Source organism: Citrus sinensis, chromosome 3 (assembly GCF_022201045.2).
Source record: "Citrus sinensis cultivar Valencia sweet orange chromosome 3, DVS_A1.0, whole genome shotgun sequence".
Taxonomy (NCBI): Eukaryota; Viridiplantae; Streptophyta; class Magnoliopsida; order Sapindales; family Rutaceae; genus Citrus; species Citrus sinensis.
The window spans coordinates 200885-339433 of record NC_068558.1 but is presented as its reverse complement, the minus strand read 5'-3'; the positions used below and the strand labels follow the sequence as shown (position 1 = coordinate 339433).

Sequence of the window (138549 nt, the reverse complement as noted above, 5' to 3'; positions counted from 1 at the left end):
TCATCATATCTGCAGGAGTGTTTGGACATATTTTAAAATATAAGGGTGGTTCATTTAGTTTCTTTAAATAACTGGGAGGTCATCCTCATTTTTCCTTAATTAATTCCATTGTTAAATGTATATAAGTCATTTTCTTTTATTCATACTCCCAAAATATGTAAACTTTACGGCTAGTAAGACCAAAATAGTAAAATGACAAATAAAGTAGACGGAGACTTGGACGAGTTCCAAAACACGAGCATAGCCGTGATTAATTACTTTCTCCAAATAACACGGTTTGGCGGTTCGGCTCGTCCAGTTATTGATTCGAGAAAGTGTAAAATGGCTTTATTTTGCTAATGATAAGAATTTGATTGGTTATAAACATGTTTGGGTGCTAGGTGATGGGCTTCAACTAGAATATTTCAAAATTCAACGACAAAATTTAAGAAATTTGAATAAAATACTTTCGCATGAATAAGTTATAAGACATGGGGCATAATTCTAATAATTCCCTGTGATGACCGAATCTTGCCACCATATATTGCATTGGGACATATACTTAATTTCATAATGTGTTCATTGACGACAGTGATGCTTCAACGACCGTCCACTATATTGCTCTCGCAAATACGAAATTCTTCTGAAATATAATTAATTGCAACAAAATGCTGTACAGTGTTTTGCTTGATTTTGGCTGTACACATTCCAGTAAATTAAAAATGGGTCTTTTAGTCCAAGTTCTATGGTGATGTGTTTATTGCTGAGGCAGAAGCAATCCAATGGGGGCTTCAACTTGCAGGGAATGCTTGTATAGAGTCCTTGATTATGGAATCAGATGCGCAAGAGGTTGTTAAGTTAGTTAACAAAAGTCGGGGCTGCAGATCCGAAATTTTTTGGACCATTTCAGAGGTGCAGAGAGTTTTGAAGAGCTTTAGCTCAGTTTGTGTCCAATATACTCATATATCTTGTAATGCACTAGCCCACTCTTTAGCTAAATTAACTCTAGAGAAGCTCGAAACTATTGTTTGGATGGGTTCATACCCTCCCCACTTGTTGTTCTTGTTTTCTTCTTTAAGTTGAAATGAAGATACTTTCCATTCAAAAAAAAAAAAAAAGTCTTTTAGCAAATATGGTGGAGCCTTAGAAACGTGATTACTTTTTAATGCACCCACTGTATGGACAAATATTTATACATCTTTTCGAAGACATCCCAATTTCCATTAGTTATCTCCTTTATTTGATAATGAAAGAACATTAATCTTATCTTATAATAATTTGAATTTCAACTTGTGGGTACTCCGGATTTATATAGGTAGATAGGCCATTTGGTGACATTCCTTTTTCAATGAACGAAATATTAATCACTTCTTCCACTAGAGCAATCATTAGCACACGAAACTTTTATAATTTTTCTCATATGTGGTCCTCCTAATCATTCATAACTTCCTTAGGTATTAGTTTTTGCTCCTTATAAACTCTAAAAATGACAATAAACCACAAACAAAATTGTACACTTTATTAACCTATTAGAATTTAGTTGGTTAGTTAATTTTTTATATGAGTTGTAACTCTTGACCTCTTAATTTCATTGCAAGAAATGGTTAGGTATCAGTTGATATAGCAAAAAAAATGACTAAAGAGTTGGACTATTGCACCTCTCTAATTCCACATGAAATCCCTATTTCAGTTATATTTATTTTATGTTCGAAATATTATTTTTTATTTTAAATCTACTTCTAATTTATTATTTAATTTTTCTGTTGTTAAAACTCAAAGTAGTATTGTGATATTTTTCATTTCTTTTGTAACCTTATTATTACTCTACACATAAATTAAAAAGTTTTTTTGATGATGAATTTTTTTATTTTAATCATTGGCTTAACTTATAGATATTTTAAATTATAATTTAAACAATCTTAAGTGTGTGTGTGTGTATATATATATATATATATATATATATATATATTTTCAAACCTTTTCAGGTTTCGAAGACTAGTCAAAAGCTTGTTCAGGAGTCAAAATCAGATTTTGCTAAAGCCATTAGAGAACAATTAAATAGGATAGAAGCTGCTTCTTCCTCATCTAGCAAAATTCAAATAGCCCCTGATACTCCTCAATCTAGTAAGATTGGAGTATTAGAACAAGACCAAATGTCTACAACCTCTTCTGATCTAGAAGCCTTTAAAGAAGAACATACCCCAAAAGCCAATAAAATCCATTGGGAACTAGCCCTTCCCACTGTCAAGTCTCCACCTGATTTGACCATAGACAACAGGCCTAGTGCATTAAATCAGTCTCGATATAATGCATCCTCTGTCTATGAGTGGAATATAGATGGAATGTCCGAGTATAACATCCTAGGATTGTTGCAACAGATGACCATGGCAGTCAATGCCTCTAAAACCCAATCAGGAACTTCTGACAAAGCCATTGCAGAGATTCTTATTGCAGGTTTTACAGGTCAACTTAAAGGTTGGTGGGATCACCTTCTCACCAAGCAGCAACAATTAGAAATCCTAAATGATATCCAAATAGATGAGAATGAAGCCCCTATTCTTGACGAGTTTAATAACCCTATTCAGGATGCCGTAACCACCCTGATCCTAACCGTATCCCTCCATTTCATAGGTGACCCTTCTCACTTTAGAGATAAAAATGTTGAGTTACTACATAATTTGAGATGTAGGAAACTTAGTGAATTCCAAGATTACAAAACCACCTTCTTCACCAGACTCTTTCTAAGAGATGATGCAAATCATATAACCTGAAAAGAGAAGTTCTTAGCAGGTTTACCTACTCTTCTTGGCGAAAATGTTAAATCTTCTTGTCCTCAAAAGATTTCATGAGAAAACAAAAGAAAGACTTTCTGCCGCCAACAATTGCTTATCAAGATATTCTTTTTGAAGATTTGGATCAGAAATATGTTTTACGAGCGCAAGAAAAGTTTCTTGGTCTTTAGTCAAAACATTGATTTTCTTTAAATAAAAATCTGTTTCAGAATCACTACTGCTGGATGCAGAGGTATCTGAGTCAATAAGCTCATCGACCTGAAGGGGATCACTATCTCCTGACATGGAAGACTCAGAGTCAGAAGACTCTAAAAGAAGAGGGGCAATTTTGGAGAGGATTTCTTCATCAAGGCCAAGTTCAAAAAGCTTTCGATTCATTCTGCAATACTTTGCAGTATGGCCTTTTATACCACACTTGTGGCATATGGCTTCTTTGTAGTTGAAAGGGGCTTTGTGTTTAGGTTTAAATTTCTTTTTCTTAGAGAAGTTGGTCTTCTTGTAAGGCCTCTGAGGTTTCTTATAAGAAGATTCTCTAAGTTTCTGGAATGGCTTCCTATAGCTTTTGGATTTGTAATGTCTCTTGTGAGGTCTGGAAGAACACTTACCATTACAATTTTTGGAAGTGGAAGTTTTAAAGGGGTCATAATTGAATTGTTTACAGAAACTGCCTAATTCTTGCTTAGATTTCCTAAGCTCCCATTTAAGTCGTTTCTATAATTTCAAATCTTGACAGATCTTTAAACCTTATTTATTGACAAAACTAACTAGTTCACCATAAGTGAGGCTCATCATAAGGAATACGATTGTCATGAAGGGCTTTAATGGAATTTCTAACCTTTTCGCCAAGTAGAGTAGGTAAACCTGCTAAGAACTTCTCTTTCCAGGTTATATGATTTGTATCATCTCTGAGAAAGAGTCTGGCGAAGAAGGTGGTTTTGTAAAAAGATATATATATATAATCAATAAGAAATATGAAAGGAATAAGAGATTATTCTAAATTTCTACAATTTATTTTAGTTAAATAGAAAGTAACAGGTAGAAAATTAAAAATAAAAAGGGCAAAAGCCCATTTAGTCCCTGTATTTTAAGATTAGTGTCCATTTAGTCCCTATATTTTTAAAAATGCCTCGAAACATCTATGTCATTAAAGTATTGATACCCCTACCGTTACTTTTTATTTCTTTTGGTTTACTTTTACAAAATTACCCTTTTATAATAATTTTTTTGTTTGGATATTAATAAAAAATAATAATTAAATTACCAATTTAACCCTAAAAAATTATATTAATTTTTTTGCAAGCACCATTTGCGCACTTGGTAGTTTGCATACAATTTTTGACAATTAAATTTTTGACAATTAAAAATTAATAGAATTTTTTAGCATTAAATTAGTAATTTAATTTTTTTATTAATGTCCAAACAAAAAAATTATTATAAAAGGGTAATATTATAAAAGTAAGCCAAAAGAAATAAAAAATAACGGTATGGGTATCAATACTTTAACGACATGGATGTTTCGAGACATTTTTAAAAAAATAAGGACTAAATGGATACTAATCTTAAAATACAGGGCTTAAATGGGTTTTTACCCTAAAAAAAAGGATTGGTTGCGAATGTAAGTAATTTGTTGGAAAATGAAATCTATGTGTATTTAATTCTTATTTGTCTCTAACTGTAATATTATTTGAAATAGAGTTTCGTAAGGATATGAAAGGATGCCAATAGCTTCACTCTTGACTGAAACTCCTGTTTTATTTGATGACATTAATCAAAATCATTTTTATGTTAATAATAATTCTATTAATTGTTACATTTGTCTCTCTAAATTTATGTCAACATCCATTCATCTTTTACCTATCAAATTTTTTCTATTACAAATAGATTGAATAAGAATTGTTTAACACTGATGTGAAGAGCTTAATTTACAATATTTAAGACATGAAGAAGAAATGGTTAATTTCACAAAGCAAATGGCATTTTGGTTAATTTCCTTAAGAATTATGATTGTTTCGGTGAGCATATAAGCAATCGGTAATGTTACAAACTTAAGATACATACATATATTGAGATACATAGTTGTATCTTAAATGATGTGTGACATTTGACATATCATGCAGTGTTAGATATTTTATCATATTAATAATTGATAATAAAATCAGTTAACATTTAAGACCCGTTTGGGGCAGTTGCTCCCCAGGCCAATTCTAGGGGAATTAAAAACAGTAACTAAGTTACAATATATATAACTCACATCAAACCATAAGTAGTTTTTTATGACCATTTAATTGTTTGATTAACAGCAATTGAGTCATACAAAAGAAATAATTATAAGTAAATGTAAGTTAGATATGTTGTAACTTCATAAGACCCAACATTATATATAACAAATGATAATCGGTGACCCTTACCGGATAAGTATGTAGCATTACTTTTACCGTTGAGTTGGTGTGTTAAAAGAGCATTGAATTGTGAACGAATGCAATAAGTATTCCGACGAAAATCAGATTTAAATAATGGATTAATTTGACCTAATCGTCAATCAATTATTTAGGTTTATAAATACTTTGTATTAGATGCACTTGACTGTGGGGAATATCCTGAACAGTGAATATCTTCTTCTGCTAAATTATTAGATAATTAACTGTTAATATCTTCACAACATATTAACTTAGATGTTGATAGTACTTATTAAAATGCGATTTGTAAGCCGCCGATAAATATTGTCTTAGGCATAAGGAATCCACAACACTTCCAACCGGCCGTCACATGGAAAATTAATAAGTTGTCCGAATGATACATATCTGTTTGTGAGTTGTTTTTCAATTTTTTTTTTAAAAAAATTGGGTATATTGTCCTTTATCCAAATATAGTGAGCTTATTGAGGTAAGCATCCTTTATCATTGAGTCCAATTTTACAAAACACATAATTCAAGTCTCTTTTCAAAATGAAATGATGTAAATTATGGAATCAAAATTTTTTTGGGCAGTATTCATACTCCACAATTTGAACACTGTTAAATAATTAGATATAAATAAAATTTAATAAAAGATAATTATCTGACAGTACTATTCAGATTATGGGACATACTTACAAGTTAATTAAAACACTAAATTAAAGTGATATCTTTATTTGGTTTAAATAGAATTTAAATTCATTCTCGTTTAGGGATGTCAACATTAATTAATCCTAATACTAATTTTACTTCTGTTCTATGACTCTTGATTTAATAATCCTAATATAGGGTGTTGCATCAATTAGCAAGCGTATTTTTTGAGAAAAGTAATATAATGATGAGTAGAGTTGAAAACTAAAATAAAATAAAGCAATTAAAATTAAAATAAAGATGGAAGTAGTAACAAAAATCATCAAGAGATTAAGACAATAGAACATATGAATTTACCATAATCAATCCAATTTAATCTCTACATCTATATTATTAAAAATTATTACCCATGTTGACTGAGAATTTCCCTAATCTATTTAATACCCTCTCTCAATTAATATCAAGAATATCCTAAAAACTATTAAGCCACTACATCTTTATGTGAATTTATATATGTAAAGATTTGATAAGTTCTATGGAAACTCTTAAATAAATTTGCATGAATGAGGTTAGCACATCACTATCTTCTATGTAATTCATGGTATCCATTACGCAGACCAAAATCATATAAATATTCTCTCGATCTTATTATGTATCCTAAAATTATTTAAATATTGGTAAGATATTTAAAAACTTTGAGCACAATAATAAACTCTTAATTATAGAATAATAAACTAACAAAAACACAAATTTATGGAAATAAATCTTCATAGTAAGACTATATCCTTACTCTAATAAAATAAATTATTTCATCACAAAATTAAGAAAATCTATAAATTTAATGGCGAACATTCAAACAAAGGAGTTGAAAAAGAAATGAAACTCAATTATGTCTTCGATCGGCTTTTCTTGCTATCGGATTCTCCTCATGCAATTGCTCCTTCTCCGCTTTCTCCCGGCTTTTGCTTCTTAACTAAAAATGTTGAAGCCGCCTTGCTCAAATCCTTAGGTTAGAAATGATTTAAATTAGATGCACCAAATTTTCAATTTCCTCTTAATTCACGTGCACATCATTTACTTTTAATTTTTAAGCCCAATATTTTAATTACATTATAGCCATTTGCTTCTTCTGGGCTTCACGTGAATACTTAAATTGTAACGCACAATTTGTTTCCTTAAATCATTAATCTTGCGCCGATTTATTCGCGAAATTCAAATTGATTTCCTCTATATTCTCAAAATACACTTCCAATGATAAAATATGAAAATCAAAATATAATTATTATAATAAAAAATTCATGAATCTTATTTAGAGAAACATTAAAATATTATATATAATACATAGAAGCACATCACACGGTAGTTAACTACTTAGGTAACATATCTTAAGCCACCAATATTGAAGGAACCCATTATTATAATTGCTGATATTAAACCCCATTATTAATTTCAATAGTTATGATTATAAGTTAATTAAAAAAAATTTCAAAATGTTTAGGTATCTTTGCTATAAATTGGGTTAATACATAAAATGAGACCATTGAAGTTGGCAACTTTCCAGTATGTTTTCTGGCAGTTCAGCAATCTGGCTTTTTGTAAATATAATTTTTTTTTCTATAAGTATGTTATTGACTTATTTTGTTGAGATTCTATGATCGGATGCAGTTTCCATGTAGAAGAAACCACCACCATTGGACATTGATATGATATCTCTTTGGTTTTACTGTAAAAGCGGGGATCAGTATTAATTAATTAACGTTGTTGAATGATTTTAAATGTTTGACGAATTTATGTGAACATGCAAGAAGGTCAGCAAGTAACGTAAAGCTATATTATTCATAAATCGACAACACGATAGATCAATAGCGCTAATGAATGCTTTAAATTTATAACTGATAATAAATTTCCAAAAAATGCTTCTTAATTACACTAAAGAAATAAGCTAGGCATTCTAATTTTAAGTCGGTGAAATAATGTAATTCATTCGCTTAAAATTTATAAAAAAAATCATCAGCTATTTAGTGAATAATACATTACATGTTACATCATTTAAGATTAAATATTATAATGTGTATCATAATTCAAGGAATAATCCTATGATGTGAATTAAGCTATAGTTTTTTTGTTTTTGAGTCTTAAACAAGCAACATTTGTGTAGGAAAAAATGGAACCAAACGCTTTCTCTGTATGCTAGCATGGCAACATGTTTTGTTGAGAAATGTTAGCTTTCAACATCTCTCGAGTTTCGTCTCAAATTAACCCAAATTCAAATGTTGATTGTGAAGAATGATCACTTTTGAGTCTCTACTCAGCGTTTTGCCATCTTAGATGAAACTCTACGGAATTAGTCAAATTACAATAATTTTTACGCAAAAATTTCTTTTACAAATTTGGGAACTTCGTGTAGTTTTCAAGTTCTGCAACATTAATTGTCTTGATCACGTGCCCTCAATATTCCTTAAACAATAACATTTATTTTTTGTAGCTTTAAAAAAATTAAAAAATCAAAGGTATAAACCGAGAAGGCTAGATATCCTATTATTTTATTCAGTTGATTCTATACATCTATAATTTTATCGCAACACGTGAGTGCATACTCATCCAGAGAGTTGCTTCGTAAAATATAATGCGATATGCTTAAACGTACTATTGTAACCTCTATAACCAATAAATTTTCATGTTATATCATGCTTTTTTTGTTTTCTGTCATTCGATCAACTTTCACTGTAATGAACATTTTGTCCCTTTGAAAGAAAAAAAAATTCATTTTCTTATTAAATAATACTTATAAGTCCAATTTCAACCAAGGATAAGAAAAGCACATATGGTATGTCTATTAAATTCATATGAACTATATATATTACAAAGCTAGTCAACTTTTTCATGAGTGTATTTATTTGTTAAATTATATATTAGTAAAATCTCAAATTTCTTGGATGAAAACGAGAAGTCTGAAATTTGGATCTTGCTCACTTGAGTGGGGAGAAAATTGAGAATGGGTTGCATTAGGCAACAACTATATAAAAATATCTGTGTGTGTTGATCTTCACAAGATACTTACGGTAACGTTAGGTGAGACCCCATGATCTCACTCATCTTCGACAGCACAATAACGAATTGATTAAATGGGAATGACCTTTTACCAATGCGACCCAGCCAAGTGGAAGTGGGTATCGTTATTCATGTGAGTGAGACCCAAATCCTAGCTGCTTTAAAAAGTCAACAATGTGATATAATTAACTTGTCGAGCTTTTCAATATTGTTAACGAAATCGGGAAAGACCTTAAGCCATTTTGATATGATTACATAGGTAGAAAGAGTTTGTCTCAGCACCCATAACAACGGTGAATATATATTAGACAAAATGGTCTATGATTTATTTATTTGTGCGATACACGTATTATCTAATGACATATATACCTAGACTTCATTCAGGAGGCTTCATTCTAAAATATATATATATATATGTAAACTGGTAGGAACGTATCTTCTTGGTCAGTAATGCTGCTGTTATACCGACAAGTGGCATAATGGGTCTGATGATGACGGTGATGATGATGATTTGGTGAAGCTGCTCCACAGATCATTGTCGTTGTTATAGACTTGATTTGATCTCTGTGAATTATGTAAATGATCATGATCGCCAGGACAAAAATTGAAAACCGCATTAGAGTCACTAAAACAAGATAGCTGCTGCTTTGATGAGTCAATAACCTGACCATTAAGCTGAGATGCCACAAGCCTATCAAGAGCAACCCAGTCATTGAGGCCGGTACTTTTGGTTGTATCAGAGGCGCCACAGCCAATGCCTGCAGCCTCAGCAGTTCCAGTGAGAGCTAAATCATCAACTGTTTGATAGCAAGATTTCAACATACGGTCTTGGTCAAAGGGAGAAGTACTGTTGATGGGGATTGATGGGCCGTCCAGCTCAAGCCTAGGAAGATGCATGAATCGTTCTTGAAGTAACTCGGTGATGCTTGAGTTATTATTATTGATATTTGCAGTAAGCGTTATTCTCATGTCGTCATCATCGTCATCGTTGCTGTTCATGATCGTGGTGTTTGATGATGAGCCGCCGTTAACTTTCTCCATCTTGCAAGAGCCTGATCCCATGTATAAAAGTAATTGATTGAGGACAGCATCGTTGCTGGAACCAATCAGCATGTGCGACTTATTATTTGAATCCATTACTGAAGTGGAGGTTATTGTCCTAGGGCTCTCTAGGGTTTTCTGATAATTCTTCTTTCTAAATACTCGGCAAACCACCCATCCATCTTCAGGAATGGACTCCGACGACTCTCCCATTATTGATGAATTCGATGGCTGGATCTGTTCACATATGCATAAATACATGCTTATAATTAATCTATTGTGTTATTAAGATATAAGAAACTTAATTACCTTTAAGTAATTAAATTAAATAGCTAGATTAAAGAAATTAATTAATTAACGAAGAGAAATAGGAGGTCCTTTTAATTTAATTTGAATTATGTTGGGAGTATTCATTCTTACATTAATGATTATATCTTGCTGCTGGTTATTGCTTTCTTCGAGTCTGTACTCGTGCATGATCCAGTCAGACTTTTGTCCGTGGGGAGCTCGTCCCTTGTAAAATACAAGGGTCTTTCTTAATCCGATTCTTCTAAATCCACTGTAAATGATCTTGTCTCGGCCGGTCGCCTTCCAGAATCCAGCCGCCGTTGCTCGGTTTGTTCTTGTCCCTGTCGGATATTTCTTGTCCTTGTGACTGAAAAAGTACCAATCGTTCTGTGGCGTTGATCCTATTTTGCACTTTTCTACAAAAACCAAATTAAAAAATCCCATGAATATCATTTATATAAAGACCAAGAAACATATATATCAAGTAATCAATTAATTATAGAGATGAGATGCGATGCGATGAAGATAATGATGTTACGTACGGTACCTTGTATGTCCCAAGGCTCAAGTTTGTTAAGATCAACTTCGCGAATGACATCGAGGTCAATCTTTTCATAGGCCACTTTCTTCCTCAGATAGTAATGGAGAAGTTCCTCTTCCGTTGGATGAAACCGAAACCCCGGAGGAACTTGAGACTGGCCATTAATGGATAGATTCATATCTTCTAGCATTATCTAGCTAACTTATTTCAAATAATCAATTAAAGTGAAAGATATATGCATATATATCTTTTCTTTAGATCATACTGGCTAGTGGGCTCAAAGAGAAACTAGAGAAGCTGCTGCTAGGTAGCTGGAAAGAGAAATGAATTAAGGACAACAAACAAAGTGTAGGGCTGGTGATGTTGTGCGTAAAATGAAATTGCAAATGAATGATAATTTATAATAGAGGTAGGGCATGAGAATGGTCCAAAACATGCATGAAAAAGTTTAGGTATCATGGCCATTTGTGTACTTGGTCTTCCAGAAGAGCACCAACCACCTAAAAAATTTAACTACTGAAGACTAAAGAGAGAGAAATTTAAAGAGGGCCCACAATTAATATAGGTACTAACTGTGGGGACACCCGTTGGAGGGCAACAATTTAACTTTTATTTTTTAAAATAAAAATAACAATAATAATCAAGTAAAATATATTTACATGTGGAAGCGGGGGGCACGCCTCCATCTAAACTGTGACCTTCGACCTTAATATCTATTTGAAAACCACCTGAAACCACCACTTATATTTATCTTGAAAGTTGAAAGAATCTCTCGTGCTCTATTTTTCCTTTTTCCTTTTTCTTCTTATATATATATATATATATATATATAAAACATGACTTGTTTTACTTGTGCAACCACCTCATCAAACGACAAGAGCTATCCCTCAGGATAGAGATTGGAGATAAATATATGATGGGTTCGGAGCCACTGAGCTTTCAATATGGCCCCCGCCCCCTCTTTCGGAAACCACGCATCATGGCTTTTCTCTGTATATAACTTCAAGTTAATTTTCTTCTCTTTTTTTTTTATCCGTCCTCTACTTTGAACTTAATTTCTTACACTTTCATTGCAATGACCAACCACCGGACAACAGATATCATGAACAATATATAGTTTGAAAGGAGCACGTGTCATTTTATTACTTACTGCTTTTGGCATAGCTATGTTTCTCAATAGCGCAAGAAAAAGAACAGTAAAGAGCTTCGCGTGATCTTTTTCTCTAATTTTTGTTCACTGCCGGTGCCGGAAACACAACATTAATTTCGTTCTCAGATCAGATAAAGCTTCCAAGCTTCGCACTTCATTATTTAATCATTACATTTCATAAATGTTAAAGTGATAACTACACAAAATTAAAGGGAAAAAAAGCTCATTATTTAAAAAGGTAAAAGTGGTAGCAGCAGCTTTTTTCCGCGACAAATAACATTGTATTGCTAAAAGTGCCAGGTTTTGCGCTCTATGAATGAAGATTTGTATTATAGATACACACGTACATACATACACATACGCACATATAAATGTTCCAATACAGCATCATGAATTTGTTAAAATTCGAGAAAGTTATTAAACTATAATAGTGTAATGTTCGTGAAATCTAATAATTATACAGTTTAATAGCTTTATTGAAGTTTAATAAAATCCTAAATCCTAAACCAGATCAACACTGTATATATCATCCCGGCGGAAATAAATTATGATAAGCTTTCTCAATACAATTTGACAACCGACTCAAATAAAAGTCTTACTACATTTCTTTTTTTATCAGGATTCCCTACTAATACGGTATGTGCATTATGTCGCTTACACTGCCACTTCAAAAGATTAAAACTCAAATAAGTTCATATCATGGGACGTTCCAATTCCTCTTTCCAATACCGTGCATGCATTGTATTGCTTACGCCACTGTCTTTCCAAATAGCAGCCAATTAATAAAATAATTTAAGCTCATGAAAGTCGATAAAAGCAAAATTTTCATTTCTTAAGGTATTTTCTTATGAAAATATATCGTTAAAGACAAGATAACAACCTAGTTATACTTTTTTTTGTGGCTACAGAAAATTAAATGGATGTTGACTATATATAAAGTCAATTCATGTAAGATCAGAATATTTTTGGCTTTACAGGCGGCAATTGATTGAATATTAGATGCAAGAACGGTGACTCGGAACCAAATCTTGCGGTGCTATCAGCATCTCAATATTTACTATTTTTTAATTAAACTTAGCCGGGTAAAATTCTGTCTGTCTTTATACTTCGTTATTAGTGGGTGGGACTATTTAAACTTACCAAATTTTTCTCAACAATTATTTTAAAATTATTTTTTATTAAAACTTAAAAGTTTAAAAATCTCAAAAGTACTCTTTACTAATTTCTTTTTTTCTCTACATTACAATTGTATGTTATCTCTCTCTATTCTGATATTCTGTAAACTAAACAGTCAATTTCACTCTTTTTTTAATCCATTTTTTTTAATCCTTCTTAGTATATCATGATCTCTATTTCATACTGTCTATATATAAGAATTTTTTTCTTGATTTTTATTAGTTTTTGTGTTTGGTAAAAAATAATTTCTATGCTCTTGAACTTTCATGGCTGATGAAAATTTGTTAATGTTTATTTTTGAATGGTAGATTTTGTTCTTTTTAGTTAGTGACACGGTAGAACCTCCAAATAAGAATACTCTATATAGGAATAATTTCTTCATAGTAATAAAAAATGGTGGTCCCAACTTGGGACTAGTTATAATTAGGAATAAACTCTACATTATAATAAGTTATATTTTTGCAGTTCACGCTTTAAATAAACTTACCTCCACATAGTAATAATATTCCAAAAATATATGACATGTTACATTAAATAATTAAGATGGAACAAAATATCTTTCTAAAGTTGCTGACAATGATTTGTTCTTTAAAGTTGCAACCATATCTTTCAACTTATGGGTATGTATTAATTGGTCAGCATAGACATCTTCTTCTTGAAGTCAAAATATTTCTAACTTCTCAAGTATGTTTATAGCTTCCTGGCATACAACTTTTTGTATTTTTGTACTGTCATCCTCAGGATTATCCCCTTGCTCTTCTTGTCTAATTGCATCGATAATTTCTTCTTCAGTTAAAGCATACCCAACTTGTCGTTCACTTGGATGTTTGATGAAGACATTAACATCCATTTCATTATTAATACATGACATAATTTACCTCTATGTCACTTGCATTAGGGATAATTAAGTAAAGATAATAATTTTTGTACTATACCTCTATTGAGTTATAACCTCTTTATAAGAATAAATTTCTCCAGTTCCAACAATATGACTATATAGAAGTTTTATTGCATCAATTATTTGTAACTAAAAGAATATATCTAAATAAACTTATTAGAATTTATAAAATTGAGAAGAGAAAGAGAAGAAAACATTGATTAAGTAATTTTTCAAAAATTATTTATATAATAAATTTTTTAACTAAAAAGAAAATGGAGAGAGTAAATTGGAAGGCTCAAATAGCCCACCCGTAATTAGTGCTCATTTAGTTCTCATATTTTAGTGTTGAGGGTAAAATTATACTTTTCATTGATAAAATTTAAAATAAAAAATTATATTACAATAACCTAGATTTCTAAGGCTAAAAACATGTTTTAACCATCTATATAATTTTGAAATGAAAAAATCTCTAATAATAAATTCCATAAGATGCTATTCTATTGGAAAATCATTGTCCTTGTAAGATAGGTTAGAAGCAATAATGAAGAAATTTGGCTCATTCTATTGGTATGCCTCGTGTTGGGTCTTTTTTATTTATTATTTTTATCTTGCATGTGTATTGCGATGAAAAAAAATCTTTTTCTTTTTTTTTTCTCTGTCATTGAATCATATTTCTTAACAAAACTAAAAACTCATTTATTTTTGGCATGTTAAAGTTGAACGGTTTCTGTATTTTCATGGTTGTTTTCATAGCTTAATATTAGTATTGGAATGAGCTTGTAATTGAGAAGAAATTATTTTCATTAAACTTGATTGGTTATTTAATAAAAAAATATCATTTTTATGATATAGAATCTGATGGAGATATTGCTAAGTCGGATAGCCAACGTGAAGTTAATTTCAGGTTTGATAGATGACTGCATGTCAAATTGTGAGAGTGATAATGAAGATGTTCATATTCCAAGTGATGACTGAAGATGAAGACGATAGTATAATCTGACTAGGGATAGACAGTGCCAACAGCCAAGTGTCCAAATGGTACATGGAGAAGCTTCCATAAAAATTAATTTAAATAAATGTTTTTATTTTACTTGTTAGGGTTAATTTAGTAATTTAATTTTTTTTATTAATGTCTCAAAAAGAGAAATATTATTATAAAAGCAAACAAAAAGTAATTGCAGGAATTCTTTAATTTAATTATAGAATTATTTTGAGATATATTTTAAAATATAAGAATTAAATAAATATTAATACTAAATGAATCTTTACCAGTATTACAAAACTATTTTATTAGGTAAATAAACGAACCAACATTAATCATCTAAATTTTCCAACAATATTATTGGACAACCTAGGCACTAGAAAACAAATTTCTACGATGTAATTAAAACTTTTAACTTAAAACTCTCTAATGAATTTTTTTTTAAAAAAAAATAATAATAAGAAGGATGCATGCTAGCCTATCATATCAAATTGATGGACAAAGCACTTTGCTCTAACCCCGACTAAAGTCATGGCTTCATGTGTAGTGGTATAATTAGTTCCTCGGTAATTTTCTTCTAATTTCAAGGCCAATCTATGAAAAGCACTACATGGGATTTTGGGAATCATGAAAGGAGTCAAGGCGACACTCCATTTTATCAGCAAACATAGAAAATTAATAAAAGGAGACAAAAGAACGTAATTACATCAATCCACATTTAACAACCTAAGTCACTAACCTAACGTTCTTGAAGTCCATGTGGCCTAGACCAACACTTACCATATTTCCATTGATGATGATTAATTTGAGAATATTGCTAAGAGACTATATCCTAATGTAATTATTTTTACCGACATACACTTTTGACACTGGTTGCTTATCGATAATTGCAAGATAAATATAAATATAAAATATATATATTTTTCCCTTTCTTTCTATAACGGTAGCACTAACATAGCATTACATGTGTGTTCTGTTATGGGGTGTCTTTGTGTCTTAGCCCTAATCATGATCGTTATTCATCTAAATTCTATTCATAATCATGATTTTGGACTGCAATTGACGAAGCAACCACTTCTTACTAACCTGCACTAGACATCTCATCTCCTTATCACCTTCAGTGTTGTTGTTGTTAGTTGTAATTGCAATTCCAATTTTTTTTTATTATTATTATTAAAAAAATTAACCCCCCCAGTTGACAAATTTCCCCAAATGCTTTATAGTTGTAAATGACGTGTATTGTGACGGCACACACTTGTAGTAATTATATACCGCAGAGATTAGATATCCACGAGACTGGCTAATTAATTAAGTATTTTAATAATGAGATTATGTTAGGTGATATTGCTGAAGTTTCCATGCGAAGCAATTCTTTTTGTATTGTATCTAATCATGTTTATAAGAGAAATTGAATTAAACTTTTAATTACCTTGATGAATTCAAGCATGTTTATCAAATATAGTGATTAATAAATGTTTTGACCGCTATATATATATATATATATATTGCTTCAACAATAAACCAGAGCAATTCGTGGTGTTTATTTTATTAATTTAAATGCATGACTCCTTTATGAACTTGTGCTTTGTTGAATATAGTTACGGTGACGGCATGTGATGCGGTGCCTTCAAATTTTGTTACATCATAGTGTAGTATATGATGAAAACAAAAGGGATCGAGATTGAGAATTTAACAGCCATGCATCGGTAAAAAAAAAGGAAAAGAAGACGGAACAACTTAAATAACGTAAATTTTAGTTACGTGATTAGAAATTAAACCTCCAGAATATTAAATTACAGTCAGAGTTACACTTACATTAATTAATTAATTAATAAAGTATGAGTGAGACTTGGGTACTCTAGTGGTATTGTTTTCTTTTCATTCAAATTTTGAGATGCATGAATAAACATTTCATGATTAACTAGTATACCTATATATCAAAAGATGCATGACAAACGAGTAATGCTTTAAGAGCGTCTAAAATTTTTCCTTAAATTACTTTTTTTTTTTTTTTTTTAATGTTGTATTGATTCACCTAAATGGAGTATGAGAGATCCATTATATAATACAAAGGAGGCCTCTTATTCGGGGGCCCAATAGAAATTTATAATAGGCTCTAAAGTGTCTACTTTATTTGAAAAAACTTGGGCGAAATAGTCGTATTATGTGATTGACTAATTTTAAAAGATAATAGCAGAAATTTTATTCGAACAATCAACAACTCAAGGGAGTGCATGGGAGCTACATGAAGGCTAGTAGTACCAAAATAAAATATGACGGAAAATGAAGAATTGGGAGCACCCCGGAGTTAAGAAGACGATCTTTTTAGATCGCTTGAGGTGGAGAATCCAAAGATTGTCTAGCCAACAAGTCAGCTACTTTATAAATCTCGCAAAAAATATAAAAGACGCAATATTCATTTGAACCGTTAAACAAGTGAGTGTAAAGGTGTAGAGGATGAGAGTAGCCAGAAGTTATGACAAAGAATCAGTGGCAAGAAAGTCATACTCAATTCAAGGCTTGTGCCAGCCATGGGACCGAAAATGCTCTAAAGCAAGGATAACTGCAGAAACCTCAACTGAAAAGATGAGTGATAGCCTGAGAACTAATCAGAAGCACCTAAGGAATAACCACAATGGTCCTAAAAACCCCTCCTCATAACGCAAGCATAATCCCAGATTACTCTTTGACCAAACATCAGTGTTTTACTACATCTAAAAAATATGCGTATTTATATTAAAATTTGAGAGGATTGACACATTGATGATCTGGTATGCCCATTCCACATTCATTTTTCTACTATTTCATTTTCGAAAGGTGTTATTTTGTGGTTATTACTTCAGGATATCGTTTTAAGATTACCAGATTTTAAAGCTTTTCAAATAAGTAGATAATTTTCATAGTTTGATCTTTCAATAATCTTACGTCGTGATGGTAAAGAATTCAAGATGGGTCACGTCAATACAACATCAGGAAAATATTTGACGCAAATAGACAAATTATGGGTAAAAACTCGTTTAATCCTTATATTTTTAGACTAGTGCCTCTTTAGTCCTTTTATTTTTAAAGGTATCTCAAAACATCCATACCATTAAAATTATTGACACTTTTTCCGTTATTTTTTATTTTTTTACTTTCTTTTACAATATTATCTTCTTATAATAATGTTTATTTTTTATACGGTAACAAAAAAAATTAAATTACCAATTTAACCCCAAAAAATAAAACAGAACTAAAAGAATATATATTTATTTTTTTGGAAGCTCACATAAGTCCAAAAAAATTAGTATTGTAAAAAAATAAAATACCAATTCTTTGGAAATTAATTAAAAAATTAATATATAACTCCTCAACAAAGTGTTCCTTAAAAATTAATATATATTCTTTTTGTTTCTATTTTATCTTTTTAGGGTAATTTAATTTTTTATTAATTTCTAAAAAACAAAAAGAAAAAAAGAAAAATTATTGTAAGAGGGTAATATTATAAAAGTAAGTCAAGAGGAACAAAGAACAACGACAAGAGTGTTAATAGTTCAACGGCACAGATGTTTTAAGGTACTTAAAAAAATACATGGACAAAAAGGACACTTATCTCAAAATAGGGATGGCAGAATAACTCGGACCCGGACGAACCCAGATAATCCGGACTGGGTTGAACCCGTACTGGAGTGTAAAAAAATCCGGATTCGAAATAAATTTTAGTGACCCAGATGTATTCGGGTCCGGTTTCGGGTTTGGGTAAATCCGGAACCCGGACCCGGATATCTTAATTTTAATATTATTTTTTTCATATAAATAGAAAAGAACAAGGATGCCCTAATTTCATAACCTAGCCGCCTCAACTCCTCCTCTTCTCATTCTTTTCCTCTCTCTTCTCTTCTCTTCATCAAATCATCATTTTCCTCTCTCTTCAACTCTTCTCTTTATCAAATCATCACCATCACTCATCATACCTTCGTTGTGTTCATGTTCATCAGCACCATCAGCCTCCATTTGGCTACCGTTTTGCAGCTGTGACGTTCATCGACACCTTTGCCAATCGTAAATTCGCGGCTGTGATGTTGTGGTCGTCATCGTCGTCATCATCATCATCATCAATAGCTGACATTCGGTGCTTCGCCGGACGCCGATCCTTGAAGTTCGTGAACTGAAGCCGTGAATCACGAAGTTGAATGTAGTCTGTAGACATGAATGTTGTATTTTGTGAATGTTGTATTATAGATTTGTATTTGTGAATGGTTTATTGCTTTGAAACATTGAAAATTTAAGAATTTGTATTTGATTTTTAAGAATTTGGGTTGTATTTGATTTTTGTAGAACTAGGTTTGTATTTTTTTTAAAGTTTTTTTTTATTTGTATGTGATCCGGGTTTAAAACCCGCAATCCGGAAACCCAAATTTTTCCGGGTTTAACCCGGACCGGACTTGTACTCATAAAAAACGGGTTTAAATCCGGGTCCGGTATGAACATTTTGGTGTCCGGGTCCGAAACCGGGAAGGCCAAACCCGGACCTGGACCCGGAAATTACCATCCCTATCTCAAAATATAAGGGCTAAATGAGTTTTTACTCAACAAACTATGTATGTTCTTACCAACTGATTGGCTTCTCCCTGGAGTCTTGGGGATTGGGTTTGGTTTTGTTTGGTTACAACTTGACCCTATATATCAATCAAGATTAATACCTTTTATTAGTGCTTGAAAGAAACACTAAAAACAACATGAATATAAATTAATTAAAATGTAACCTGTAAGTTCCCATTTTATACCAGCAAAAGATTTTTTTTTAAATTTATGTTTGGGAGATTGTTTATTTCTTCCTACTAAAATTAATATATATCATTTACTCCCCTAATACTTTCATAACATTTTAAAAAAAAATCTCTTGACACAAAAAATTTAAGAGAAAAGAGGTTTAAATAGATTGTTTGCTTGATACTTTTTCTTAGGAATATAAGATAATATTATTATAAGAAAAATATTTAAAAAATAAACAAAAAGTGCAAGAAAATATCTTATTATTATTATTATTATTTTATTTACATCAAAACCTATATTTCTTATTTTAAGTAAATAAATTCAATTTATATGATTCATTTAATTTACAATCAATGTTAATAATAGTTTGTTTGAAAATAAGGGTAATACTATAAAATCATAGTGTCATAGAGGTCATTAGATATTATATAAGTAATAGGGGAATCAATTGTATAAATTGATTTTAGTATGAAAAACTGACTATCTCCCTTCAGTTTCTAGTACCATCCAAATAAAGTTATTTAAAAATCATTCACCCACGCCCTTAGAGGCTACCAACAAAAAGATACAATTAAATATATTGTACTAAATAATAACACAATAGATTTTTCTGAAGCTTTTTCTATTCCTCTAATTAAGCATATATATATATAATTGAATGAGTTATTTTTATGTCAATATTGTATACATCTAGGGACTCTTGAAAAACATATATGGAATATTATTATTTTATCACCTAATTTTTTCTAACATAAATACTTTATCATGAAAGTGTTTTGAAAATTATTTTTTCAATATAATCTTTCAATTTTTACCATTGTACCACCAAACTGTTAAAAATAACAAAAATTTTAGAAGAAATTATAGTAAAAGTCTATTTTACCCAAATTATGTGAGTGCAATTTAATCCTGTAAATTAAAAAAAATATAACCTTAATTATACATAAAGCGATAATTCTTTTATCAATTGATTATTTTCTAACAGAAAAAAATTATATAGGAAAAATGATAATATCCCAAGATAGATTAACAAACATGGCCGTGCATGGAATTGGGAAAGGCTTACTGTGAACTGTTCATTGACTAGCAAATAGTTTTCACAGTTTGTATGTACAAGTTTACGCGGCCATAGTTGTTTCCATAGGTTGCTTCTTCTTCTTCTTCCTCTCTTCTTCATGATATTATTGACTATTGAGTATCCGATTAAAAAGAAGAAGATAAAGCAGTATCACTTCAATCAAGATCAATGACGTCCAAAGAAATTGATTTAACTTAAGAGCTGGGACGGTTCTTTCTTTGCAAGTTCAAGAAAAAGTACCTTTTGACATGCATGATTATGAATGACATAAAGTTTGGTTGCTACTTGATAGATTAGTACACATAAACGAAATTAAATTTAATTTGCATTTACTACATAACCAAACCACATCTAGCAATTAACATTATACAAAGGGTGAATGAAATTAAAGTCTGAGGTTAATTCAAGTCTAAGAAAAGAATAAAAGGAAATGTTATTATTAAATGAATTACGATTCCATATTAAAATGTGTCGCCTATGGCTTTAAAGCTGCAAAAATTGTTTGATAAGAGAAGTTATATTAATTATCTTTAATTTTTTTTTGTCTAAATTATTATTTAAAGTTATATTTACCAAAATATTATCAATAACCTTTATTTCATACTTAAAATTTTCAGTAGTGTATAAATGACATTTCACAACTTCGCTCACAAGTAACCTATATAAGAAATTCGTGAAAAACATCTAGAGAAATTGGGTTTTTACATGCTGGCGGATTCTAATACAGGACCAAAACTTTAGCACCTCCAACCTACCGCTTTAATTACACATGCTTATACTAATTAGATTCATTAAAAGCGGTGGTTATGGCTGGAACCATCGCGAGGCCTAAGTGGTCAGTCTCCTACCAAAAAAAGTCAAGAAAATTAAATTTAGTCTATTGTCGGTAATTTTTTGTATCAACCCCCTTAATTTCACAGTTTCTCTGTCATTGCCTCTTTCAATTTGTTGTTTCTCGATTAGGTATGCCAACTACCAAATCAAAGTTTTGGTTCCGCCACTAATCACAGTGCTTGCTTTTGCTACAGAATGTATAAATTCACATTTTTTTTAAAATCACGATTTGCAAATCAGAGAAATTTATGGATTAATTCATTAATAAGAAGTAAATTATTCTTGCATCTTTAGCCAGCTAGCAGCTTTCAATGACGAATCTCTAGTTTTAATAAAATTAGAGCTTCACTAAAAAACAAAAAAATATACATACTCTAATATAATATATTTTGTCTTTTAAGTATAGAAAAATTAGACTTAGTATTTTTCTGTTTTGTAAGTTCTCTTTTCTCTTAATTTTTCTCAGAAATTTGTACCAAATATAGCTTGCTATGTTAGAACAAGAAATTCTTTTGATAAAAACAATCACCTATAAAATAGTAATATTGATGTTGCATCATCAAGAATCAATAACAAATTATGCGGAAATGTATCTGAATTCATAATGTTGAATTACTTTCCAGAGTTGTGTGGCTGATCTTCTAGATCTACACGTTCTCTTATAAATAATCCTTTAATTTTCTATGTGCTCTCTCTGATAATGGGATGTCAAAATGTATAGAAAGATAAGTGTGACCTGAGGATCATAATTACTTATATAAATAACTTTTCTGTTGTTATTAAGTATTTCTAATTATGCCCATCATAGAATTAGAATATCATTAGGTCTCTAAGCATTAAAGGTCAATACCCTATTACATACATTAAAGTCCAAATTAAAACCTTAATGGATAGCTTTTAATTGGGTTTAACAATATGCAACACATAATTACTCACTTTTAATTGAATTAAGGATCCAAAATGGTAGATTAAAAATCTAACATGCTAGCCAAATACTAACCAAAGCTTTTTCGAACAGAAATGTGAGAACAAACAACCGGTGGTTACACAATAATTGAGACAGCAAATGGACTTTTCGAAACGTGATTAAAAAATTTCTTTTCAACAGGGAAAATTTGCAATGCAGGCACTCGATGCCATTAATTTTGTTTTTGACTTAATTGCATGGGAATGAATTCACACGCCGAGCGTGTGAGTCAGATACCTTCTAGATATTTTGTTCACATACAAGCTATGTATTCTTGGGCTTTTAAAGGTCAATATTTGAGGCATCGACAGTTAACTATATTCGCCTTTAATTAGTTGATTCCAAGTTATAATTTGTCGATATGTTTCAAATCAACGGAGCAACTAAACTGATATGCATGCATACGAATAAAGGTAAAGCACGAAATGGTCCCATTTAGATGGAATATATGTATCTACATTAATAATTAACAATTTTGAAAAGAAATAAAAGAGAAAAAAGACTAGCAGAAGTTGGAGGATTTGACGGCCAAGCTTTAGCTAATAAATTTGCATGTGTTGATGACTATAAATATGCTTCATTTCGTGGTTTTAATTTGGTTGGTAAGCCCCATGATATTTGACAAATTATTGTGGAGGCTCCAATTGTTGATATATATATATAGATTGTTTGTTGAAGCCAGGTTACTTTTACTCCAATAATTTTTTGCAATAAACTAAAAAAACGATCTGTCTATCGATCATATTGATGAAACTCGTGAAAATACTATTTTTAAGTCACCACCATTCAAATTAAGCTTACAATGGACAGGAGAATGCAATCTGAATGCAAGCTTGAGATATACAAATTAAAACATGCAATGTCTTCTTTAGCTGAAATGCCATTTCACCCACGAATAAGGAAGTTAAAAAGCATTAATTGTTTCCACTTGTAAATGAACTTAATTTCCCCAAATTTGTAAATGAACTTAATTTCTCCAAATTATGTCACTATAAATAATTCGGAAACGAAAATATTCAATCAATTTAAAAGAATTTTAAAAAAATAGTGTTACTCTTTATGCTATATGTTACTTGCAATACTCATAAATTGTCCGTTACTACGAGTGATAAAAATTTCATTATTGCATAATTCTCTAGAGGAAGGAGAGATGAAATGAAGTGAATTTTTATAAAAATATTGGGTCAGTTGACCGGTCAGCTCATTTGGTTCATAAACAATAAACATAAACCAGCCAGCCCAAATTGTTTGTTGACTTAATTTTGCATTCTCATATTTGTTCGTTTGATCGCTGTGGCCCAAACAGATCTTCTTTACATTACATGGCTGCGCATCTTCTTTCTTTGTTTCCTTGGGTAAATCCACGCTGCGACGATGTTTAGTTCAACGCTTTTCACTCTGTTTGAAAATTAACTTTTCCAAAATTTTTGATACTAAGAGTATCTCTAAAAAACTCTTCAAATTTTACTTTTTAAATATTAATTTGCTTCACGTCAAATAAGAGGATGTAAAAATATAATCATCTCCAAAAGACTCATCAAGTAAGAACAAGTTAACATTATTTTAATCAAATCTTTCTCACTATCAAATTTAATTACCCTCCATTTTTTTCCCCTCCAACAAATTTAATTAACCTCCAATTTTTTACTATAATTATTCTTATTACCCTCCATTTTTTTTTTTTTGCACTCCAACAAATTTAATTACCCTCTATTTTTTTCCACTAAAAAATTTAACCAACCTCTAATTTTTTAAAAGTACCTTTAACTCTTTATAAATTAGATTTTTGTGAATGGACTTGCTTAGCCTTTTGCCCGTTAACTATTTTTTTTCCTATTGTTTTCCTTCATGGCTAGCAACTTTAAGATAGAGATGCTACCAGATTCATATCTGATGATGATGAAGTTGAGATGATTGTAGCGGTAGCCATTGCAAAGAGAAGAAGTAAAAAATCTAGGCGTCGTGGCTCCATCAAAGGTCACACAACAATTTGGCGTGATTGATTATCCGATCATGATAGGCTTTTTCATGATTATTTTTCAGAGACTTCTACATATCCTCTAGATAAATTTCAAATGAATAGCCCTCTATTTCTGCGTATTAAAAATTATGTGAAACAACATGATTCATATTTTGTCCAGAAAAAAATTGTGCTGGAGTCCTCAATTTGTCATCACTACAAAAGATCAGTGATGCAATGCAAATGATAGCTTATGGAGTATCTGTTGATTTTATTGATGAGTATGTGAGAATCGGCAAAAGCACTGCAATCGAAAGTTTGAAAAAGTTAGTTCGTCCAGTGTTTGAAATTTTTAGTAATGAATATTTGCGATCACCTAACACAAATGACATTGCTAGACTTTTAGCAGAAGGTGAACAACGTGGGTTTCCAGGAATGTTGGAAAGTCTTGCTTGTATGCACTGGAAGTGGAAAAATTATCCAATGGCATGGAAAGGGATGTATGTTGGTCATGCCCAAGAACCAATAATAATCTTAGAAGCAAACTTTAGAAAGAAATGTTCTAATTCCAAGTAATGCAACTATAATAATTGGATAAAAGAATCTTTAAATTCTTTAAGGGATGTCCATAAGAATTTTGAACAATTCTACATATCATAGTTGATTGAGAGTGACCATGACGGTGACGTCGAAGCGTAAAAGCTTTTAGATCATAAAGTTTCTGATTTATGACTGTGTAGCTCTTAATTGCTTTTATCATTGTAACCAGACAAGAAAGCTGGAAGTTTCTCCAATATATGTTCTAGCCTGAGACTTTAGAAGTAATATAGAGATATCATGTTACTCTCATTTACAGTTTTTATATGAAACTCATTATGAAAAATATCAATATTTGAAGTTCAAAAAATTCCTTCTAGACTTAGGTGAATATAAAGTGTCATGTATACAAAATTTTATTCCACTCCCTAATTTAAACATGACTCTTCCAGAGCCCTCAATCAAGTTTAGAGGACCTAAGAAGATATTCATCTTAGCTTTAATTAATGATAAATTAATGAAATATTCCTTATTATGAATGATAGTATGTGTAGTTGCACTATCAGCTAAACATATCTTTCGATCATGCAGTCTTTTTTACAAATCCATATCCTTTCATAAAAAGAAAAATATTTATTAGACTCATTATATTACAGTAAAAAACCAAACAAATATGAACATATATACAACAATTCATAAAAGATAGTAGTTGGTCTTAATCGGTGTGGGCATCTTAATTTATAACCAATTAGTCACTTGTCTTCTTATTATGGTCTTTAAAGAAATCCTAGACATCTAGATGTGTGTTATCATCAACTAAAATAGCATAATCTGGTTGATGTTCTTTCTTTTCTTCAAAGATGCTTGATATAGATCAACAAGATGTTTGAATGAGCGATAAAATCACCAGAAATGGCATGTGGCATCACACTTATTGCAGGTGTTTTCTTGACTTTTGTCTTAGATAGATTTTCCTTTATCATTCTTCTAATTTTGATGATTTTTTGTTATAAGCATCACGAGACTGATAATAATTAGAACATTACCATGGCTACAACTGCATCTACGGACATGACCGCGACCACATCCACATCCTTGATTATAATTACGACTACAGGAAATAGCATTCGCTTCAGTGATAGCATTCATTTCAGGAAATGGTTTTACATCAGTTGGATAAGCTTGATGCTTTTTCATTAGTAGCTCATTATTCTTTTCAACGATAAGATATTATGAAATCAAGTCATAATATTTCTCACACTCATGAGCTCTATATTGTTGTTGCAAAACCATATTTGAAGCATGAAACGTTGGAAATGCCCTCTTTAACATATCTTCGTTAATGATTTTCTCTCCACATATCCTTAATTGTAAACTGATTCTGTAGAGCCTAGAATTATAATCATGCATTGACTTGAAGTCTTGTAGTTGAAGTTAATTCTACTCGTTGTAGGCATTTGGAAGAATTACTGAATTCAAGGGGCCATATCTCTCACACAAGTTGCTCCAGAGGGCATGTGGTCCTGTATAGTGAGATATTCTGTCTTTAGTGATTGACGGAGATGATGACAAAGGGATATAATTGCCTTGGCATGTTCTTGCGCAGATACATTGTTGCCAGGCTTGATTGCATTGCCGAGACCCATGGCATCAGAGTGAATCTCTGCATGAAGGAGTCATGACGAGTAGCTTTGGTGAGAAATATCGAGGGCTTCAAATTCCAGCTTTGTTAAATTAGCCATCTTCAAGTTCTTGGATGAATCTTAAAATCTTCAGATGTCTTAAAATTCTCTAAGATTTTTAAATTTTCAGGTTAAAATCTTCAATCTTCTATTTTTGTTGTCTTCTGTCTTGATAGTTGAAATCTTCACTCTTGATTTATATTCTCTGAGCTGATCTTTTTCTTGAGGCTTTGCTTGTGATGTTAGTGACTGATACCGGACACAATAGATGAGAAAGCACAACGTCACACACTCAAGAAATCACAAGCTCACCACCACAGCAAACAACAAAAGTATACAGAAAATTTTCACCACCTAAAGTTGTTAAGCTAAGGATACAGAGCTTAAAACACTCACCACTCAATGGAATCCACCAAAGAGATACATAGTTTGATAATAGGTCAAAGTTCATTCAATTTCCAAAATTAATCTTTGTCCTTTGGTTACAACTACATAAGCTTAAATAGCTTTCTTGGAACAATCCTCCAAGCATAGATTTACTACAAAGAAACCCTTCAAATAACTTGACTTTAAAGACCAACATTAAAGCTAGACATTAATAAAACATTGGTATGCTTAAAACACAACAAAGAACATTAAAAAAAATCCAAGTTCCGAAATATTCTTGACTCAAAACTGAACAGTCTGCACTTAACTGATCATAACTTATTGTAGAAAACTCCAAATTTAGATTAGTAAAATTCATTGGAAAGCTAACAGAAATATCTTTCCAATGATGTATGGCTCGAAAATTAATTCGATCTCATGCAGTACAGTTTAATTCCCAAAAATGCCCCTTCTGCACAGACATTCTGCTAACTTGATTAATGTAAGAACTTGAGCTGCACTTGGTATAATTTGATTACCAAATTTTTCAAACACTCCTGTGTTAGTGACAAAATATATTAGAAAAACACAATAATTAGCTTTATTTTCTGATGTGGGAGATCTAAATTAATGCCAGCAACAGGGCATACTTTTAAAGATAATTATATATGTTAAACAGATAAAATAAAGGAGTAGAGGATGAGACACTTCCTATTTCAGAGCCATCTTTCGCGCTGATATGCTTTTCTTATTTTATAGTCTCATACAAGTATGTTTGCTTAAAAAGAATTGTGGCCTAGTTAAATAATCACCCGCCATTTGAGTTGCAAAATCAAGCGGTGGAAGATCAGAATTTGCGCTCTGTATGTTGTGCGCTTTGGATATCAGACTTACAGAATCGATCCACCAATGAAGTTGAAGTGCGGAAAGCCAAATTTCATAACAGCTATAAACAAGATAATTATGGAGCCCTCCGACTACTGGGCCGGGTCCGAGAATATTGACATCAGCCATCCTTGTAGTATTATTAGACAACACTGTATTGTAATCATTTTTTTTTTTTTTGAGGTGGTATTGTACAGCATTGTTTTGTAATCATTCCCTCCTTCTTTTTGTCCTTTTCTTTTCCCTTTTCTTTTTGACTCAATAAAGATTTCAATCAATTCTTTAGCAACTCCCAAGTTCTTTTCTTGGTTTTTCCCTCTTTGAGATAACAAATACTGATTTTGCTTCTCTAAAATTTTTGCCTTGTTTTGGATCCAAATATCTCAGTTCTTGGAGCATTAATATTTACTCCTTAAGCTGTCAAGCAAACCATGTATATATATATATATATATATATATATATATATATATATCTCAACGAGAAAATATATTCACATTCAACAAATTTAACTGGTCAAAGGATGAGAACTAAGCGCATCCATTAACAAGTATCCAGTCTATCATATATAGCTAGCACAAAGAGCATATATAAAATTTTATGAAAAAAGCAAAAGAAAGAAAGAGAGCTAGTGGTTAGGGATGGCAAAAATCCCCACGGGGATGGGTACCCTCGGGGATTTTCCCCATTCGGGGAGGGTACGGGGATAATTTTATACCCAATTTTTTTTTCGGGGAGGGGACGGGGAAAATTTTTTACCCAACTTTTTATTCGGGGAGGGGACGGGGATGAGGTGGAATCCCCATCCCCTACCCATTTCCCCATTTTAATTTTTAATTTTATTTTTATTTTTAAAATTACTAATAAATAAATAACAAAATTATAAATATTGTTAAAAATAATAAATATCAAAATAGTTGTATGTTGGGAAAGTGGTCACCCTTTGCCGGGAATTAGTTGAAGAGTATTAATTGAAGTTTTCACCAACTGTTTATTGCTTTGATTATACTGGTAGTAGTTCTTCTACTAGATCTACAGGGGATTCTTATAAGAAAGCAACCAAATGGATGACAGGTTTTAATGATTATGTAAACAATGGAGATTGTGCAGTTGTTGCAGATGAATTAGATTCATATTTGGATGAGAAAGTTATATCTCGGATGGAAGATTTTAATATTTTGAGTTGGTGGAAGACAAATGCTAATAGGTATCCTACATTAGCTCGAATTGCTAGAGATATTTTGGCAATTCCAATTACAACAGTTGCTTCTGAATCAGCTTTTAACACTAGTGGTAGAGTTGTGAGCTCATACCATAACAAACTTCATCCAAGCACATTGGAGGCCTTAATGTGCTGTCAAAGTTGGTTACGAGCTTACAATAGCGGTATGAGTTTATTTTAATATGATTAATTTAAAATCGAAAATAAAAAATGTATTAGACTATTAATTATTCGGGGACCGGGGACCCTCGGGGATCCCCTGTTATTATTCGGGGAGGGGATGGGGATTCTCTCAAGCAATTTTGACGGGGACGGGGAGGGGACGGAGACATATGCAAAACATCGGGGATGGGTATGGGGAGATTGGTCCCCTCCCCTCCCCTCCCCATTGCCATCCCTACTAGTGGTGAAGTGTAATTCCACTAAATGTCTAACAAGTAGTCTTTCTTGTTCGAAGAAGCATTTCTGCTGCCACTTGAAAGACTCCATTGATCCGAAAAAGCAACAGATGTTGAAGCTGATGAGACCGCCACCCCATTTCCACATTTAGCCACCGTCCTCACACTCTCAATCAACTCTTGCGTGCGGGCTTCTTGAGATAATATCTCCAGCAACTGCTCTGGACTAATCACCAGCTTCACTTTCCAAAACCCATTAGAATTATAACTGTTAGTGTTGCAATGGGAGTTATGCCTGCTGCTGCTTGAAAAAGCTTCAGTGTATGACCTTTTTAACATCCCTTGATAGTCAAACGACATCCTGTAAGATGTTACAAGTGAAGTAGCTGGTATGCTGCTGTTTGATCTTACATGCCCTTCTCTGACAATTTGGCTTTGGCTGCTGCTATTGAGTGGAAGCAAGTAGTATGATTTGCCTGCAACAAGTTCTTCATGATTTGACAGTGGCTTCCAGAAGAGATCATGGCTCGGAAATATTGCGTGACCTGGAAACTCATTTGTGATGCATGATGCAGTTATTGGCGGGTAAAATTCCATGATGCCACCGTTTGATGTGATTACTTTGATAGCTGCTGCGATATCAACTTCTCCCATGCCTCCAAATAAACAATTTCCCATCTTTAATTAATTGATTAATTTGCTGGCCTTGGAACGATCTTCTGTATCTCTTCTCTGCTTTGTAAAATATATTGTAATCGTTTTCGGAGAGTATTAAAAGGGAGGGAACTAAAGTTGTGGGGAATGATAAAGAGAAAGATAACATGTAATCGTCGGTGGGATTGGGATACTTCTTTAGGCGCTTCCAGCACCAACAGAACATTAAAGAATATAAAAGCGTTACTATTTCTACATGTATATAATGTGAAAGTGAAGTGGTCGACTATTTTATTTTATGCATGAAAATACCTTTTATCTTTTTACCCCTGTTTTAAAGGTTACAATCTACCGTATATTACAATTATATTAAAATGGCATGTTGAAAATTTAGATACATATACTCCGAGTCGAATTTTACTTGCAATAATAATATTAGTGATTACACTTTTTCTTTAATTAACCAATTAATATTAGTGATTACAATAATAATAATAATAATAAGAGTGGAGCTATATGAATCTACCATAATATTTAATAAAGGAATATACTTAATTAATCCATTATCATAATTTGAAATTAGGAAAAAAGCCCTATTTATCTTAGGAGTTTGATGCAATAGGTCATTTCATTCTTACTTTTTAAACAATAGTATATTTCATCCATATTTTTCAAACAATAACTCAAGATACCCTTCCGTGAATTTACGTTTAGTTTGCTATATAATTCATTGAGGGCAAAATAGGATTTTCAATTAAATAGATACAAATTGTTTAAAAATAAAAATCTCGAGCACAATTTAAATAACATTTGACGTTCTACATCAATTTAAATTTAAAGATAACTTAATGAACAAAAATAACACCAAAGAATATGCAATATATGTATGTGTGTTCATTAATTTTCTTCTTTTAATAAAGTCAACTAATTTTTTAATATATATATATATATTATTTATAATAATTATTATTATTATTATTTGTGGGGGGGGGGGGGGGATCAGATGTTGACACAGACTAATAGCTTAATGATATGTGGTAAAAAAAGTCAACCAAAATGAAGTCTGCTTATTTGACGTAATGTCAGGATAGCTCACAAAGGTTAGAAGATAAGCTCTTTGAGAAAAATGATAATTTTAGTTAGTATGTCCAACATATAGGGGTATTATTAAAATCCAAATTTGGTGGTTAAAGACAACAGGTGAACAATGCATGTCATCATGAAAAAGAATAAGATATTTCGGGATAAAAAAAAAGGAGCCAATAGGAGTAAATATTCTTTTAGCAAAGCAATAACGGGGGTCACGTCAACTATCCTTTGTTGCCTCCTAAAAAGCAATAGGATCACGATCCGTGGCTAGCTATGGAGGCAAAAAAGAGGCTAAATGTTTTCATGTCTTTTAAGCTTATGGATGTCACCATAAAAAAAAAAAATAAAATAATGAAATAACATCACCTAAGGGAGGTCAGCCAACAAATATACACCATGTGTCCAAATGGACCAAAATGACCATCTGGCGCACTCCAATATAAAGATCAAGGTTTCTTCAAAATGGTAACTTCTTTATTATTTAAAGGTAAATTTATCTTCTTCAACCTTAAAACAAAAATGCCATTGTTAAAGCTTCAAGGTTCCTTGGAACTTGAGGTTGCCAATTTATTGTCCAAAATCTTACTTAAGCATCAGAGTATGATTGTGGCCACCATCGGCTTCACCTCTAATCTCAATTTGCTTAATTTTGAACTTTAACAAAGCTCCAAAGCTAGTGGTCTCATCTTCATTTTTTTTCTTATTTTCATCCCTTTTCAAACACCCCTAACTAGTCCAATTTTCCTCCATCATTTTGCGAGAGCACACCTCAAGCTCAGCAAGGCAGCCACACCCTTTTAAACAAATTTATTCATTTTAATCGGATCCACCAAATTCAATCAAAACAACAACAACAACAACTTTTCAATTGGGGATCACTTATCATAATAAAGTCAGCGATAAGTTAAAATATAAAAAAATTCACAATCTAATGTTATGCATTTTATCCTCTAATATATTAATTTTTTGGTTTTATGTCTTTGGAGTGCCTTTTTTTAAGCAAATGAAGGAGTCTAAGTATACTTTTGGTAAAATAACAGTACTAATTAAACTCTAATGTCTATGAAGTCTATAGATTTTTTTAATTTTATCCTAAATATATATTGTACATATTATTTAGTGTTATTATTGTTTATTCATTAAGCTATTTTAAAATTTTAAATTTATTGAGAAAGTCAAATGTTATTTAATTATGTTTAAGAGTTTTATTTTAAAATAATTTATATTTACTTAATTGAAATTTCTATTTCACCCTCGATGAATTATTCAATAAACTAACAATAAATTGACAGAGAGGTATTTCGGGATATTGTCTAAAAAATAGGAATGAAATGAACTATTATTTAAATAGTAAAGATGAAATGAGCTATTGCATTAAACCTTATAAGTGAAAAAAGACCTTTTTCCTTTGAAATTTTATCTTTTACTCTATAAAGCCACTAATATACTCTAATTTCTATTTTGTTTTCGGTCATGGTTTACAGCTAAATCCTCTAATTTATTGACTTGTTACAATGGATTTTTTTTTCTTCCTTTAACTAAAACTCTATACTCCTTTTTTTTTTCTTTTTTCTTTTTTCTTTTTTCACGATGGATGCATTGTTGTTTAGTTTATGTCAATAGTCTTATAGATCTTATTACTAATAAAACTCAAAATAAATTTGTAATTTTCGGATCTTTCTGAAGAGACCTTCTTTAAATTAACTTCTTTTTTAATGAAAACATAATTGTTAAAGTTTCATAGAGTGCATTTCATTATACATATTATATACAATAGAAACAAAGCTCATTAATTGAGAGGAAGCTTGAATTAAGAGAAGTATTACAAAATATAAGAATGAATATCAAAGATTAAAAACTCAACATCAGGTTGAAAAATGATTGTGGAAGGAAAAAAAAAAAGAGACAAAAGAGCAAAAAAAACACTAAAGTTTATAATGTTGGGTTATAATAATAATTTAACTTAAGGATATTTATGAAATAAAAATATTTATTAAAAATTAGATGGGGAAAGTATTTAAGTAGGTTCAAATAATCTAATCTTAAGTTGAATTTAATGAATGAGACATTATTTAGAATAAAATTTAATATTAAAAATTTAGAACCACCTTTTTTTTTTTGGAAAAAAAAAATTTACCAAGTTTTTAAAATACAACAGATTTAGTTGTTAACATTGATCTCTTGCGGCCGATACAACCGGAGGGAAATATTGCTTTGAATAAAAGTTACAAAGATGCGGGGTCCAGTCAATTATCGGAGGCAAATATGGTCAATGATATGGAAAGACAGCAGGGCCATGGCCTGGTCTGGTGGCTCAGTTTGAGAGCATCTTAATTTATTAATACTTTCGCTTTTTTCACACTTTATTTTAATTGATTTCTGGTTACGCCTTACGACTCTTTCTAAAAGACTGAAACTTGGTCCTACGTTTTTGACAGTTCTCGAGCTAATCTATCAGAACCACAGTGATACCATCCGCTTCTTTTGTCTTTTGTAATAAAACTACTATAAATTTTCATATAACTCCTTCTATTTATGTTTATTTAAATTTGTATAAGTATTAAGTTAATTTCTACTTGCATCTGTAAGCACAATTCAGCTAACTCTTTACACTATTTCATATCTATAACTTTTTTATTCTATATTGCACTTGTATCACAATACCTCCTCTTTACTATTTTGAGACCAAATCATTAACATGTTTAATTTACAACCTCACACTCCTTTTCAATCACAATTTATTTTTAAATATAAGGATATTTATGTACATCCACTATCAAAATTCATTTATCCCCTTATTTTATTAGTATTTATTAGGAGTGGACATCAGTCCAGTCTGGTTTGGTTTCAAGATAAACTAAAATTTTAATTCGGTTAAAATCAAAAATTAAAAAAACCGATCGGTCTTTAAGGAAAATAAAAATTGAATTGGAACTGAGAGTTTGGCTTAGTTCAACTTCAGTTTAGTTTCGATTTTTGAGTTCGATTTTGGTTATTCAGTATTGATTCGCTTAACAGATTAACAAATCGGTTGTTCGGTTCAACTTAACAATTCGGATTACTAAACAAATTATTTAAATAGTCAGAGAAACAAAAAAAAAAATCGGAGGGAACTGGTTTAAATTTTTAAGGGAACATATAGTAAAATTAAACAATGAAAAACATGGAGTACACACGAGTAACCAATAATTAATCAATGCATATTAACAAATTCATATATATATTTTTTATGATCAATTTAATTTTCCTTCACACTTTCTAATTTCTCTATATATAATTAACGCTTGAGTTGCATGAGGAGGGAATGGTTTTCGAAACTTTTGAAAACATTCATGCATGCAGACGGTAGAGCAATAATATTAATTTATAAAATATAAATTTCACAAAACCAAGCATCTTTGATTATTCATTATTCATCTTTTCTTAACTGTTAACATGAATCAATAATATATAAAATATAAATTACGAAAACAAAGCAAATTATAAAAAAATTACCCAGTCAAAGCAAAGGTCGCGGTCAGCAGTGGCAGCAACAGTAGACTGGAGACGACAAGGGATAGGAACTTAGGGTGAAGCAAAGGTGGCAGCGATTGTGGAATATTAGAAACAAAAGTTACAGTGAGTGAGCAATTAACAGCAGCAAATCAACGTGCAGCAAATAAGAACAGAATTGAAATAGCAGCAAATGTAAATAAAGCAGCAACTGGAAATTGCAGAAACAATCAACAAGTAAACTGAAGAAGATAGAAACTGAAAGCACAAAATAAAAGGAGGACAATCCCGAGTCCTGTTTAGCAACAGTGTTATTAAAACAGATTTATCATTTACTGTGGTGCTTTAGGTTTGCTGGTAATTATTTCTCAGAATTCTACGGGTACAAATTATCCGTCACACACACACGAATAATTCCGGCAAATCACAACAGCGGAGAAACTTGATAAAAAAAAAGACGTCAGAAGGAGGGAAAAAGATTTCGTTAAGTGCTCTGTACGTTTTGATTGTTGTGTCTAAAACAGAAGAGAATGATGCATTTTTATACACATGTGGGTATATAATAGTAGCATAAAATTGAATTTTCAAGTTAAATATGCGATTTAATTTTGTAACAGCCCATTGAATTAATGAATTAAAACAATTCAATTCTGTAACAGCATGTTGAATTCAAAAAATTCAAATTACCTAATAGCTCAAAAATTAATCTACAAAATCAAAATTGCTTTTGATTTTAATTGTGAAACTGATACAAAATTTAAAACGTGGCCATGTGGACCTAGGCGATTTTGGGCCGACATTTGCGTACGCAGGACGCGCAAGCGCACACGAGTTCAACCAAATCAGTCTTGGATTCGCACCCCTCCTGTGCACGCGCGTGTGGAGAGAGTCTCTATCCTTAAAATTATTGTTCATGCATAGATAAATATCTATATATAAACACAAATCTCTTAGCTTATTTTTCCCTTATGGGATAAGTCTCATTTCCTTTCAAATTTCCAATTTCAAGGGTGGACTTTGAGAGTCAATTTCTCATTCACCAAAGCACCATTTTGAGTGAATAAATATACAATTTCAAAGTGTTCACGGAGAGAATCCGAACCTCTCAAGATTTTCCACTTTCGCTAAGCGAGTCCCACTCAAAATGTGCCCTCAACATAGCATATTAGTATGCTATTTTTTCAACATTGTGGAAGACGACAACCGTTGTGGTGAAACAACGGTCGTGGTGGGTAGCGGCATCGCGGGTCCTCGGCAGATTCGATAATTGGCAGCGCCGCAGCAACCAGGCAGCAAGGGTTAAGAACTTTGGGAGTTAGGATTCGGTTTGCGATTTCAGGTGCAGCACACGTGAAATGTGTGTGTGTGTTGTGAAATTACATTAATGCCATTGATATCAATTCGGTTCGGGTTTTGTTACTTTGATCCAAGAACCGAACCAAACCACTTATTCAGTTTTCAACTTTAAAAAATACTGAACCAGAAAAAAAAAAAATGAATGGAACCGACTGTTCGATTCTATCCATCCCTAGTATTTATAATACATTTATAGCTATTAGGGTAATTTTTGCATATATCTACTTTTTTAAAAAATTTATTTAACACCTTAAACTCTTTTTACTTACTATTTCTAATAAACTCTTATACTACTAATTACTAAAATAAAATATGGTATCACTGCTTCAACATAGATAGATCCCGCGAAAGTGAAAGATGACATAATCATCAACGATCTTGAGTTCATCAACTAAATAAAGTGCTTCTTTTTTAAATTTTGGTAAATTTTGTTAGACCAAAATTTAGGATCAGTTTAGTATAGTGTTGCAGTATTAAAAAATTTAATAAATATTAGTTATTATGATTCAAAAGTTAAGTTAATGTAAAATTATATTTGTATGATAAAAAATTTATATATTTTTTGTTATTTTTGTAAAATTTATTATTTAAATCTTATTTTTATTACGTACTATCAATTTTTATTTAAAAGGTGAATTATCTCAATACCAAATAGACTCTTAATTAATTATTATATTGAACTTCTTAACCGAACGGTTTTTTTCGGAAAAATACGATACAACGTGGAAGAACACACGGAAGTTGGTCGCACTCGGTCTTCATTGAGATTTTCTTTAGACAATACAGCTCTTTTTTGCGGCATTTGGCCAACTTTTCAGTTTGTGTATGGAGAGTGAAATTGAAATTGCATATCACAAAAGTTTGTATACAAATGCCATGCCAATTCTCGTATCCGGACACTGACATTCTGTTACGTTTGCTTGGCCTCATCACAAGCCACCTATTTGGAAGGGTGCCAATAATTTAAGGAGTTTTAAGAGGTATTTGGAGGGTTGCCAATAGTCACATATTATGAAGCAGAATAAAAAGATTATGAACTTATTAGAGCTTGGCATCTATGCTTTTGAGAAGGAGTTCATAAGTCACCGACAAAACCTCCAATGTGTAATGGACAACTGATGCAAAGGTCAATGGAGCGTTAGGAGGCGCCATGCCAAAACGCTGTGCATTGCAAATAGAGAGGGACAGAGAGACAAGAGTCATAACCTAGTGATGGGTGATGTTGCCTGTCTTATGATTGAGCGGCAGTGCTATAAGGTGTTCTTTGATTAATTTATAAGTTCAACATTATCTAATGAGAGTCATAGATTTGTACTAAGCATTTATATATATATATATATATAGAGAGAGAGAGAGAGAGAGAGAGAGAGAGAGAGAAAGAGAATCTTTAATTGAAATATTTACACACACTCTCTTTTGATGGGAATCCTTCATTTTGTTTAAATAAGGACCATAAAAAATAAAAAATAAAAATACAAACTATGCTGCATTACAAGATAAAATAGACAGCATTAGAATGTATTCTTTATGCATTGGAAGGCCTTATCTAAACACATTACAGTTCTATGATTTAATATAAATATTGTTGAATCTATGAATTAACCGGACACCACATATAACACTTTTTTTCTTTGGAGGGCTTATATGCAGAAAGAGAATTTTTGAGTGCTTATGTATAGAGAAGGGCATAGGTGAGGACGTCTTCTTACAACTTTTCTCAAGATGCTTCTCCTTTAGTCTAAATCCAATTAGCAGTTGGATACTTTCGCTATTGTTACCATACGGTTTGAGAGAAATGAATAGCGCTACGTTTTTCAGTTTTGGTCGCCTGGTTCCAAACCGAAATGCACCGTAAATAGTAAATCAAAATAAGGGTTAATGGACTTTTTTTTTTTTTCGAACCAAGGTATAAAGCACTATAGGCAACCTACTAAAGATAATATGAGAAGAACATTATTACTCGGAGTCAAATCTTACAATTCTACAGAACAGTCACCAAGCTGATGATCCATCAGTCAAAACCAATAAACGATAAATTCACATAAATATCTCAGTATTTCCAGCATTTAAAGCACAGAACACCATAGCGAAAACATTTAGTTGTCCGCACAAATCAACGCTCTTATCAGAGAGTAACAAAATAATAAGTGTGATATTTCCGTGTGTTTGTGTGTGAGAAAGAGCAACCGAATGCACGTTCCAGCATTTAGTTGAGAACCATCACTTTTGAAATTGGATATCATCTACTGTGAAACCCTACCCTAAAAGCCTACTTGAAGGATCTTCAAAATGTCAGTGGTAATAAGAAAAGATCAGTTTTGGGACAAGCACCATCCACATAGTCGAGCAATAATACATAGAATCTCTAAAGCCTCGAAGTTCCATCCAACTCTATATTTGCAAGAACAAACAAAACATAAACCCTATGATAACAAAGATCCCAGGCAATGAAGCAAAGGACAAAGAACAGACAGACCAGAGAACAAGAACATTTTTACATTGGTGTGTGTATGTATCTAAATATATATATATATATAATCTGGTACTAGTCAGGAGCATCGAGATGATTCATCAGTGCATGGGAAGTCGCGGAGCACGTGGCCGTACGGGTGTCTTTGATGGACTTACCCTGATCATTAAAAAAATGCCAAAGTTAACTGACCGGAGGATGAAGATGCCATGCCAAACTTCTTCAGAGAGAGAACAAAGTGAGGGGGGGGGGGGACAAATTCTTAATCAAGTAAAAATGAATTAAAAAGAGGAACTGCATGATGTCTGACCTAATTGGCAATGAACCCAGAACCACCCCACTGCAGTTGAGAGCAGCAATTGCACTTTCAGCCTGCAGGAATAAAATGGACAAGCAAAAATTAAACTTGGATTTCATTCACAAGGTCTAGAAGCCATCTCTAGCACTCATATCGTTTCAACATCATCTTTTCTCCCAACAGAAATACTAATTAATTGTGTGTCCACCAAGTCCAGAGAGGTCAACAACAAGAAAATAGGTTCACAATACAGCTTGCAACCCAAACCACTTTGCACTAAACGTTAGTAATCATCAGTCAGAAGAATGTCTTAACATTCAAGCTATTATAGATGTGTTCATGAACGTATATGTTACAACTTAAATGAAAGAGTGTCACCCAAAATCAATTCCATTTCATGTCCAACATGAATCATCTAAATTTGAGAGGTAACTTTCCATTAGAAAAGATATCCAGAGTTTATTATGACCATGAATGCAACAGCCATGCGTATGATGTCACCCACTTAGTACAAGAAATATCTCTCTCAAAGGAAAGCTTAACAAACAGGGAAACACAAAAAAAAAAAAAAGACAGTGAATCACTAACAACTAGTAGGATTGATAAATCATAAATGTTTCAGCAATTCTCTAGTCAACTATGCAACTGCGCCTAGCTCAAGTGCTGAAAGAGAGAATGGTAATATCAAAAGCCTGTAAGACTTTGATCAAAGACAATCTCTTCAAATTCAATTGGCAACCATAAATTGCAAGGAACCTATTAACATAGCAAGTCTCAGATTGCCAGAATCTGTATCCTTTGCATGAGTCAGGTTAAGAAAACATGAAGACCAAGGAGAAAAAGCAAGAGTACAAAACCTCAAGTAGATTCTAACCAAAACAGAAATTATGAAATCAGAAGTCCATCAAAAGCATAACAACATGGCAATCACAGTACACTGATCTCAATCCACAATCCAAGATTAGGATAAAGTTTCGGCAGCACATGAGAAACAACTCTACTCAAAGAGGAAAGTACAAAAGACAAATGCCTTACGCTCTCAGTCATCAGCAAGAGATATGGCTAGATGAAGCTTTCATATGTGGCAAGATTCTCCAATATCACACAATAATTTTGTCAATGCAAGAAACTTCCCAGAAGCTACAATAGAATTATCTTAGTATAATCACAAGTGATCATAGATTTGAACCCCCCACCCCCCCCCCCCCCCACAAAAAAAAAAAGAAAAGGCCCTCAAGCTGCTTAATCCAGGCAATGTTCATGATCCATTAAAGATAGATCCAACCAACACCAAATTGAAACTATTGGGTAACACAGTTTTAATAACACTAATACATATTTCTAGAGGAAAACAGCATGACAACTTTCTATGACATTGCTGCCTATACAAGAAGGGTTTGATGGATGACCTTTATGCACTAAACAAAAGTCAACAAACCCTGCCAATTTTTTAGAAAATAAACACAAAGGGTTACAGCTATATACATTATCTAAGTACAAAGATTAGTTAATTATAAATGAAAGATTAAATAGATCTCAGAACAGTAGAATTGGTGACTTGCTTAAACAATGTTTACATCAGACTAAAATTAAGGTTATCAAGCAACGACAACATCACAAAAGGACATGACCTAGCAAACCTTCAAATTTCTCTAAGATACAGTCAGACTCTCTTGGCTGGCAAGAGGAAATAAACAAGAAAGTGGAAGACAACATACAAATAATTGAAAATTTTTTTTAGACATTTCCAATCACAAAAGTTGATTTGCCAGCAGAAGGGGAAATAGTTTATCTCCTTGAGCACAGATATGCCAGAGATATGCATCAAACCCAGTGGGGATAGCCTTAAATTTCACATTTCCCTCTCTTGCTTCAATGCATAATTTTTTTAAAATAAAGTTGGCAAGGCATCTTAATCATGACTTCCATAGAGCTGACATGACTGATAACAGAGAGGTAGGACCAAAATCCAGGGATCCGGGATTTATGTCACAAAATTTGTTACCTTAGAACATGATCACCTAAAACCCTTTCTTAACCCAATAAATATTCCTCCGAAAATTCCTCAAGCCAAGCGATTGAAGGATTGTGAAGGATATAAAATTCAGTATGAATAAATAAAGTGGAAGAAGCAATTACCATTACAAACTCCACAAAAGCAATACGAGTGGAGTGGTGATAGTCTCCTAACAGCCTGAGCCGATAAACCTGCATCAGACAAGATCAGCTCATAAATGCATTCCCTGACAAGTAAGACACAAAGCTTAAAAAGAACTTTATGGTTAACAATAGGTATCATCACAGACCTCTCCACAGACTGATTCAAAAAAGAGTTTAACATCTGCTTGAGTGACCTGAACAGCACAAATCATGTAGTAAATACAAAATGTGTCATAGTCTACAATCAGGACCAGATTTGTCGATGAACATTCCAGAAATGTTCACCTTCTTATCAATATTTGTACAATAGATAGTTCTTGCACACATCTCACGTTCGTCTTCAGTCTGAAATCCAGAGGAAAATTGATAAACAGGACACACAAATTCTTAAAAAAAAAAAGAATTACATCACCAATACTACAAATTATCAAACTACATTCGTAACACAGAGGTCTTAAAACCAAGCTTTCTCACCCTAGGCAAAAATGTTGGGTTAACAGGAGCAATAGCTGTTTTGGAGGGTAAAACCCTGACAGGGTAGAATCCAAGCATTGTTCCTGCCAGATTCAGAGCAGCCCTCGCACCTTCTGCTTCATCAGAGCACCATAGGAGAAGTAATATAAGCATATAATAGCACACACCATGATTTACCAATAAAGTCAAGAAATATTCAAAGTAAGAAAGAATTAGTTAAATAATACCTTCATCAGTGAACTCAATAAAGGCAAAACGGAGTACAGAATTGGGATCGCCACAAATGCGGCAATCAACAACCTAAATAGAGGAAAGTAATTATGTAAAAAATACAATTTCAGATTAACAGGTTCATATAATAAAAAAGAACACCTTTACCTGGCCACAACCGACAAACAGAGCTGCAAGCTGCTCTTCGGTCACCTTTAGTCCCAAAAGAAAAAACAATATATTAGGCTACATTGAAAAAGTTCATGAGATCCAACAAAAGGAAAAATGAAGGAATAACAGTGATGATCAAGAGGCTGCTCCCTTATATACCTGTTGATCAATGTCAGATACATACACGGTCCTCCGAATTATCTCTTCCCGCTGAGCCAGACTAGTCCTGCTGTTCATTCTCCGCTTGCCTTGACCAAAGCTTTTCTTCTGAGTAAATCATACCCATCAATGTATCAGGAAACAAGTAAATTTAGTTCTTCGTCATTCAAGAATGATCAAACATCAACCCGCACCCAAAATTACCCAAACAGAACAATGAGAACCCAATTTTTACTCAGAAAACACAAATACATAGAATTCAAAATGTCATATTTTCTTTATGCTTTTCCCTTACTTTTTCAGCAAACACAAGATACACGAAAATATTTGGACCGAAAATTTTCATAAAGAGAAGCCCAAAATGCAAGTTTCTTAAGCTTGCACAGAGCGCTAAATCAAGCCATCTAGTAGGCTCAACAAGGTATAGAATCCTTAAAAACACTAAAATCAAAAATTGCAAAATAAATATATAATTTTTTTTCCTCATCTAAAATTTCCATATTTTATTAATACTTAAAAAACCATGAAAACTGAAAAACAATATATATATATCATACCCGTCGAACAGCAGCGTTGGCGTTAACGTTACCATTTCTGGCGTTGTGGTTATTGAAAATTAGAGAGTTGTTAGCAAAGAAGCCTCCGTTAAATCCATTGACTCCGTGATTATTGTTGTTAGTTTTAGCAAGCGAAGGAGGCACAAACTCTTCAGCCATCGGATTCAGCTTCGAGAACAGCTCCTGTAACTCCCTCATGTCACGCTTGAAATCTCCTCCGCCGTTGGATCGTTGATTGTTCTGGTTGTACAATCCCTGATCGAGCGGCATCACCATCGTTCCTCCGTTTTGCTTCGGATGATCCTGACCGTTTGATGCCGGTATCGATCCCGCTGACGATACAGCTGAATCTTGACTCGCTGATTCAACAACAGCCATGGTTTCTTTTTTCCTTTCTTTTTTTCCTTCTTGTACCTGCTTGACTCTCTCAAAAATCTTGACTTTGGACTGATCAATAAACGAAAATAGTCGTAAGCTAAGCTGAAACTGAAATTCTTTCCATTGATGTAGAACAAAACGCAACTGGAGATGAATACGGAGAAAACGAAATGAAATAAATTAATTAAAAACTGAAAAACAAAGTGGTGAAAGTAAAGAAAGTAAATTAATCAATTTCTTACAGCGAGTGAGTTGTTGTTGTTTTTGCTTTTCTTGCTTTCAGTTACAAAGTAATTTACACAAAGAGAGTTAGAGAGAGAGTCAAAGACCGAAGATGATCTTCGGATGGAGGAGTGTGGGATCTGCTTCACATCGTCCTGAAAATGGACCGTAGAGTGACGCTTCCATCTCATACACACACATCAGCATCATACATACATGACATGGGCGTTTATGTAAGCATGTATTTCTATGCAAATGCCCACGTGGCAGGAAATTACTGGGAGATACTATGGGACTGTGCATTTGACATGGGGGTGTGCCATGTTCTTTTATTTTTTATTTCCGATTTTTCGGTTTCTACCCTTTTTTTGTCATTTAGTAGAGCATGGGCAGGGTCCTTAGGCGGCAGATGCTTGCCGCTGGGTTAATCCGTACATGGGGATAGACGCAAACGTGAGTAGCTGCTGCAAGGGTATTTTAGGGATTTGACTAGCACCAGCACTAGCAGTGGACGTCTCAGACTCGATAATCACCTACCAACCAACCTGGCCGTGCTGCAATGGCATTTCTTCTATATTTGGCACAGAATATGCCTTTTTTTCCCGTAGATATTACAGAATATGCCAAATTTGCCTCATCTTAGTATCTTATGATGTCTTTTCGGAAAAAAAAAAAAAGTAAATCAAAAGAAAGAACTGTAAAAGCATAATGAAATGATAATTTTGAAGATAAGTGGACATTAAACGTAGAGAGAGAAAATAAAAGTTGCTCTAAAATGAAAGAAAAATTTTCTTAGGTCCTATTTTGTATTGAGGTTAAATAGATTTAATTTTTATTTTACAATAGTAAAGTGTTCAGTAAGCACTTTGTATTAGTATTATAGCTAAGAGGTTAAGGTAATTTAAAAAATTATAATATATTTATTATTTTTAGGCTAAATTTTAGATTACTCCGGTTATAAATTAATAATTTTCAAGCAACTCTCTTCACTTTTAAAAATCTCAAGTTACTCCTATTTTTGTTCAAAAGATAAGGAAAAAAAGGGGGTAGGTTAATGAAATTTCTTTTGTTTTCTTAACAAAAATAAGAGGCATTCCAAAGTTAACCGTTATTTTTGTCAAAATTATTTTTTAAAAATTTATATTTATTATACATTATTAACTTTTATTTTATAGATATAACTTTTTTTTTTTACATCTATTGTAACTTAAAATATAAATTAGTTAAATACCAAATAGAACCTGTTTACATTTACTAGATCTCTCTCTAGCCATGTCTTTTTTTTTTTTTTAATCACAGTTAAAATATAAGTTTTTTTTAACACTTATATCCCTCAAATATTATCGAGGATAAAAATCTGAATTGTATTATAATATACTTGATTTAGAACATTCCAATAAACTTATATGGAGATGTTTATTTCTATCAGTTATGTAATTGAGAAGATAAATTAAAGTCCCAACATAAGGGTTGTGACTCATTTGTGCCCTCAGACAAAAAACTTTTAATCTATTTAGTTGCCCAACAAAATTTACAAAGTGTATAGCTCATTTATTTTACTATTAGAAATATTATAATCTTTAAGGGAATCAATATAAAATGACCATTTTACCTTCAAAGTGTAACTAAGTAAACAAGATATCTTTTGACGAGGCTAGATGGGACAAATAATATCATATTTAGACATATAGTATGTCGTTCCAAAGCTCTCGTTAAGAGAAACAGAAATCTTAATAGACTTGTTGGTAAATTCTGTTATTTAGTGCTTGAATTCATTTATAATATTCAAAAAATTTGATGGATTTCTATATTCTCTTGGGAAGTTGTTTTTAAATTTCTTGAAGTAAGAAAATTGTATTATGTAAAATCACTTAAGTTAACTTATTTTAATAAATTTGCATTATTGTGGATTTAAGTATAAAAGTGCATTTAAACTATACTTGTATCATTCTTTAATTATTAATAATAAAAATGTTCTCCATGAGAAGTAGAACTGGGCTAAATTGAGTTCGGATCAACTGGATCAAGTTTTGGGTTGGTCGAGTTGGATTAAAGTTCATTTGAACTCAATCTGAACATATAACACAATCCAATCCAATCCGAATTAATTACTAATTAACTTGATCCAGTCGGACCAAGAAATTGGGTTGAGTTTGATTCGAATCAAATTCAGATTAGAAAGGTTCGAATTTAGTTCAGGTCAATTCAGGTTGGGTGAAATATAATAATTACTAATTAACAATTTAATATAATAACATATAATATATATTACACAATACACAATATAACTATCAAATGGCGATGGTATATACCATAATCGAAGGCTCGAACTCAAAGCTTCAAAACAGAAATTCAGGTTGCCGTTTGCAGGGTTTAGATGGAGCTTGAAGGAGGAGCTTGGTGATGGTGGAGGCATGGATCAGCAGATTCGGTAGGTGGTGGTAGTAGATCTGGTTGGGTTGTTGCATTTGGTGGTTGGCTACCGCTTTCTTGCTGTGTCTGTGTGTGTCACTGTTTCTTCTTTCTTGTCTTCTTGAGAGTGAGATGAAAAGTTAAGGGAGGAGGTCGTGGCTGTGGTTGGGTACTGTCGGATGTGTGAATGTGTGCTTTTTACTCTGATGTTAAGTGTTGAGTGTTGACTTGAAGTTGAGGGTGAGCCAGTGAAGGAGGTTGCAACTGCTGTTTAGGTGGTGTGGCGTGTGCTGTATAGTGTACACATGTGTGGACGGTGTGGTGTGTGTTTGTGTGATGTGTGTCACTATTTTTTCTTTCTTGTCTTCTTGAAAGTGACATGATAAGTTGATGGAGGAGGTCGTGGCTGTCGTTGGGTACTGTCGGCCGTGTGAGTGTGTGTGTTTAGCTCTGCTGTTAAGTGTTGAGTGTTGACTTAAGGTTGAAGGTGAGCCAATGAGGAAGGCTGCAACTGTTGTGTGGGTGGTATGGTGTGTGATGTATAGTGTACGTGTGTGGACGATATAGGGTGTGTCTATTTGAATTGTGATTTGTGTGTGTGTGTGTTTTGTCTTTTTTTTTTAGCCAATCCGATCGAGTTTTCAAATTGGATCGGATGAAACCTGATCCGATCACAATCTGATCGGGTTGGCAATATTGCATCCGATCAGATATAGCCTTCAATTCGATTCGATCCGAACCCGATTTTTTTTTTTTATCGGGTTGAATATTTTGCCTACCCTTAATGAAAAGGATATGACTTTTCTACCACCAGTGATATGTCACTTTAAAAGATTCACTTACTCATGGAAAATGAAAATATTCAATCTATGTTGTGAAGTAGCTGTACCATTTGCTTTTAAGCACTTGTACTTGTAATTTAACGCATAAAAATTGAAGAAAAATAAAAAATAAGTCATAATATTTATGTGTCATTTGTTATTTTGTTTGAAATTTGAAAAAATCTGAATTAGTGTAAATTTTCAATAGAACTAAATATTCAAATTTGAATGATATTTTTTGAATATTTGATAATAAGTATTAAGTTATTGATTTTCTTTTCAACTTAAAATATATGAAAGAACAATTATCCACCGATCACCTGTGTTTTCAAGTTTTTTGTAAAATTACATATCTTTTTTGGGAGGTAGAATTCCACTTGAAATTATATTAGTTAAATGATATTTTTGCCCTTAAATGATATTAAGCTATCCAATTCCATTTTCACTCAATTAAGAGAATTAACGGAATATTAGTTAAATGATATTTTTGCCCTTAAAAATAAAATTACAATTTTGCCTTAAATAAATTTAAAAAATCAGATTTTGAAACTTAATTTATTATGAGCTTGAACCTAAGCCCATAAGAAAAGGATCGTCATCAATAGATCTCTAATAAGAAGAGCAAAATTAAGCAAAATCAACAAAAGAAGCAGTTGAAACTTACGACACTCGCAAACTAGAATTTTCATTTAATAAAAAAACGAGTTTCAAATTCAAAAGGAATCATCATCAACAGCTGAAACTTTTTAGGATTTATTCTCTTTCACATTCACTTCTTTATTTACTGCAGCATCCAACAATAGTTCAAGCTCAATCCACCATACTTTAGCTCCAAGTTCAAATTGAAAATCCAGAGTTTTGCAGCCACTGACAACACCAACACTCTCAATGCCCTACTCACGACATTAGAGGAGTGTCCATTGTTGTCCCTACATCTATTGAGTTATGATGATGATGACGTTCATTGTGAGTGCAATGATTGTGGCTTGTACGGACCGTGATGAGGTGTAAAGAGAGGGGTGTGAGTGAGGAGAGGTGGGTAAGTTATAGTGATATGGCAGATTCGAAAGAGAAGAAGAAGAGGATGATTAAAGAAGAGGAATGGAGTAGTTGTATTGATGATGATGATAATGATGATGATGGGGATTCTTATGTTGCGAGTGCGTGGTGTGTGAAGCAGGTGCAGGGGAAGTGCAAGGGAAGAAAAGGTTGTTGTTGGCTTTGAAGCTTATTATGGGGGTCTTTTTCCAAGCATTTAAACAGAGTCAGTTTTTTGCTGCTTAGGTCAAATGACAAATTTACCTTTATGAGGTCAGCAACATTATAATAGTGTGAAGACTGAAGTGAATGGGTGCAACAAAATGTAACTTTAGATGAAATTTTTCCAAAAAAAAAAGATATGTGTATTTTTAAAAAAGCTTGAAAAAAAGAGGATCGGTAGATTATTGCACTATATGAAAACCAATACTTTTATGTTTGTGATCTTACGAATTTTAAATGCTAAATAAATAATAAACATTTCAACGAACAAAAATAAGATAGTATTTTATCATAACATTAATAATGTTCAATCATGTTTAAGTGAACACTACTATTTAATAGTTTAAATTAGAATGTTTTAATCAATTTTATTGTAGTTTACAATGTGTTATATGAAAAATATTTATAAAAAATTGCAAAGATAAATAATGCTAATTTGAAAAAGATAAAAATAGTAAAAATTTACTATTATATTATCACGAGTTATGTATGTGATAATAATGTTAGTTAACAAGATTTATTTAGGTAAAGATAATAATTAGATAGGGTGATTTTGGGAATATTTTTTTAAAGATATCACTTAAATTCTTCGGATTGAGTAAAAAAAAAAGCTTAATAATTGAATAAACTAATGATTGAAAATTTTCATTAAGTTGAAAATCAAACAAACTTACGTAGTGTTTGTTTTTCTATCTGAAATTTGAATGCGTTTGAATTTGATTGAAGTTTGAATAGTTTTGAATGTATATAGCCAAATGATATATTTGTTTTTCTTCTTTCAATATATGAATATAAGTGTTAAGTTGTTTTTTTTTAAAAAGAAAATATTTGAAATATGATATTTTGACATATATAACCTTATAGATATTAACAATTCTTATATTTATTTTTTAAAACATAACCAATTATAAATAAATTATTTGATTAATAAAAAAATTGATAATGTATACCCAAAAACGCATGAAATGCAAAAAATATATCTAACACATGTATTTTTTTAATATTAATATACGATACTTATAATGTTATTTTTAGTATATTTTCTTATTTTTTTCTTCTTAATTACGTAAGCCAACCAAAAATTGTTTAATCATTTTAATTAAAATTAATGCATTAAATAAAATTCAAAATATATTACAAAATAGTAATTATAAATATAAAAAGATGGACACACTCATCTAAAGTAATATTACATATAAAATTATCATTCACAAAAAAAAAAATGATAGCTGAACACGCACAAAACAAAAAGTGATAAATTAAAAAATAATAAAAGGATAATTATAAAATAACAAATAAATGTATTTAATATGAGTATTAATAAAAGAGAATATTAAAGTTCCATTTATAGATTTTAGCATTAAGATAAAAGTAAAAATATTTTATCTATTTCCATTTCGATCTAAATATCTTATAATAAAAAATAAGTTATAGAAAACAAACAAACTAAAAACTCTTAGCTGATGTTTAGTTGGAAGAAATGGTAGGAGATGAAAGGAATAAAAAAGAGAGGAGAAAAAATGAATAAAAAAAAGGGTAAATCTTATTTTCATTATTTGATTGGACATAAAATTTAATTTTCTCCTCTTATTTTTTCCTCTCTTCTCCTTCCCCCGCTTTTCGTCTCCTCATATTTCTTCAAATCAAACACGCCATAAATGTCTAAAACCAATTAAATTTTGAACTCCAGACAAAAAACAAATAAACCATTAGACTTTTTGATATAAATTAAGCTATCAAATTTATTAAAATAAACGCCCTCTTAGTATACACACACTCTTTACAATCATTGGGTGGATAAATAATACTATTTCTAATCATTGGGTGAAAAATTAAATTTTTTTGGAATGCATATTAGCGTCATTATGATTAATGACAATATGACGTGGTCAAATATTTACATATGTTAATAGTGTGTGTCAGTGTGTGTGTAGTATAATAATAATAATTGTTAAGTAAATAAAAGCACAAGGTCGGCCATGCTATTAATTCTGCCTCGGCATGGATCACCTCAGCCAAATAGTACGAGCAAGACACGGGGATAAACATGAGCCAACCAGAGACGAGTACCGACCAGGGTAATATACCGACTAGAGTCATTTACCGAGCCGATATCAATCCCCCAAAAAGCGGGAACACGATTCCACAGAATCACGGTAGTTGCGCTTTTCCCAGAACCGTTGCGGGAGACGCAAGATCCCACGTTTGCCCACAATGAAGCAGTTAAAGTCCTATGAGAGGCTGCCACTACCCGCAAAAGGGGGGAGGAAGGGTAAATGGAAACGTGGGACAGCGGCTATAAAAAGAGAAATCGATGAAGAAGAGGGGACAATAAAAAATTGAGAGAGGAAAAACGCTGCCAAATTGCAATCAGGCCTTTTTCTTACAAATTTCGAATAGATTAGAAACTATCCTTGAATCCAAATTGCACTGTTTTCCCGTAAATACATTGTGCTAACTTAGGCATCGGAGGGTTTACGCCGGCAAAACCACCGGCGTCTCTGATCCATTTTTGGTGAACGCAGGTCTAGTAAGAGAAAGGAGGGCGATTCCAACCCCAGTGGTTCAAGCAACAGTTGATAACACAAACGTTGGTGAAAGAATCTGGTCGGTCAAAAGGCGAGCAGATTTAAGCATCAACATTTTGGCGCCGTCTGTGAGGAGCTGGATAAAAAGCTACCACCGAATTAGTAGTTACCGGAGAAACAGCGAACGATAGACATGAAGGTGTCAAGGAAGGACGCTTCGAGGGAGGATAACGAAGCTGGGGAGACAATCACTCTTCGAGAAATTGCAAATGAAGCCCGGGAGAGGATGATGCAAGATCGATTAGAGCGGATGGAGAAGCAAATGGAGACTCTCGCGACCATACTGCACGAGCTGAGGGACGAGCGGAGAAGGGATTGTGAAACCCCCGTGGGAAGAAATGATGTTGGAGTAGAACCCAGCCTCCGGAGGCGTAGAGTCGAGGAAATCCCTCCGCCGACAGACCAACCTAATGGGGTGTATCCCCACGGAAGCACTGGTCGGGTTTCAGGAGGACGAATAGATGAAGGGAGGGACCAACCTCTCCCTGGACGGGTACTGGAAGTCAATGGCCGAGGGGGCAGTGTTGATAAAGGAGAGCTCAGATAGCGGTTGCGCAATGCCGAGTTAGAACGAGACCAAATAGCTACACGTAATCCTGACCGTGCGGTAGAATTGGAGGGGGAGGTGCGCAGACTGGCGCAGGTGATGGAGGAGATACAGGGCAAGAGAAAGCCCCCGAGCTGGAGGATAATGCTGGATGAAGAATCTCTGTTATCAACCGAGATCATGAGTACAGTAATCCCAAGAGATTTCCGCTTCCCCGACCTCAAATACTCCGGTCGAAGTGACCCGCTGGTGTATATTGAGCGTTTCAACGACATGACGGGGGTGTAGGGGTTGACACCAGCTCAGAGGTGCAGGGTGTTCCCATTGACACTCGAGGGGCGAGCCCGAGAATGGTACCGCAAGCTGCCCCGAGGAGGTATAAAGGGGTACGAGCAGATGTGCCAAGAGTTGGCCGAACAGTTCCGAGGAGCGGTAGCCCCAGAGGACGACATGATGGAACTGATGGGGATGAAACAAGAGGAGCATGAGTCCCTCCGGGATTTTGTAAAGCGATATCACCGGGTCGTGCTAGATTTGAGAGCTTTTAATCACCCACAGGTGTTGAAGGGATTAAAAGAAGGTGTAAAAATCGGCCGATTGTGGTATAACTTAAGAAGCCCCCTAATGCAGAATTATTTGGCGGGGAACGAACAGGCGAGGCGAGATATAGAGATCGAAGAGGAGAAATCGGCAAAGATAAAAGGTGAACAGCTGGAAGAGCTGAGGCGAAGAGAACGGAGAGCCCCAAACGGGAGTGGATCGGGAAAGCGAGCTGGGGAATCCTCAGTTATGGGCGGAATATCAACTTGATCCCGCCCTTACCCCGTAGCTCAGAGACCACAACAGTTCCAACCCAGCCGAGCCCAACCTCCACGCACCTCGTTCCCGGAGCGGCAACGAGAATTCAGGTAGATGGCTGCCCACCCTTATCACAGCAGTCCCAGAGCGTTACATGCAAATGGTTCCAGGGCTGGGCGACCAGATTAGCTAGCGACTATACCAGCCCGAGATGGCATTCAGAATAGCTGAGCAGTTCAGCTGATAGACCAGAGCTTGGCATATAGACAGTACACTCCATTGAAGATCTCTATGGAAGAATTATATGAGAGGATCGAAGGACGGGGTTTGTTGTACCCTCCAGCCCCTATAACAAAACCGGCTCACCGACGGGATAATAGCAGATTTTGTAAATTCCACGACACTCATGGTCACACTATCAGCCAATGTCGTGACCTGAAGATTTAAGTGGAGGATTTAGTGAGGAACCGATACTTGGATGAATATGTAGATGGAATGTCCCCTGTTATTGAATCACAGTACACGCGGGATGAAGGAGTTGAGAGAGGTCTGGAACGTGAACAGCCGATCATCCGTGTGATAGCAGGAGGGCCAACATTGGCCAGGGATTCGAATAGAGCACGGAAGAACTACGGGAGATACGCTATGACTAGTAAAGAAGTGCTTTTCAATTTGCCAGCAGCCAAGAAGGCAAAATTGCGGCAAGTTCCCATAATGTGGACAGATGACGATGAAAAGGGTATCTTATATCCCCATGAGGATGCACTGGTAATTAAGACAATGGTGGCTGGTACAGAATTGCGACGAATACTGGTAGACACGGGCAGCTCGGTTGACATCTTGTTTAAGTCGGCCCTAGATGATATGGGAATTGTTGACTTAAAATTGGAACGGACAAATACATCCTTAAAGGGATTTGGAGGGGGACGGCTAACTCCCATGGGGATCATTGAACTTCCAATTACTGTGGGGACAAAGCCGTTTGAAAGAACGATGATGCTGGATTTTATCGTGGTAGAGGAAAGAAGCCCTTATCAGATGATACTATGGAGACCATTCATGAGGATAAGCCAATGCGTTGTATCTACGCATTATCTAGTGCTAAAATACGGAGTAAATAAAGTGGTCGGCGTAGTAAAAGGCGACCAGAGGATGGCAAGGAGTTGTTACGCTACAACGGCCAATGAGACACTACATGTTACTTCTCTAGATAATCGAGGAGAGTCTAAAAAAGGCCGCCAAGAGCCTGTTAAGAAACTGAAAGAAGTTGCGGTAAGCAAAAGCAACCCGAGCAGAGTGGTGAAGATCGGATCAGGATTGGTTGGGGCAGTAAAAGGCGAGTTGGTAAATTGCCTACAGTCTCATGCATATATATTCGCCTGGTCTCACGAGGATATGCTAGGAATTGATCGCGGGGTAGCTTGCCACAAGTTGGCAATCAAGAAGGGGGCGAGGCCGGTGAGACAGAAGAGGAGATGTTTTAACCAAGAAAGGTACGAGGCCATAAACGCCGAGGTGGAGAAGCTGTCGAAAGCAGGGTTTATAAGGGAGGGCAGGTACCCGGAGTAGATTTTCAATGTAGTACTGGTAAATAAGGCCAACGGAAAATGGAGAATGTGTGTGGATTTCACAGATCTTAATAAGGCATGCCTGAAGGACAATTTTTCCCTACCAAAGATAGACCAATTTATTGACTCAACAGCGGGTCACAGTCTGCTCGGTTTCATGGATGCCTTTTTAGGATATAACCAAATACCCATAGATGAGCAGGATGAGAAAAACACCACCTTTATAACAAACATGGGTTTGTTTGCTACAAGGTGATGCCTTTTGGCCTGAAAATTGCAGGAGCTACCTATCAAAGGTTGGTAAACAAGATCTTCAAGCCCCTGATCGGTCATACTATGGAGGTATATGTGGACGATATGATCACAAAGTCCAGAGAACCGAGGGATCACGTGAAACACTTGGAAGAAACCTTTGAATTACTGAGGAAGTATGAAATGAAGCTAAACCCGGAGAAATGTGCTTTTGGGGTCAACTCGGGTAAATTTTTGGGATTCCTAGTGAGCCACCGAGGGATCGAGGCCAACCCGGAGAAAATACGGGCAGTAACAGAAATGAGATCCCCCCGAACAGTTAAGGAGGTGCAGAGCCTTATAGGGAAAGTGGCAACATTGAATCGATTCATCTCGCGGGCCATAGATAAATACCACCCTTTCTTCCAAACCATAAAGAAAGGGAGGAAGATGGAGTGGACATCAGAATGTGAGGAGGCGTTTGGGCAGCTGAAGGAGTATCTGGCCCATGTCCCGTTACTATCAACTCCGAGGGAAGGTGACCAGCTGTTTTTGTACTTGGCAATCTTAAAATGGGCTACCAGCTCAGTGTTAGTTCGAGAAGAAGAAGGGAAGCAACACCCCGTGTATTACACTAGTAAAGCCTTGGTAGACGCAGAAACTAGGTACCAATTGATGGAGAAATGGGCACTGTCGTTAATAACAGCAGCATGGAAACTACGACCATATTTTCAGGCCCACCCGATAATTGTGATGACTAACCAGCCTCTTCGGCAAATGCTCCAAAAACCAGATGCATCAGGGCGGTTAGTAAAGTGGTCGGTGGAACTGAGCGAATTCGACCTATCCTAAAGGCCCCGGGGAGCAATCAAGGCCCAAGCCCTGGCTGATTTTATGGTTAACTGTGTGGAACCAGGGGAAGAGGTCCAAGAGGGACAACCAGCAGAGTAGGAGGATAAAAGGGGGTATGGCTGATAATGGTTGATGGATCACGTGGTGAACATGGATCCGGGGCAGGAGTTATAATACGAAGCCCAGAAAGTGTCGAGGTATCCTATGCTGTAAAGTTTGATTTCCAGCTAACGAACAACCAAGCTGAATATGAGGCCTTCATTACTGGGCTCGGTCTTGCACATGCACTACAGGCAGAAAGAGTAGAAATCCGAGCAGATTCCCAGCTAGTATGTAACCAGCTCAGCAATCAATTCCAAGTAAGGGAAGAGAAATTGGGACTTTATTTGAAGAAGGCGAAGCAAATGTTTGAACTCTTCAATAAGGTAGAGGTGAAGCAGATATCCTGGAATGAAAATTACCGAGCTGATATGTTGGCTAGAATGGCTGCAACGGCAAATCCGAAATTACCTAAGTCGGTCCCACTAGAAGTACGGACCTTGCCCAGTATAGGGGAGGAAGTAAAAGTGATGAGAGTAAGCACTGGAGAATCCTAGATGGACCTGATTCGTGCATATGTCCGCGATAGAGTTTTACCGGAGGACAAAAGGCAAGCAAGAAAATTAAAATGCCGAGCAGCGAGGTACACGTTACTAGACGAAGTGCTGTACCGCCGAGCGTTCACCTTGCCCCTTTTAAGGTGTTTAGATGAGGAGGAGGCAGATTATGTACTGAGGGAGATTCATGAAGGAATATGCGGCAATCACTTGGGAGCAAGAACTTTAGCCTTCAAGGCACTCCGCCAGGGATACTTCTGGCCGACCATGCACCAGGATGTGAAAAGAATGGCAAGGAACTGTAAAACCTGCCAAAGCTTCTCTGAGATTCCTGCACAAACCCCAAAAAAACTGACCACTATGGCATCCCCGTGGCCTTTCGCTCAATGGGGAATCGACTTGATTGGTCCGTTACCTAAAGGCCGAGGAGCAGCGACACATGCAATTGTGGTAATAGATTACTTCACAAAGTGGGTAGAAGTGGGAGTCCTCAGCCAAATCACGGAGAGAAAGACAACAGATTTTATTTGGAAGAATATCATCTGCAGATACGGGATCCCCTATGCCATCATTACAGACAATGGGAGGCAGTTTGACAACAGCAACTTTAGGGAATTTTACCGAAATTTGGGGGTGGACCTGAAGTTTTGCACCCCCGCACACTCCCAGGCAAACGGACAAGTCGAAGCAGCTAACAAAGTGATAAAAAAGCTCTTGAAAACTAGATTGGGAGAGAAGAAGGGAGCTTGGGTTGACGAACTACCAGGAGTATTATGGGCCTACCAGACTACTCATAAAACCGCCACAGGGGAAACCCCGTTCGCTTTAACTTTTGGTCATGAGGCGGTAGTTCCAGCAAAAATTGGAGTGGGGACACATCAAACAGAATATTTCGCTGAGGAGCAAAACGACGAGCAGATCTGCTTAAGCCTGGACCTGCTTGAGGAGAAAATGGAAGGGGCCTCGCAGAAAGTACCCAGTGTCAGCAAAGGGTCATGCGTTATTACAACAAGAATGTGCGCGTGAGGCAGTTCCAAGCAGGAGATTGGGTACTTAGGAATGTGAACCAAAACACCAGGGATCCCAACCATGGCGCTCTTGGCCCGAAATGGGAAGGCCCTTACAGGGTGATACGGGCCACTGGACCAGGAGCTTATAAGTTAGCGTACCAAGATGGACGAGACGTGAAGAGGTTGTGGAACGCTGAGCACTTGAAGAAGTATTTCAAGTAAGCAAAGTGCTATACTAAATCCTCATTTTGATAAGTTATTTCTGTTAACTGCATGATGGCTTGTTGCGCATATATATATCCTGTATTTTTGTAATACATTCAAAGTTCAAATAAAGATGAATTCAGCATGAAATCCCCCTGCTAGCGAGGTTAATAAGAATTTTACTAAGGCAAGTAAGTGTCTGTTTCTGCTCGGTCAACGCAAAACTAGCAGCTAATTTTACGAGAATTTTACTAAGGTAAGTAAGTGCCTGTTTCTTCTCGGTTAACGCAAAACCAGCAGCTAATTTTACGAGAATTTTACTAAGGCAAGTAAGTGCCTGTTTCTGCTCGGTCAACGAAAGACCAGCAGCTAATTTTACGAAAATTTTACTAAGGCAAGTAAGTGCTTGTTTCTGCTCAGTCAACGAAAAACCAGCAGCTAATTTTACGTGAATTTTACTAAGGCAAGTAAGTGCCTGTTTCTGCTCGGTCAAAGAAAGACCAGCAGTTAATTTTACGAGAATTGTACTAAGGAAAGTAAGTGTCTGTTTCTGCTCGGTCAACGAAAGACCAGCAGCTAATTTTACGGGAATTACTAAGGCAAGTAAAGGTCTACTCCTGCTCGGTCCACTAAGGAACCAGCAGGCAAAACCAGATAAGTTGTCTATTTATTTTGCAGAAACAACCTATGAGCAAAAACAAGACAAGAAAGCCAATAGAGAGCATCTAAAAATTTATAAATGTTCAATTGTTTACAAAACAAAGGCGAGTTTATACAAAAAATGGACTTAAAGATTAGGAAAGTCAACGGCTCCAGCAGCTTGAGGATCATCAGCTTCAGGAGGTGGGAGATCAGCAATACCGGGAGGAGGAGGCATGGACCCTTGACCCACTTCGAAAGCACGTCCCCCAGCTTCCCCCTCTTGCACCCCATCCAAGGGAGCCTCCACCTGCTCCTGTTCACCCTGCTCCTTTTCTCCCTGGCCGGCCCCAGCCATATATCTCTCCACCCCAGCCTCCAGTTTGCTCATGTCGAGCTCGGGGTATTCTTCCTTAAGTACAGACATGGTGCACTTATAGCTGAAAGCAACCCCGGAGTCATACTCAGCATCTAGCCGATCATCCACATCAGCGGATTTGCCTTTCTCCTCAGCCAACTGTTCACTTAGGGATTTGATCTCTCCCTCAAGGGCGGTCCTCAGAGTATCTCTTTCACTTTGAGTAGCCTGAAGATTGGACTTCAGGTCACCCAACTCACCCTCAAGCTTGGAGGAAGTGGACTCAGCAACCGCAACTTTCTCCTCCAGCTCCGTAAGCTGCTTGTTCAGCTCGGCCAGCTTCTCCTTGGAGCGATCAGCAGATTCAACTTTCTTCCTCAACTCCTGATTGTCAGCTTGAAGTTTCCTCTCATGGCGGGCGGATCCAGTCTTGTAACACGAAACCATGATGGCCAGCCTGAAGGAGACCCTTTGAACAGAAGCAGCTAACTCGAAGAGGTTCATACTCTCGATGTCCTTCACTATCTTGGGCCCCACCGATTTTTTATAATCTTTCTAATACGGGCTCAGGTAGTCACCTTGATCCTGAGATGGAAGAGGAGAAGATCGGTCCCCAGATTGCAAGCTGACCTCAGGACTCTTGTCGGAAGTTTTCTCCCCACCACTCTTACGTGGGGGGGAGGGGGCAAAGTAGGAACAAGAGCCTTGGAAGAACCGGCGCTGGCTTTCTTTGGAGGAGGAGGAAGGTTGCTGGAGCTGCTTGGAACCCGACCACGCTTTCTGCTCATCGCGCTGAGGATCTTGTTATCCATTCCAGCAGCAATATCTACCAAGCCCGAACCGACCAAGTTTGTTAGCGACAGGAGGTCCTGGCAAGTAGACGCGTTCACCAGAACAGTTTCCACCTGAAGCAAAGGTCGGTCTTCAAGATCCTTAATAAAACCCCACGATTCTGAAAAAACAAATAAGGTTAAAGAACCCAATAAGTGGCAATTGGAGATAAAACATAGGCGAAAAATGAACGACCTGGGGTGACAAAATGCATTGGAAGGTAAATATCACCACCCAACGAATGGGCCGCTGGACACCAATTTCTTCCAGCAAAGAAGAATTTGTTCTTCTAATTTTTGCATGAGGAGGGGAAGCCGGTGATTGGCTTCCTCTTCGCAGAGCTCGACATAAAATAATACCATCCTGCTTCTTTTGGGCTACTCCTCAACTGGTATAAATGCTTCACTTCAACAAGGGAGGGCTCCTCTGATCCACACCTCTCCCATGATACAAACATCGCCGAGAGAACCCTCCACCCATTTGGGTGTAGCTGACCTGGGGCCAGGTGCATACCGCCCAGTATCCTGGCAAAATAACTTTGAAGGGGCAGCCGAGCTCCTAATTTGAAACTTTCCAGGTGCATCGTCACAGACCCTTTCGGAGGCCGACTAGGGACATCATATTTTCCAGGAACTACCAGGAGAACCTCATTGGGAATGTTGTAGAGGAAGCTTAAATAGATCAGTGGGGGTGGTGGCACAAGCTGTGAAATCAATAGGGTAAGAATCCGCCTCTACTCTATGGCCAAGATTCATTTTCTTAGCAGATCTGCTCGGTCCAGAACTGCTCCCCTCACCATCACTAACTCCTTCAGGGACCCCAACCCCACCAAAGCTATGGTTCTCACCAGAGCCCGACACAGGTCCACCTCTATTCCCTACAAGCTCTAGTTCGGGGGAGGGAGAAACAGCCAAGGGGCGTGGGTACTCAAGGGTATCCCTACCATGGGAGGGCCTTACACTACTAGAGGGACGTAAAAAATCAGTGGGTATCGACAAGTTAAGGACTGAATCCCCTGTTTCTTCGTCACTCTCATCGGCAATCAATTTCCTTCTCCGATTTGACATATCGGAACCCCAAAAGGAAACCAAAATAAATCTAAGTATACGAATACAAAAAGGGGCAACACAGAACCCAAGCAACAACAACCAAAGAAGAAGTTAAAGGTTGTACCTGGAATAGACTGGCACTGATAACGTCGCTGTGATGGAGGAAAGACCCTGCAAACGGAAGTCCCAGACGCGGAGAGTATGAACGAAGTTCGTAGGAGTTGTCTCACAACAGAGAAAGCGAATAGAACAAAACGACGATGATTTAAGTTTAGGGATTTGAAACGAAAAAGGAAATAAAAGCATTTAAGTGATGAGGATGCCAGCTCACTCACCGGATATCGAGGACAGATAGCCCGTCGTTTCAAATTTCAAATACGAAAAGTTTGGAGATGCCACGTCACTAACCGTTACAAGAGGCCAGAGTAGGCGTAAGCCCAGATAGGCAATGGACATGCTCATTTAGGCCCACGCTCAGGTCGGAATTTCCCAGAAGGAAAGTGGTACCTCAGGTCTATCCCGGTAAACAGAAGACCAGATGAAAAGCTCCCTGGGTTGGTAAGATTTGACTATCAGTTTCTACTCTTAACTCATTTCACTAAGACCAGAAACTGGGGGACTGGTGTTAAGTAAATAAAAGCACAAGGTCGGCCATGCTATTAATTCTGCCCCGGCATGGATCACCTCAACCAAATAGTATGAGCAGGACACGGGGATAAACATGAGCCAACCAGAGACGAGTACCGACCAGGGTAATATACCGACCAGAGTCATATACCGAGCCGATATCAATCCCCCAAAAGCGGGAACACGATTCCACATAATCACGGTAGTTGCGCTTTTTCCAAAACCGTTGCGGGAGATGCGAAATCCCACGTTTGCCCACAATGAAGCAGTTAAAGTCCCATGAGAGGCTGCCACTACCCGTAAAAGGGGGGAGGAATGGTAAATGGAAACGTGGGACAGCGGCTATAAAAGAAGGAGAAATCGATGAAGAATAGGGGACAATAAAAAATTGAGAGAGGAAAAACGCTGCCAAATTACAATCAAGCATTTTTCTTACAAATTTCGAATAGATTAGAAACCATCCTTGAATCCAAATTGCATTGTTTTCCCGTAAATATCTTGTGCTAACTTAGACATCGGAGGGTTTACGCCGGCAAAACTACCGGCGTCTCTGATCCGTTTTTGGTGAACGCAGGTCTAGTAAGAGAAAGGAGGGCGATTCCAACCCTAGTGGTTCAAGCAACAGTTGATAACACAAACGTTGGTGAAAGAATCTGGTCGGTCAAAAGACGAGCAGATTTAAGCATCAACAACAACAACAACAATAATAATAATAATAATAAATGAATATTTGGATGAATGGAAGATAATTTCTCTAAATAAATATGGATAAAACATTAAACCTAAAAAAAAAAAATTTGCAGACATGTATGTTCAATTTATCTTATTTTTGTTATTGTTACAGTTATGATGGGTAGTTGGTAGTTTCAACCAAAATTTTAGAGGAAAATAATTTTTTTTTGATAACTTGTTAATCTTAATCCCCATTTTCAGATTTTTGGATTTCTCATAACTTGGAACAAAAATATCATTTGATTCGTCAATCAAGAACACATGTAGTTAAAAAGAAAAATCCTAAACTAAAATAAGATAACTCCAACAATTCAATTGTTGAATCACTTGAATTATAAAAGAGAGTCTCGATTGGTTGTAAAAATATTAGTAAAATTCTGGTCGTAATATATTAGTATATAAAAAAACTCATAATTGAATTTGTATTTTTTGAAATTTAACAAAAATCGAATTAAAAAAAGGGGGAAACCACTTTTCTTTTTTAGTCATAAAACTGGCCCATGGATCATTTTTCACAGCCCAGCAACCCGATACGGTAGTCGAATAGCTGCGTTATGTCGGATCCAGCCACGAAAGCGTGAATCAATCAATCAAAGCAGACACGGACGACAAACAATTGTGCAAACCGAATACGCTTTCAGTTCCGCTCAGAGCCAAAGCCATTTGTAAGCAAAAAGCTGAAGCCATTGACGGATGCGCATTTAGAGGTCCATTCGCCAGGTATTAATATTTTGAAACTCAATTAGGTCTAAATCCTTCGGCTGGCTAGAAGATCGCCAGGTATTAATATTTTGGATCTGAATTAGGTCTAAATCCTTCGTCTGGCAAGAAGTAGACATGGTGATTGTAAAATTGGCGCAGTACGATGTGAATTAGGTTTAATTTAAGAATCATAGATTTTAAGTTTTGTTAATATTTTCGTTTTGTTTTTTTTTTATTTTAATTGTTTTTTTAAGAGTGAAGAATTAGGGGTTTAGAAAGTAGGGTAGATAGAGATGAGGGGGAGGTCCCACCGGTTTCAGAGCGTAGACCCACACGATGACTGGGTCGACGGCTCATGGACGGTGGATTGTGTGTGTGGGGTCACCTTTGATGATGGTGAAGAGATGGTGAATTGCGACGAGTGTGGCGTGTGGGTGCACACACGCTGCTCTAAGTATGTTAAAGGTGAGGAATTATTTGCATGTGATAAGTGCAAGAGTAAGAATAATAGGAATGGTAATCATAATGAAAGTGAAGAGACTGAGGTTGCACAATTGTTAGTTGAGTTGCCAACTAAAACTGTGAGATTGGAGAGTTCTTATAGTGGGCCGGCAAGGAAGCCAGTCAGTCTTTGGACCAATATACCAATGGAAAATAGGGTGCATGTGCAAGGGATTCCGGGTGGAGATCCTGGGTTGTTTAATGGCTTGCAATCGGTTTTTACACCAGAGTTGTGGAAGTGCACAGGGTATGTGCCGAAAAAGTTTAACTTTCAATATAAGGAGTTTCCTTGTTGGGAGAAGGATGGCGGTGATAAAAAGGAAGAAGAAAATGACAATGACAAGGAGAATCCAGTTGATAAAGGGGCAGGTGTGTTGTTTTCTTTGTCGAAGGATAGTGTGCTGGGAACCCCTGTGGCAACTTTGGTTGGGATGAGAGGAAGAGATGAGGAAGGTGGGTTCGAGAGGAAGTTGTATTCAAAAGAGATGAAGAAATGGGACAGCGATGGCACAGATAGGCGCTCACTGAATGGCATGAAGAAAGAGAGGAGTTTGCTTAGGCCTGTTGTTATTCATTCAGGGAACAGGAAGAAAGAAGAATTTGGGATGTCCAAAGATCGGAGTGGAAAGAAGAAAGCTAGAGCTTCTGAGATGGAGGCTGATGAAAGGAAGAAAGGTTTACTTGCTTCTAGAACAGGTGATACTATACTCTTTGATGTTATATGAATTCTTTGTGTATGCGCACAGCATTTGCACATGATTTTTCTTTGTCATGCAAAGTGTTTTCTTTACTCTAGTGAGTAGTGGCTATCTTTTACTCATACGGACAAATGTGAAAGGCAAGTCACATCTTGCTGTGGCTGACATTCGTTTTTTGCTTCATTCGTATTACTAGTGTTTAGACCCTCCAGTGATGCAAAACAATTGGAATTTTATGAAGACAGAGGTCCTAAGTCTTCCAAGACTGGCATTCAGAATCTGAAGAATAAGAATTTGCCAGAGGATGTGCACTGGGAATCTATATCAAATTGTTATCTTTCAGTGGACAATGGTGTTGACAAACACAAGAATGACTTAGCTGCTAATGAGCACCCTTTGGATGCCTTTTCTACTGACACCTCTAGACCTAACTTTGCAAATGTAGATGGACTGGAGCAAGTAATGGCTGGCCATCACATTAAGGGTTCACCAAAGATTGATGATGTTTCTGGGTCAATATCAGAACACAATGATGCCAGAAACATTTCTGTAAAACAAGAGGTTTGCTTCCCTGAATTTCACCTTATTGCTTGTGGCAGACAAAATTTTGAATTTTGCAGTTTAAATGACTTTTTTTACTGACTCCCATATATGTTTCATAGCTAATTGAGGCAGCTTGATCACTTTTATAGTATCTGGAATCTAAAAATTGATGTTTGGTATTTTATGCAAATTTTCTTTTTAATATTTCATGTTTTTTTTTTTCCTTTTTTAAAAAAAGTTGTCTTTGGTAGCTCCATTGCACGATCTTTTCTCATTTCCCTTTGGGCCTCCTCCAGTAGTTAGTTTGATTTAGGAAACTAGATGGGGTCTAAAAGTTGTGTTGTTTGCCAGCTGAATTTCAAGCTGGGATACATTACTATATCCAAAAGTTGGAAACCTGGAGAGTGTGCTGGATGTTGGACCATAAAACAAAACAATACATAAGTTATTGACAATCTCAGTCTTTTTGGGTGGTTTTTCAAGCACAAGAGGGTTCTATGTAGGGCTGGGCATTGAGTTCAGTTTGGCCAACCGAACTGAACCTATAATTTTCTATTCGGTTTGGTTTGGTTCTGTTATAATAAGCCACTGGGTTTCAGTTTTCATAAACCAAATGGTTTTCGATTGGTTTGGTTCATACCAAACCGAACTAGAAAACCGCTTGGTCTTTTAACTTCTAAAATAAATAAAATCAGAAAATATATAATTGAAAATCTTGAGCCCTACTCTAGCCCTTAATTTACGACTCTCACAGTCTCACTCTTAGTACACAAACAAAAATTTTTTTTTTTTTTTATGTTCAACACAAGTGTATAACTAAGTATATCAGCCCACAAGAAAACCACAATAAAGCCCACAGTAAATCACAATAAAGCCCAACATCAAATATCACAATAATTGAACTCGCACATCCACCTGGGAGACTCGAACTCTTCATCTTAAGGTTAGGGGGAACACATACAAAAGCTGCACAAACCAACCCTAGAAATTCGCAGTTGCTTCTTGCCTGCGTCTCTTTGATTCCATCGACACTTCCCTTCCTCTTATTGCTGCCTTTCTTCTTGAGCCTTCACTGCTTGCCTGCCATCTTCTACTTCTGCTGCTGCTTGCCTGCTGCCGCCGCCGCTTTCGATCACTGCTGTCGATAGCTTGCTGCCTCTGTCACCTGCCCGTGGCTTTCTGCTTCCTTCACCTTGAGTGAAATTTTTTGTTTTGCCTATTAATTCTTTTTTGCTTTAATTATTTCTTTTTGTTCAATTCTTTTTAGCATTCTGTTTTGCCTATTAATTTTTTGGAATGGATTCTTTGGCTCTCAAGCATCTGACCTTAGTTTTTGTTCAATAGGTACCACTGTCCACCGAGATTAAGAAAGCACATATCATAATTGGATTTTTTTTCGGTGAAAATTTTGCATTTTAGTTCCTTTTTTCCCATTTTAATCCATTATTTATTTTTTGTTCTTCCTTTTAGTCCAAACAAAACAAAACCTTCAAAACTAACTGATTCGGTTTGGTTTGAATATTTGGTTTGTATTCAATTTGAAGTTTCCCAAACTGATTGGTTTTGGTTTGGTTGGTTTGGTTTTTTCCCAAAAACCAATCCAAACTGTACAGTTCCCAGAGCTAGTTCCATGTCTTATATTTGGGAACTCAGATAGGTTAAATTGATAAACAGTCAACCCAACAGGATGAGTGAAGAAACCATATCTTCCACATGGCTAATGATAGACAGTAATTACTAATTGGGCTGAAAATTAATTTTATTAAAATTCCTTGACACAGAGAATACCAATCCAAAATGATTCTAATACTTCAATTCTTTAGGCATCTAACTAAAATGTGTTCTGTTACTAGTTTGCTTCTTTTCAGTTTGGTCCTTCAGCCTGTTAAGATCTGCTTTATTAGTCTTTAACAGTACACTTCTGTTTTAATATCTGATGTGCATTGAAATCTTGTTTGTGTCAACAATTTGCTGATCTCCTGAAATTATTACTATTTCAGCTTCTGATTTGGGGCACAAGATAGACAAGATATATGCCCTCTATTAATTTTGTCAAGTTTTTTGTGTGCTTTGGGTAATGATAGTGTACTTGGTTTTAATGGTAATATTCGGCTGTCATTTTTACATCTGGTTTCCATATGTGCTTTAGAATTTCACCTATTGCATGGGAATGATTTTTCTTACTCTTATCATAGGAAGAGAATTTTGCTATTGATAAAATGCATGATAGTATGAAAACTCCTGTTCAAAGTGTTGGGAAGCTTCTTGTTGAAGATGTGGCTAGTATTGCACCGGAAACTCTGGACAATCATATTCCTAAAAACTCAGTACTCTCTAATGTTGAAGTGAAATCGGAAGTGGATAATGAAAATTGTAGGGGTAACTTGAATGTTCAGTCCTGTCCTGGTGATCTGAAAGTACAAAGTAAATATGACGATGAGGTTTCCGAAATCTCTAAACAGAATAATTTAATGGCAAGCAATTTGCAATCAACTGATCATAAGGCACAGGATGCTAAGAGAACTTCAGAGGCTGCCACTGAGTGCCACTCAGTTAACGTTCATGAAGTAAGTGGTGACCCTTGTCTGATCAAACGAGAACAGGAGAGCTCAGATGGTTCTGCAGAAGTGCAAAAAAGTTCTGAATTTAGACAGTCAGTGATTGCTGAAGACCATTCAAAAGCAGAAGCAACTAGCTTAAACTTTCCAGCACTAGCCAGTCAGGATAAGTCGGTTGTATGTGTAGGAAGATCATCTTCGTCTCCATCTAATACTTTGGACTCCAAATCATCTGCTTCTGAGAACTTGAAACCTGCAGATGCTGAGAACTCTTATCGTTGCAGTAAGCAAAGAGTGATGTCTGATGGTAATGTTAGCATTAAGAAAGATCATGATATAAACAACATAGTAAGGGATGAAGAAAGCCATGACATGTTGAGGAAAACAGTAAGAGAGCATTCAAAGGCTTCTGTCAACTCTGTATCGAAAACGTTACACACCAGCAGAATTTCGCATACCACTGTTTCAAAGCGCAGCACGCCTGATGGAAAAGATTCTGTGTCTTTCTTATCTTCTAAACTATCATCAGTGCAGAATGTTGCTGTTGCCTCGGGCTCCAGTGAGCCTGCTGGATCATTGCAGAGTCGGTGTTCTTTGCATGCACAAAATAAGATGTCAACTTCAAGTGTACCGCTTAAAGGTGAAAAGTTAAATCAGTCAATTTTCCAGCCACCACCTAAGGTGAATCATGCACCACTGATGCATCCTGCAGCAGTCTCCAATTCTCCTGCTACTCTAAGCGATGAAGAGGTCAGAGTGGAAGTGCCATTTGTTTAAACTAGTTACTTTCTTCAAAGATTCTTACCTTTGAAATTTTCTCCTGTTATTTTTGTCAGCTTGCTCTGCTTTTGCATCAAGAACTTAATAGTTCTCCTAGAGTTCCTCGTGTACCGCGTGTGCGTCACACTGGTAGCTTGCCTCAGTTGTCCTCTCCAACTGCAACAAGCATCCTAATAAAGCGTACATCCAGTTCTGGAGGAAAGGATCACAGCTTGGTACACACTTTTACTCCAAGATGAATGGTGATCGTGCCTTCCCCCTTTCTTAGTGTGGGCAGCCCTGCTAACTAACCTTGCAATTGGTCTGTATTATAGGTCTCTAGAAGAAAGAACAAAGATGCATCCAGAGATGGGTTCCGTTCTCACGAGCTTGATGGTGAATCTAGAAAGACAGACAGAGTGTCATCACCAGATTTGAGGAGACAAGATGTAGGGTATGCAGTGGATGCTTACACAAGGAGGGAGAATAATGGATCACCAACAGCAGTACATTCTGTGAGGAAGAATATTCCTTCCTCTACCATGACTGCAAATAGTGGTCCATCTTCTTCCACTGAGGTCAACGATCATGTGTCGTCTGTACGTAATTCGCCAAGGAATATCTCCGATGATGATACAGGCACAAATAGGGGTCCTGTTCATCGTACATTACCCGGTAGAAACCTTTTACAATTTTTCTTCGGGTTCTTGATTAATTTTAGCAGAACCTTTGTCATTACTAATTGTTTTAGTTGTTATGACAATATACTTGCCCTTTTCCCCTTGCTTTTTATGTAGGCTTGATCAATGAGATCATGAGCAAAGGACGACGAATGACTTATGAGGAACTTTGTAATGCTGTGCTGCCAGTATGTTTGCTGTAACTGTTTTCTGTATATATATTCCCTAGTCTTTGGAAAGAACTCATATTCTCTCTCTTATTTTCTTTAATTATCTTTTCTTTTCCCCGTTTTCTTGGCAGCACTGGCCCCACCTGAGGAAGCATAATGGAGAGAGGTATGCATATTCAAGTCATTCACAGGCTGTTCTTGATTGCCTGCGGAACAGACATGAATGGTCTCGGTTGGTTGATCGTGGTCCAAAGGTATTGATGAATTATTGTTGGCAGTTATTTGATGATTTTACCTGCATGTCTCTTTTAGGGATGTGAATGATTCTAAATTGCCGACTGAAGTCTCTGTATAATTCAATTGGGAAACACTGCTGCATGGTACCAACTACTAAACACATTTAATTGGAATTTAACTGTATTGCATCCTGCTGAAAAGGGGCAAAAAAATAGTTTGACATAAGACAATTGAAGCCTAATCAGCTGACCTGAATTATTCTAACCCTTCCACCCCCCCCCCCCCCCCTTCCCCCCCCCCCCAAAAAAAACAACAAACCCTCCCCTCTCTCCCCCACTTTGTTTTCTTTTAGATATTTGGGACAACATTGATGAAACCCCAGTTTTTCATTAGATTGAACTGCAGCTAACAATCTTATTAGAACTAAATTCCGTCCTTACCAGACTAGTTCAAGTAGGAAAAGGCGCAAGCTTGATGCTGATGAGTCTGAAGGTAACGAATATGGCAACGGGGGAACTGCAAGGGAGTTAGAAAATAAAGGCCTTGAGTCACAAAGAGAAGATTTTCCCAAGGGCAAGCGAAAGGCAAGGAAACGACGGCGTCTGGCTCTGCAAGGAAGAGGAATAAAGGATGTCCGAAAGAGACGGAAGGTAGATTTGCCCTCTGAGGATGATGTTAGCCTATTTTCCAATTCGAGTGAGGAGAGCATGTTCAGTGATGATGAGACCCAAGGGGGTGGTGCATGTGCCGCAGGAAGTGAAGCTTCAGCTAGCTCGGATGAGATGGGGACTTCGTAGAGGACCAACTATTTTGTAATAAGAATTTCGCTACTTGGAGAGGGGCATCTCTGTTCAACAGTGAGACTGTGCATCTTCAGGATAATCACAATGGTGTAGCAGCAGACTCCAGGCATTTTCTCCTTTTCGTTTTCTTTTTCTTTGTGTCAATAATTCCTGCACGACCTTTGATTGTATGTTGCCCCATCTTTCATGTGGGTTCAACCGTCAAATGCTGTATGCCTCCAAGTCGTTTGATGAGTTGGCTTGAATCAATGTTGGATTTGAGACGGCAGATTTGAAGGTTGCCGAGCGCATGCCAAGTCTGATGTGGAAAATGTAATACTAATAGTGTACATACAAATTGTATGTAATTTTTGCAGCCATAGCCCCTATGTAAGATTATAAATCAAAATAGAGGCATCAGGCATGGATATGAGTGTGTAGAATCTCTGAGATTGAAGGAAAGCAGCCGTGATTGATATACTTGGCGTAAAAACATGTGCACGTGGTGTGGCTTCATCAATTCACAAACATTAGTCTTCTTCTTCACAGTTGTGATAGGCTTTAGTCATTTGTTTTTGTTCAGTAGTACGAAACGCATTTATTCTGTTTTCCAATTGACAATAGCTTCGTATTGCAACTTGTCGTGAATTTGCTCGGTTTTGGCAACATTTCTTTTATTATCATGGACAGGAAGAGGAGATCAATGTTCTTCAAAATAAGGCAGCTGGGGAAAGCAATTAGTTTCCTTTAAATAAGGCAGTTAAGGAAAGCGGTTACGGCTCTGTTTGGTATAATTTTTTAAATAGAGTTTATTTAAGTAGAATTTTTATTAGTAGAGTTTTTAGAAATATAGTTTTTACCTATAAAATTTTAATTGTTTGGTTGTTAGTGAAAGCTTTCAATATGAAAGTTTTTTAAGGTTATGTTATGAAAAGAATAAAATAAAATAATTAAATAAGTCGAGGGTTTTTAAATATTTTAACATTTAAAATATTAATCTTTATTCTTAAAAATTTAAAATTTAAATTTTTACTAATAAAAATAAAATGACTTATTTAAACTTTAAAAATTTTACTAAAAAAATAACCATACAACAACAAATATGTATAGTTATTGAGTATCTATCATCTTTTAATTTATTTATATTTTGTGCCAGCAATGCATGATGTATGAAGTACATTGGGCTTCATCATTATTTTTGTTTTATATTTTATTTTATGTAGACAAATTTCAAATTTTCTAGAAAAATAGAAATAATAAACATTCTTAATAAATTTTCTTATTTAAAATCAACTAAAATTAAAAAACTGTAAATAACACGTGAAAGGAAGTAACAATACATTAATATAAGGATGATGCAAGTAATGCATGTATGTCACCCAATATGACATGTGTCATCATCAAGTCAATTCATCATTCAACAAGAAGAAATTTTTTTTAAAAAAAAAAATTTCACTTTGGCGTGGTGTGGGCTGGTCCATCGCCCGTTCTTTTTATTAGTTGGAGGATATAAAGGGGCCATGGCTCAAAGTTTAGAAAGGACAAAGACAAAATCGCTGAAAGTAATACGACGGTAAATTAAAATCTCTCTCTCTCTCTCTCTCTCTCTCTCTCTGTGAGCGTGCGTTTGTGTGTGTATATATATAACTCTATGTATGTTTTTCTTTATAGGTCAGTAGTCTTATTTGTTTTCTTTTCTCAGATCAAATCTACCTCGTTCCCTTCCTTTCCTTCAATCTAGGGCTCTCAAATCTCAAATCAAATTCATTGCGGATTTGATCGTTGATTTGAAAATCGAAATCATTTTGCTGATTTGAATTGAATGCTGTGTGTTTTTTATTAATTAGGAAGGAGAAAAAGAAAAATCAATTATGACTATTCGTGATTCTTCGGTTCTGATGATGGAGAACGGAGGAAGTTGCTTGCCATGCACGCCAGACGAAGAGAGACAGATCGTTCAAGACTTGAAAAATCAATCCGAGCTTGATTTAAAGGAAGGCAACTTGTACTTTTTGATTTCTACCAGGTACTTTATCTCTCTCCTTCTCCCGCGGTACTCAAATAAAATCTGCATCTATATATCTATGAAAATTTCAGCATTCATCTTTTAAAAATTTATATTCCTACAGGTGGTATAGAAGCTGGGAGAGGTACGTTTGTGGCGATGAGCCTTCGATTGATAATATATCGTTTGATTCTCCACATATGAATGGTGTTTCTTCAAAGAGGGCGGAGAGGCCTGGGCCTATTGATAATTCCGATATAATCCAAAATGGTAATGGTAGTAGTGAAGGCGATGATCTGGAAGTGCGTAGAAATTTGGAAGAAGGGCAGGACTATGTTTTGGTACCTCAGCAAGTCTGGGAAAAGCTTTTTTGTTGGTAATTTTATCTCTTTTAGTTTTTTCCTGCTCTTGTAAAACATTTGGAGACATGTTTTAGGATTCAATTGTATTAGGCAGTGTTTGGCTCGAATTCCTGGTTGGTTGTGGTTATACTGGGTGGATTAATCTGATTCCTTGCTAGCGTAAGGGATGAATTTTATATTAATTTATTATTTCCTATTTACTTGCTGTTTGTGCTCGCGAAGGATGCTTTTTATCCTGTTTCGTTCTGTTTACTATTGTTCTTCATGGCATGTCTGTGATGCATTTTTTTTTTCCCCTTTTTCATCATGTATGTCCAACCAAGTCGCTTGGGTTGTGTTGGGGATGGATTCTCTTTGGAGAGTGCCTTCATGTTTTTACAAAATATTTGTGGAATCTGGTGGATTAGATGTGTTTCTCTTGGATTTACTATAGAACGCCAAACTATTGCATCCTATAACCATGCTATTGGTTCAACTATTAGGTGTATTTTGGGCTGTCCTTACAGTAGTTTCATGGGTTGTTTCCAAAGGAGTTGTGCTTGCCAAATTTGGTAGAGTACAATTTTTACTTGCTACATTGTTGGAGGCACTAGTTAGAATAATCCTCAGTGAAGATCTTATATTTTTTTCCATCTTAGAAACCATGTTGTTATGCTGTATCCTTTAGGTACAAAGGAGGCCCGGCATTGCCAAGAAAGATGATCTCTGAGGGTATCGTTAATGAGAAGAGAGTGGAGGTTTTTCCGCTGTGCCTCAAGTTGATTGATTCTAGAGACAACAGTCAAACTGTTATAAGGTTGAGCAAAAAGGTAGTGACTGCTATTTTTTTTTGTATCTCCGTCTCAGTATTTCACGTCCTCTTTTTATGTATTTATTTTTTAACTCCTTTATACAATGCTGTGTAAAAGCTTAGCAGTTTGTAGTTGCCACAGCAGCAGTAGATAAGAATCTTTTTAACAAATTGATTCATTCAATAGCCTGTGCTGTGCTACATCTCTTATTCACCTGGAAAGTAATTTGAATTTGTTGGTTATGGAATTTTGGTAGTTAATGGATGGTATCACTTTTAGAATTTTGTCTACTTTCTTTGTCTTTCTTTGGCTGTCCACCTTTAGAATTTTTTTTTTTTAAATTTTTCTTAATAAGTGAACTTAACTCTGTTGTTGGCATTGTCTGAGGTTTTGTGCACTCAAAAGTTTGGGGGAAGTATATTTTTTTAACTAGGCTTTTTGTTTCTTATGAGTCAGGTAACTCACTTTCTTCTATAAAGTGGTAAATGGGTTGCATTTCAATATCATTGACTGAATACTTGGTGTCTGATTATATTTTGTTCGTAAGTTTACATTTGAGAGTTCCGGAGGGAACTTGGGATCTGTAACAACTGAAAAATATTTATATTCTGAAGTGAACTCCTTAGTTCATGTCATACTTTCTACTATATAGACATCTATTAATGAAATCCTGTTTCTGAATTTTTTATCCTCCTGTCCAGGCTTCTACACGTCAGCTTTATGAGAAAGTGTGTAAATTAAGAGGAATAGAGCAAGAAAAGGTGTGTCTGCTATTTGCTTTTGAGGATTTTTATAATTTTTTTCATACACTAAAAAGTTTGTTCGTTAATTGCTTTTAATATATATGTTAAGGCTCGCATTTGGGACTACTTCAACAAGCAGCGGTCAACGTCACCATTGGATGTTTCAGACCAAACTCTGGATGATGCAATGTTGCAGATGGACCAAGATGTGAGTGTCCTGTCTGTCCATCATTTGAGCAATTATTTACCTGTAGGATTACCTAGCAGAAAAGGAAAAAGAAACTGAATGAGGAAAATTCTGCAGTTACTTGGTAGATGTATTTGTCTGTGCTGGCAACTTCTTGTTGCTCTTTGTCTTTTACTGATAAGCTTATTTGAATATTGTTACATGTTACACGTCCTCATGATTCACCTGTGGAATGTCTATTATATGTATTTACCCATGTCCCACAAAAAGCATCATTTTAAATGTGTGAATTGGTCTTCATTTGATCTATGTGGTTAATGAATATTTTTCATTGCAGATTCTTCTGGAGGTTCAAGTTGATAATGGCATCAGCATGGATTCAACTGGAAATGATTTAGCTTTGGTACCTATAGAACCGTCAAGGTCATCCCTGACAATTGCCGGGGGTCCTGCCTTGTCAAATGGTCACACTACTAGTTACAGATTTAATCAGTATCCGAGTAGTTCTTTTGGCTCAACGTTCATGGACATGGATGATGGATATGATTCCTATAACACTGCTAAGAAAGGAGAGAAGGGGGGTTTGGCAGGGTTGCAGAATCTGGGGAATACTTGTTTTATGAATAGTGCTCTCCAATGTTTAGTCCATACCCCTGATCTGGCTCAGTATTTCTTAGGAGATTACAGTGATGAGATCAACACTGAAAATCCTCTGGGAATGCATGTATGTGGTTGTTATATTTGTAACTCTCTTTTGTCTTCTCCATTTGAATTTATAAATGTATTATTTTGAGCAGGATAATAGCTTAGCTTCTCAACCATTTTATATAGTATCTGAATTTGTTGTTACCATACAGGGTGAGCTTGCTCTTGCTTTTGGTGACTTGCTGAGGAAATTGTGGTCCTCTGGGCGAACTGCAGTCGCACCACGTGCCTTTAAGGGAAAACTTGCTAGATTTGCTCCCCAATTTAGTGGTTATAACCAGCATGATTCTCAGGTTCCCATTTTGATGTGTTACTTTTAATATAGTAGATTCATATATTTTATTTCTGCTGATGAATGATGAAATCTGTTCTATGCAGGAACTTCTTGCCTTCTTGCTGGATGGACTGCATGAAGATTTGAATCGTGTCAAACAAAAGCCTTATATTGAAATGAAGGATTCAGGCGGTCGTCCAGATGAGGAAGTTGCTAATGAATGTTGGAAAAATCACAAGGCCAGGAATGATTCGTTGATTGTGGATGTTTTCCAAGTGAGTCATTTCTCTTAGTATGCTTGTGCCTTTTGTTTATTGAAAGTTCGGCATAATATGCTTGCAGCATGTTTGCACAATTTTATCTAGAAAATAATCTAAGGCCTATTTGGTATTGAGGTGCTAAGTTGGGGGGGGGGGGGGGGGGGGTGTTTATGAAATAAAAGTTGATAGTGTCGGGTAAATATGACTTTCAAATAATAAGTTTGACAAAAATGGTAAGGATATTATAGGTTTGTTTTACATGTGTGGCATAAAATTAACTTAGCTTCCAAACCATAACAGCAAGTGCTTACCATACATTTTAGAGCAACTGAATAATTAAAAAAAAAAAAATTTGTTGCCGTAATCACTTTCAAGTTTCTCGTTGTACAGACAAATACCAATTGACAGCAGCTAAGCATTGTTTTTACCATTTAGTTATTCTCACATACAACTTAACCGCATTGGGATTCTTCCAAAAGATTCCAGCCTAAATTGGATTTACAAAAATTCTTTATTGAATATATCCTGGACCCTTTCCAAAATGTCAATTGAGGAATAATGATTCTTTGTCAATGATTGGTACAAGGTAGAAATTGCATGATTTTGGGTGTGATTAATTATTTTTTGGTCATGCATGATTTTGCATGGTTTATCTAATGCTTATTTGCCTGATGTATATGTATGTTGGTGGATAACATGCTCAGGGTCAATACAAGTCTACACTGGTTTGTCCAGTTTGTAGCAAAGTTTCAATTACTTTTGACCCTTTCATGTACCTGACTTTGCCACTGCCTTCAACTGTCACTCGAACCATGACGGTAACTGTGTTTTATGCCAATGGAAGTGGTCTTCCAATGCCCTTCACTGTGACACTGATGAAACATGGCTGTTGTAAAGATCTCATCCTGGCATTGAGTACTGCATGCTGCTTAAAGATTGATGAAGGCCTTCTGCTAGCAGAGGTGATGATTGTGATTTCTTTCTCTTTTTTCTTGTTTTGTTCTTAACTATTTCAGTTATATTTTAGCTTCAGCGACTGAATTCCTTGAGTTTTTTCTATCAGGTCTATAATCATCAGATTTTTAGATTTTTTGAAAACCCTGCAGAACTGATAAGTTCAATAAAAGATGATGAGCATATTGTTGCCTACCGATTTGACAGAAAACAGGGGGGGAAAATAAAGCTAGAAATTGTAAATCGATGGCAAGAGAAGTAAGCTTTCGTTGTGAAACTTTCCTGTCAAGTTGTGATCATTTAGTTGTAGCCTGGATGTGATGAATTAAACTGTTTATTTCATTCTTTCTTTTGGTGATGAAAGCTTTTGGGATTTTTCAGATCTGCATCAGATTATCTGAAGGGGAGTGAAAGGAAGCTTTTTGGAGCACCTCTGGTAACTTATTTGGAAGAAGAGCATTTAAGTGGAGCTGATATTGATATAGCTGTTTCTAAATTGCTCTCACCTTTGAGAAGAACTTATTCTTCTGCTAAAGCTCATGGAGGCAAGGAAAATGGCTTTCTCCCAGAAGTTATTGATGAACTATCTAACAGCCATAATGAGTCAGTGGAGACTGCAGAACTAGAGGATTTGTGCAGCAGGGAGTTATCCTTCCAGCTTTCATTAACTGATGAAAGGATTAGTAGCTGCAAGCCTATTCAGAAGGATTCTATTTTAAAACCTGGAAAACATATAAAAGTTCTGCTGGATTGGACTGATGACGTACACGAATTATATGATCCTAGCTACATAAAGGATCTACCAGTAGTTCACAAGACAGGTTTCACTGTGAAGAAAACCCGTCAAGAAGCTATCTCCTTATTTTCATGCCTGGATGCCTTTTTGACTGAAGAACCTCTAGGGCCTGATGATATGTGGTATGGGACTTTTGGTTTCTTCAAATGGATGGCTAGTTCACTTCTTATTGTGTTGCATAACATATTTAGAAACATTCATGCTTTGATTTCTTTATGCAGGTATTGCCCCCAGTGCAAGGAACATAGGCAAGCCACCAAGAAGCTAGACTTGTGGATGTTGCCTGATGTTCTTGTCTTTCACTTGAAACGTTTCTCATACAGCAGATACCTAAAGAACAAACTGGACACTTTTGTGAATTTTCCTATTCTCAATCTTGACTTGAGTAAATACATGAAAAGCAAGGATGGGGAATCTTATGTGTATGACCTGTTTGCTATCAGCAACCATTATGGAGGTTTAGGTGGTGGGCACTACACTGCCTATGCCAAGGTAAATGCATAGTCCTGGCTCATTTCAGTATGCACTTTGTCTTCCTTCAGTAGTACCTTTCATATTGCTCTAGTATTTAGTTTTTAATCAATTTTATGTTCGCAAAAGTACTTGGCACTTCAATTAGTTATTGTATTTCTGTTGTACATAATCTTTCAAATTGGCTTGTCATACCTGGTTTTCAATTAGATTAATCATTTATACACTGGTTTAGGTCGAGATCTGATACATGTTTTACTTTGCCATTTGTGCAGTTAATTGATGAGAATAGATGGTACCATTTTGACGATAGTCATGTTTCTCCAGTTAGTGAGGGAGATATTAAGACTTCGGCTGCTTATGTGTTATTTTATCGGAGAGTTAAAAGTAAAACAAAGGCGGAAATGGCAGAGACGTCCCAGGGTCATTGTTGTTAAGGCATAATCTGCTGAATTTTATTATTTTGCTATTTCAAGGTTAAGCTGGGTGGGTTTATGCCTTTCATTATTCAAGTGAATTATACCAATTATCAAATGCTCGATTCCAAGCAAGCCTAACAAACCTACAGGCTAGAGACAAGGGGATCACCGAGATTGGCATGGTCATCTTTTAATTACAACATGAGATATTATCATGGCAGGTAGATAAAGGAGATTGGTTCGTTTATTTTATTAACATTTTTTTGAAAGAGAAATTTTTGGCCCGAGTTAGAGGTTGCCGGATGTAGACTGTAGTCATGGTTATGCTCACATACCTTATAGCAAAGATGTTTCCATCTTCACGCCAAGTCCGCCAGAAGTTCGGGTTGAAGAGTTGGTACTTATTATCAATGGCTGGCTAACAACTATGTTAATTTGGCGTAAGATGTGACATGATTATAACTGTTATGCAGTGCTTTGTAGATTAATAGATGTAGAACAGTGGAAAGCAAAAGCGACGGCAACACGTTTGTTATTTGGTAGTTCTTTTCTGGAGAAGGCATCAGATTCTTTTTTGTGATGTTGCTGTTACTGCAGATGTTACAGATGTAGACGGTGCAAGCAATTCATTCTAATACGATGTATGTTTTTTACTTTTATTTCATTATTATTTTAAATTTGAATGGAAGTATATGTTTTTGACTTCAAATCAAAAGAACACATTTTTGCAACAATCGGGAATAGATAAATTTCCTGCGTCTCTCACCCAATACACGCCGTTCACAATAATGACACAGAATGAAAGATACAACAACAAGAGTGGATGAATAATTAAATTTCCTCTAAATTTAGATCTAAAAACTAACAATGCCGGTCCACCTCCGATCTACCGTTGACTCAAGATCAAACTTAACATATTGCACGATCTAAGTTATTGAAATATACACCCCTGCAAAAATGAAGCAGTTGTGGGTCAGTGGCAACTAGAAAGAGCAAAAGTAACACAGATTTAAGTATCAAACGCTCTACCAACTAACAAGCCCCACATCCTGAAAAAAGAGATGACTGATGATCAAGGTATTTGACAATCACGAACCCACTTGCATTAGATCAACTGTAGGTGGTTCATTGGGAATATATTTATATATTGGGGATGCTACTTTATCGACGAGAGGATGATGATTCCCATAAACATTAGAGGAGTTTTTTTTTTGGAAAAGCCATAAACATTTGAGTTGCGTAAAGGCAAAGAGGCACGGAATTTCACCTTTCCCCAACCCCAAAGCTGTCTCTTATTGTTTCACGGACTTTTAACGGCTGATTTTGATTATCATGCCTAACGTTGAATGCCGATTCCAAATTTTCTACAATCCCTAGCTACAGAAGCAAACTGATTAAAAAGAACACCAGCACGAGCATCACGGACCCAACAAACTCATATCTTGCCTGCAATACAATCAACCCCAATATTAGAATTGGAAAGTAGAAACTTCAAACATAATCTAGTGCCCCCACCCCCAGTATAATAAATGGTAACATATGCATGCGTGTGTATAGCAAAATAGCCAGTGCCGTACATCATACAAATCAAACTGTTAAGAGCATCAAATCAATAATGTCGATCGGTACAATAAAAATTAAGGAGTAATCAATTTTTTTTTTTTTAAAAAAGACAAATTAACAGTGTATCTAATCTAACATGCAGGCCACCTCATCAGACATCATCAGTCATTACTACTCATTTCAAGAGGAAAAAAAAAAAGACTCTACCTTAGTGGCAGAAGAGATGGACAAATAGCCAGTGGAACCGGAACCAGAATCGGGATCGTTACCAGAGGAAGTATCCGGCAGGGCGGGGGGAGTGGGGGAAGCGACAGTGGTGTTGGCGGCGGTCACCGCACTAATCCCAAGTGAATAAGCCGGGGATCCATCCGGCTTAAACAGCCCGTAATTTCTCTCAGAAGTAGGTCCAGGCTTCAGATTTTCATTAAACAAAGCAAACACATAAATGTTCAAATCACAGTTGGGTCTCATGGGAGTCCCTTTCTTTGACGAAATCAACTTGATCAAATTTCCATTATACTTCTTTGCATTTTCGGGAGTAGCCCCAGCTTCATCCTCATCTCCCTTTGATGGCCAACCAGTCTCCGAAATGTGAAGTAATAGCTTCTTGTAACCTAAAGAAGCAAGTGCTGCGTAGACGGCATCAATTTGAGCAAACAACATGTTGTCATAATGAAGATTTGAAGCTGGGTCAACAATCCCTTGGTTTGGCTGAAACAATACAAAATCTAGAGACACCTGCTTTGGACTACCCTTGTAAGCAAAATAAGGGTAAGCATTAATCAAAAATGGAGAGGCAGTTTTGACATGAAAGTCCAAGATGGGTGTTATACAATCCACCAGATCTTTACGGAAAGCTCCAGCTGAAGGCGGGTATGAGCTTCCAAGAACACCTAGAGAATGAGCTGTAGTGACACTAACTTGTTTGTCAAGTCCGAGATTCACTAATGCTGTGTGAACACTTTCCATTGCAGGAAGTAAGCAGCCACTGAGTGAGGTGTCATTAAAGGTTAAAACTTCATTGCCGACATTGATGCAAGTGATTTTGGTGGCTGGTAAGTAAGCTTGTACGTTGGATTTGATCCAAGTTTTAGCACAATCTGGGTCTCTCATTTTGGCTAAGTACTCATTTCCTAGACTTACCGTGAATTCAACACCAGTGTTTGCAAATGCTTTGAGAACTTTTGGATCTGCATCATAGAGCTTCACTCTGGTGGCACCAATTGATTTCACTAGAGGTATTACATTTTCTGGAGTTGGTAAATTGTTTGCAATTTGGCCATAGTTGATCCCAATTGAAGTTCCAATCTTTACATGAGACAATAATCCTACACAAAAATAAGTAAATAACCATTCATTCATTCACTGGTCCAAACAAAATGTTTTTTTTTTCCCAAATGACGGATCTTTACAATGAAGACAATGAGAATAATAATAGATAAAAGAAGTAGAGAAGGGGTACCTGAAATGAAAAGAATGAGCAATCTACTTAACTCCATGACCATGAATGACGGATCCAATCTAAAGTTGTGTGAAACTGAGACACCACAAAGTGAAGACTAGCTAAAGGCCTAATAGGTAGATTTGATTGAATGCCCTAAATCGAAATGGGTATTCAATTTCCGCAAGTAAAGCTTGGACAACTGTGCGTTAACGTGAGTTCACTTTTCACCACTTGACAAGATCGGACACGCAATGGTGAAAGCAACGAGTTTGAGAAAGATGGTTCTGGCTCTAGTGAAGTAGCATAGCAGTGGGTTGGCTTAATCCTTCACTTACTTTTCTTGGGGTAGAGTGCGCACCCCCGCGCACAATAGTGCAGAGTGGATAGTGTTAGTGTGTAATTATAGGATATTAACGGCGGCCTCCCAAGTGGGCTGTGATTTTAACTAATTAAAATCCCTCTGTTTCTTCATCAATTCAATTCAATGAGTTGGTAATTTGTTTGTGGACTTTGATCGATCCTGATCGGTCCAGTGAAGATCGTTTGATTTGCCTTGTGGGTCCCGCAGATTTCTGCTCCGACAAGCTTCACATGGTCACCAATTCCCATAGGCGCCAAGACAGAGAAACCTTTTTCCTTTATACTGTAATTGATATATATATATTTGTTTTTCTTTATTTGTTATTCACTTATTCTGTTGCGGTCCTTGCGGAGAAAAACGACAAAGGAGCAGAACAAGGGGTACCTAATCTACGTGGCAGTCATGAGATACTTTGCTTTCGGTGATGCCTAATCTATGCGATCTCAGCCGTCACTTTTTGAGTGACTAAAAAGCACATGAGATGAGATAAGATAGATGCTACTTCCACTTCCACACTCATCGTTTTACTACGACAAACTGTTTGTCAGTGACGCAATTCTCCCGAGGGCTGCGGTCATGATATGAGCAAGAACAACAAATATTTTCATGAACTTGCCGATGGGTTTTGCCAAGTTGCAGCAAGAGTAACTTATAGCCATACATACAAAAGCATGTAAAAGCTTATAACATTGTAGTGGGTCTCGCATGTTTTCTGTATGGGCTGTAAGTTAACTAATCTTCTACATGTGCAAGAAAATGATGTTGAGTTGGGATATCGTATAAAATTATTATTAAGCTTGACCGCAGACATCTTTTGCGTATTTTGAAAATAACAATAAGAAGCACATCATGATGCGTTTGTTGCCAACTATATATAATGGCCTCTGGGAACTGTCCAATTATATTATAACAAGTATAAAGAAAATGATGGGCTGCTTCAGTTTGAAAATGCTAATGAGTTGTTCAAATCTTATAATCAACGCTAATTAATGCAACTTTCCAGCTGGTAATCAATTAGTGTAACTGGTTCTTTAGGTTTTCCCAAGCAATGCAATGCAAAATATAAGGAAAAAGTAACCAGATGCGCACCATAAAAGATCAAAACTAGGCTTCACTTACCCTTTTATTGTTTTTCTCAACAAACATCATTTATTTATTTATTTTCCACAAACTAATACTGAGAAACTGCGCATATGCAGCAAGCAGTAACATCCGTTAGTTCTTATCATATTTCCACAAGCACCGGCTAACATCCAGTTGAAGTTGATTGCTCAATAGCTCTCCTAGTTTTCCCCAGGGACTGCCAATGCAATAGCAGTTGTGGATCTCAGCCGCATGAAGCCCCAAAAAAAAAGTCCATCAGCATACTTTACAGATTGTCGGAACTCTTAAAACTGACAATGTCATGATATATTGAATCGGGTTTGCTTAGGGAGTGGCTAGATTCTCCCTTGCAAGAGGAGCAATCTCATCTCCTTCAATACCAGGCTCACTGCCGGCAACCTCCATACTCAACAGCATCTTTTCCCAAAGTCTAGCTGGCTCCTGTATCAAACACCAACACATGTACATTTGCATTTTAATGCAATAAACAAAAACGAGCTTAATGTTGTGTACTTAAGTGATATACTAACCTTCCATGAAAGATCTAGGGCCATGCAATTCTGGATCATTTCTTTTAAGGCAGGGGTACCATAAGTTGCGACAGCTCTATTGACATGCTTTGCTATTGCCGCAACATCAGCTAGATCAACCCTGTCACACTGAAAATATTCCACAAGGACAAGAAAATCCATCATACCTAGATTCCTATAATTGAAGACCAAAATAAATAAATAAATAGAACACAACTATTGGGGCAATGTGAATGTGACTGTCATTTACTTCAACATGGAAGGATCTCATTTGGAATCCTGTGATTCCTTCTTTGACAGTGTCGAAAAGTCCCCCGGTGGAAGCAACAATAGGCACCTGTTGTGTTGAAGAATTAATTAATGGATAAAGGCAATGAGTAGTGATGTGAAATTGAAAGCAAAGAGGGATCTGAAATTTGAAGCCTAGCTCTTACAGTTCCATATCGCATGGCATGCAACTGAATGAGGCCACATGGCTCAAATCGGCTAGGGACCAACATAAAATCAGCTCCGGCGATGATCTTATGTGCCAAAGGGGTACTAAACTTTGTTATTCCTCTAGCCTTTTCAGGGCATATGATCTCTAGCTGTTCAATTTGTTGCTCCATGGGCTTTTTGCCAGTTCCCTGAGAAATGAACAACAGACACCTCAACCTTGCTATGTGCTGCAACAGTAACAAAATGAGCCAATGATTATTATTTTTTATGTCCAACACTCACCAGGACTACTATCTGAACATTCCCCCCCATAAATTTTGGAATAGCTTGTGCCAGAATATCAGAACCCTTTTGCTCTTCTAGTCTACCAATGAACCCAATCAGAGGGATATTCCTATCAACAGGCAAGCCAAGTTGTGATTGTAATGCTTCCTTCACTAGAGGCTTTGCATTCATAACCTGTACATGACCATTGCAGCAATGAACATCCTTGCTAGCACTCGTATTTTTGGGAACTTCTAAAGGCATGCACTTACAGTTGTAGCATCATAGTTGACATTGATGTATCGATCTGTTGAGGGGTTCCATTCTTGAACATCCATGCCATTCACAATGCCACTGATACCGGTTTTGCGGATGATATTATCCAACTCAACACCTTTTTCTTCCCCAGAAATAAGTTCCTTTGCATAGTGAGGGCTCACAGTTAAAACCCTGTCAGATTCCAATATTCCAGCCTTCATCCAATTGATCTTCCTTCCCTTTACAGGCTTGTCATACCTGGGCCGACAAAGCCTCTTCAGTACATGATGAAAATGGTAATTAATTAACTTATGAACTAAAATGCTCCAGAGCTCAAAAGCTTATACCCATCAATAAAATCAAAAGCCCCCCTGAAATCATCTGGCAAATTGAGAAGTGAGAAGTCTGCGAAGGGAAATCTGCCTTGATAGGCTATGTTGTGGATGCAAAAGGCAACCTGCTTCCATTTATCAAACACAATTTTGAACCCAAGCAATGACTTTTAACTAAAAAACTTTATATGCTCAACTACAAACCAAGGAGACCTTACCTTTGCATTCTTGTGAATTCCCTTTGATTGGTACATGAATTTCAAGTAGCATGGAAGCAGAGCAGTGTGCCAATCATTGCCAATAAAAAGAACATCTTCCCCTGCCGCAGTGTACAACAAAAAATATAACCCAATGAAATTGCTTCCTCCAAAAAAAAAAAAAAAAATTCAAGATTCAAGATTTTTAGGAGGGTCCATACCATATGGTCCTGAGAAATACTTATTATTGTTCAAATTCAGAATCCTAGGTGCCTCCAAAGCAGCCTGGCATAGTAAGCTGAATCGAAGTTGGTTGTCCTCGTAATCAAGTCCTGCCTTAGGGCCGTAGATTTTGGATCCTGTCTTTCCCCAGACCTTTGTTTTCAGAGAAACAATATTCAGGGCTACTGGCAAGTTCAGTGATGAAAAAACTCAACAATTCCAGATGAGCAGCAACTTATCAAACCTTCTCAAGGAACACTGGGTGATCAACAAAGACGCGATCAACTCCCCGTTTGTAGCAGTGGAAGAATCGAACAGTTTCAATGCTATCTCCAACTTTAACCTACATTCAAGAATTGACAAAAACATTTTAGCATCAACAATTGGATATAAAACTACCTAAGAGATTGAGAGATTACCTCAGCTAACACACTAGTGTCCCATGCATCTTTGTACTGGTCATATCGCGGAGCCACACTCATTACCCGGTGCCCTCTAGCCTAAAAAACAATTTAGCATTAAGATCAGCTAAATGCATGATCAGGGGTAACTTGCACTGCAAGGCAAATCATGAAATTACTACTTACGGCCAATGCAGGTGGAAGTCCTCCAAGTACATCGCCAAGGCCACCAGTTTTGCTCCATGGAGCAACCTCAGCTCCCACAAACACCAAGTTCATCCCTTGCTGGCATATAATTTTCTTCGAGGGCACGTTGTTAGGAGTTTGTTGCCCATTTTTGGTAGCTTTCGTAACTACTGCTTTTGCGTAGGACTTCATTTGAAGCCTATCTATCGTGTTCAATGATCTTAATCCACTGTGAGTCATTGATTGACTCCTCAAGCCAATCTGTGAAAAATTCGATTTGATCACTGATCCTGAAGTCAGCTGGGAACTTCCTCCAATGAATTGTGGGGCGGTCATGGTTGCCATTTGTACTAACTTTGATCTGCAACAAAAGCCATTAGAGTGAAACGTAAATCAAATAGTTAAAGCGTCATCTTTGAATTAAAGAGAAATGTAATATCAAATTGCCGACCACTGAAAATTGGTAAGTTCAGATAGAGGGCAGAGGGCCAAAGGAGTAGCAAGAATATAATTGAGTAGCAGCACTGGAAGTAATAATAGCAAATTAGATATAGAATAATTGTAGATAATCACAAGCAACAGAAAGTATCAAATTTGAAAGATCTTTTTCAGTGAAATCGTCGAATGATACCATGGTAACAGATTGAGAAAATCTTGGAAATGCAGTTGATAATATCATCACCGTTGCTTACTATACAGTAGTAGCTCTTGTCATCTTTACTTAATTAATTAATGCTACATGCTGAGACTTGGAGTGTGTTTGAACTTTGATGTCTTCAGTTAATGCCACGCGGCGGCAGTTGCAAATGGGAATATGCCAATCGGGAACTGATAACTGATGAATAAACGCAAAACTCAAGACTGACCTGTCTTATCCGGAGGTCCCTTTCGTTGATGTAAACCAAAATAAATGAACCTGTGTTATATAGTAATCGACTTGTTAGGGTAAATATTTTCCGTCAAATATTTGGCTTTTACCCTGCTGATGTAATTATTGACTCTTCAAATACAGATAACTGCAAGCTCGAGTACTTCATTTCATTAATGGTTAACAGTATGATAACTCTTGGTAGTATCATGGATCGTGCAAGATAAAGAATGAGTTGGAAGTGCGCCCGTGATTCACAAGCACAGGCACCTCTAATTGTGTATTTGTATCATCAAAACCAAATCTTTGAAATTTCCTTTTACGGCTGCCAGCCGCTTGCATTTTATTAATCGGTCTCTTAAGATTGAAGTTCACGAAATTAATTTGTAAACGGGCTCCCGTGAAATTGGAAGAAAGCTGCAGGTTGAGAATTTGATGCATAGGAGGCTCATGGCCTCATGCGAGTTGCTTTTTAGAAGACCGAAGATGATCGGAAGGGTTTTGAAGTCGAGGCCACCGTGTGCTTTTGCCATTTAATCAAACAGCTAATATCTCCGTAAAAATTAATAATTAACAGAATACGCATGTGCAAGAAATAAATTAATAAATATTAGGGTGACGCAGGAGGCAAAGGGGCAAAAGAAGAGAAGTACATTGATGACAAAAATAATGAATTCGTTTACATCCAGGCTCCAGCATTTCCAGTTCCATTTTAATTAAACCAAAAGCAACATCCTACTTAATTTAAATCTCTATCTGTGAGCAGTAACCAACGTCTCTATGAACCTCAGACCGTCAAATCTTGGCGCGAATTTCTCCTTTTCTGACGGTGTCATTTTATTCCAACCCCCCTTTTTCCCACTTCCAGTTGAACAATTTCCCTGTTTTTTCTTCTTCTTCTTTTAAAAAAAAAAAAAAAAAAAAAAAACCAACTTCTCAGTGTTCAAGCATAAAGCAGAGATTTTTTTTCTTTAAAAAAAAAAGAAAAAAGAAAACTGATATTTGAAAGACAGATAAATAAAAATTCAATATTGCAAAAATGTTTCTGACTCTGATTGGGAGGATAATGAGATTTTTTATAAAATTAAAAAAAAAAAAAAGATAGGAAAATAAGTACCTGGTTAAAAGCAACATCTTTAGGAGGTGAAGAGGATGTAAGAGCCACGATGGAGGCGGCGAGCACGTAAGCGACTAAAGGACCCGATACCTTCATTTTTGTTTTTTCTTTTGCAAGACGTCGTCGATGGAGCTCGAAAAAAAAGGGATTGCGGGGGACGAAATCCGACGAAACACGCCGGATCTCGTACTTCTTCTATGTTTTTACCCCTTCCTCTTCTCTTTCCTTTGTTTCGAAGTTAAATTCTCCCCGTGTCTTGCTCCATTTTATACGTCGCTTGCTTTCCTACAATTTCGGCATCTCTGTTTCTGCCTTGGAGGCAATCACAAACTGCCACGTAGACGATGAACACTCTGGGCCTTTCTGGGAGCCCAGTGTTTGAGTAGGATTTGGTTGGGGCCAGGGGATGATCAAACTCCTCCAGGCTCGAGATTACACGTCCGCTTGCAGGATTGTGGGTTAAATAAAATTGCTTTTTAACAAAAAGCTTTTTTAGTTTTGAATTAATTAACCGGGGACTGGGGGAGTGCTGCAGGTCAATCTGGGGTGGGGGTATATTTGGTCGGTTTTGCCTAAGCTCGATGCTGTTAGTTCTGAGATTTGTTGAGTCACGCACGGCCATGTTTACGCTTCTCGATGTTTTTTTTTTTATTTAAAAAAAAAATTTTTTAACGTTTTGCTTTGAGTTACGAGCAGCCGACTGCATTGATCTTCATCAGTTTGTACCAATCTGTCAAGCATTCCAACAAATAGTAGTTGGTCTGTCAGCCCTCAACATTGGGAGGCGAGTTCAAGTTCACTTTGTTTAGGGATAACTTTTCATACTTATATGTATGTATGTATATAAATGTTGAGTTTATGAAATGGAAATTTGATTCCTATTTTTTTTTTTTGGAAATTAAGTTATTATTTTTAGTCTTAAAAAAAATGTGGGTCTTTGTTTTATTTTAATTTAATACGTAAATTTTTTTCTTTTAATTTTTTTCTTTTTTCTTTTTTTTTTCTTTTTTTCTCGAAAGACAAGTTCGATTAATCTTAACCTTTTAGTTTATTAAAATAATTGTTAAAGGAGCGTTGCTCAGTCGCAAGTTGGCTATGAATTTACGGATGGAAAGGATTTTGAATGCTGCATTCTGGGCGCTGACTACGCGTATGGGAGGAATTAGGCGGACCGGCTTTGATTTGATAATGACGTTTATTTAGAGAGAAGGGAAAAAGTAATATAATATTAAAAGAAGGGTCAAATTACATACAATAGACCATTACTAACAGATTTTTTAAATTTTATTTTTTAAATATTTATTTATTATTTAAAAAATAAGTAATACTTATTGTTATTTTTTTCTTTAATTAAAAAAAATAAAATATTAATAAAATAGAAAAAAAAACTCATTCAGTAATATTATATTTAAAAAATTCTAATTGAAATATTTTTTAAAATGTTTAATATTATTGAAACTCTTTAAAAAATGAGTAAAATTCTAGTAATGCTATGGGACTAGAAATGAAGAGGAGAATCCCATAAGCCACGACTTTACTCGCAATTCACAAAGTCTTAATGGGAATGGGATCGAACAAAAATTGAGAAAAAAAAATATTAGAAATGGGAAGCCGGCCAAATTTTCAGATATTATTATAATATTATTACATAATTTCCCAACTCTTCTTCCGCACGGATTAGGATTTGGATTAGGATTTAGGAGTAGGAGACTACATACTTGTCTTGCCTTTGCCTCTGGCCCTCTCCCTCTTTCTCTTCATTAGTGCCTATATATATAATTCTCTAGCCTCATATATAGCTAGGCTTCTCTGTTTTATGAGAACACTGAAAAAGAAAAAGAAATTGCTCTAGCGTAGCTCTTTTTGGTTTATTGGGAAAGAAAGAATCGATAAATCACCTTAGCAAAAAGTGGTCTGTCTAGCTCTAGCCTTATTACAGCCATGAATTCTATGTTCAGTGCGTTCTCAGCAGAAATGTTGGGGCAGAAAGTGAGGGCTTTTCTTGTTTCTGCTGCCAGGGAGGGTAACACTAACATGCAGGATTCGACGGAGCTGCTGATGATGACATGTGATGGTAATTGTACCATGAAGAAGAAGCAAGATGAGGAGGCCCAGGCTCAGTCATCACCATCATCGAAGAATATGAATATGACGCCCAGGTTTGCATTGGAATTGGATGGACTCAACTGCTTTGAAACCCTCGTGTCTTTTTAGCTTAAAAGCAAGAAGGTATAAATAGATGATGTTCTGATGAGAGTCGTCGCATGCTCTCTCGCTCTCTCGCTATCTCTCCCCCCTGTATACTCAACTCGTTCGTTCTTTCTTGGCTTGGTGGCGGTCAATTAATATAGCTTATAGCTTAAAGATTTCTTTTTAACTTTTATCACAATCTCTCATTCATGCATCTTTGATTACTGATGCTCTAGTTACTGATTTTCGTATTCTCTTAATTGTTGTGTGTTATTGTGGCATGTCAGCTGAGTTAGCAAGATGAGTTATATTACTGAGAGTTTGTTAAAGCATGTTCCTTTGCTTTGCTTAACAAATATACGGCTCGTACATATACTGTATATATAGGATGTTCGAGATCCCAGTATATTTATATACAAATGTAATCAGCAAATATGATTGGATTCAATTCATTCATAAAATCAGTTTAATTCTCTCTCTGTATTTTTCTTCGTTTTCTTTGCTCTTCTCGGTCACCAAACAAACACTCAAGTTTAACTTATGACGCCAAAACCATTTCTTTTTAATTTTGTTTAAGCCTATTATAAATTCACAAAAAAGCCCAGTGGGAAAATCATATCCGCCTTTAAAATGAAAAGCGATGTACTGTGCTCTATTAAAAGAGAAAACTAAAAGCAGATAAATTAATAAATTGAAGAAGGCGTTAAAACCTCGACTTCCAATCATACTCGCAAGTAAACTCCTACTCCATCTCCCCAGTCCCCATTGCCGCAGCAGCAGGATTTAGTAGATTTGGGCTTTAAATTTTAAAGACCCAAATTGGGGAAACGGTGTGGTCAGGTCAGTTCCGGGCCAAGCGACCTTATTTGCACATAAAATAAATTTATTTTATTTTGTGGTTATGTACAAATGCTTTCATTCTATTTTAATTTTGTGTCCAATTTTGTATGGAAATAGCATTACTCTTAAATTAAAAAGAAAAAAAAAGCCAAAAAGGCCGTCATTTTTTTAACTACTGAATTTTCTTGATATCTCCGCCCGCATTATAGTCTCATAATTCTCCCACTCTTCAGCTGCAACGGCCAATTTTGTTTCATACACAAATCCAAAAGGTATTCAACATTCTCATGGAGCAGGTTCATTCAGTTACGTCCTTCGGTCACCCCCAGCTCTACTAATTTCCGCGGATCAACCCACGAACTTCATTTCAATCCTCTCACCGAGTCTCCTTCAACTCTCATCAAACTTCGCCGATCCCGCATCATTGCCGTCTCTGATGTCAAACAACAGCAGCAGTCCAAATCCACTCCCTCTGTTGCCAGTCTGGTACTGACAAAGAGTACTCTCACTAAACATAATCTTTACGATTAAATTAATTAATTAGTTACTGGTATTAAGAATTCAACTTCAAAATCTCCTTTGCGTATGTGCGTGTGTATTTACTTACTTATTTTCTGTTTAATGTGAATGTTTTGCGTACTACTTTTGTCAGTTGATTACAAAAGAGGAAGGCTTGGAGCTTTATGAAGACATGGTATTGGGCAGATCATTTGAAGATATGTGTGCCCAGATGTATACCACAGAGGCAAAATTTGGAATAAAGACCCTGCGTTTGGGATGCCAGGTGTGCTCCCCGATGGAATGGATGTGTTGAAGGTGAGGGAGGTTGCCAACGAGGCCATTGAGAGAGCTCGAAGAGGGGACGGCCCCACTTTGGTTGAATGCGAGACACTCTTTGGCTGATCCTGATGAGCTCCGTCACCCTTGTGAGTCCCCCACTCCTCCAATTAATTAGTCTTTAATCTTTTATTCTTTTGTTAGCTTAGTTATGTCTTCCTTCATCATCATTGAATTCTGTTTTTCGTTGTTGATTTGAGCATGATTGCCTACTTAGAGAAATGAAACCGGGAAGTATCTAACGTTTTTGCGGCCGAGAAAGCTCATTATGCTGCAGGAGATTCCATCACAGCTTTGAAGAAGTACATGATTGAGAAACAAACTTGCCAATGAAGCTAAGTTGAAAACCATAGAGAGAAAGATTCATGAGTTGGTTGACGAAGCCGTGGAATTTGCAGATGCAAGTCCACGTCCAGCTACAAGTCAGCTGTTGCAGAACGTTTTTGCCGATGCTGAAGGCTTTGGAATTGGTCCTGATGGAAGATACAGATGCGAGGATCCCAAATTCACTCTAGCAGTTGCTTACTGATCACAGTGATTTATACTTTGCTTCGTGTTCGAAGAGTTTTCATAGAATAAGCTTTCCATACCTGCAGTTGTAACCAACCCCTTAATCCTCTTCGTTTGCTACTCCTTTTGTGTTCACTGATCGGATCGCATCGCGTCGCCCGCCGGGTTGCCAGTTTGGTTCTATCTATTATGATGATAAATGTTGGTGATTTTTTTAACCCTAGGTCTTCTTTTTTCAATTGATCCAACTGTTGGTTGTTTCTGTTTATTTCACCTCGCTTCCCACACTGCAAACTAGTTTTAATAACAATTTCCACGATCCTTAGGCACAACCACAGTCTTCACAGTGATTTTTAAACCTATAATTTGCTTCTTGCCACCCAACTCCATAACTTCTTACTAGCTCTACAAACGACAATGAAACAGAAAAATCTGAGACGAGCCACAAAGAAAAAGAAAAGAAACATGTGCCTGTTATTCCCGCGGCATAATATATCTGGGTACATGGTTGCCATTTTTAAAGAATACAACTGTATGATCTTTTTAACTCCGGAAATCTAAAGCTGCTTCACGGCTCAAACATACAAAAAAATAATACAACTCGCCCTTTCCAAAAGGATGCGCAACTACGAGGATAATTGTTTTCATCCCTCAATACTCTGACTTCACAGCAGCAGCAACTTGCCTTGCATCTCTGGAACGAAGCAAAAAGCTTTTAGTCACAACCTCCTTCCAATTTTTGCAAACCTTCTGGCTACTCCAAATATAACAGCCTTTGTCAAAAGCCCCTTGTCAATACTACAAGCAAGGGCAATGGCCCCACCAACAATTAGCAGCTTGGGTATGTTCCTGCCTCCAGGTTTCTCAGATGAATCTGAGGCTTCAACCACAGACAAATCATTAGTGCAATTTTGTAAGGTTCGTAAGTAGTCTGCACTGACTTTGGTGTTGATCTGTGCCATATAAGCACAACGGGAAAGTGAGGCTCCAGATGCTCTCTCCTTCATATACGCATGCAAGGCAGGGTCAAATTTCTTCACAGCTCCCCACATACCCTGCCGGACCCCAAGCTTTGCAATTTCCCATGGTATACCCATGTCTTCATGATGAAATAGTATCACCTCACATGCTGTCAGCTGGCCATCCCCTCTCCTTGATTCAACTGTTTCACATCCAACATGCACACATCTTAGTCTTTGATTTTTTTATTATAATAGATCCATGTATCTGAAAACACTTTGAATGAATTGTCCAACTTTAATCAGGAAATTTGAATGATTTTTTCTTTCTATTCACCACTAGCATGAAGCCAGAGCCATTTTCTTTCTCATTTCAGCAAATTCAGGGCTTGTGAATGGTGCTCTGTTTCTGTCACTACTTAAGAACAATAGGTGCATAGCTAAATAACAGCTAAACAACATGATTAAAAGCTCAGTTACCTGCCCGAATGTACCAACTTGAATAGAACAAATCAACACGTTTGGGTTTGTTGCGCCTTGGCACGGAAGTGTATGGTACTCCCTGAAACGTGTATAACAGCTAACAAGTCATTTATAGAACTGGTCACATCTAACAAGAGCTGCAAATTTACTATGCCAAAACTACGCAAGAAGTGGAAATGTAACACAAGCAAACAATTACATTTCTCAACCAAATCCGGTACAAACAGTTCCCAGGATTCACAAGGTCAGCTCATTTAATTGGGAGTACAGCTTAGTTCACTTGGACTGAGAGGTATGAGTCCACATTAGTACTGCACCTCTGGTCATAGTGATCAAAACATGCTATACGAACTTAAAATTGTTTTGCACACTATGTTTCCCCGTTGACACTACATTAGTTTGACAAACTATGTTTCAGTTTAGGAACATGAAAACATATAGAGTATAAAGATATCTTTATGATGAGGGGAAAATAAATAAAATAAAAACTACAAACGAAACAAGTTCTTGGCACAAATACAGACGCCAGAATGAATCAGACGCTGATCTCTTGCTGGACAGAAGAAATAAATTAAAGAGCTTACTCACTCCTCAACCAAAAAATTAATAGTTTAAAGAAGGAAAATGCTTTCAATCTTTATCATACCTTTGTGACACAGTAGTACGATCGTCCAGACTCCCAAATCCGACGGCCTATAATGTACTCTCGGTCACTGCAAAAGAAGGGAAACTATGCCACAAAAAAAAAAAAAAACCAAGTCAGCCAACACGACCAAGAAACCTCGTGCAACAAAAGATAAACAAGAAAAAATCAACTCACCTTTCGCACCCACTGAACTACCATTGTTCCTGTGGTGGGGCACTCCTCCAAAGTTGAAGCATAAATCAACATGTCATCCCACTTCAAACGAAAATCATCATCCCAAAAGAAATCTCTCACCATCTCAGGAGTGACATCCTCATAGACAGTTCTAGATCGGTATTGTGGAGGACCATTCTATCAAATCCACATAAGAGACAGAAATCACACACCTTAGTACTACTATACGATGGTTACAAACTCAATTTGCAAATAATAATAATAATAATAATAATGAAAGCAAATAGCACCCAAGTTGACAAAATTTCCTGAAGAGAAGAGAATAGTAGAGAGGAGAAAGCTACCTCAGGATCTCTCCGCCAAGCTTGATAGGCCATAGTGGGCGTAGAACGATCCATCATCTGAATCCAAACAGGACCCCCGTCTTTCTCCTCAACAAGCCGACACAAATGCTCCAAATCATCTTCCGTGACAAAACTAGATTGCTCCATACGGCGGTGAGCCTGCGAGGAACTGGCCAAGAAAAGTGTGAATCAGTTAAATTTAAGGCCAAGCCGGAAATTGAAATAAATTTCAATTTGATAAGCTAAAAAAAGAGGAGTAAAAACGAGGTCCTAACTAAAAATTATAAGGGAACAAACCTGCAGGGAGAAATGGAATTGGAGGTAGAAGGGACATCCTTTTGAATCCCATAATCAGAAGTAGCAGAAATGCAAGTGGGAAGCTGAAACTTAAAAAAATTCCTAAAAACAGTGAAAGTTGTTGCACTGTCATCATCTTCTGTACGTGAATGCGAATCCTTGGAAATGGAGACGGAAGAATCCATCAAGCCTAAATTAGCCCATTTGGGTTTCCACGCCCAGCCAACAAGGACCCCAACAATCACGGCAATCCATAAAGGCGCCATTAACATCATAAGCTCCCTTATCACGTCAACCATCGAGGGTTTTTGCAATATCTCCAACAAAACCGAAGCCAAACCCATTGATGAATTATTAATGATAAAATCAACTTCTTTGTGTTTCTAAGAAAAGAAAAGGAATATCCAAACACGAACCCTCGGTTGAATCGAATTACTAGCTAGGCGTGAAGCGCAGCGATTCTTCGAGGGCTTGAAAAGGAGCAAAAAAAAAAGAAAAAAGAAAAAGACTACTGAATTGAATATGAGAAATTGAGAATAATTAAATATATGAAGAAAGAGAGAGAGAGAGAGAGAGAGAGATGGGGGTTACTGCAGAGAAGAGAAGAGAGGGGAGCAGAGATTATTACAGAGAAGAGAGAACACAAGATTCGGATAAGGATTTCAAGATTAGCGGTAGAGAGTCGTCTCCTTCGATTGCCCGTAGGCCCGAGATTTTATTTTTTTTCTTTTCCTATTTTTTTAATTTGCTATAGTAGTATTCGCGTTATGTGTGCCCGCACAGTTGCTAATTTTATATATAATTATATATATATATATATATATATATATATATATAAATAGGTAAGAGAAGAGAAGGAAGTTGGCTGAGAGGCAACAAAATATCAAATTAACGCATGAAAATGAATATGAATACGAATGGTGTTGGTGGGCTGTTGAGTTGAGAAATTGAGGGAATGCTGTTCTGCTTGCATCAACTTCTTGTCTTCTCCCCGACCACTGACCCCATTTATAAATACATATCTATGTATATATATATGGCTGATGCTCCGTGTGGTCTGTGGTCACTGGTCTTTCCCCGCGTCCATCGTTTTTCACGTTTGCTTAATTTACCTTCTTCTTCTTTTTCCTTTTTTCTTTTCTTTTTTTTTTTTTTTTTAAATGTCAGATTTGACCCCGTTGTTTTTTTCTTCTTTCGATTATTCTTAAGTTCTATTTTCTTTTTTCAAATCAAGATCGTCACAATTTTATTTTTTAGTCATATTTTGCACCTTTGTTACGCTGCTTAAGTTTTATTTTTTTCACTTCCCCAAGTGAAAACCTACGAGTAACAACAAATTTTTAACCAACTAGTCTTTCATTTAAATTGTTTACATACATTAATCATGCACGTGTATATTCAGCTCATTTTCTTTCTTAATATATATATATATATATATATATATATATATATATATACTTATATTACAAGTTTATTCATGAAAACTAATGTTCGTGTAGATCTATTTAAAAGAGACATAAGTCTCAAATAAAGAGATTTTTCTTAACTAAGTACAGAGAAAATTTACTCTCGAATTTATTATTTATGTTGGAAGGGAAAAGTGATTATGATAAATTGGCACCGACCAAGAGTAGAGGAGAAAGAAGAATGAGTTTGAAAAAGATTGAATTGAAGCGGTCTAATGTAACACGTAAATTAATCAACCAATTTCCTGATGAGTTTGTTGAGTCAGTCTCCCTCACCCCATCAGAGTTGTGAGATGCTCATTAACAAAACATTAAAACTGGCAACGCAGTTTGAGTTGACAATAAGAAACGAATTAAGGCTTATAATGGTCATTGCGTACAAATTATTTATTAGTGAGTCAATTCCTTGGAAATTTGAATCCTTTGCAGGTGGTGGTCAAACAGAAACAAAGAAAGTTTCCACAAGTTGGACTTGAGAATTTTAATGAAGCCCATGGGGTGAAATCAAATCCAACCATCTCCTATAATTAAAATTAAAGAGAGAAATGAGCAGCCCGGCTCGGGCCCAGTGGGAATAATTAAATACTTTTAAGAACGATCTCACATGGTAGGCTAGGCTGATATTAAATTATGGGAAGGTTTGTTTTCTGGGTCTAATTCGTTGGTTCAATAGTGTCTGCTTTTCTCTAATTTATTTTGTAGCTTTTACCAGAACTGAGAATCTGAGATGATGACTTAATGGATCATTCAACAGTGGCGATCGAGTGTTTTTTCGCCGTCATGAATCTTGATGATTGATTTTGATCATGTACTGTAATTTTCGTTGCTGGTGAAAGGCGGAAAGCGGGGGTCACCTCAGTCCTCTCGCCCGTCACCACCCACCTCTCTACGTATCTGAGACCCAGTCTCACTGACTTTTTATGAGTTGAGGGCGGGCATGGGCTCCAACCAATAATAATATGTTTTGATTATTCATTAGCACGTGTTCCTTTCTTTGCTAGCTCCAACACCCTGTTCCTTTCCTTTTCGTCCGTACGGAGTGAGTATCATCAAATCAAATCAAATCAAATACTAGCTACTACTTGGTTGGCCGGCCCTCGGCCGTGGGCATGCATTGCAATTAAACAGTTTTTCTGGCCAAGTATATAATAATAAATATTCCTCATCACAAATAACAAGAGAGCATGTCAGCCACTAAAACATTTGCAATCCTCCTAACAGTGGTAATAAGTTTGTGTAAAGAAAAAAAGTATTGGTAAAAAAAAAAAAAAAATTCTTATAAAAATTTTTACAAAAAAAGATCTCTGATCTTGGCTCTTTATTCTTTTTTGATCTAATGATTAAAAATTTGTGTCTAAAAATGAAAATTGAGTTTTAAATTTGTGTACCCTAAACCTATTAGGTAATTTTGTATATATTCAATCATTGCCTTGATAACGGTGGAGCTGATTAGGGGATAGGAAGATCCTTAATGGACGAATGTGGGTCCACCTCTGTTTAGCATTCAACTCCATTAATTATCAACACCAGCATCAACTTCAACCGAAGGAAACTAATAATGGTTGGTTTTATTCCTATTACAATCTTGATCGAGTTTTGTTTTCCATCGAAAATTTCGGCCGTACATATGTAACATGTGCTAGCTACACCAACTTCTTCTTCAGTTCAGACTTCAGACTTGAGACTCTCGCTATCGAAACAAGGCTAATATGTGATTGCGATTCATGTTCACGTTTTAAATGCTCATGGCGACAGCGTGTATAAATCACAATCACAGTCGCATTCACATATAAAAAAGGTCGGCAGTTGCGTAGGTACCCGAAATTCCCGGCGACTGACTACGATAGATCGATCAACCACCAATTACTTTTGCGAACAAATGCCGGTTTAATCTATTGTGTTGTTATCAAACAAGGCTAAACAACTCTGAAGCTAGAATATAGATTGTCATTCTTTTTTCCCTGAGATTAGAATCCATATGTGCACTGAATTAATTTAATCATGTACCAGCTATCTGTCCCCGAGGCATCAATAAGCAAAAATCGGGCAGTTTCTGTTCCTTAACCACTGTCTTGATCATCACATATGCAAATATTTTACAACCCTAGAGGGCAGGCAAGTCTCAGAAACTTGTATGCCAGATCGCTTCATCGCCCTCACCACACCGCTGGTGTACCTCTCCCATTCGCTCCACTGACTTGCATACGCCACTGCAGCTCCAATCAAATGACGCAGCACAAGGATTTCCTGCTTGAGCCTTCCACTCACAATCTATTAATCATACATTTAACTCTTGTCACTACCTTGATTAACAAAGGAGAAAGTAAAAAGGTGAGTTAACCATGTATATATGGAGCATTAATAGGCATCACAGTCATACCAGGGGCAGTCCCACAGCAGAGGCTTCGATCATCAATGTGCTCTACATCAAGCCCAATAAACCAAGAACCTAGAGAGACGTCTTCATTTGCATATCTATGGAGTATGTGCCTGGAGAGTGAAGTCATACTAATTAAAACAATAAGACTTGATAGTGATGACAGAATGATTATTCACATAGAGACTAACCTATTTACCGAAATATAGGTTGCCAAATCTTTGGAGATTGCATATATTTGCCCTGTTGCATGCCTAAAATATTTATTCCCCTCCTCGCCAAATTTCCAATATTCTGGCTCATGGTACTTGACCCCTCTGCATATTTTTATATCCAGAGGTACTAAATTAGATAACTAATGTGAATTTTTGAAAACCCGAAAGAATTCAGAAAAGTTACATTTTCCATTCCCTACTTTTGTCCCAGAACAGGTCCAGACTTCATACAACCAATGTAAACACGTGGTTTGGATCTATGACGGGCCAAAGTAGAACCAACCATGCCTGTTCAATGTTGAAACTAATTCAAAGACCTTGAAATCAAATCTATTCACGCTCTTCTCCGAATAGTGAGCAGATGCGTTCAAATGCAAGATACACTCACCAAGATTCACATGCACGTCATCATCAACTTTAATATAGAAGTCAGCATCCCACTTGGCAACAGCTGTTGAGAAGTATATTTGGGTTTTCGATGACAATTCGTGATATCCTTCTATGTGATTCTGCAATAAAAGTAACAGTAACTCTTACTAAGCTTCACAATAGATGGATATAATTTGGTCTAATCTCTTTGGAAACTAAAAAATGTGATGACAATGTAGTTCTGTCTCCCAGTCTCCCAGCCACACACATTTGAATCGGTATACATACCAGTCGCAGGAAGTCCTTGTGCTGCTCATCTTCTGCATCAATAGCCCGATCCAGAACACCACCAGCAGTTGCACTGATGACCACAAAATTTAGTAAAAGATATTTTGTCAATACTAACACTCTGAAGTAAGCTAATTAGTATGATAATTAATAACTTGCACTTTCAAGTAAACCAACCTATGTCCTATAACAAACCGCATTATTATTCCCTTCTCATTCTCCAACTTCAGTAAGCCATCCCCTAAAATAAACAATAGCCAACTAGTGTAAACATACACCTATTTCAAACCATAATGATGTAGATGAGAGAAAAGTAGAATAGTTCTTCTTATGCTCTAAACCTTTAGGCATCCAAGTTTCCCTGATCGAATCTCTTCGCTTCCTGCTGCTGAATGCAGTAATGATTCCCATGACAAAGAAAACCTTCCGACGTGCCTTCAAGTTCTCAGTTCCCAATTTTGTAACAACCGGAGAAGCTTCCTCAGAATCACCTTTGGCAGCCCTAGCTGCTGCTAGCTGCATCTCCAATGAAGAGATTGTTTTGTCCAATGTCCTGTAATCATTTGACACAAATTTATCAAACAAAGACTTCAAACGCATTTTACATAGCTGATGTCACCAGGGGCTTTTAGTTTAAAGATCAAGAAATATACAATTGAAGAACCAGGATTTTGTCCTGAATCCTTATTTTTAACAAATCATCACAACATGCAACTTACATGATTACATCATGAGTTTGTGAAACTTGAGAAAGGATGTCCCCTGTCTGGAAGGAAGCCTCCTGTAACAGAATACCCAATTTTATTAATAAGTTTTACAAAGTCAGTGGAGCTTCAAAAGCCCTATCCTTCTAACTTGCCTTCTTCTCACAATCAACTGTAGGATGTAGTACTTCTGATCGATGCTTCTCAGGTGAAACATTATCCCTATCAAGTGGATCAGGAATAGCCCAAAACCTGTCGAATTGGCATTGCGACTTGTCAGTGGACATGAAAATAATGTTAATAAAATAGCATCATGTAAATGGAAAAGAGTAAAATGATATATCAAGCAACAAATATAACATTAAAAAACAAAGGCCTAAATTAAATATTCCCTATGGTACATAGAAGTCATAATATGCCAAAGACTAGTGTGCACTGTATAGTGATGTACAGAGACACACCATTAGAACAAGACATATCAAATGACTAGTTTCTACATTCAAACAATGGGGATTGAGGAACAACTTAAATCTCACGTCAGCAAAAGTTGACCTTATCTTTCTTGCTCATGATACTTTTCTGCCAGAATACTTCTTTTTGTCCAACCCCATAAATGATATTCTCTAGTCCAAGTAAAGGAGTAACCAAATGCCTCCAGAATGAAGAGATACACCGTTCCACTTGAACAAGATCTCCTCTTCCACATAAAGCAATATCATGATTAGATAACATGACCATCCTTCACTAGATACAAGAAGAGTAGACATTCATACAATACGGAAGTTGTTTCTTTGACACAATCACAATTGTTGACCAATTAGAGTACCAGCACTCTTGTGGACTCAGATATTTTTGCAGCAATTTTGATTGATAGACAACTACTCTTCGGTGGTTCAAGCATGCTTCATTGAGAATGCCAAAAGTTTCGATGGTCACTTCTCAAAAGAAATACCCAATATCTTTTACCGAGAGCTTGAACAAGGAAGCACAATACTGTGATATTAACTTGAATTTTGATATGATTGATTTTCATCTTCAGTTTTTCTGTATGTAAGTTGTAAAGAAACTGAGGGAACATAATCAGCTGTAGGTCAATCATGTATTATATCTTCACATATATAAGTTACAAATCTAGAAAGCCCAGTGACGGATAGATTTCCTCTACAAGATCGCATTACAAAGCTAGCAGTTAATTCCAAAGGCCTGAAGGCAAACCAAGTTAAATAAAGCACACGAACATTTTACAATCATCAGATCAACCAAGATACAGCTCAAAATCCAAAACCAACCTGGTAAAAGATATCTGCACATAATCTGTTTGAAGACTTATGTGCAGGCAGCTGCTCTAATTTACCCAATGCCGCCAGGAAAATATCCTTAGATAGCTGCCAACAGCTTTTAATAGCTTTCATTTAAACCCATGACCACTACTTTCTCTTTGGTTTGCAAAGCCATTAATTCATCTAAATGGAGTTGGCTAGTTAAGCTGTTTTGCACCATCATAATCAACACAGAGCAACAATATCTCCTTCTCAGGATCATGAACCTTCCACCAAAATATAAAATTACTTGGTACGCTAATGCAGCAAACAAATTCCCAAGATTGGATAGGAATTTACTAAATGAGACGAATCTCATTATGTGCACGGCCCAACACCATCAAATCTACCTTATGTATTACTAGAAAGCTATGGGAACACAGGCCCAGATTAACAAATCCTCCAAATCTTGCAATTTATACAGCCCCCATTTCCACCAACTGCACTTTAGTGATATTTGAAAAAAAAAAAAAAAAGCAAAATGGTTTAAACAGTAGAACGGAATATTAATTTCGAATACAGACACCGAATCCAGAAGCAAAAGCAAGAGCCAAATCTATTCATAAAGATCGCATTTTGTTTATGATTTTACAAGATATGCAGAAAACATGATGGCCCAAAAGGAAAAAGTAACATATAGAAAAGGTAAAAAATGAAAAAAGGAAAGTATTAAGAGCTTCTGAACTCCCATAAAAATAAGCAGGCAATCCAAGAAGAGCTGATCAGGTAAAGACAAGATCTTCAGCAATGACAAGAGATAGAGAGAAAGAAAGTGAAGAACCTGTTGATAACAACAACACCCAAGAAGAAGCTTGCAATGCAGAAAACATAAACCCATCTGGTAGAAACTCCATTTGCTGCTTTCTGAGGCCTGCTCACACCCATTTGATTTCAGTGTATCAAATACCAAAAAGAGAAAAAAAAAGAAATGCTTCAGCTTTAAGGAAGCTGCTGTGTGCGTATGTCTTTTCTTAAAACTTACAAAGAGAAAAAAAGTGACCCCATCTCCGAAAAGGAAAGGAAAGGATGGTGAAGTAAACTACATCAAGTAAATAATGTCTGAAACAGACTTTAAATTTAATTGTCTTAATAGAAAAATAGATTGAAGATTGATTTCCTTTTCCAAATTCCAATCAAATCCACTAGAAGAATGGGCCTCCTGTCTTTGTGTTATATTAATGTTGTTGAGTTCATTGTTTAAATTTGTCACTGCAAATCTTCTTAAAATAATGCAATGGGCAAATGACAAAACTCACGACAACTGTTAACTACCAATAATGCCCCTGTGTTTTGCGTCTGCCCCCTTCCTATTTTTTATTTATTTATTTTTTTGTTTCAAATATTGGGTCGCACCATTATTTATTTTCTGAAAATGAAGGGAGCTCTTAAAGGTTGCTCAATTATATTTAGAAAAATTATCTCACCATCACTTTTGTTTTGTCATATATATATTTAATTACCTCAAAATTTTAACTTTTTTTACACCACCTTTATCAAATTTGTATCAATAAATTATTTTGACAATAAAAAATTGACTCTTTTACAAAATTTAAAAAAAAATAAAATAAATTATAAATATACCCCTAGTTTAATAAAATAAATAAATTTCAAAATTAATATGTTAATTTTTTATAATTATAATTTCATTTAAAAATTATCATGTTAATTTTTTGTAATTATAATTTCATTTAATTTGTATAGGGAAGTTTCTTAATATTAATTATAGGGAAGTTTAAGATAATTATAGGGAGTTTTCCTCTTCAAAAATTATAATTTATAAGATGTTAATTTTTTTATAATTATAATTTCATTTAAAAATTATCATATTAGATTTTGAGATTTATTCAAGAAAAAATTTTTATTTTTTAAAAATTTTATAGAATAAAATAGTTTTTTAGGCCATTTACGAGTAAAATAGTTATTTTTAGTGTAAAAATAGTTGATTAATACAAGATTAGAAACAAAGGGTAGTGTAGAGGTAATTTTCCTTATATTTATTATACTGCAAACCCCCACTAACATTTCATGAAATAAATTAGTGGCTGCTTTCCATTAGTGTTTTTCGTTTATTAGATCATTTTATCACATTAAGGGTTAGTTTGGTAATACCCTAGTTTTTAAAATAATTATTAGGTAAAATTTTATTTTCAAAAGTATTATAAAATTTGAAAATAGTTTATATAATTTGGTAAATCTTGCCGTTATATTTTTGTAAGAATACAAATGAATAAAATGTATATATTATTGAAAAAAAATTGTTTGCACGTTTATATATATATATATATATATATATATATATATATATAGTGTAATGAGTGTAAAATTGATTCTTAGAATCATGTATTAAAATACTATTTTTTTTTCTTTTCAAAATCTGTTATAGGATAGGGCTATTTTATCAAAACTGATTTTTTTTAAATTATAAAATACCAAAATTAATTTTAGCTTTACAAAATCACTTTTAAACCTCCTAAATATAATCTCAAATGGGCACTAAATCTATTATCAGACTTTATTTTTCATGATCTGTACGATCGTAAGATTGATTTTGAAAGATGAGCTCCATTGATCGCACTGACCCAAATTAAAAACAATCTATCTCTATATAGCATTATATATAATTCAAACACAAGCAAATACAATTGAAGTCCATTTAAATGTACAATCAATCAAACATATCAAACTCTAATATAATTAAAGTCCATTGAAGACAGCATAATTATAAAAATTCCACAACTACTATAGAGTCTTGAACCCTCCAGATTGAAGTTAAGAGGGATTTGCAACACGTTTGGACAAACTTGGTGATCTAAGTTTTATTTTTCCTTATATCATAATTTTATTTAGATATTATAATTGTTTCATATGATTTATTGATGTTATATAAGGGTGAGTTGCCTGGTATTAATCAAATAGCGGCTGAACTTGTCAACCGTCTCAACTCATAAATAATTCAGGTGGTGTGTTTTTGTAAGAAAACAGTGGAGAGATTGTGAGGTTTTAATATTTCTTTATTTAGATTTTGTGAATTCGATGGCTTCAACGGATCAAAATTGATCTTTCTACTGCTCCTGCAACAACAGAACCTACTAGAGAAAGCCATATGGCCACAAATTTGGTTCATCCAAGTAAAATTCTCATTGCTGCGATAAGAAGCCATCTGCTGTGAGTTGGCAATTATTATTGAGAAGAAAATTGGAGATGCCGTTGGCATTTCGACAATTTCGATTGTGGTTTGTGGCAGCTCCCCCAGTCGCTGTAGCTTCCTGTGCTTGTGATTGTGAAGGAATAATAACGAGGCCAACAAGTATCTTATTTAATTGGATTATTTATCTGGCCGGAATGACTATAATCATATTAAATCTTAAACTTTGTCCAATATCTTGCTCAAAAATTTAGGGGCTCGATGCATTGTGCTTTTATTTGTGTTTGTTTGTATTCGATCAAGTCCTTAATTAAATATTCACCTGGATAATTCTTTGACGTTCGACCATGTTTCTTAACGCACATAGAAAGTAATGATACTGTCAAATTGACAGACTCTTTGATATTGACTATGTTCCACTCGGAAAATAGAAAGTATCCCATAAAAAGAAATTTGCACCAATTTTTAGATGATTAATAGGAATGTTAACATATTTTTTCCCTTTTGTTTCCTGAAGGTATGGTATGATTAAATTTAAATTAATTTTTTTAACCAAATAACTTCTTAAATATAAATGGGGTGGTCAATCAAATAAAGCTTCAAAATCACTCAACCTAACATTATATCATAAGAAAATCTAATTATTTTTTTTGCTTTTATTCAGTAACCATCAATTAATGCCTTGAATTTTGCTTAATACAAGGGCATGTTTGTAGACAATCAAAATCTGTTTGGAAAACAATAATTTATATATTCTGAACATAGTCAAGAATTAGGATAATCTTTTTATGGGTCCGATTAATATATCTCAAGGATACCGTACAGTTTAGACACTTTGGAAGGTCAGAATCTCTTCTTACACTAAAATTTAATAAGAGTAATGATATGTTTACAAAGTTAATATACAATAAGTTACGATTGCGTATTTAGTAATAGTTGACTTTCATTTCATAATACTAATAAATGAATGATACATCACATGCAAAATCATTTTAGATGCATACTTATATTCTAATTTTGCAGGCACATCATTGCTTATCTACTGAACTAGGGAAGTTAAAAAACGACTCTAATAATTAGCCCATTAATTGTTAAACTATTTTGATTAAAAATATGAAACAAATTTGAAATCATTAATTTGATGTAATTCAATGGTAAATGAATGAACATTATTAAATGTTGAGTTGCCTTTCAATATATATTATTATATTGCAAAAGATATCAAAGACTTTAAAAAATTTGTAAAAAATATAAGTTAATATAAACCCACCCATTTAGGAAAAAAAAAAAAACAAATGTAATGACATGTTTAGAAAGTTATAATACTAAGACTGTATCCTAAATGATATATCATTTGAGGTGTTTTATATAATATCCTACATTAATTAGGGGTTAATCTTTGTTTTTTTTCGTTAACACAAAGGCATAAATTTTAGAAAAATAGGTTTTGGAAAAAATAGTAATCCTTTGAAAAAAAAAAAAAAAGGGGAGTGATACAATAGCTTTAAAGCAAGAATCAAAATTTTAAAATAGACAGGAATGGGGTATTTTAAGAGGTGGGGGGACAATATCATCATTTAGTGGTGACATGGTGTAGGGATGACAATTTGTGGGCTTGGGCCGGCTTTTCAAAGCCCAGACTCAAGCACACATCATTCAAATAAAGTCCATGCCCTTCAAAAGTCCGTCCAAATTGAAGATAATTATCTAATATATAATAAAATAATAGTCCAATACATTAATACAACCTAATCAAATAACAAATAGAAATATAAAAAATTAAACTAATTTAATATTTTGAGTTTTTTATTTAAATTAAATTTATTTTTTATTCATAAATTAAAAAAGCCCAGGCCAAGTCAGGGTTTTTTTGCTAAGTCTTTATCCAGGCCCAACATATGTAGGTTTTACAATTTTTGGACACATATTTAGACCCAGGCCTTTTTGCCACCCTTAACAGGGTGTCAACAAACAACCCAAGAGGCTATAAAAATAAAAATAAAATGTTGTCTTCGTTCAGAGCCACACATGAGCAACCATTGCAATGCATGTAAATATATACAAGACGAGTCAAGGCTATGGGCTCCTGATAAAATCTTAAACCAGTAGAGCTAGAACAGAGGTGCTTGTGCTAGCGCATCATCATTAGTAGTATGTTATTATTGTTATACTTCTTCTTCTTCTTCTACACATTTAGCAAATCAAGAGCAATTGGTCTTTGGTTATTACATTTGAGTTTGTTGAAAGTTACAAATGATGTAAGTTAGCAGGATCCCAAATTCTTCCAAATAAATTTAACACAATTTAAATAAAGTATTCATAGAAAAATGTTCCTGAACAAGCATGTATAATAGTTAGAGTTCTTCAGTTGTATTGAGCAACCATAAATAAAATGGATTAACATCTTGTGCTTGCATTTGGTATTAAAGTGTTGTATCTTTTAAGTTACACTTGTATAGAAAAAAAATTAAAATTATAAAATAAAAGTTGATATTGTATAGTAAATATGATTTTAAATAAAATTTTTAAGAAAAATAACAAACATATTACAAGTATTTCATCAAACAAGTGTATGATCAAATCAATTCAAGTTTATTAAACGTATTAATATTGTAGCTTTTAAGTTACAGTTACCCAATTTTAATATCGAACCAGACTTAACCTAATTCAAATTAATTTGTAATTGTTTTGATTGTCCTAGGGATGTCAGAAAAACCTAGCCCTGCCTGAGATTGGGTGTTTCAAGCCGAGCATATTTTCACCCAAAAACCTAAGAAATGATTAAAAAATTAAAATACACTTTTGAATATATATTTAAAGTTTGAATCGTGTAATCCCAACTTCTAAAGTCTAACCTAACAAAAATAAAATAAAATTTTATAAACTATAAATTTATAAAACATGATGAAAAAAAAAAAACAAACTCAGGCTTTTTGCCCTAATCCAAAAAAAATTCCAACCCAAATCAGGCTAAGACCAACCCAACAAAAGACATGCTAGCTCGACTCAAGTTTTCTCAGGCCCAGCTACTTTGCCATCGTTAGATTTTCCCGACGTCAATTGCTGGCACCTGCTTTGCAGAAGTATCCACCAACTGCAGTATCAACGCTGTGATCATCCCTTGCAGCTTTTTCTCAGCATCATGAGTTTGTTACATTTACATGACGCGTTTTCATCGAACCATCTTGCCTTATTTTTTATTTTTATTTATTTTTAAATAAATAAAAAGAAGAAAGGAAAACATCAGTCCCACTGCTGAGTGCTAACAATGAAGGAAAAAGATAAAAGCAGAAGGCACAAGCAGAACTTGAGGGCTTGGAATCTCACGGGCGGACTTTAATTTAAAGGTGCTACAATGAAAGTGGTTCAAGGGTCATTCTTATCAATACAGTGCAACATCATCATCATCCATCACCAATCTCGAATATTAAGTGCAAGACTAGGACACAACTCAAATCTATTTGTGTATATAATAATTAACAAACATATCAAGAAAAACCACACAGTGATCAGTGATGAAGAGACAGAGCTTGGTGCCGACTGCCCTGGTCAATTTTATTTTGTTCAAAAGTTTTTAGATCATGCACCTTGCAAATGTAATAATTAGCCACTATGATGCTTGACAGATACAACTCAAGCAAATGCGGTCTACTGTACAAGTTGAGTTGAACAAAAGCTGGGAAAAGTAGATAAAGTAATTTATCTGGATTTCAGCTTTCAGCATATCTTTCTACACAAAATTGTGCCCCACTCCCACATTGCGGTAATTGGGAGAGCTCTCTGGAGCATCTTTCGGGTAACAGCAACTTCCACAAGCACATAAATTCTCAGTTGCTTTTAATCCATTAAGCATAAAGTCCTAGAAGAAAAAATAATAAAAGATGGTAAAGCATAAAGAGCAAAAGTAGACTAAAAGGAAAATGTTCTCCTTTCCTCAATTACGTGAAGATCTAATAGAAGAGCTCACTTATGAACATTCCCATTTTTCATTGAACAATTGAAACTCTGTCTAGCACAAAATCCTCCGCACGTTTCCATGTGATTTGCTGATTGATATATATTGTATCAAGAAACAGAATGGAGGCAAGAAAAACTCAGTTGCTGAGAATTCTTGTCGTCATTCTGCTCCAACACCATCTTCAGATTTCCTTAACATTGGTTGGTGCAACAAGTAATGTAAGTAAATGTAACTTCAACATCCAGATTCTAACATTTTGACTTTTCTTTTTTGCTTTCTCTCTTCTCTTTTTTTCCCCTCCTTTTTTTTCTCTTGGTATGATTACTTGGCAAAAAAATGTTATAGGTGCACATTGTGTATATGGGAGAGAAGAAGTATGAAGATCCAGTAGCCATCACAAAGTCTCACCACAGATTTCTATCAACCGTGCTTGGAAGGTATGGCTTTAAATCGACATACATACTTAAGTCTATTAACTCAAAATGGTCAGTTAAATTTTCAATAAGTAATAATCACAACATTAATTGCGTTATTTTTGACACAGCAAAGAAGCAGCAAAGCATTCAATTCTATACAGCTATAAACATGGGTTTTCAGGGTTTGCTGCAAGGCTAACAAAAACTCAGGCAGAAAAGATAGCAGGTGAGATAACTTGCCTGAAAGCCCGTGTTGTCGTCTCATAGCTTTTCAGCGTCTTAAAAATATTCGAAATTTAAATTGCAGAACTTCCTGGCGTTGTTCAAGTAATTCCCAATGGAATTCTTAAGCTTCATACAACCAGAAGCTGGGAATTCATGGGGCTCCACTATTATCAGTCTTCAAAAAATCTATCAACAGAGAGCAACATGGGTGAAGGTACCATCATTGGTATCATTGATACAGGTAATACGTAGAGACATCATCCTGAGGATTAAGGAATAATTAACATCTGGAAAACGTTATTAACCTGAGAAGAAATTTTTAAATCTATGCAGGAGTTTGGCCAGAGTCTGAAAGTTTCAGTGATAAAGGCATGGGTCAAGCTCCAGTTCCACCACATTGGAAAGGAATATGCCAAAAGGGAGAGAAGTTCAACTCTTCCAATTGCAACAGAAAGTTAATTGGTGCTCGGTGGTTCATAAAAGGGATCATGGATATGATCAATGCATCCACTAACACTGATGAGTATTTTTCTCCAAGGGATGCAGTTGGACACGGCACTCATACAGCATCCACAGCAGCTGGTTATTTCGTTGAAAAAGCAAACTATAGAGGGCTTGCTGCTGGATTAGCCAGAGGAGGAGCACCTTTAGCCCACTTGGCAATTTACAAGGCTTGCTGGGATATTGGATGCACTGATGCTGATGTACTAAAAGCATTTGATAAAGCAATACACGATGGAGTGGATGTCCTATCTGTGTCTATTGGCAATGAGATACCACTGTTTTCCTATATTGATCAACGTGATTCAATTGCAATAGGTTCCTTCCATGCAATTGCCAAGGGGATCACTGTAGTTTCTTCAGCAGGAAACGATGGCCCTGTTGCTCAAACAATTGTGAACACAGCACCTTGGATAATCACTGTTGGAGCAACCACAATTGACAGGGCCTTCCCCACGGCCATAACACTTGGAAATCACCAAGTTCTCTGGGTATAGTAAATAGTTCTTCACTCATATCAGGCCAAAAATAAAAAAATAAAAAATGCAATGTTCAAAGATTTCTTGTGATCATTTTGTTTCTTTCAGGGACAATCGGTTGATATTGGAAAAGTTAGTCATGGATTTACTGGCCTCACATACTCTGAACGCATAGCTTTTGACCCTGATTCTATGTGAGAGAGACATTTCTTTCTGTCTTTTTACTTTTCAATTTATCTCTCCAACATTCCGTGTGATATATTTACTATTCAATCACTACAACCTTTCAGCAACGATTGCCGGCAGGGAAGTCTTAATGCGACATTAGCTGCAGGAAAAATCATTCTATGCTTTTCAAGACCAGACACACAGGACATACAGTCTGCCGCAATTTCTGTGACGCAAGCAGGAGGGGTTGGACTCATATATGCGCAGTTTCATACCGACGGGCTTGACTCTTGCAATTTGATTCCCTGTATTAAAGTAAATTATGAAGTAGGGACACAAATTCTCTCCTATATTAGAAGAGCAAGGTAGTGGCAAACAGATTGGAGGATGGTGAGGACAGAAACATTATGTGTTTCTAAACTGAATACAATTTATTGTGTTTATTTGATTTCATGCGTAGGTCTCCGATTGCAAAGCTGAGTTCTCCCGAGACTGTTATTGGGGATTTGGTATCTCCAAGAGTTGCATCCTTCTCATCCAGAGGACCTAATTCAATGTCCCCAGCTGTATTGAAGGTACGGGGCAATAAGCTAAATTCTCAGTTATAATGTGAAACCAACATTATACATGTAACACAAGCAAAAGCATACAAATTTTATTAGCACTTGGATAGCATAACGTGACTTCCAAGTTGTAAAGTTTCTTACCTCTTCCTTGTTTATTCTATTCTTTGTACGTGTATGTGTATAATATCAAAATTATTACCTTACAAACCCATTGTCTGATTGAGGATGGTAGCCTGACATAGTTGCACCGGGTGTGGATATCTTAGCCGCATATCCACCCATTGGCTCAAAGGACATCCAAGGGTATGCACTGCTATCAGGAACTTCAATGTCTTGCCCCCATGTAGCAGGAATAGCAGCACTCATAAAATCTTTACATCGAGACTGGTCCCCAGCAGCCATAAGATCAGCTCTGGTTACAACCGGTTGGTTGGTTGTTTTTTTTTTTTTTTTCCTGTTTTTTCCCCTTTTTGGTTATTTTCTTGTATGGCAAGAAAGAAGAAGAGCATGATTGATGAGTAGTAACGCCATAATCATGTAACCAACCAAAATTGGGGACATTTGACTGCAGCTTCTCAAACCGGAACAGACGGAATGAACATATTTGAGGAAGGCTCTACTCGCAAGGAAGCAGACCCATTTGACATAGGGGGCGGGCATGTTAATCCTAACAAGGCAATGAATCCAGGGCTTGTTTATGACATTACAGTAGAGGACTATATCCAGTTCCTCTGCTTCATGGGTCACAACGATGCATCAATCAGCAGATTGACCAAGTCCAAAATCAACTGCTTGAAAAACAACCATCTCGCTCTGGACCTTAACCTCCCATCTATCACTATCCCAAATCTACATAACAATGAGACAGTTACAGTTACAAGAAAGGTTACAAATGTGGGACAAATTAACTCAGCTTATGAAGCTCTAGTGGAGGCTCCGTATGGCGTAAATATGACAGTTGAACCTGAAGTTCTAAGTTTCAATATGACCATCAAAATTCTTTCCTTCAGAGTGACCTTCTTCTCAAATCATAAAGTGCATCCAGTCCCAGATGCAGAGTACAGATTCGGCAGCCTGACATGGACGGATGGTGAGCATTTTGTGAGGAGCCCAGTAGCCATTCGTGCTATCAAATTTGAATCTTATAGTGACAATGTATAGGATGAATGGCAATTGCACTCGATCAAAACAATGTATGGAATGAACAAATAAACTAAACTTCCTTCAAGCTTTCATATCTTTGAGTCGAGTAGTGATTAAATCTAATTAATTAATCATTTAACCAAACTTTGTCAAAAATCAAGTCAATCAGTCGAAATCCAGCTGTTAGGTTGGTTGGTTGGTTTTGGCATTATTAAAATACAACTCCAAAATGAATTATGCTCGGCAAGAATTGGGTAACAACCATCTGCCACAGCAAAGAAGAACTAATTTATAATGGTTAGATTGTGGCTACTCCCTGTCTTGTTAATTCCGTTGATCACGGTAACTAATTTCTTTCTGTAATTATAAAACTTACTTCAATCAGTCGTACTGATTGGAATTTTCAATAAAAAAATTAATCTTATTCTTCTTGAAAAAGAAAAAAAAGGCCAAAATATGTAGGCTTTGTGATACTACAGATAAAATATTCAATCTGAGTTTCTTCTTTTATTAGAAACTCGTTTTCTGGCAGAGTGAACTTGTGATTTTTCAATATTAAAAAAATAATAATAAATGGTAATTATTAAAATAAAATAAAATAAAACTGATATTTTCTTTTATTAGAATTGGACTATTGTCATCCCTCATAAATTCTTTTAAAACATCCCCTTCAAGGTTTCAATTATACTAAACTTAATGCCAAAAGTACCTTTCTTTTTAAATAAACATTATTAATTTATGAGTCTATTAATTTTTTTATTATTTCTTGCTCCTACAATTATTTTACAATCTTATTGGCTTAAGTCTTCACACAAATAATTTCTATAGGTGATAAACTTCTTAATAAAAATTAATGAGCATAAGGCAAAAATCATATAATTTGTCAGACTGGATTGTGTTCGTAATCATAAAAAACAATTCTTCAATATTTATATATTACTCTCATTATCAATAGTCGGTAACTGTCTCGGCTTTTGTTTCAATTTCTAAACCCAAGTATTAGACAATGAGTCTCTCCATTTCTCTTTTTTTTATATATATAATTTTAATTTTTCATTTAAAATGGCAAAAGAAAGAGCGAGTACATAAAATAGTAGATTTTTTAAGAAAATTTCTTGAACCATGGTAGAAAGAAGAAAGAATCCAGTGCACAAATCAAAATACTAAAAAATTTGGGCCAGAAAGATTTCACTAATCCAAGGTCAAAAAGAAAAAGGGGAAGCAACGGGGAGGTTCACTGGGGGATAGATCGGGAATTTAAAGGGGTGTCGGCTAGTAATTTAAAAATATAAAAAACGGGGTGTCGAAATTGGCGAGATTTTCGTTTTGAAAATTGATAATTGTAGTTGTGGGTACATTAGAAATAGATGTGGGGGGTCCATAGAGATGGTGGGCAAGAGTTGAGAGAGAGCGGCCGGAGATGTGGTTTTAAGTCCCAACGAACTTATCCGAAACATTTTCTTCTTCTTAGTTTGCTGTTGTTTGGTTACTCAGATTCAGTGGATTCGAGGTTCAATGGCTTCCTCTCTATCCACTTCAACGAGTCTTCAAAATACTAATCAGCAGCTTTCGTGCTCTTTATTTCCTTCAGCCGTCAACTTATCCTCAAACTCTAATGTCTCCCTCCCATTTTACGACAATAAAGTTAAACCATCCCCACTCCTCTCTTCAACTCCAAGATTTCTCACTGTCATTGCCATGGCTCCTCCTAAACTCGGTGGCAAAGCCAAAGCCAAGAAAGGTACCTCTATTTATTTACGACCATGCCCTTTCATTTTTTGTTCGGTTCTTATTTGCTTTTACATTTGCTTAATTCTTTTAATTTTTAATTTTAATATGTGTTCATTGGCGGGCGCGGAGCAGTGGTGGGTTTGATAAAGCTGGCTCTAGAGGCAGGAAAGGCCACACCTGCGCCGCCCGTGGGGCCAGCCCTTGGTGCTAAGGGTGTAAATATCATGGCTTTTTGTAAGGATTATAATGCTAGAACTGCTGATAAAGCCGGTTACGTTATTCCAGTCGAAATTACTGTTTACGATGTTAGTGCTTCCAAATCCATTTGTTCTTCATTTTCTTTTCAGTTAATTCATTGACCCTCTTTTTTATTTGTCTATTTATTTTTCTCTCTTTCCTTCTTTCTTTCTTTCTTTCTTTCAGGATAGGAGCTTCACTTTTATTCTTAAGACGCCGCCCGCGTCAGTTTTGCTCCTTAAGGCTGCTGGTATGCTTTCAATTATAATTAACCCTATTACATATATTATATTATAATTTTTGAGAATTGAGTAGTTGATCCTAATTGAATCAACTGTGGTGCCACTGTGATTCCTTGAAACTTTGTTGAGATTCTTGGAAAACCAAAATGTATGTGCTTGGCTTAACAAAGGTAAGGTGACACATTGTTGTAATGCATTGACTTTTCAATTCTGTATTTTAAGTAGGCCTTTGAAATTTTCTCATATCTGAATTATGTTCTGTCGCTACATCTTGTAATTGAAGTTTACTTGATTACATTTATTAAACGGTAGCTGAAAAGATGCCTACTGTTTAAGCAATCTCTTTTGGCTGAAATGAGTAAAAACCAGAAGAGTTGTTTTTGTAACACCAAATCTGCAGCAAGTTGAAATATGTTTCCCTTATCTTGAATCCCGCATATTATTTTTGGATTAACTTTGTACGTATTTCTGCATATTTTGGGTTGGGGTAATGTTGATTCCAGTAACAGGGGTGAGATTTCATTGTACTGAGAAAGGCCTAAAGACAAGAAGTCGACCTTCTTGTTGAGGAGTGAAATTTGTGTTTACATGGCCATAACCGTAGTGTTCTCCTTATGATAGGCTAGTGCCAAGCAGATACTTTATCTTTGTGTTGTTTTTACTTTGCTTGTTTTTCGGTCCCCTTTTTCTTGGCTATGAATAATGAACACTATAAACATAAAAGGATAAACTGAAAGACCCAGTATAATCTCAAAGACTTCATTTAATTTTTCTTTTTCCCGACAAGAACATGGCTGAACATCAAAACTTCTCGTTCAACATGGAAATTAACCAGAAACCTCATTCTTTTAGAAGTATGAGTTAGTTATTGAAATAGATCCATTATCTTTTGCTCTGCAATAGGTAGCATTCACTCCACTCCACTGATTATTTTATCACGGCCTGCCCGAAAGAGGTCCACAGCTAGTAATTATGTGCGTCCTTTTCATAACTGCTCACAGTATGAGCAGGACTTTTGGATCCATAATGCTTATCAGTTTTTACTTCTCAAAAATTAAAGTTTCATTGCAAGAAACACTCCCTTATTAATGACCTTGATACATTTTGCTGCAATCTCAATACTAATTCCCATATACAATCCTCATCCTTGATCTCTTTTGATCCGTTGTTTTGTTATTAAATCTTGTAGTACGATGAATGCATTTTATCTATTAGATGATGCCATATTGTGGGTCATTGTCATCTATGTTTGTATGAGAAAGACAAGATTCATAATGGGATAATGGCTGTGAAATTCATAGAAGGATGGAATATTGAAGCTTTGAATGTATATCTCTCGAATAAAAGCTATATTGAGTTCTGAACAAGGTTAAGGTGTTTTCAACTTATCCATTCAATCATGTTGCATTTTTAATGGATATCTATGGGGTCATGCTTAAGCAACTTGGTCTTTTTGGTTGTAATTGCAAACAATCAGTTTGTTTGGCGGAATTGGTTACTGTTGAATAGCAAAATGCTGTAACTGTAAATGGTTAAGTGATCAGTCTACAGTGTATTCTGCCATTTAATAAATATCATGAGTAAAAGATTGTGCTTTTAATTGCACTGAACTGATTGATAATAGGGGTGGAGAAGGGTTCAAAAGATCCAAAGCAACAGAAAGTGGGGAAGATCACCATTGAACAATTGCGGGCCATTGCCACGGAAAAGCTTCCAGATTTGAATTGCACTTCTATTGAATCAGCAATGAGAATTATAGCAGGTACTGCGGCTAACATGGGTATTGATATTGACCCTCCAGTTCTTGGGACCAAAAAGAAGGAACTTTGATTATTTCATTGTTGCCTTGATTTTGCTATAGTTGTGGGTTTAGCAGTCGCTTCAAAGTTCATGATGTACGACCAATTTTTGTATGTTTGGGTTATAATTTAGTTTCACTTCATTGGGAATTTTACAACAAAGAGTTGATTGCCAGGCCACAATTCCTTCCTGTTAGCCAATTTTATTTTATAGGTCAATTTCTTACATCAGTGCTGTTGTGAATGACCACCCCGTTTGGTTTGAAAGTTAAATCAAAAGCCAAAAGATTAGGCAGTCACGTGCACACAGTGGAGTTTCTGAGTGATATTGATTTGAACATATGCGAAAAGTGACAAAAAGAGCATTAATCAGAGCATTTCTCAGGACAGGAGATTTGCCAAGGTGTCAGCACCACAATCCTTCCCACTAATCTCTGATCTTATCATTATCATCGACTGTCATCGCAACATTAGATAATTATTTTTGGGCTGGCGCTAAGTTAGGTCGAGTGTAATTTACATCTCTTACAGTAACAGTACTCAATCCCACCTGTGATACTGTTGCTGTAAGCCTCCCTTATTTTTTAGGAATGGACAATCAAATTCATTCGAAATTTATATTATAAACTACAACAATGAGCTGGCAATCCACCTTTCCGCTTGTTTTACACGTGCACCCACCCTTAGCACTAGCCGGCTAGCCGCTATGCTTAGCTTAAACTTTACATTGTTTCGGTACAGTGTAGAGCAGTGTATTTATAAATCAACCATGCAATGTATGAGTTTAATTACAAGATTTTGATGCCATTAAAATTTAATAGTAATTTTTTATAATTTTAGTAATTTTTCACTCCATAAATTAATATCTTACCATAAAAATCAAAATTGCCAGTTAATAGTGGTGTGTGTTCCTTTTTATTTCTACTTTTACTAACTAATTGAAAGAAATAATATATATATATATATATATATAGTTGTATAAATTATATTTCTACTTTTATTAGTGTGTGGTGGACAGAAATCAAATCGTGGGTTAGATTCCTGGCATAGTTAGGACAAAATAGCAAAAGTGTAAAAGTCTTAATTGGCTAGCAAACAAATTTCGTTAATTAGTAAAGCAGAAAAATGAAATTGTTGTCTATGTATTTATTTATTCATACGCATACTGGAGAACTATTTACACAGCCGTAAGTAACTGTAACTCCCTATAAATTAGAAAAACAGGGGAAAGAAACAAAATATTTGATTTGTGTTAGTAGTATAAACTGAAAAAAACAAGACACGTATCAGCAGCCTCTCAGGTGGGGGGAGGGAGAGAGAGACAGAGAGTGTGTGTGCTAGTAATCTTCTACTTCAACCGACAACCATCAATCCAATGGTATGTTTGTGTGTCTGTTCTTTTTGTTTTTTGTTCTTTAATATGTTAATTTATAGTATTTGGCCAGTGCAGTTCCCTCCTCCTGAACACAAGGAGCAAATAAATTTGTCATATTTTGATGGATGGATGGATGGATGGATGGATATGTAGTGCTACATGTTATGCGTTGATCTTTCTGGACAGGTGTTTTGATTGATTCTTCATTCTCACGTCACTTGTATGATCTTGATTTCTTTGAATTAATGGCTGATTACACGTCCGATCTTCATGTTGCCATCCTTTCTGTGTGCTTGTTAATTTCTTTGTTTAATCATCTATTATTTGTTTTTAAAAGAAATGTTCACGAGGAAATCTGATTTCTGATCATCATGTGTGTATCTATCCGATTTCTGAAAGCTTGAATTTCTTTAGCTTTGCATGTGCGTGGATAGATTTATTGACTTACTTTGCCTGTACCAAAAGACTCCCTCTTCTTCTCTGTTCCAGAGATTTCCAAACAGCTGCTTATGGATTTAGCTTTGCTAGTCGATTCCACCTTTTTATCTTTGTGGCGGGGGAAAGGAAGAAATTGGGGTTTCAGAAACAAAGATTTGACTAGTAGTCATCTATGGACAAATTTTTGGTCTTCGAAGCAAGGATGGTTGGTTTAAGAACACACGGATGATGAGAATATGACCTTCTCATTGGTATTTGAACTCATGTGAAGAACAAATTTATTTATCTAACTTCTGGAATTTTCCTTTCTCTGAAGCCACAATCATGATTGGTCATTGTGTTGCACTGAATGAGGACATCAAAATATGCTTGCATTGGCATCTGACTCTTTTTTCCACTCTTCATGATGTTGATTTTTCAGATGGAAGTGCAAAACTCTGAACACTCGCATGTAATTGACGTATGTGGTGATGTGGCGGCTGTACAGACAAGCCTAGTGGGGAGCAAGTTTTGTGGAGAAGCACCTTGTGGATTTTCGGATTCTAAAACCAGTTCGAAAGATGCAGAGGAGCGTTCAGCATCCATGCTGAAGCTTTTGATTGTAGTTGTGCTCTGTATAATCTTTATGGGTGTAGAAGTTGTTGGAGGTATGAAGGCCAACAGCCTTGCTGTATTGACCGATGCAGCTCATCTCTTGTCGGATGTTGCAGCATTTGCAATATCGTTGTTCTCTATATGGGCTTCGGGGTGGGAGGCGACTCCACGTCAGTCTTATGGTTTCTTCAGGATTGAGATACTTGGTGCCCTTGTTTCCATTCAGTTGATATGGCTTCTCGCTGGAATCCTTGTGTACGAAGCTATTGTTAGACTTATTCATGAAAATGGCCAAGTTCAAGGATTTCTTATGTTTGTCGTTTCTGCAATTGGTTTAGCTGTTAATATCGCCATGGCATTCTTTCTGGGTCATGATCACGGTCATGGTCACAACCATGGACACGATCACAGTCATGGGCATGATGCTAAACATCATCAGCATCATCATGGGGGTGACTTCAAACACAGAGATGAGCATCTTCATTCCCATGAAACAGATCGCACTGAGCCTTTGCTAAGCACTTGTTCAGAAGAACATAAACCGAAGGATGGTCCGAAACAGAAGAAACAACGGAACATCAACGTGCAGGGGGCTTATCTACATGTACTTGGGGATTCCATTCAAAGTGTTGGGGTGATGATTGGCGGGGCAATCATATGGTATAAGCCTGAGTGGAAGATTATTGATTTGATATGCACCCTAGCTTTCTCTGCTATTGTGTTGGGCACAACATTCAGGATGTTGCGAAACATTTTAGAGATTCTGATGGAGAGCACACCTAGAGAGGTTGATGCCACGAGGCTTGAGAAGGGGCTTTGTGAGATGGAAGAGGTTGTTGCCATCCATGAACTGCACATTTGGGCTATAACAGTTGGGAAAGTGTTATTGGCCTGCCATGTCAAAATCAAGCCTGAAGCTGATGCTGACATGGTATTAGAAAATGTTGTAGACTATATTAAGAGAGAATACAACATCAGTCATGTGACTATTCAGATTGAGCGGGAGTGTAGAAAGAGTTGAATATGAGTAGGTGAATTGTATAGGTGAGCTGCACTGCATGTCTGTTTTTAATATATAGATTGTATTAGTTGTAGACGGATAATTGAACTGTCAATCTGCAATGGCTATATTCTGTCAGAAGATATGTTTTCATGGTTCTAAACCCTTTAGCCAGTTCAATTTATGGAGAAGATTGCAGTGACTCAGTGTTCTCTTGGTGAATGCCATTAGATCTGAATTAAGCTGGAACAGACACAAGATTTTATTTAACTACAAGGTTCCCAAACTAAATTTCACTTATCTTTGTAAAATACTGCCGCTTTTGCCAAGCTTTCAAATTCTCTTCTTGTGCTCTCCCAAGTCCTATCCTCCTGCATTTGTGTTCATTGTGAACAAATCAAACTGAAACAAGCTTTTCATTGCAAGGCTAGCTTCGGGGGTTTCCAATCGCTATCACTTCCCCGTTGAACGGTAATTCTAGCTCCATAGCTATTTTTCAGTATCAGTGCTCATCAAACCAACCGTGGAGGAGGCTGGAGCATCCACTAATTCATTCATTCAAATTCATAACTAGTCAACGATCAACCCATATATTATCAATTGAAATGAAGAATAGGATTTTAAGTTGGTTAATCATACCGAAATCTCACCTTTATGAAAACGGTTTCTCCGTTGGGAATGTGCATGAATAAATCACAAAACCAAAAAGCAAACATTATTTTTGCGTCAGCGTTAGAGTGGCAAAATATTTCTAAAGACAACTTCCCTTTCACAAGCTGTTGTCCTATTTTGAGAGCCTGGAAAACGCATACTTTTACTTGTTACTGGTGATGAACCAATTTACTTTTTACAAGTTCAACAGCTAAATATCAATAATCTGAAATAATAGTTCCAAACTAGAAGTAGATATAGAAATGGAAATGCACAGAAAACTGTTTGATAACAGACAAAATACGATAAATTATTTAGAGGTTATGAAATTAGATGTCCAACTACATGTATAATGACAAGACAAGATCAGGCAGTTGAAGCTTTGAACAAGTCCAAGCAGAATTCAGCTGCAAGCTCCCTGTTCCAAAATTTGAATAGACGGCCGGGTGATGTCGGTCAATCAAATCCTTTGAAGGAAAGGAGCTAAAACAGCATCAGGTGATGGACAATAGAACGTTGAAACAGACATGCCTCCTTGTCACAGTCCACCCCAGCTCGATAGAGCACACTCTAACTCCTGTATCGATCATTGCTAAGAACCTGAGTGATACGGATACATCCGAGTTACAAAATTTGATTAATTACCGTCTCTGCCAACAAATGAGATGTTTCAATTATTTGGCGGGAATGAAATTGACCTGCATTTGATCGCCGATGTTGACAATGAAGGTATTAGGAAATAGGAATAGAACTGACAGCAAGCCAGTTGCCATTTCTAAGGACATCAATCAATCATATCATTTAATAAATTAGGATCAGTGTGTCCTGTGTTGGCAATCCAGAAGTCACCTCGGGCTGAGGGCAGGGTGGATACATACAAGTTTAAAGCCATGTGTCGCCCAAATTTGCCTAATGCCTCCTTTTCTATAAATATAATATAATCACTTTGAAGCCCAGGGCTTTCTGTTATGGACTCACCTCAACTACCCTCAGCACTAAACATCTTTACACTTGTACAGTAGTCACCCACGGCCTCTCTGTCAAGCGTCTAAGAAGTTGTTTGTTAAATGTTTGAAATTTGAAATTTTATATATTTTATATATATTTTTAAATATTTTTATTTATTTTTTAAAACTTATGTTTAATTTTAAGATATTTATATCTGAATAGAAAAAAATAAACTTTTGTGACTTTTATTTGAATGGAAAAAAGTCTGAATGACAAGTAAATATATATTCAAAAAATATCTCTGTAAAATAACTTATTTCCTAAACTATAAAATCTAATCTTATTTTTTTATTTTAATTTATAAGGACATAAATGTCAAATAACTAAGTTTAAGATTTTTTTATTGTAAAAACAAACAAGATGTCACTTATATTCAAATATTTAAAAAAGAAAAACAAATATGTCATTCAGATTTTCGTATTCAGACTCATTCAGACTTTAGAAAAATTCAGACCCATTTAAATTTTAGACAAAAAAATAAACACTACCTAAGTCTCAAAAACAACGGATTAAAATATATGACTGGATATTTAGCATGTAATGTTGAAGTGGATAGCAATGAAGGCATGAAGCAGTCTCTGGAAATCTCTCCAGTTGGACACCTTTTCAGTCTTGACATTAAAACTAGTGGACGGTCTTATAAGGGCCTCGAAGGGTCATCAGAGCAACTGTTCAACCTCTCTTTCTCTGGCGATTTCTCAACATGTTATTGATTACTGCCTCCAGGATCCCATAGTTCTTCACCTGAAAGAAGCCAACATCTTGGCATGCCTGGCCAATCTAGAGGACCGTAAAGACCCTCCAGATCGATAAGGTGAATTGTACCATCTGATATCTGAACCTCAGTGAGATTTAGACGGCCAGGGATGGGCTGAATATAGTTAGGGGGAACATTTTTAACAGTAGATGCAAGGTTGGATAATAGAAGCTTGGTGGTAGTTGCAAGCAACCATGCCCAATGACCATTAAAATTGTAATTTCCTGATGGAAGTCAAAGGTTCCAGCTGGTGATCAGTGGTGACTTCTGTTTAATATATGTTTACATGCACATTGCATAACATACATTGTGGTGGGAGTGGAGTAAGAGGATAATACAGATCTGACGGCTTTTGACTTCACCATTCACCGACCACTGGTGATTACTGTATCTGTATCGGCAATTTCATTCTTACAGCCTGCGGTGTCAGTCTTTCCCACAAATTCATCGAGTACCTGAGTTTGATTTGGGTGCTATCAGGCAAGAAAAAGGGCAAAGGTGCAAGAAAAAGGGCAAAGGTGGAGGCCGCTGCTGGCATAGAGCAGCCGTAAATAGGAACCTATGTTATACATTTTGGGTCCATTGTGCCATTTGAAGAGGAAGTGCCGTCTCATAAATTGGCAAAGTGCATCATAATGGCTAAATACAAGGTGACAGAAAAGGAGAAGGAAAGGAGTTCAAGGAAATATTAGCCGGCTCTGTACATCAATTCAAGTTACAATTTTGTAATTTGACTTTACTCTTATGTTACATCTTTTTAAAATTCTAATGGAACAAAATTTAAATCCCATAAGCAAAGGTCCTTATCACAGCATCAAAACTATGCATTGCTACAGGAACAAATAATCAAATACTAATAAGTACTAATTCTAGCATTAACAGATAAGATGCTAAGATATTTCAAGTTTGCATAAAGAAATTGCGGTACATATAGTAAGATTCAAGGCAAAGAAAATACTTGATGATTGCGAGAAATGGAAGAGTAAAGACCAAATATAATTGTTGATCCAAGATTTGGCAAATTGCACATTCTTTTCTGCATAAATGGTGCAATCTGAAAGATCAGCGCTGTGCACTAAAGAGCGCTCTGCCAATGATGCCAGTGGCCTCAATATAGCGATCCACACACCGAGAGACGCAACTACTCTCACTGCCACTCAGACTTGAACCTGGTTTTGTGATGCACTTCTCAAAGCACTTGCCTGTTACAGTCTGATAAGCAAATAACCACTTAAACCATAAGTCCAATGAAGGAAGAAATGATTCATCCAAAAACAAGACCCAACCAACAAACAGTGGACAATTTTTCATAACTGAAGTCAGAACAAATAAGATAGAGGGGCAAAAACTAAAAACTCAGCTCAGCAGACAAAGCAATACTAAATATTGCTTATGGGAATACATACATATTAGCACCAGATTCAAAATTCCTCACTATGACCTAGGAAATTTTCGAAATCCAAAGTGATGATTAGGTAAAGATAAGTCAGAAGTTGAGTGGCCGCATTATCAGATGTATGAGGTAAAACTATGACTCAAATTAGCCAATGTTTCTAAGCATATACACGCAGATACTCAAGAAAGAATTGCTGATCCCACCGAAATCACGAAAGACACCTCGGCATAACTTGTAAGAGGACTTATGTTTAGACCCTTTGTATAAAACATGCAAATAAGGTAGAATGCAAGAGAAAAGTGACTGGAGAAACTCTCAAGAACAAGTTCCCAAAACACCCTCCAACTACAACTAAAAATCAATAATGTATATAGAGGGCAGTTTATTCAAGCAATTTTGATAACCTAAAGCAATTTACAGCCAAAAAAGTAACGAAAAGATGGGCCTTTTTTTTTTTTCCTTAAAAAGAAAATCTAAAGATCAATTTAGTTTCGAACGCGCGAACACAAATTTGCAAAAAGAACGAAATTAAAAAAAGCACAAAGCAGAGAAAAGAATGAATGTCTAAGGAAGATTAAAGGGTAAAGAGGAAAAAAAAAAAAACAGAAATGAAGAGTAACGACGGAAACTGATGAAAGAGATTGAATACCTCGAGAAACTCCTGGGCATAAGCCTGAGCAAGCTGGAGCTTCAACTTGTCCATGAACTCCTCATTTGAGAACTGAGACGATCCTGCTCCACTCGCAGAAGATGTAAACGAATCCATTTGCTTGTTTTCTTCTCTTCTCTTCACTTCACTTGCTTATATTGTAAATAAATAAAACCCTAGAAACCAAGCATCTCTCTCCATATTAATATAGCATAAAACTCAAAGCCTTAATTCTTAAACACCGCGAGCGGAAAGTGACTGTCGAGGTTTTGTTTTAAGTCGAATTTACAGGCCTTAGATGTGAAACGGCCCAATTATCATGGGGTCTAGATTGGATCCAAAACTCGAAGCTCATTGCAAGCCCAGATATTTGATGTGAAACGGCCCAGACAAAAAAATGATCTCCCTGTCCCTGTCTCTTCCTTGTCGCTTTGCTTAAGACAAAAGATAGAGTTTGCAGGAAATCAATGAAAGGTCTAATGATGTGATGACAGACACGTTTCTGCATTGAGCCCCACATCCAAAATGTGGTCTTGGCTTAATTTGGTTAATTAAGAAATGCAACTAGGTAATTAAAAGTAAAGCCCCAATTTCCCTACTTACAAAGTCAAGGAGGCATCATATCAATCACGCACAGAGGAAAAAAATGAAGTTGCAATTAAACAAATGTTAATTGCATTGAAAAGAAGAGTCAATTATCAATATTTTGTCGAGATTGAAGATGAGGGTACCGTCGGGTGGGGGGTAGTTTATTTATTCCCTTCAATTTTGCCCATCACAACTCAATTCATACAAATTAACTTTATAACAACAAAGCTCCAAATCCAATATCCTGAATGGAGAAACCGACACTCCCAAGTCCCAACTCCCATATATAACATAAAACAAACGATAGGATAGGCGCCAAAGCCAACTGGACGGTAGAGGGTGTGGTGTCAACTGTGCTATCTTAATCAATGGGGGTCCAATATTGTGAGCTTCCATTTCAAAGGGCACGTGGTCCTCTACCTAGCTGCTGCCTCTCCTCTCCAACACTGTGCTCACCAAACTGCAACCATGCCCTTTCTTCTTTCTTCTTTTCGTTTTTGTTGCTTCTTTTCCCTTGAGATTTGAGAACCGCCCATTAGGATTTAGGAACGCATTGGCCAGGGAAAATTTTAAAATTTAAAAAAAAAAAGAAAAAGAAACACACACACACACTTTAATTTAGTTAATACGTTTTCCAATGTCGTATTTGACATTATGTTTACCATATCTCGTCTTTTGCTCGATCGATATACACATGTATATCGATGTAGCGATCGAGGTATGGACCTTTAATAACTTCAATTGGCGAGACATCATTAGTCCCGTTCTGAACCCCCATCACCCTACATTGTTGCTTATGTATGTATGCAATTGATTTTCTTTATGGGTCTCAACTCTAGCTGGTGATACACCTTTACACAGTTTGTAATGCATTCATCTTACTCATTAGATAATTAAAAGCGAGAGTTTTATTTCTGAATGTTAAAAAAAAAATAATAATAATCGAATGAAAAATAATTTTTTTAAATGTCTCTATTAAATATATCTATTTTCCAAATGATAAAACTTACTCCCTTTTATACATTTTGATTTATTTATGACATAAATCCCAAATATCAGTATTTAAAATTTTTATTTATAAAAATAAATATGATATTATTTATATTAAAATATTAAAAGACGATAAACAATTATATGCCATAGGCATTTAAATTCATACCCAAACTTCAATAAAATTCAAAACTTATTCTATTTAAAAAAAAAAAAAAGACAAATGTTATCTAAGGTGGCGTTTGTTTTTTTGTCTGAAATTTGAATAAACCTGAATTAGTCTGAATTCTGAATAGATCTGAATATCTGAATCCGAATAATATGTTTATTTTTTCGTCTGAATCTCATAAAATAAGTATTAAGTTGTTTGTTTTTTTCAACTTAAAAAGCTAAAAATATGTACTTTTACATTTGTATCCCTATTAAATTTGAATGTCAAATAAATAATATATTAAATACCACAATATTTTAACATTTATAAGTAAAACTATATTCAAGCGAATACATAATTATTTTAGAATTTTAATATATAAAATACCATAAATTTAAATTTTATCGTATATAATATAAGAAAGAAAAAACATGGATATTTTTATGTGAGGTAAATGTCTATGGGTGAGTTTGCGATAGACATAAAAAATAAATTATAAAGTAAGGATATTTTTGACAATAGCAAGTAATTGACTTAATTCAAATTTCTCCATTAAGTAAAAAGCTAAAAAAATTGGCTTATTTTATTAAGTCAAAATTATCTAAAAAGTCTCATTAAGTTATAAAAACAAACGCCTCTAATTAACTTAATTAATTAAGTTAAGTCACTTTAAGTCATTAAGTTAAAAAACAGACGCCACCTAAGTGTGGGTTTTGGAAAGTGGAAACCATTCACTAGAATTAGTGGCATACTTATCAAGATCATTGATCATTTCTCTCTCTCTCTCATTAGACTTTACGCCATGTTCGGTTGGCATGAACTGTAAAAGGAATTTGATTTCTCTTGCTCTTTCCATTGGTTAGCAATAGCATCTCCAAATGTCTCTATAAATTTTACTCTTTAATATCTATTTGCTTACCCATATGACAAATAGAAGAGTGAAAAAATATATTATTATCCAAAAGACTCTTTAAATATAAATAAGTTAATATTATTTTAATCAAATTATTTTTTTTAAAGTCAATAGTAATTAAAATATTTCTCTCTCTTTCTCTAGTAAAAAGTAATAAAATATAAATTGAAGAGGTAGAAATCAACTCTCCAAATTTGAAGAGAGAGAATTATTTTTTATTTAAAGAATTTTAATTGAAATGTCTTTTGGAACCTTAAATGTTGGCGTGTTTCTTCAAATAAGTAAAAAAATCTTATTTAAAGAGTATTTTGGTGATGTTCTAAACTCTCTTTAGTCAGAATTTAATTTCCATTGAAATTTAAATTCCAAGAAAGTCCTAGCTAGATTTGGGGGTAGAGACACTTCTTTTATTATTATTATTATTATTGTTGTTGTTGTTGTTATTATTATTATGATATATTAGAAGTAATAATTATTGTCCAATCTTCGGATTCAGAATCAGAAACGCTGCCGATGCTATGCCTGTCTTCACCTACCCCCATTTTTTAATAAACAATAATGATAATAATAATAATAATACAAATTATTGCTGGGCTCCCCACTAATATTCCTCCACTTCCTCCACAACTTGTGAGAGGGTGATTGATAGATAGATATGCCATTTTAAATTATTAAATTTTCACTCAATTTGGTATTTTACAAACGCTTCGTATCAGTTATTGCATGCATGGTAGAAAAGCGAAACATTAAAAAGAAATGGTGGCTATCTTCATGATAATAATAATAATAATTATTATTAATTAATTAATTAATTCTACTTGCGGATGTCATTGGAGAACTTTTTCTTTTTGCAAGTTGAGACACGAGATTAATTAATGGAGCTCTTGGGTCATGTCGGTCTGGTCAAGTATACTACTGGGTTCTTCTTTTTTTTAAGAAAAAAATATTAATTTAAGAAATCCCCAATGCAACATGAGTAATCGTATATATACACAAAAGATACCAGTCAACATTATTTGTTCTAGCTAGGCAAGGACCAAATGCGGATAATTTAGCATTAATTTTCCTCTGCTGATATGAGTATTCTTAATTTTTTTTACAGATATTGTGCTACATGTGTTTTAGTGTTAGTGGATGATTAAGATTTATTTATTTTTTATTTTTTAATTTATTAACCACCAATCATATCAATAAAATTTGCTCAGATGAAGATCAGATCAGAAGAGAATCCTAATTCCTAATCCTTTTTAAAAAACCATAAACGTAACTATTAATTATTCCCTTAATTAATTATAAACTTCACTACTTGCGGGATGTAAACTTGTAATTGTTGGTTTAATGGAAATATTATCCGTGGGCTGGAACAAGTGGGCTTTTCTCATTGATTGGATAGGAGGAATGCGTGGGTTTGCAAGTTGGGTTTGTTTGGCAAGTCAGAAAAAAATAAAAAAAAGCAGAAAAACATAATAATGAATTAATAATAATAAACGGTAATTAATGTTTATAATTGCGTGATTCCCTTTGTTGATTAGTTCAATAAATGCAAACGTCATCCTATCCAGGTCAGATGACGAAAGCTGGCTTAATGTTAATGACTTGAAAGCTAATTGCCCGGTAATAATTGTAAAATAATAATTGTCATGTCTGTCTCCCGAATCCCACCATTTTGGACATTTTCATATGTTAACAACAATCTTAAATTGAACCAATTCAAAGGTATGCTCTCACGAACATCAAGACAGGTAAAGCTAGCATAGCATTACAAGATTCAAAATTAATGGCCAATGCAATTGCTTTCTCCCTCCTCCAATAATTAATCAGAATGAAATGTCACTGTTTTGAATTAATCATGTGATTATTATTATATGTATGAATGGGTCCCTTTTTTAATCACCATATAAATAATAATAACTAATACAGGGCATTTGCAAATAGCTGGATAGGATTTAGGCAGCAAATCTGGAGGATGGGGACCGAAGGGGAGCAAATTATGCCGCACATGTAAGTCATACACACACACACACACACACACACACACACACACATAGAAGCATAGCCAATCAGTGCAATAATTTTGATCAGTTGGGTAATATTTGTTCATCAATTATATAGCAGCTTCACAATTATATGTATTCAACAAATCACAACTATTATTATTGCCCCACCCCCACTATCCTACAATTGAGATGCTACCGGTCGTCATTTTCCTCTACACGTTTTGACTTTGAAATGATTGGATGCTTGGAATCATATGTACATGTCATTTCTCAGTTAACATTCAAATTAATCACTCTGCAGCCCTTTTTTTTTTTTTGGTTTATGTATAGAAATTCTTAAGTGCAGATATTAAAACATTAATTTTGTACAGATGGAATTAAAAGACAAAAAAATAAAAATAAAGATTTTAATGTATTATTTTTTTTATATATTTTAATGTCCGTAAATTTGTGGGGTTTTCTTTTTCTTTTTTTGTTAGTCTTGATCCTAAAAAATATGTGTTTGTGTATATGTGCGTATATTAAAAAAGACTAATCAGCAGAAAAAAGTTAATTAACAGTCAACTAATGACAACTTGTGATTAGTGTTATTATTTTATATTTCTTCGAAAATCCCATTTGATCTAATATAATACACTCACACACATATATAAAGAGATAAATAGGGATATAGTCACGCAGCTCACGATGGTATTAAAATTAAAAACAAATAATTGAGTGAATTATCAATAACAAAGTGATAGGTGATGGTTATTACATAACTAAGATGAGATTAATTAAATTGATATTGGGCCTTATATTTAACGATCTATATAATGTTGTTGTTATATGACATGTGGGAAGACATCGAGACCTTTTTTTTATTGATGAATTAAATCGAATGAACTTAATTAAGCGAGACCTTTTATCTATCTAATAACTCTAAATTTAATTATTTTATTATTCATCAATCAATTAATTACCATCTAGTTGTGCGCCCACCACCACCACAGTAGAGAGTGGTCCATACCAATTTAATGAGACCAAATCAAAACCCTAACCTGAGTTAGATTGATTCTTCACTTTCTATATTATATTTTTTAAATTTTGTTTTCTGAAAATAAATTGGAAACTGTTTTTATAGTGATTATTATTATTAGGGAGAGGAGCAATATTAATTGAAAAAGAAAAGAAAATAGAATTAAATAAAAAAGAAAAGTGGAGAATGAAGCTCGCGGTGGAGAAAACAGCTGGCTTTGGCCTTAGACTTAGGGGGGCCTTTTCAGAGAAGAGAAATAAAGAAACAAATAAAATGTGTGAAACAGTACCCAGGATGAAGACAATGACAAGCTCACATGAGCCCAAGCAGATAATACTTGGGGGTCCCTATCCCTACGTATGTATAAACTCACTCAATACCCTCCCAGTTACGATCTTCATTCATATCTCCTAGCTCTCTCTCTCTCTCTCTCTCTTTCTCTGTTAGTATTAATTTAGTACAATTAATTGTTTAGAAAAGAATAATAATAATAATAATAATAATTCAACTGGGCCTAACTAGTGAACCTTCAGGGAGCTAAGGCACCATCGCCCTGTAAGAAATTAAGAAAAAATCAGGTTTTGCTTTGCTTTGCTTGCTTTTACATGTGTGTGTGTGTGTGTAGATATAATTTCTCCATTCTCACTTTTTGTAATTTTTTTGGTTGTCAAGGTCAACAACAAGAAGAGGAAGTTGCAGTAGTACAGTTAGTTTGAAATGTCCATGGAGGCCCATCTCATGCGTCTGAGTCTTCTTAATAATTAAAAACCTTCAACCCACCCTCTCTATGGACACACAGAATATATAGTTTGCTATAAAGAAAAGTCATACAAGTAGCAGCACTGGTAGCTGCCGCTTGTTTCACAAATTTGTTTCTTTAATTTGATATCTGCTGCCTTGTTTGTAAGGAATTGAAGAAGCATGTTATTAGTATATTAGTTGTGGGGTAGGGGGTTGATGATCTTCGTGTCATCCATCTTGATTTGTTGTATGGGTAGTGATCTAGATGCATTTTGATTTTAATTAATTAACAATCGATGGAGTTTGGGTCGTCGTCAAACTCATACTCAAACAGAGAAAGGTTAATTTGTGAAGAAGATGAGATGATTGGAATTGATTATGAGATGGGTAATATTATTAGCAACACCGGTAGCAACCAAGCCGTGAAGCTTCATTTCAGTACTACATACGCTTCTAATTCTTCCTCCTCTCCATCATCTGCATCTTCTCACCACCACCACCACCACCACCAATACACAACCCAGACCCAGCAGCTGCTTCCTCTTACCACTCATCATCAAAATTACAACAAACAACAACAACAACCACAAATGGGTTCTTGGCTATTAGGCAAAACAACAACAACAACGACAGCCGCCGAATTAGAAGATGTCTCAAACGAAGAAGAAACTGCAGCACCAACAAAAGAGCAGGCCATCATCATGCAGGAGACGAAGGATATTATTGAAGAAGGAGAAGCAGAAGAAGATCGTGTTCTTATTAGCTTGGAGAAGGAACACATGTTTGATAAAGTTGTAACACCAAGCGATGTGGGTAAGCTGAATCGTTTAGTCATTCCAAAGCAACACGCAGAAAAGTACTTCCCATTAGACTCTTCCTCGAACGAGAAAGGCCTTCTCTTGAATTTCGAGGATCGAAATGGAAAGCCATGGAGGTTCCGCTACTCTTACTGGAACAGCAGCCAAAGCTACGTCATGACCAAAGGCTGGAGCCGCTTTGTCAAGGACAAGAAACTGGATGCCGGTGACGTTGTTTCCTTTCATAGGGGTGTTGGTGATTTGGCTAAAGGTCGTCTTTTCATTGACTGGAGGAGAAGATCCCATCCTCCTGCTGCTGCTGCTGCTTCGTTTTCTCGCCACCTGCCATTTTACCGGTCCATTCCTTGGAATCCTTTGCTGATGATGAGGCCACCAGTACTGCCGGCGTCCATGTACTCACAATCACAAATCAACAATAACTTTTATAACCGTAACAGCATCAGCCTTGGTGGTACGGGTAATAATAATAATGTGCTAAGCACTCGTACACTGGGGTCTATTTTGTACTTGAGATCACAATTACCAGCAGCGCCGGCCATACAACAACAACCACCACCACCACCACCACATACGGAGATAGGAATGACGAAGTGGCAGCAGCATCCAATCGTGTTTGATTCGGTGCCGGTGGTCCAAGGAAAGGCGACGGCAAAGAGATTGAGACTATTTGGTGTGAACATGGACTGCCCCATAACGGAGTCGGATGATGAATGTCACATATTGTCCTCGTCAACAAGTATCCAACATGCTACAATGGCAATTCACGATCAGCCCTCTCAACTTTCTTCATCATCACAATTAAGTCTCTACGATGCTACTCCACTGCTTCCTCCTTTCGACTTCCTCAACAAAGGCAAGGCTTCCATGTCCTTTGATTGATCCGGTATATAGCTAGCTGCTAGCTGCTAGCTGCCGGAGAAGAAGAAATCATCTGTCAAGACTCAAGACAGCTAGCTTGGCTAATCATCACCTCTCTTTTTTTCATCTTAATTTCTTTTTCTTAATATATATTTACGCAATTAGATTATATATGGTTTTACATTGATACAGTCTTCACAATATTAATGGTGCTGTCTTCATCTCCATCTATACTTAATAATAATAAAGAAAAATATTGGTGATCAAATTGGGTATCAGAGATCCATCCCCAAGGGGGAATATAATGCATGCAGCTGCAGCAGGTTCAAGTGTTGGTGTTTCTGAAGATTTTATCTCAAATAAAGATTATGTGCATGCTAGACTGACTATCAGGCAGCACTTATGTCTTCTATATCTGTATATCCTTTAGTTAACTTACTTTTGTGATCATTTGATTATATATAGTGTATATAGGTTAGAAAGTAAACAATATTAATTTGTTTATGAGAAATAGAATATAATGGCATGCATATATGTGTATATATATAAATATATATAATGTTTGCCTTTTAAGGGGCTGGTAGTGTAGTGGCTTCTCCAATAATCTGTGGTGGCTTCTCCATGGTTTTTCTCAGTGAATGAATGAGTTTTAATTTAATTATTCTCTGCTGTCTTTGGCTCTTTCTTACTGTTACACTTGCCAGCCCAGTAATAACAAGCTTTCCTGCCTCAGTAATTAACTTTATACAGTATGCTAGGTACGTGAGATATTATTGAAGTTTTTAGCTCTCTTTTGTCTTTATTTTGGTAGGTTGTTGTTCTTGTCGCTGCTTCCTTGGGCACACTCCCAGGTTTTTGCAGAAAATTTTTCAGACTTCTAAAAGGTAACATTTATCTTGATTTCTTTGAACTCTTTTTGCTTTCTTTTTTGCTTCCCTTGTTTAGCATCAATTCCTCTCTCTCTCGCTCTCTCTCTCTCTATGTATATATATTATACACATGTGCATTAATTCTGAATATTAATTATTAATCAGCAGCCTCCAGTTTCTCCATTCAATTCATTGCGCGCAGTGCACTGCACAGTTTAATTTATAGGAAAGCAATTGCTATATACCTATAGAATGTTCCCCTTGTTTCTCTTTAGTTTTCTCAGCCCTAATATATAATTAATTGATCAATAACAATGCTGTTGCTAGCTACTGTATTTCCACCCTATTACTTTTTTCTAAAAAAGTGAGCACTAGTTGTTCATGATCGAATTTAGTTTCTACCTCAATTATTTTAGCCAACTATTTAAGTCCTTTATAAAACTCTTTGCAAATAAAGTCCAACTAGTAACCTCATTGAGGCGTATAAATTGTCAAATATAGAGTTACTGCTACTATTTTGGATTGGATGCGTCCCTTCCCCCTTGAATGCATGTCTATCCCTCCTGAATTCATCAAGAGAATATTATTTTAGCCAACTATTAACGTTACCATTTTTTCCCCGAAAATTTGTTTTCCTTGTAGCATGCTATTGCAAGGTGATTTTTTCTTTCTAATGTTTATTGGTTTATAATGTCTTGCGTACTAGATGGTTTAGTTTTCTTGCAATCCTTAAAGTGGCATAGAATCTTATAACTAAATGTAATTTCATTCATATTAATTAAAGAGGAGTATAAGAACATCTGTTTCTCATCACATCCCTTTTGTTATAATATATGTATACCATGTACAACTTTATATCTTTCTGTTTATAGGTCCTGATTTGGTAGAAATATACATGTTGAAATCATGCCTTGCTTTGTTTGAAGGTATTATATATAGTGAGTGCCTTCATTTCTGTACACAAAGTTATTTTAATTTTCACCTTTTTTTTTCTCCTTTTTCATCCACATTCTCCTTGTTTTCTGGTCAAATGCATGCCCTGAAGAAATTCTCTGAGGCATCAAAATAATTTGCAGAAATGCATTAGAAAGCTGCCCCAAAGAAAACTGACTGAACCATTACCTGATGAACTTTTTTTTTTTTTTTTTCCCTTTGATAATTTACCCTAAACCTTTGACTTCCAATTTAGATGCATTGAGCATAGGCTCCGTAGTGTCTGTTAATTAAATTAAGTTACTTGATCATCTAACATCCATTACATTAATGTTTCGATTCATGTATGGAATTGGGCGATATTGGAGGGTGACTAGGAACTAAAAAGCGAGACATGAAGGCATTCACATTCAACACCTTTTAAGTTGTCATGATCTTTCTCATAATTTCCGACCATATGGGTTCAAAAAAAGCAAGCATGTTATTGATCAATAAAGACATTTCTCACAGTGTGCACACTAGCCATAAGAAAGAAAGATCGCAAGGTTTAAATTTTAGATATTTTTATGCATTCTACATATTTATATTTTTTTAGAGTTAGTTAACTGGGTTTTCATGTCCTAACTGATCATTGTAGTTAACTAGCTCGAAACACTGCCTATATATATTCAGAGAGGATACATATTTAACTTAATATAAATGGGTCGTTATCTAAGAAGGAATTATTTGGTTTATTTTAAATTTAATTTCATTAGCTATTTTCATTTATTTATGTTAATTAGGGTCCGTTTGAGATTGAGATTGTGTGGTTGTAGCTTAAAAATTACAGTACTAAAGTATTTGATAAACAATAGTTGTTGTATCTTGCAAGGTATGTTAATGTGATTTTTCAGTTGTATGGTGGAAAATCTATAATATATTTAATAATTTTGTCAAAATTATAATTCAAAATTTATATTTATTACATATTATTAATTTTTGTTTCATAGTTATAGTTTTTTTTTTTCCACAGCAACTATAAGTTAAAAGGTACAACACCTCAATACCAAATAGGACCTTAATTGGTAAGATTCATATTTAGAATATCCATCATTCAGCTGCCTTCTTATAAAAAGCAACGGTATTTCTCAAGAAATTATATGATAACGGCTAGAGTAAGTTCTTTCGTGCATACCGCATGATCACCATCATATAAATTTTTTTTTATTGGAACCTGAGGATTAATTTGCTGCAATTAATTGATGAATCTCTTGCCAAAACCGGCCGCTCTTAAAGATAGTTAGCTCGCCATGGATATCGATGTAGGGGGCTGGGATTTTTCTAAAAAATAAACTAGTATGCACATTTAACACTGTGGGAAATGTTCTTAAACCCCCTAACCTTATGTGGTGTATTTGGAAGTTGTGGCTTTTTGATTACATGAAACTTTTGTCTATAGGAGTTTGTTCTGTGTCATATATTCCAGAAAAGATTTGAAAATAATCACAAAAATGGAGGACCAAAAGGAAAAGAATCACGACAGAGTTCGGGATGCGCAATCCTTCCACAAAAAGAGATTAATTTGCCTAACCTTTGCTCAAGTATAGATGGCAATTTTCATTTATTTATTTATTTTAAATTCTTGCCCATTCTTAAATTTCTTGTGATTCTTCTCAGTTCTGACAGAAGAATGTTTGTCTTCAATTTCATCATGTATTTGCTCAAGAATGGAGGTCTAGTGCAAATTGCAAAGGTAATTATCAATCTCAATACAGTTCCGATCACCGGGCATTAAATGTACATTTCACCCAAAGCATGCTTAAAATGGAGTAAAAAAATATACAACAAAACAAAAGAAGGTAAGCTTTTAACCGCAACAGTTAATTAATCTCCATTTCCAAATATATATATATATATATATAATTAATCTCCAATAACAGTTATTTACATATAAGGTGAGAGTCTAACAGTTATTAAGTGACTTGAAAAAAGCTCACTATAGAACAATTTTTTTTCCCCCACAATTTATTTTCTACATTGAGAAGATATGCTATGAAAGCACTAAAGCTAAACAAGTAATGACAAAATAATCTCATTAAGTTTGAATTGCGGCACCCGACATAGAGATCCTCTTAAATACCTTAAAATATGTCCTGATCACTTTGGTAAGAGTATCGACTCAATTCTAATTAAAAAATAGATAAAAATATATATCTTTCTTTACTCATAGAGTGGAGTAGATATCATTATGATATATGTGAGGGTAAAAATTTAAATTTCGTCATAATAAAGTTAATTTAAGAGTGATCATAATAGATAATGGGTGGAAATATCAATAAATTGAATATACAGATGAAAAAAAAGGTGAATAAGCACAATTAATTCTTCTTGGTTAATTTTAAAAAATCTTAATTTTAAGAAATATATACCACGTCATCCATAAGCCCATTCAATAAACTTTGAATAGACTTCTAAGTGCGGTTGATCAATAATCAGGAGAGCAAAATCCAAAACACAGGTTTTTTTTTTTTTTTTTTTTGTAACTGTCCCACATAATTATTAACGTCCTATGTAGACTTTCTTCTTTGATTTATTAATTGTATCTTATGCTATATACATAAGCGCTTATTATATTCGTGCTCAGAATCTAAGATTAAAATTTGGAACAAATTTATAGTGTCGCAACTAAATTTATATTGTCGTAAAAGTTACTTCAGGGCATCATAAATCTATTTCGGACTTTAATCACGAATTCTAAACCCGGATTGAAAAACTTAGAACCAAAAACATAATATTATCTTATGGGTCTTTTCTTTGTGAAAAAAAAGGGGGGGAAAGGTTTCTACGTACTATGAGCCATTCAAAGAATGAAAATAACTATTCATTAAAGAGACAAATAAGCATCACAAGATTAAAAAAAAAAAAAAAAAAAAAAAAGGTCCTACGTGAGCTCCGCAGGAGCTTCTTTTAGACCAAATACAACAATTTAGTTAGTGTAAAGGAATGTGAATTTAGACCACTTGTGAGCCACAAAATTACAAAGGTATAAAGGTGGTTGGCACAGAATATTAAATATACACATGGTAATTAGTACAGAAGAATAATAATATTAAAAAAGAGAGTAGTAAAATTGTCAAAGTGGGTGGGTGTCAAAGAGGGAGAGGGAGGGCAGTGAGGATTTTACCAGAGTAAGCAAAATTGTTGTTAGGCTGGCTGCTGTCAAGCTTTTCAAGGACAACCCACTGTGTTTGTTTACGCCCGTCCAGTTTCTCTCAAAATTAATTTTAAATTGAAGTAGATAAAGATATAGGTACTTATCAGTCTATCTAGCTGGTATAGTAGACTGAGGTCGGGTTCATAAATCATTATCACCATTCACACAAACATACATACATGTGTATAGACCATGACTGTGCATCTAAGTGCATGCATTCAGGACCATCGATCGTTATCACTAAGTATGTGGCCCACCTATTCTCTGCGAAAAGACTTTATACACACACACACACACACACACACACACACACATTAACACATAGCAGTATAGATACTACTATTACGACTCTATGCATGCATCTAGTCGCTAGCTGCAACAATCTACTTTATTTGTACTTTGCGTTGGGCAGCTGCTAGCTAGAAAAAAGAGCTGTTGAATTATATTTTTATGGATCAGTAATTATTAATTAATTTTGTATTTGCTTAATTATGTATGTGCTGCTATCACCTTTAACTTTGGCTTTCTCATTTAGAATCTGCTCACGATCTCTAATCTCTTCGTCTTTCTTTCAACTGTTTTTCCTCAAAGCACACCGGAGCATATGCGGCAGTATATATATATATATATATATCACATTCATGTGCCAGAGGCTAGCTATATCCTTTAATTTTATGGCAACGCAAAGGCAGCTGCCTGCGACTAGTCAATAAATATTTAGGATATTTTAATGAACAGAAAGGCGGAAAAACCCTCAACACGCACACTCGCACACAGGGAGAGAGAGAGAGAGAGAGAGGAGTCGTCCCCACTCTAGCTAGCTAGCTAGGTTTAGGGTTTATATGTAGGCGTAATGAATGACGACAATAAAATAGATGTATATATATTATTTGAAAATGAATATGTCTATTGAAAGAAAAGAAAAGGAAAGAAAAGAAAAGAAAAAGGTTGTAGTAAAGCTTAATTTGTCGCAAGTGTGTGTGAATAGAGAGAGCAGCAGCAGAAGACGCGTGCAAATGCAATTGAATCCCACTCCTTCCTAGAAGAAATTGCATGGACCACGTACGTTTTATTTGGTTTATTTTGTTTGTTCCTTCTTTCTTCGGTAGCTAGCTCTCCTCTCTTATTATTGACGCAGCAATAGCAATAGCAATAGCAAAAGCGATTTTGAATTACACTGGCTGCTAGTACATTCCCGTGAATTTTAATTAATATGATGCTGATGCCCCTCCCACCTTGCTTTTGCTTTTTGGTCCATACATACATACATACATACATACATACATACATAGTAATAGTAATAATTTCTTAATAAAGACGTCTTTATTCTTACAAAATGAAGATATTACTAATAAATTAAAAAATATAAATCTTAATATATTAATAAATAAAAAATATAATTTTGAATGTCTTTCAATATTTTTTTTTATATTTTAATAACATCTTTATTTTAATAAAATAAATATATTAAGTATGTGCGCGCGCGTCCACGTACACACATGTTGCTTTTTTAGCTGCTGATATGTATTGTACATACTATATAGTAGAACTTTTTCGATGGTGAAAGCTAATCAAGAGTTGACAGAAAAAAAGGAAAACGTACGAGTAGGGAAATTAAGGCAAGTGGCATGCTCTCTGTCTCTGTTACCCAAATTTATTGATCAACATTCCATGTTTTCCCCCATATCACGAAGCTGCCCTGCGCCACCCGCGCACATTCTGATCATTTCTGCTCATTCTCTACTCATTCACCGAAATTCCAATTTCATTTATTTACTCATTCATTATTCCAATGGGAAAGCCCTTTAACCTTTTAGGTTTCGTCATTAATTGTGTTGCTGGCCTAAAGCAGCTGCAGCAGCAGCAGAAGATGGAAAGAGACGAGTGAAAAAGCTGACACTTCTATTCGTTTCATACTTAATATGTTACTTATTTATTAATTATTATTATTGTTGTTATTGTTATCACTGTCTGTGTCGTCGTTGATAAAGCCAACAATACATCAACAAATTAACAATGACAGGGCAAAGGAAGGCAGTGTTGTGGATGGACCATTGAGAAAGAGAGCGAGAGTAGTGTTCGGCACTTTTGACGATTACAGCTAAATTAGATTGTGGGTTTGGCAGCAGTATCTCAAATATGACAAAGACATGCATGTTGATTTTTCAAAATTGTTGTCCATTTACTCTTATGAGCATATAAAATAATACACACATATATCTAAGTAGGCTTGCTGGGGCTTATCATAAATGGGATACCAAACAAGTTACGCATGGGGGTCAGGTCCCCCACTGCCACTTGATGAATGGTCACTTTAAGCTCTTGGGGTTGAAATTGAATAATAAGTTTACATGCCTTGTCCCTTGTACTTCCAATTGCCTATTCAATACCCTTTGCGTGTTGTGTTTCCCTTTAATTGATTAGCACGTATCTTACTACTGCTTCTCCATCACCACATAAAACTAATATTAAATTCAATTACCTTTTCGGCTTATTCTTCTGTATTCCTTCTACTTCATGTGCATTGCACATGCCATGGATACCATATTAAAGATGACAGACAAATTTTAGTCCGTTAGCCTTTTTCACATTTCGCCCTGTTTTAGTTGGGCCAGTTTCTCTCTTCAATGTCCCCTTCCCGCCCAGCTCTTATTGGGTTTAATCCAACAGTTCTGCTATTGGCGCCCCTCTCTTACACTTTTGAAACCCATGAACTCTTTGTCGTAGACATTCTCGCGCACAAAATCCATCGCTAGCCCTCTAGACAAATGGCCACCTTAATAATAGAAGAAGAAGAAGCCAATATGAAGCGATAATTACAGTCAATAAACAGAAAGTTAGCATATTTCTTAAACAAACAAAACCCCCCTTTTATCACTTTTAATTTACCGCTTTTTTTTCCCCCATCATCAGTAAACATGAAGGGATTCATGATCCATGGTAAGGGCGAAGATAAAAGAAAATCATTCACAAATATTCTACATATATAATTTTGTCCACCATGACACTATGACAGTGAATTTAGGTTTGGGTTGCCTTAGATATTGGCAAGTTGGTTGGGCTCTTAACATTCTTCCGAGCATTCATTCATCCATTCATAAAGACTTGTGATGAGATGTCACCTGGATCAACAAGGCTGCATGCGTATGCTTAAGACAGTGCAATTTCAAAAACTCCCATAACTTGAATGTCGAAAGCTAATGAATAACACGAGGATGATCATGATTTACCCCAAAAAAAAAGGTCAATGGCGTTTCACTTGTTTATAGACAGCCTGTATAATTTTGGTTCTTCGACTTCTTACCACACACGAAAGCATATAACAATATCACTGCCAAAATCTTGCGGATATTTTCTTGTCGACAACCTAGACTGTCCAAATTACATAATCAACCCCTTAATAAGCTATTTCTGCTGACGAACCACTACGAGCATGAAGTGTATGACTGGTGAAAGGCATGGTATATGGCCTTAGGTTCCATAAACTAACCAGCAATTCTACACATACGAGACCAACAAGGGGACTCAGGAAAGGTCACATTAATAAAGAGATTAATCTTAGTTTTTGTCTAGCTCATCAGTGCATCTGTGCAAACAAAACATTCGATCTCTATTCATCATAAACATGGTATACAATTAGCCTGAGCATCAGGCTGCAATTTCCCATTCAGCAAAGGTTGAGG

General features: G+C 35.4%; 16 protein-coding genes and 1 long non-coding RNA gene across 36 annotated transcripts; 8 read left to right on the top strand and 9 right to left on the bottom strand.

The window, feature by feature from the left end:
- Positions 1-9069: 9069 nt before the first annotated feature.
- Positions 9070-11119, bottom strand: LOC102629852 (NAC domain-containing protein 12-like). Its single transcript, XM_006476213.3, has 3 exons — positions 10743-11119; positions 10328-10611; positions 9070-10144 (listed from the first exon to the last, which is right to left on the bottom strand). Exons 1-3 carry the CDS (start codon positions 10924-10926, stop codon positions 9326-9328), a joined length of 1287 nt encoding a protein of 428 aa, XP_006476276.2. The 5' UTR covers positions 10927-11119; the 3' UTR covers positions 9070-9325.
- An 18054-nt stretch (positions 11120-29173) lies between these two features.
- LOC102629571 (uncharacterized) lies at positions 29174-30427 on the bottom strand. The gene has a single exon (XM_006476212.4). The coding sequence runs from the start codon at positions 30282-30284 to the stop codon at positions 29631-29633; it is 654 nt and encodes a 217-aa protein (XP_006476275.2). The 5' UTR covers positions 30285-30427; the 3' UTR covers positions 29174-29630.
- Positions 30428-38480: 8053 nt separating this feature from the next.
- Positions 38481-43924, bottom strand: LOC102629091 (polyadenylate-binding protein-interacting protein 12-like). 2 transcript variants are annotated; one of them, XM_006476210.3, is made up of 11 exons: positions 43317-43924; positions 42697-43218; positions 42140-42247; positions 41978-42022; positions 41827-41899; positions 41600-41712; positions 41411-41470; positions 41272-41319; positions 41105-41173; positions 38978-39039; positions 38481-38826 (listed from the first exon to the last, which is right to left on the bottom strand). In XM_006476210.3, exons 1-11 carry the CDS (start codon positions 43485-43487, stop codon positions 38769-38771), a joined length of 1329 nt encoding a protein of 442 aa, XP_006476273.2. In that variant the 5' UTR covers positions 43488-43924; the 3' UTR covers positions 38481-38768. The 2 variants fall into 2 exon arrangements, with proteins under 2 accessions (XP_006476273.2, XP_006476274.2); XM_006476211.3 differs by having other exon boundaries at positions 42697-43143.
- Positions 43925-51023: 7099 nt separating this feature from the next.
- On the top strand, positions 51024-51734 carry LOC127901215 (uncharacterized). Its single transcript, XM_052437963.1, has 2 exons — positions 51024-51113; positions 51213-51734. The coding sequence occupies exons 1-2, from the start codon at positions 51024-51026 to the stop codon at positions 51732-51734; spliced, it is 612 nt and encodes a 203-aa protein (XP_052293923.1).
- Positions 51735-57746: 6012 nt separating this feature from the next.
- On the bottom strand, positions 57747-59078 carry LOC127901207 (uncharacterized). Its single transcript, XM_052437937.1, has 3 exons — positions 58818-59078; positions 58525-58714; positions 57747-58132 (listed from the first exon to the last, which is right to left on the bottom strand). The coding sequence occupies exons 1-3, from the start codon at positions 59076-59078 to the stop codon at positions 57747-57749; spliced, it is 837 nt and encodes a 278-aa protein (XP_052293897.1).
- Positions 59079-60962: 1884 nt separating this feature from the next.
- LOC102628629 (uncharacterized) lies at positions 60963-68704 on the top strand. 3 transcript variants are annotated; one of them, XM_025099323.2, is made up of 8 exons: positions 60963-62318; positions 62517-62881; positions 65059-66171; positions 66258-66416; positions 66516-66855; positions 66978-67048; positions 67162-67284; positions 67725-67890. In XM_025099323.2, the coding sequence occupies exons 1-8, from the start codon at positions 61415-61417 to the stop codon at positions 67740-67742; spliced, it is 3093 nt and encodes a 1030-aa protein (XP_024955091.2). In that variant the 5' UTR covers positions 60963-61414; the 3' UTR covers positions 67743-67890. The 3 variants fall into 3 exon arrangements, with proteins under 3 accessions (XP_024955091.2, XP_052293384.1, XP_024955090.2); XM_052437424.1 differs by having other exon boundaries at positions 67689-67835; XM_025099322.2 differs by having other exon boundaries at positions 60967-62318; positions 67711-68704.
- Positions 68705-69540: 836 nt separating this feature from the next.
- Positions 69541-76675, top strand: LOC102628335 (ubiquitin carboxyl-terminal hydrolase 9-like). 2 transcript variants are annotated; one of them, XM_006476207.4, is made up of 14 exons: positions 69541-69622; positions 69897-70075; positions 70179-70430; positions 71084-71225; positions 71909-71968; positions 72060-72158; positions 72475-72861; positions 72995-73135; positions 73221-73391; positions 74081-74338; positions 74440-74588; positions 74712-75248; positions 75348-75618; positions 75873-76675. In XM_006476207.4, the coding sequence occupies exons 2-14, from the start codon at positions 69921-69923 to the stop codon at positions 76032-76034; spliced, it is 2784 nt and encodes a 927-aa protein (XP_006476270.2). In that variant the 5' UTR covers positions 69541-69622; positions 69897-69920; the 3' UTR covers positions 76035-76675. The 2 variants fall into 2 exon arrangements, with proteins under 2 accessions (XP_006476270.2, XP_024955092.2); XM_025099324.2 differs by lacking the exon at positions 69541-69622 and having other exon boundaries at positions 69727-70075.
- Positions 76676-76738: 63 nt separating this feature from the next.
- On the bottom strand, positions 76739-79398 carry LOC102627942 (glucan endo-1,3-beta-glucosidase 11-like). Of its 2 annotated transcripts, XR_008053231.1 has the most exons (4): positions 79042-79396; positions 77787-78907; positions 77284-77462; positions 76739-76965 (listed from the first exon to the last, which is right to left on the bottom strand). XR_008053231.1 is itself a non-coding variant. In XM_006476206.4 (3 exons), exons 1-3 carry the CDS (start codon positions 79082-79084, stop codon positions 77394-77396), a joined length of 1233 nt encoding a protein of 410 aa, XP_006476269.2. In that variant the 5' UTR covers positions 79085-79398; the 3' UTR covers positions 76739-77393. The 2 variants fall into 2 exon arrangements, 1 of the variants encoding a protein (XP_006476269.2); XM_006476206.4 differs by having other exon boundaries at positions 76739-77462; positions 79042-79398.
- Positions 79399-80468: 1070 nt separating this feature from the next.
- LOC102625907 (granule-bound starch synthase 1, chloroplastic/amyloplastic) lies at positions 80469-85801 on the bottom strand. 6 transcript variants are annotated; one of them, XM_025099327.2, is made up of 14 exons: positions 85302-85801; positions 84183-85065; positions 83317-83677; positions 83149-83229; positions 82974-83072; positions 82729-82882; positions 82529-82629; positions 82326-82435; positions 81993-82236; positions 81739-81915; positions 81453-81644; positions 81269-81355; positions 81019-81147; positions 80469-80929 (listed from the first exon to the last, which is right to left on the bottom strand). In XM_025099327.2, the coding sequence occupies exons 3-14, from the start codon at positions 83659-83661 to the stop codon at positions 80813-80815; spliced, it is 1836 nt and encodes a 611-aa protein (XP_024955095.2). In that variant the 5' UTR covers positions 83662-83677; positions 84183-85065; positions 85302-85801; the 3' UTR covers positions 80469-80812. The 6 variants fall into 6 exon arrangements, with proteins under 6 accessions (XP_024955095.2, XP_052292690.1, XP_052292689.1 ...); XM_052436730.1 differs by having other exon boundaries at positions 84183-85080; positions 85302-85797; XM_052436729.1 differs by having other exon boundaries at positions 84183-85083; positions 85302-85757.
- Positions 85802-87522: 1721 nt separating this feature from the next.
- LOC107176825 (uncharacterized) lies at positions 87523-89896 on the top strand. 3 transcript variants are annotated; one of them, XR_001508069.3, is made up of 2 exons: positions 87523-88817; positions 88984-89896. It is a non-coding gene; the product is annotated as an uncharacterized LOC107176825 (long non-coding RNA). The 3 variants fall into 3 exon arrangements; XR_001508070.3 differs by having other exon boundaries at positions 87523-88830; XR_003065645.2 differs by having other exon boundaries at positions 87523-88881.
- A 232-nt stretch (positions 89897-90128) lies between these two features.
- On the bottom strand, positions 90129-93566 carry LOC102627263 (uncharacterized). Its single transcript, XM_006476205.4, has 6 exons — positions 92582-93566; positions 92285-92453; positions 91941-92117; positions 91767-91850; positions 91118-91199; positions 90129-90840 (listed from the first exon to the last, which is right to left on the bottom strand). Exons 1-6 carry the CDS (start codon positions 92923-92925, stop codon positions 90398-90400), a joined length of 1299 nt encoding a protein of 432 aa, XP_006476268.2. The 5' UTR covers positions 92926-93566; the 3' UTR covers positions 90129-90397.
- Positions 93567-95974: 2408 nt separating this feature from the next.
- Positions 95975-100501, bottom strand: LOC102625445 (beta-1,6-galactosyltransferase GALT31A). Its single transcript, XM_025098194.2, has 12 exons — positions 100302-100501; positions 100101-100190; positions 98156-98252; positions 98016-98077; positions 97638-97849; positions 97474-97537; positions 97297-97369; positions 97028-97148; positions 96840-96927; positions 96616-96741; positions 96428-96537; positions 95975-96318 (listed from the first exon to the last, which is right to left on the bottom strand). Exons 1-12 carry the CDS (start codon positions 100322-100324, stop codon positions 96170-96172), a joined length of 1215 nt encoding a protein of 404 aa, XP_024953962.2. The 5' UTR covers positions 100325-100501; the 3' UTR covers positions 95975-96169.
- A 5822-nt stretch (positions 100502-106323) lies between these two features.
- Positions 106324-110012, top strand: LOC102625160 (subtilisin-like protease SBT3.9). Of its 2 annotated transcripts, XM_006476199.4 has the most exons (10): positions 106324-106640; positions 106768-106859; positions 106967-107064; positions 107146-107304; positions 107397-108055; positions 108152-108237; positions 108334-108576; positions 108672-108786; positions 109010-109202; positions 109349-110012. In XM_006476199.4, exons 1-10 carry the CDS (start codon positions 106542-106544, stop codon positions 109936-109938), a joined length of 2334 nt encoding a protein of 777 aa, XP_006476262.2. In that variant the 5' UTR covers positions 106324-106541; the 3' UTR covers positions 109939-110012. The 2 variants fall into 2 exon arrangements, with proteins under 2 accessions (XP_006476262.2, XP_024955251.2); XM_025099483.2 differs by lacking the exons at positions 106324-106640; positions 106768-106859; positions 106967-107064; ... (1 more) ...; positions 107397-108055; positions 108152-108237 and having other exon boundaries at positions 108455-108601.
- A 1265-nt stretch (positions 110013-111277) lies between these two features.
- LOC102624880 (50S ribosomal protein L11, chloroplastic) lies at positions 111278-114155 on the top strand. Its single transcript, XM_006476198.4, has 4 exons — positions 111278-111661; positions 111784-111956; positions 112075-112138; positions 113755-114155. Exons 1-4 carry the CDS (start codon positions 111436-111438, stop codon positions 113958-113960), a joined length of 669 nt encoding a protein of 222 aa, XP_006476261.2. The 5' UTR covers positions 111278-111435; the 3' UTR covers positions 113961-114155.
- A 966-nt stretch (positions 114156-115121) lies between these two features.
- LOC102623636 (metal tolerance protein A2) lies at positions 115122-117538 on the top strand. Of its 6 annotated transcripts, XM_006476194.4 has the most exons (4): positions 115122-115307; positions 115380-115490; positions 115794-115993; positions 116164-117538. In XM_006476194.4, exons 3-4 carry the CDS (start codon positions 115979-115981, stop codon positions 117355-117357), a joined length of 1209 nt encoding a protein of 402 aa, XP_006476257.2. In that variant the 5' UTR covers positions 115122-115307; positions 115380-115490; positions 115794-115978; the 3' UTR covers positions 117358-117538. The 6 variants fall into 6 exon arrangements, with proteins under 6 accessions (XP_006476257.2, XP_024954956.2, XP_006476256.2 ...); XM_025099188.2 differs by lacking the exon at positions 115380-115490; XM_006476193.4 differs by lacking the exon at positions 115794-115993 and having other exon boundaries at positions 115124-115307; positions 115375-115490.
- Positions 117539-120453: 2915 nt separating this feature from the next.
- LOC102623334 (mitochondrial import inner membrane translocase subunit Tim13) lies at positions 120454-122028 on the bottom strand. Its single transcript, XM_006476191.3, has 2 exons — positions 121798-122028; positions 120454-120964 (listed from the first exon to the last, which is right to left on the bottom strand). The coding sequence occupies exons 1-2, from the start codon at positions 121912-121914 to the stop codon at positions 120815-120817; spliced, it is 267 nt and encodes an 88-aa protein (XP_006476254.1). The 5' UTR covers positions 121915-122028; the 3' UTR covers positions 120454-120814.
- A 5818-nt stretch (positions 122029-127846) lies between these two features.
- On the top strand, positions 127847-130146 carry LOC102622855 (B3 domain-containing protein Os03g0120900-like). 2 transcript variants are annotated; one of them, XM_006476190.4, is made up of 2 exons: positions 127847-128009; positions 128127-130146. In XM_006476190.4, the coding sequence occupies exon 2, from the start codon at positions 128492-128494 to the stop codon at positions 129890-129892; it is 1401 nt and encodes a 466-aa protein (XP_006476253.2). In that variant the 5' UTR covers positions 127847-128009; positions 128127-128491; the 3' UTR covers positions 129893-130146. The 2 variants fall into 2 exon arrangements, with proteins under 2 accessions (XP_006476253.2, XP_006476252.2); XM_006476189.4 differs by having other exon boundaries at positions 127862-128032.
- The last annotated feature ends 8403 nt before the right edge of the window (positions 130147-138549 follow it).

What these genes read in the sequence shown, in the direction of transcription:
- LOC102629852 (XM_006476213.3), bottom strand. Translation starts at nt 10,926, where the DNA reads ATGCTAGAAGATATGAATCTATCCATTAATGGCCAGTCTCAAGTTCCT. An exon ending in TGAGCCTTGGGACATACAAG is followed by an intron (nt 10,612 to 10,742) that starts GTACCGTACGTA and finishes TGGTTTTTGTAG; the next exon opens with AAAAGTGCAAAATAGGATCA. An exon ending in AGCAAGATATAATCATTAAT is followed by an intron (nt 10,145 to 10,327) that starts GTAAGAATGAAT and finishes ATATGTGAACAG; the next exon opens with ATCCAGCCATCGAATTCATC.
- LOC102629571 (XM_006476212.4), bottom strand. Translation starts at nt 30,284, where the DNA reads ATGGGAAATTGTTTATTTGGAGGCATGGGAGAAGTTGATATCGCAGCA.
- LOC102629091 (XM_006476210.3), bottom strand. Translation starts at nt 43,487, where the DNA reads ATGAGATGGAAGCGTCACTCTACGGTCCATTTTCAGGACGATGTGAAG. An exon ending in TATTGAGTTCACTGATGAAG is followed by an intron (nt 41,713 to 41,826) that starts GTATTATTTAAC and finishes CTGATGAAGCAG; the next exon opens with AAGGTGCGAGGGCTGCTCTG. An exon ending in CTTTTGTGGAGTTTGTAATG is followed by an intron (nt 39,040 to 41,104) that starts GTAATTGCTTCT and finishes TTATTCCTGCAG; the next exon opens with GCTGAAAGTGCAATTGCTGC.
- LOC127901215 (XM_052437963.1), top strand. Translation starts at nt 51,024, where the DNA reads ATGGAGGAGATACAGGGCAAGAGAAAGCCCCCGAGCTGGAGGATAATG. An exon ending in CAACCGAGATCATGAGTACA is followed by an intron (nt 51,114 to 51,212) that starts GTAATCCCAAGA and finishes ACGGGGGTGTAG; the next exon opens with GGGTTGACACCAGCTCAGAG.
- LOC127901207 (XM_052437937.1), bottom strand. Translation starts at nt 59,078, where the DNA reads ATGTCAAATCGGAGAAGGAAATTGATTGCCGATGAGAGTGACGAAGAA. An exon ending in GGGTTGGGGTCCCTGAAGGA is followed by an intron (nt 58,715 to 58,817) that starts GTTAGTGATGGT and finishes TTGATTTCACAG; the next exon opens with CTTGTGCCACCACCCCCACT. An exon ending in TTTTGCCAGGATACTGGGCG is followed by an intron (nt 58,133 to 58,524) that starts GTATGCACCTGG and finishes TTGTTTTTTCAG; the next exon opens with AATCGTGGGGTTTTATTAAG.
- LOC102628629 (XM_025099322.2), top strand. Translation starts at nt 61,415, where the DNA reads ATGAGGGGGAGGTCCCACCGGTTTCAGAGCGTAGACCCACACGATGAC. An exon ending in ACATTTCTGTAAAACAAGAG is followed by an intron (nt 62,882 to 65,058) that starts GTTTGCTTCCCT and finishes CTCTTATCATAG; the next exon opens with GAAGAGAATTTTGCTATTGA. An exon ending in CTACTCTAAGCGATGAAGAG is followed by an intron (nt 66,172 to 66,257) that starts GTCAGAGTGGAA and finishes TATTTTTGTCAG; the next exon opens with CTTGCTCTGCTTTTGCATCA.
- LOC102628335 (XM_006476207.4), top strand. Translation starts at nt 69,921, where the DNA reads ATGACTATTCGTGATTCTTCGGTTCTGATGATGGAGAACGGAGGAAGT. An exon ending in GAGGAATAGAGCAAGAAAAG is followed by an intron (nt 71,969 to 72,059) that starts GTGTGTCTGCTA and finishes ATATATGTTAAG; the next exon opens with GCTCGCATTTGGGACTACTT. An exon ending in AAAATCCTCTGGGAATGCAT is followed by an intron (nt 72,862 to 72,994) that starts GTATGTGGTTGT and finishes GTTACCATACAG; the next exon opens with GGTGAGCTTGCTCTTGCTTT.
- LOC102627942 (XM_006476206.4), bottom strand. Translation starts at nt 79,084, where the DNA reads ATGGTCATGGAGTTAAGTAGATTGCTCATTCTTTTCATTTCAG. An exon ending in GCTCATTCTTTTCATTTCAG is followed by an intron (nt 78,908 to 79,041) that starts GTACCCCTTCTC and finishes ATTTTTGTGTAG; the next exon opens with GATTATTGTCTCATGTAAAG. An exon ending in CCATCTCTTCTGCCACTAAG is followed by an intron (nt 77,463 to 77,786) that starts GTAGAGTCTTTT and finishes ATTGTATTGCAG; the next exon opens with GCAAGATATGAGTTTGTTGG.
- LOC102625907 (XM_025099327.2), bottom strand. Translation starts at nt 83,661, where the DNA reads ATGGCAACCATGACCGCCCCACAATTCATTGGAGGAAGTTCCCAGCTG. An exon ending in GACTTCCACCTGCATTGGCC is followed by an intron (nt 83,230 to 83,316) that starts GTAAGTAGTAAT and finishes ATTGTTTTTTAG; the next exon opens with GCTAGAGGGCACCGGGTAAT. An exon ending in GTATTTCTCAGGACCATATG is followed by an intron (nt 82,630 to 82,728) that starts GTATGGACCCTC and finishes ACACTGCGGCAG; the next exon opens with GGGAAGATGTTCTTTTTATT.
- LOC102627263 (XM_006476205.4), bottom strand. Translation starts at nt 92,925, where the DNA reads ATGGGTTTGGCTTCGGTTTTGTTGGAGATATTGCAAAAACCCTCGATG. An exon ending in CGTACTACTGTGTCACAAAG is followed by an intron (nt 91,200 to 91,766) that starts GTATGATAAAGA and finishes TACACGTTTCAG; the next exon opens with GGAGTACCATACACTTCCGT. An exon ending in AAGTTGGTACATTCGGGCAG is followed by an intron (nt 90,841 to 91,117) that starts GTAACTGAGCTT and finishes GATGTGAAACAG; the next exon opens with TTGAATCAAGGAGAGGGGAT.
- LOC102625445 (XM_025098194.2), bottom strand. Translation starts at nt 100,324, where the DNA reads ATGGGGTCACTTTTTTTCTCTTT. An exon ending in GGGTCACTTTTTTTCTCTTT is followed by an intron (nt 100,191 to 100,301) that starts GTAAGTTTTAAG and finishes GGGTGTGAGCAG; the next exon opens with GCCTCAGAAAGCAGCAAATG. An exon ending in GGAAACTTGGATGCCTAAAG is followed by an intron (nt 97,538 to 97,637) that starts GTTTAGAGCATA and finishes TGTTTATTTTAG; the next exon opens with GGGATGGCTTACTGAAGTTG.
- LOC102625160 (XM_006476199.4), top strand. Translation starts at nt 106,542, where the DNA reads ATGGAGGCAAGAAAAACTCAGTTGCTGAGAATTCTTGTCGTCATTCTG. An exon ending in CATTGGTATCATTGATACAG is followed by an intron (nt 107,305 to 107,396) that starts GTAATACGTAGA and finishes AAATCTATGCAG; the next exon opens with GAGTTTGGCCAGAGTCTGAA. An exon ending in TCCTATATTAGAAGAGCAAG is followed by an intron (nt 108,577 to 108,671) that starts GTAGTGGCAAAC and finishes TTTCATGCGTAG; the next exon opens with GTCTCCGATTGCAAAGCTGA.
- LOC102624880 (XM_006476198.4), top strand. Translation starts at nt 111,436, where the DNA reads ATGGCTTCCTCTCTATCCACTTCAACGAGTCTTCAAAATACTAATCAG. An exon ending in TCGAAATTACTGTTTACGAT is followed by an intron (nt 111,957 to 112,074) that starts GTTAGTGCTTCC and finishes TCTTTCTTTCAG; the next exon opens with GATAGGAGCTTCACTTTTAT. An exon ending in TTTGCTCCTTAAGGCTGCTG is followed by an intron (nt 112,139 to 113,754) that starts GTATGCTTTCAA and finishes GATTGATAATAG; the next exon opens with GGGTGGAGAAGGGTTCAAAA.
- LOC102623636 (XM_006476193.4), top strand. Translation starts at nt 115,464, where the DNA reads ATGTTATGCGTTGATCTTTCTGGACAG. An exon ending in GCGTTGATCTTTCTGGACAG is followed by an intron (nt 115,491 to 116,163) that starts GTGTTTTGATTG and finishes TTGATTTTTCAG; the next exon opens with ATGGAAGTGCAAAACTCTGA.
- LOC102623334 (XM_006476191.3), bottom strand. Translation starts at nt 121,914, where the DNA reads ATGGATTCGTTTACATCTTCTGCGAGTGGAGCAGGATCGTCTCAGTTC. An exon ending in ATGCCCAGGAGTTTCTCGAG is followed by an intron (nt 120,965 to 121,797) that starts GTATTCAATCTC and finishes TTTGCTTATCAG; the next exon opens with ACTGTAACAGGCAAGTGCTT.
- LOC102622855 (XM_006476190.4), top strand. Translation starts at nt 128,492, where the DNA reads ATGGAGTTTGGGTCGTCGTCAAACTCATACTCAAACAGAGAAAGGTTA.